Genomic DNA, 121,896 nt, shown 5'->3' on the forward strand with positions numbered 1-121,896 from the left:
AGTTTCCATCTTGTCTACTAAGCGCCTGTAGTCCCACTTTTATGAGTGAGGATTCTGGTGGATGATGGGTCCTGCAGCTCTAACAAAATAGTGTCTTTTCTGACCAGTAATTCGCCTCTGCGCAATATTCGTACTTGTGCAGAAATTCCCTCCAAGGTGTGGTGCTGTCATATAGGCTGCGTCTCATAATTACAAACAGAACACACACCCGCAACTTTATATCTGCGGGCATGACTGGTGGACCACACCCGTAACTTCATATCTGCAGGCATGACCCTTAAATTTTTCAAATGTGAGTGACTGCACTTACTCTGAGATGTATGCATATTTATTTGGCACAGTTTTACACCGGATGCCTTTCCTTACGTAATCCTTCTGAATTTAGTGGTGGAGAGATGCTTACATCATGTGGTATTCCAGGCGTTCTCCCATCCAAGTACTAACCAGGGCCAAACCCGCTGAGCTTCCGAGATCTGAGGAAATCGGGTGTTCTCAGGGTAGCATGGCCGCAAGCCGTCAATATTCCTCAACATTCTACTAATTAACCGTTGTAAAGAGCAAATTCAATTACATATTATAGTATTATATTCTGCGGCATCGTGGACAAGCTGTAGAGCGTTAGCCTCATAGTTCTGAGGACTGGGGTTCAAATCCTGGCTGCGCCTGTGTGGTGCTTGCATGTTCTTCCCGTGCCTGCGTGGTTTTTCCCCTGGGAACTTCGGTTTCCTCCCACATCCTAAAAACATGCGTTAATTGGAGATTCTAAATTGCCCCTTGGTGTGATTGTGAGTGTGACTGTTGTCAGTCTCCATGTGCCCTGCGATTGGCTGGCAACCAGTTCAGGGCGTACCCTGCTCCTTGCCCGATGACAACTCAAATAGGCTCCAGCACTTCTGGGACCCTTGTGAGGATAAGTGGCTCAGAAATTGGATGGATTGATATTATTGCAGGCTTGGAGGAGGGTGGGCATGTGTATTGATGTGCAGGTGAAACAGATTGCGTATGCGTTTGGTGAGAGGCGAGTGTGAGAGGAAATAAAAGAAAAAGTTTGATTCACGGTAATTGATTCAGTGTCTGAGTGTGGTGTGGTCACAGATCCCAGCAAAGTCAGAACGTGGCCCCCATCAACATTGGTCCAGGAGGTCCGACGCTTCTTTGGCCTGGCTTCCTAGTACCGCTGGTTCTTAAAGGACTTTGCTTTGATAGCCGAATCACTACATAACTTGACAAAGAAGAATCCTCACTTCTAGTGGCATTTGGAGCATGATCAACATTTGATGATCTTAAGTGTCGCTTCACCTCAGCCCCCGTGCTCGGCTAGCCACTTGACCATGGTGACATGGTGCTAAACACTAATCCAAGTGATACAGGTATCGGTGCTGTACTCTCAAAAATCCAGCAGGGCATAGAGCATATGATGGCATATGGGAGTCCTAAACTGACAAAAATTGAACAAAACTACAGCACCACAAGACGAGAACTGCTCTCCATTATTGACACATTAAATCCCATTTTCGCCAGTACCTCCTTGGTACTGCGGCCTGCGCTGGTTGACAAAAATGAGAGAGCCGGAAGGACGACTAGCTCGTTGTCTTGAGAAGCTGGCTGAATGCGACTTCAAGATTATCCACCGTCTTGGTCAAGTACACACAAATGCTGATAGCCTCTCCAGAAGGCCGTGCCACCAGTCCTGCCCCAACAAAATACAGGTTCCATCCACGCTTTCCGGAGGCGTCACTTATCAGTCAGTCCAGTGTAATTTGGACTCTGACCACAGCTCTCTGTCGCCATGTGCAGTCAGGGTGGAAGAGCTTCCGCCTGATACGGCACTGAGTCCAGTGGGGATGGAGGAACTGCCAGCTGTTACAGAACGGTGTCCAGTGGGAGTAAGTCAAAGCACACGTACACCTGACACAAAGATTTTGAGCCACAACTTTCTGACTAATGTACACATGGTAAAACTGATTGGAAAAAATACTGATACTGCTTCTCTGTTTTCTGGCTGGACCTTGGGGGACCCCAGGATCCAGATGCTGATATTGCACCCATACGGCCCTGGATGAAGGACAGTAACGATTATCCTCCATGGGTGGTGGTTTCGCCATGCAGTCCAGCTGTCAAGACGTACTTGTCTCAATGGAAATGGCTGTACCTTTGAGATGGAGTTCTAGTCCGTTGCTTCTACTGCCTCAGTGGTACTGAGTTCTACCCACAAATCGTGCTGCCATGCAAGCTACAATGAGAGGTGATGAGTCAGATGCACGAAGGGCCTGTGGGTGGCCATTTTGCCGTAGAGCGGACCATGGCCAGACTAAGAACTCAATACTACTGGTAACACATGAGGTGAGATGTTAACCTCTGGTGCCAAACTTGTACCACGTGTGATCCAGAACTCGCCCCCACAGAAGAACACAATCTCCAATGGGATCTGTCTGAGTGGGAGCTACGATGGAAAGCATTGCCCTGGACATTGTGGGACCGCTGAATGAAACTGAGTGCAGAAACCGATATGTGCTGGTGATACAGGATTAATTTCAGAAGTGGACGGAGGCATTCCCGATTCCTGATGAGCGAGTTGCGACTGTCCCTGAAGTTGTTGCGTCTGAGCGGGTGAGTCGCTATGGGATACCTCAAACTCTGCACAGTGATCAGGGTCATAACTTTGAATCTGAGGTCTTCCAAGGGATGTGCAGCCTGTTCGGCATCGACAAAACTCAAACTACACCATTCAGACCTCAGTCAGATGGCCAAGTGTCAACGCCACTCTCCAGAAGAACGTTGTCATGGCCTACAGCGCCATCAAGCACAGTGCGACAGGGTTGACTCCGAACTTCATGGTGCTCGGGCGAGAAGTAATTGAACCGGTGGACCTCGTTGCAGGGCTGCCCTCAGACCCAGACAACCAACCGACCGGTCCAGAGTACGTGCAGCAGATGCGCGAGCGGCTTGAGCTAGCCCGCCTCATCGCCACAGATGCCATAGGCCAGTCAGTTACACACGCTAAAAGACTATATGATAAGAATTGCTGCCACACACAGTACAAGATTGGAGACCCTGTGTGGTATCTAGTGAAAGGAACCCGTTGTGTCAAGAATAAAGTCCAGATGAAGGGCCATTCTTCATCCTGGGTCAATTAGACAGCCTGGTCTACCAAATTCAAAAGAACCCGAGAGCCAATGTGGAAGTTGTTCACCATGATCAGCTGAAGCAGTAACACTGCTGTGACCCCTTGGACAACACCTGGGCCCTGGGCCAAGCTCAAGAATGGAGACCTATGGAGATTCCACCCCCAGCCTTGGAGGAGGACCCAGGGGACCGTGATACGGGAATACAAAACCTATTTTCCAGTACGAGGGATGCTAGTCTCCGTGCCAATCCTTCCTCCGCCCCAGCTGTGACACACACCCCTGCGGTTGTTCTCAGCCCAACCTCTGTTTCCCACTTTAGTTTCTACCTCAATCTTATTGTGTACCTGTGTAAGCCTTAAACATTAAGCCAATATTGTCATTGTTTTACTCTACGTTACGCCAGTTCGTTGAGTATGCTTTCTCGCATCCAGGGTTACTCCGCCACTGCGCCATTATACCCCAGTCACGCTTTTGGTTATGCTCTTTAGTTGACTCATAGTTATTGGACATTGTTTCTTGTGTTTTGGATTCTGCCTTCTTGGACTATGTTGTCGTGCACAACTTTCGTTTATATTAAAACCCACTGAACATCATGTCCTCGTCTTGGAGTCCTGCATTTGGGTCCGCCGGTGCACCGTTGGTTCGTGACAGAGGCAAGTGTCAGAGGAAAAAAATAATTTGATTGTTTGAGAGTTTGATTCATGGTGACCAGGGAAGCGTTGTGTGCTTATAGCCAATAAAGCTATTATAACAGCGAGTTGATGGTCTGTGTAATTTCTGCCATTGCGCTTCGGAGTTGCGACGCAAGAACAGAGTTAACCCCAAGGAGGATAATCCATCCATCCATCCATCCATCCATCCATCCATCCATCCATCCATCCATCCATCCATCCATCCATCCATCCATTGTCAATACTATTTGTGAATGTTTTCCATGTAATTGTAACTCTTTTGAATAATGTACACTTCCATAATTATCAAACCAATTCAAGGTTAATGAAAATACAGTAATTAACACCTTGTATAGTGAAAATTCAGACGTGAACTTTGCTGATTACCTGAGTTATGTCTTCATTGTATTTCCCATGCCTTATTGATGAAGATATGATGAAGATAAAAAGCAAGGCGCTTGTAGATGTAAACTTTTTCCCCTCCAGGAATCAAAATGAAGCGTTTTAGAGAAGTAATCCACCAAATGCTGAGCAGAAGCACATGTAATTTTTATAAATTTTTTGGATCAAATTCCTAATCGATTTACTTAGTTGTAATCTCAGTTGAGTTCCTGATCTCTGAACATGCAAAGCTCTGAGGCAGTGTGTTTTTTTCAGGGGGCAACATTTTTTATATTTGCATATGTCCCTCCTCAAGAGGAGCACACCAAGGAAATCTTAACTGCTTGTTGAACATGGCAGAAGTGTGTTCTGGAGCTTTTCGGACTCATTCTGATACACACACACACATTATATATACATAATCTGTGTTAAACACTTTAGGAGTTTACCTTTTACACATCAATCAATCAAATACATTATCTTCACAGGCTATTGTGGTATGTAACATTGTCACACATGCGTTATTGTGATGGGGGTTGTTTTCCAATTCTATTCCTTAACATTTCATTGGGGTCTCTCAGTTTCAGATTGGGGAGATTATGGAATAGATTATGGAATAGTTGCCCTGTTGGAGGAAAATAGCACAGCCTGTTCAACAATAATAATAATAATAATAAAAGATGTACATCAATGGAAAACTAGACATTCTCTCTGATATAAATTGCCTCTTAGAATGGATGTGAACAAAACAATGCAAGCTTTTGTCACATGGGTGATGTGTTTTTTTTCCCCCATGATGCCTTATAAAAGTTGAAGGGGTAACAAAGTTTTCTTGGGCTGCAATACAAAAGGTGTTCCATGTTTTGTTTTTCTCAGAAAATAAATACAACTCTCTACTGTATGTACCTATTTCCAATCACACAAAGCCTCCAAAGCTGTTTCCAATAATGCAAATGTTTAATTTCCATTGTTTGTGTCATAATAATCATCCTACCCACTAGGCATGCAGCCCATGTATACCACCCACTTTAGAGGCTTGCATTGTGCAGCAGAAATGTATTTGTTGACACTGGATTCCAATTAGATTACCTCAGCCGTGAAAACACTGGCTGTGATGATCAGAAGGTAATTGGAAATTAACAATTCACTTTAAAAATAAATAAATAAATAAATAAATAAATAAATAAATAAATAAATAAATAAACGTCTAAGATCAGTTACTCGAACATTCCGGTTTGTGTGACATCAATGTAACTCATTCATAGTGTGGACGTGACTAACAAGTTAACACTATTATATTTTGTGGTCTTACATAACTGAATTTAGTGTCCTTAAGTCACTCAGCAGAGGTGTTGCTGAGTAAAAGGAAGCTAAACAAACATTTCCTCTGACTCTTCTGAATATTAAACAGGACTGTGTAAAGACGCTAGCTACATGTGCGTGACAAATATTACACAGGAATATCTATCCGAGGGCTTTGCTTCATGGTTGTGAATTTTTTGCTATGAATGCTGGTGGATTTCTTTTCTTTTTTTAAATTGTGTGAGTACAAATTAATTGGGCAGCTAGAATAAGCATACAAAACAGCTTTTGTATGGAATCATATTTTGCAGAGAAACCTGAGATTTTGAGTTAATTTTTTCTACATTCATTTTCAACTAATCATTACACTTTCAGAGATTATTGATCTCCCCAACCCACAGATTCTAATATCTGATTGAAAAGATGAAATGTACTGTACTGTAAGTCAAATTAGCCTACTGTAGTTGATTTTGGTTTCGATCTCATATTTCCCTTAACAATTTTACAATTGTAAAATACATTACACATTTAATACAATCAAAGTTCAAGTGTTGTTTATTTGGTCAAGGTTTACCACCTTTGGTGTTTAAGTTGCAATAACTTCAAATTGTAGCAATTCTTCATCCATTTTCTGAACTTTTTGTCACCATAAGTGCGAGCGTCTATCCCGGGTGACGAGAGGCATTGGACACATGGGACGGGCCGTCTGTCAATTGCAGTGCACATTGACATGACACCTATGGGCAATTTAGAGTCTTCAATTCCATGCATGTTTTTGGAATGTTGGAGGAACCCAAAGTAAGTAAGTAAGTTTCTTTCGGCTTGTCCCTTTCGGGGTCGCCACAGCGTGTCATCTCAGATGAACGCACATATGTTTGGCACAATTTTTACGCCGGATGCCCTTCCTGACGCAACCCTTCTCAGGGAGTGGAGGCCCCAGTGGGATACGAACCCACAACCCCTGGTTTATCAAACCAGTGCTCTAACCACTGAGCTACAGGGCCTTGGAGGAACCCAAAGTACCTGGGTAAAACCCATGCAAGCACGGGGAGAACATGTAAAGTACACAATCTCTGAAATACAAGGGAAGCATGCTAACCACTTCTTCACTGCGCTGCCTAAAATAATATTTTTTTAATAGTATACTTGCCCAAATTGCCATGGTTGAGCAACTGATTTGAGTGTCTGCCTCACAGTTCTGAAGACTGGGGTTCAAATTTACATGCCCCCTGTGATTGGCTGGCAACCAGTTCAGGGTTACCCTGCCTCCTCCTCAATGATAGCTGGGATAGGCCCTTGTGAGGATAAGTGGCTCAGAAAAATTGATGGATAATTGCCCAATATATATAAATAATTTTTTTTCGTTTGTTTTTTTTTTGGGGGGGGGGTTCAACTTCATGTCATCTAAAAGTACTAGCTTTATCTGTGGGCTGTTCCTGCACATGACATTTTTTAACAATTGTATCAAACTGGTGGAGAGAAAGAGAGAGATTTATGGCTTAACAATAACACTAATAACAAAGAATGGTTCACCCTTTTTTTCCCCCATTGTCAAGATAATGACATGATCATTTGTAGTGTCTCCGGTACAGCTGTACTCTCTTCACATCTTACAGCATTAGATTTTTATTTACAGGCAAATGTTATATCTCTATATTGTTTAAAAGAAAATGGTACTTGACTGTCAGGAACAGTAGTATAGTATATATATAATAGGATAGAAAATTGTGCTTTTTGGGAACATGCAGTGCATGGACATGTATAGAGTGTATATACTATAGTTTTACAGATACATGTAGTTCCTGAGGTGCTTTTATCAATAGATTTTATGTGAATCTACACAATTGAGGAATCTCCTGTCTTGTAATTTCTACAAACTACTAATTGTTCTCAATTGAAGTGTAAACAAAAAAGGGCCATATGGGAGTTTCACAACAAAAAAAGAGGGACGAGTAAGCATGCCACTTAAGTCATCGTCATCACTCATGAATATAATAGTACTCCTACTCAAAAGTAAATAACACAGCATGAGAAAAGTTCTTAAGAAAATCCTTGCCTGTGAATTGATAAGGAGTGGGTAATGGTTGATAATGATTGTGACTCAATGTACAGAAGAGGTCCATGCACAAACACTTGCAGTCACTTATTCTTCCATTGTTATGTATTGCCTAAACAGAAGTGTTATCGGTTTTTGACTGAGAAGATTCAGACAATGGTCTCAGCAGTACCCTGGATTGTAGCTTTTGAGATTGTGTGAGTCCTGATAACATCCCAGCAGACTGGAACTAAGCTAGCCATGGGCAAACTCACCCTGCTGTTTGATGTTGAGGGTTGGCTCCAGGCAGACCAAGCATTGTGTCCCAAACAATGAACCCCAGACCCACTGAACTATAAACATGTCCCTTTGGGGGTGTTTTCCTTGGAATCTGTACTGGAGACACCCAAAGTCAGGAAACCTGAGGCGACTTTTCTAAATTTAGTATCTTTAAAAACTCAAATGTTGCTGACTTGGCACCCAAGAGCATTTGTTCACTTTTCTGATGCATTAATAATGCACTTGGAATGTTGACTGGGCCTGAGGTCTGGGGTGGAGGGCTCATTGTTTCTTGTAAATACATGGAATTTATATTGCTTACCACCCCCCCCCCCAAAAAAAAAAAAAACAAAACCTACAAATTTTGGCCCAAGTTCCCACCCCATCTTTTTAATTCATGACTTTATAACGATGACATCAAAGTCAGAAAAATTAAGGCTAAAAAGGTTGTGTAAATGTGAATGCAAACGTTGCATATTTGGAATCTCACCTGTAAATACGGTATTTTTTCTGGGTATTTGTTACTATAATATGAGAATTAATTTACATTATTTATATGTTACTGCGCTTAACACTTAGTGCACAAAGAATACCACCCCTATGATTAATGTTGTTCCCATTTTGGATTCCGACTTTTGCATTAACGCAGCTAACCGGCAGGTTTCGCTACTGAGTTTCGTCTTTGAGTGTTGGCGGGCATTTCCGCTTCCTTTGGCTGGTCAGCTGACTTTGATGTCACTATCAAGAAACCTCCCGATGGCAACCTACAATGACGATTAAGATTCTATAATTCGACACAAAAGATCGTACTCGTCACGTAACGTTCACGTTTAACTATTCAGGTGAGTAAAGAATTGAAAATACTACTGGAAATTTATATTAACCAATAGGTGTACAAACAGTGGCTAATCTACTGAATTTGGTTTACCTTAACCGTCATGTATTTGTCATTTGGGTTTTTAGGCAACTATTCAAATGTATAAATTAAATATTGTTGTAGAGAGTTGCTTGAGATAAACGAAAAATATTGATTTATTTTTTTTTTTTTTTGCAAATATTATACCGCACTTAAGTCTAAATACAGTTTTTCTCTCATTTTTGTAGGTGGTAGCATTGATTATGACAGAGTTTTGGTTGATCTCTGCTCCGGGAGAAAAGACTTGCCAGCAAACATGGGAAAAAATGATGACAGCCACCACATGCAAAAACAACCTTTCGAGCAACCACAAGTTCAGCATCCCCGACCTGAAGGTTTGTGTGGGTTTATCGACTTCACTGCTCAACCTCCTTTTAAAAAAAAAAAAAAAAAAAAAAGTATTCCTTGACATCTTTTCAATCATTAATTAATTTACAATGATAAGATGCTTGGACTAAAGCAGCACTAACCTGCCACAACATTAGGTACATACTCTAATCGACAAGTTGTCAGTTATTCTGCAATACAGAAAAACTGAATTATTGATGAAACTCTCACAGACTAATTTAAACTGAGCATTGGCATCTGCAGAATTCTTAATACCGCGCTTGTAATGGATTTGAGTCCTGTAATACTAAATTTGCTGTCAGTGAATGTACCGTACTGTTATTTTTGGTGGGATAAGATCACTATTCCTCAACGTTAACTTTACAACACTTAAAAAAACGTTTTTTCATGTAATAATAATTTAAAAAACAATATATATCCACTCACCTAACAACCACTGTCAAGAGTAGGCCAGCTCTGTGTCAGGGAAGCAGTCTTTAAGTAGATCTTTTGTGTGCATGTTGAACTGGTGATTTGGCGAAGTTTTCATCCGGAGCCTCAGCTCATCTGGTTTGGTCCATGTCTGTGCTTAAGGTGAAGTAACCCCATTGACCTTGGTGCTACACTGTGGTGGAGTGTGCTCCTGGAACTTTTAGTAATGCGTGAGTGGCCCAGGACAACGAGGCGCCATCCTAAGTACACAGGATAGTCCCTGTAGGCAGACTGGATCCTAGAAGCTGCTGTTTAAGCTGGTGTTTAAACACAGCCTGCCTAACCTTCACCGCAAAATAGAGCATATGTAATTTCAATTTTTGATAAATGTTTTTTTCTTTGCATGTGTGTCCGTAAATAGGTGGGGACGCTAGACGTCTTAGTTGGGCTCTCTGACGAATTAGCCAAATTAGATTCCTTTGTTGAAAGGTAAGTTATATGGGCAGTTGTGATTTAAATTGTCTATCTGTCTGTCTGTATGCATATCAATATGTGTTATTAATGTTACAAAACAGTCCAGAGAAAAACTCTTATTATATGCAAACATTCCCAACTCTCTGATAGTACTGGTTTAATCCCTTCTCTTCTGTTGTAACAATGAGGAATTTTGCATGGTGCTGATGCTAGCAAGATCTGCTGCCTAAACCTGGCAATTTGCACTGTAGTGGCACACAAGAAGGTCTTTTCGTGAGTAATATTTATAGCCAGTGACCCATGTTCTGCATGTATGTTTGAACGTCAGTTCAAGTCCTTCAGAAATTTTGACATCAAAATGTCGCCCACAGCGTTTATTGTCTGTTTCCTCTGTGGTTATTGTCAAGAATATGTAAGACCAACCTAACATCCCAGTTTGATGTTAGACTGTGTTTAATTCTGTTCCTCATTGAAGTTCCCCATTGATTTGTGGAAAATGAATACTTCACTGCTTTTATCATTGCCACAACGAGAAGAACAAAATTGAAAATCAAACCTAAAAGTGGCTATTGATGTCATGACTTCCCTGAACTGTGTGGTGAAAAATCTCAAACTGTGTGTGGCTGTAGGGTTCTGTAAAATCTTTTTATGTTCAAATGTACTGTATGTGTGTGTAAATTTTTTAAATGTTGGAATGGTCTTGTTTGCAGAATGAATTAAGGGTGAAATTTACACTGGGGTTACTGATGGCGTAGTGGTACACTCGGCTGACTTTGGTGTGAGCAGCATGGGTACAGTTCCCACTCAGCGACTCTACAAATGGTTATCTGTTTGTACACTGCAAAGTATTCTCCCTCTTCCTGGTTTCTGTTTTTTTCCCCCATATCAATCACACACAAAGGTTTCAAATCGTCAAACCAATTTTAATCTCACTCAGACAAACCAAGGAAATACAAAATTCAGTTTTCAAGTGACAATTCAATTTAATAAGGCACAACAAAATCCCAAACCTTTTTGACCCGATGTGAAAGAGTAATTGTCTCCTTGTGATAATTGGTGACGAGTCTTTCACATCACTCTGGAGGAATTTTGTCCCACTCTTCTTTGCAGAATTGTTTCAACTCATCCATATTAGAGGGTTGTCTAGAATAAACTGAGGTTTAAGGTCACACCACAGCATCTTAATTGGATTGAATTAAATCTTAAATAAACCTTAATTTTCTTTTTTCTTGAGCCATTCAGAGTCGGATTTACTTGTGTATTTTGGCTCGTTGTCTTGCTGCATGAGCCAACAGTGCTTGAGTTTGGGGGCACAAACTGATGGCCAGACATTCTGCTTCAGATTTTTCTGGTACACAAGAGCATTCATTCTTCCATCAGTCACAGAAAGTTGTCCTAGTTCTGAGGTAGAAAAGCAGCTGTCACACTGCCACCACAGTGCATCACTGTTGGCATGTTCTTTTTATCAAATGCTGTGCCATGTTTTATGCTCGATATAATGGGCTGCACACCTTCCAAAAAGTTCAATTTTTGACTCATCAGTACACAGAATGTTTGTCCAAAAGTCTTGAGGATCATCAACGTGTTTTTTGGAAAATGTCAGATTAACCTTTGTATTTGCTGACATCAGGGGTTTTTGCCTGGCAACTCTCCCAGGGTTGGCCAACGTCTTTTTTTTATGGTAGAGTCATGAACACTGACTTTAACTGAGGCCTGCAGGTCTTTGTTTTTCGAGGTTTTTTCATGATGTTGATGAGTTCTCGCACTCTTGGAGTAATTTTAGTTGGTTGTCCACTCCTGGGAAGGTTTGCCACCATTCCCATTTTTCACCACTGGTGGATAATGACTGCGACAGTGGTTTGCTGGAGGCTCACACCCTTGGAAATGGCTCTGCAACCTTTTCCAGACTGATGGATTTCAAACACTTTTTTCACATTTGTTCTTTAATTTCTTTGGATACTCGTATGATGCACTGGTTCTTGAAATTCATGTTCTCTGACAGATTAAAGATTTCTTGATAAAACAAGTATGGTGGTAATTAAGTTTGGGTGTGACTTGTGAAGTTGAAGTAACCTTTCCCAAATTTGTGTTTAGTCACAGTGGCTTGTTAGTGACTAATGACTTTTTTTTCAGAGGGTCTGAAAAGTTTGGATTTTTTAATGCCTTAGTGAATTGAACTGTCATTTGAAAACTGCATTTTGTATTGCCTTTGGTTGTCTGAGTAATATTAAAATTGGTTTGATGGAAACATTTGTATTTGATAGTTATGGAAAAAAGAAACACAAATCAGGAGGGGACCAAATACTTTTTCATGCCACTTTGTATGTCCCTTGCGACTGACTGGCAAACCAGTTCAGGCTGTACTACACCATTCACTCCAGGTCAGATGGAATGATCTCCAGTGCCCTGCGACCCTAACCAGGATAAGTGGTGTTGAGAATGGATGGATATTTACGCTGGAGGGCAGCACATCTTCCTCACAGTTATGAGGACCGGGGTTCAAATCTCATCTTTGTCTGTGTGGAGTTCTCATGTTCCCCTCATGCCTGCGTGAATGTTCTCATGGTCCTCCAGGTACCTCCCACATCCCAAATACATGGATGGTAAGTTAATTGGAAACTCGAAATTGGCCATATGTGTGAATGTCATACTGAATGATTTTGTCTATATGTGTCCTGTTATAGACTGATGGCCAGTACAGGGTCTACCCCGCCTCTCACCTATAGTAAGCTGAGAGAGGCGGCAGCACACTCGCACCCCTAGTGAGAATAAGCGGTGTGCAATATGGATGTATTTACACTGGATATGTTCTATCTTCATGCAGTTTGTGCTGGCCCAACATGTTTTGATGGCTCTTAACTGTTCACAGTGTAGTGAAGAAGGTTGCCCAATACATGGTTGATGTGTTGGAAGACAGTCGAGACAAAGTGCAGGAGAATTTATTGGCCAATGGAGGTATAGGAATTGTTATAAACTACTTTTAGTACAAAAAATAAATGTGATTGTCACTTGCCTGTTTTTTCTGCATAATATATTTTACATAATACTGTGACTAAGCAATATCAAAGAGGAAAGACATCTTTCAAGACTGTACATTGCACCTTGATTTATTATAATTTATATCTGACAAGTGTTTTTCTTACTTTGAATTTTTTTTTAACAGTTGACCTTGTCACCTATATTACACGGTTTCAATGGGACATGGCCAAGTACGTTATCAAGCAATCACTTAAAAACATCTCTGAAATAATCTCAAAGGTAGGAGAAGTCTTTAGTTTAATACTGTATGATGTAAAAAATCTTGAATTTCAGAGCCTTATTTTTGTAGAATTTACCTTAGTAGGTTAATGGTGGGACGACCTCCAACAGTGTGCTGCTTTGACATTAAGTGTTCTAAATTAGGATGTTTTTTTTTAAATTCTTCTTTTACAGCAAATCATGCAGATTGACAACGACTTGAAGAACCGAGCATCGTCTTATAACAACCTGAAAGGAAACCTACAGAACCTTGAAAGGAAAAATGCGTAGGTGAATTTTCTAATAAATAAATGAAATAAATCAATAAGTATTACTTTTTTACAATGTAATTGGAAATTTGAGAACTATCTTGGATAACATTAAAGAAACGGGGTAAATAAACTTACTATGGAGATGAAGTATATTCTCCTCGTAGCAGCAGTACCCACAATTGTTAGCGAAGATGGCAATACTAGATGAAAAATTATGCAATACATTACAATACTCTATAGAGCTCGTGCACCTACGTCATAAAATTACGTGACTTGCCATATTCCTGGTCAAACAAAGCATTGTTCAACGCTAAGTCTGTTGAGACAAAACGAAAATGTCTCATACCATGACGCCCAGAGTTTTGTCCGATACCATTAAACTTTTAGAAAGCGATAATAAACAAAGGTACGTGGAAAAATGGGAGACACTTGGCATAGAGGACCCATATTTAATACCGAAATCGATGTTTTCGCCGATAAGAAATTAGACTGTTAATTCGCTTCCGCTTGTCTTGGACAACTGGATATACCCATGGATCTGGTGAGTCAGTTGTCGAGATTTACACAGAAAAAACACGTGACCCTTTGCCGAAATCCATCGATCTTTTCAGGTGGTATTCAATACAAATGCCAATATTTAAATAAATTACATAACTGTCATTCATTAACTATGATTGGAAAAAAAAATGACGGAGTCGTCTCCACGGAACGTACACGGAAGCGATTGCGGCCACACGTTAAGCTCTCTGCTGCGAAAGACTTTATTTATTTTTTTAATTTGGCATTCTAAATACTTCTTGGTAATTTGAGATTAAGAAGAATTAATTCCTACCTGAAATGAAGTGATTGTGTGTATTTTGGTTGGCCACCATCCATCTTGTTTAATTGCCGAAATCCATCGATATTTTCTGGTCTTTTCAGCTGGTATTCCATAGAATGATCTCTTTGAATATCTGTCTCGTCTCTTGTAACAACCAACAGCACAACAGGTCCCAGATGATAAAAGGCAGTTTTAGTAAATGATTTGATATGACTATTAAAAGTCAAGTCAAAATCTATCTGAACACCAAGGTTTCAGACTTGGTTATTGCTTTTTAAAGATAATCAGTCCAGATATTTACAAACAGCAATCTTCTTTTCTTTATTCACAAAAACAATTGATTTATTTGAAGAAAATTGTTTCATTCACTTATCTGCTTTAGACAGAACACCTCAGTTGAAGTGTAGTCATCCAGTGACACTGTTAATTACAATGGTACCTCTGCTTACGAATGTCTGTCGTAACAAAAAATTCTACTTTTGAAAGGCTTCATTGGAAAAATATTGTCTTTATTAAGAAGGAAATTCAGGATTCGAAAGGAAAAAATAGGCGCTGTATTCCCCAAATTCCACTGAATGGAAACATTCTATAATTTGGTTTGTGTGGTGCTGTCGCATCTTACTGGCATCCCATTGGCCAGGATGGACGTCAATCTATATCCTTGATGCACTTCCTGTTTCTTGGTTTGTGTGGCACGATCGAGCTGCTCTCCCATTGGCTATTGCTGTGGCATCTTCCTGGCATCCCATTACCCAGGCTTTTTGATTACCTTGGACACTCGGCTGTCACACGCTGTCACAAGCTAACTTTTTAGTTTGTGTTTTTTGCAAGTTCATTCATCTTTCTTCACCATGGGCCCCAAGAAACCTTAGCGTCTGGGATCGAACCTGGGTCCTCAGAACTGTGAGGCCGACGCTTTACCAGCTGAGCCACTGTGCCGCCGGATTACTGTATTTAAATGTAAAATGCGCTTCTACTTACAAAAAATTCATTTTACGAAACGACTTCCGCAACGGATTAATTTCATAAGTAGAGGTACCGCTGGAAACTGTGTGTCATCTGCATAGCTATGATTGTCAAAATTAAAGTTCTGATGAATTTGACCCAAGTGTAGCATATATTGTACAGGGTGAAAAAGAGGGGTCCAAAAACTGACCCTTGGGGGACCCCATAACTCATTGCCATTTGTTGAGCTTGAGCACTTCAAGTGTTTACTAAATAACTGTTTTCCTCCAGGTTGGACCTGAACCACATAAAGCCCAAGTGTCATTCCTATAAACATTCTAAAATAGATTTTTGAATGAAAAATACAAATAACATTATTCACTTTGCATTTTGTTCTTGGTAGATATTGAATTTCACACCTACTTAGCAATAACTAAGTTCTGTGAAGGAGAAGTATTCTTGAGGGCCAAGGGCCTACATATTACTCGTGTGTGAATGCAATGCATGTTTCTCAAAATCTGTATTTTCTTTCAGCCCACGAAAGCAACTAAAACTGAACTGAATCCCGCCCCCTCAGTACTCTATAATGAATCCGTCTTAATCTTTATTTCATTGTTTCACATATTCGGTTTGCACTTGCTTTTGTCATCCCCTCGAAAGTGATCGTTATGTGCACTTGTTTGCAAAAACGAAACGAAAATAATAATCTACACTTTTCGTTGGTGTAATCAACATAATTTAACACAACGCTGACTGGAATCACATGAATGAATACAATCGACAGCATTCATTAAGAAATTAAAGGAGAAGTCTGGTCGTTTGGATTAACAATGTATCCGATAGGTCATGTCATATGTACTGTACCTTATTACCCTTAGTACCCTATTATTTAATGGTGTCGTCATGAGCCATGGTTAGTGACACCTGTCACCGCTCTCAGCTGTTTAGCATTGGGACTGTAATTTGATGATGTATTTAATGGTCAAGTGTCATCCCTATAAACATTCTAAAATAGATATTGTAATTCTTCTTCTTTTCCTTTCGGCTTGTCCCGTTAGGGGTCGCCACAGCGTGTCATCTTTTGCCATCTTAGCCTATCTCCTGCATCTTCCTCTCTAACCCCAACTGCCCTCATGTCTTCCCTCACCACATCCACAAACCTTCTCTTTGGTCTTCCTCTCGCTTTTGCCTGGGAGCTCCATCCTCAGCATCCTTCTACCAATATACTCACTCTCTCGCCTCTCAACATGTCCAAGCCATCGAAGTCTGCTCTCTCGAATCTTGTCTCCAAAACATCCAGCTTTGGCTGTCCCTCTAATGAGCTCATTTCTAATCCTATCCAACCTGGTCACTCCGAGCGAGAACCTCAACATCTTCATTTCTGCCACCTCCAGTTCAGCTTCCTGTTGTTTCTTCAGTGCCACCGTCTCTAATCCGTACATCATGGCCGGCCTCACCACTGTTTTGTAAACTTTGCCCTTCATCCTAGCAGACACTCTTCTGTCACATAACACACCAGACACCTTTCGCCAGCTGTTCCAACCTGCTTGGAGCCGTTTCTTCACTTCCTGGCCACACTCTCCATTGCTCTGTATTGTTGACCCCAAGTATTTGAAGTCGTCCACCCTCGCTATCTCTTTTCCCTGTAGCCTCACTCTTCCCCCTCTACTTTTCTCATTCACGCACATATATTCTGTTTTACTTCAGCTAATCTTCATTCCTCTCCTTTCCAGTGCATGTCTCCATCTTTCCAATTGTTCCTCTGCATGCTCCCTGCTTTCACTGCATATGACAATATCATCTGCGAACATCATGGTCCAAGGGGATTCCAGTCTAACCTCATCTGTCAGCCTATCCATTACCACTGCAAACAGGAAGGGGCTCAGAGCTGATCCCTGATGCAGTCCCACCTCCACCTTAAATTCCTCTGTCACACCTAAGGCACACCTCACCATTGTTCTGCTGCCATCATACATGTCCTGTACTATTTTAACATACTTCTCTGCCACACCAGAGTTACGCATGCAGTACCACAGTTCCTCTCTTGGTACTCTGTCATAGGCTTTCTCTTGATCCACAAAGACACAATGTAGCTCCTTCTGACCTTCTCTGTACTTTTCCACGAGCATCCTCAAGGCAAATAATGCATCTGTGGTACTCTTTCTAGGCATGAAACTATACTGTTGCTCGCAGATACTTACTTCTGTCCTGAGTCTAGCCTCCACTACTCTTTCCCATAACTTCATTGTGTGGCTCATCAACTTTATTCCTCTATAGTTCCCACAGCTCTGAACATCCCCTTTGTTCTTAAAAATGGGAACTAGAACACTTTTCCTCCATTCTTCAGGCATCTTTTCGCCCGCTAGTATTCTGTTGAATAAGTTGGTCAAAAACTCCACAGCCATCTCTCCAAATTGCTTCCATACCTCTACCGGTATGTCATCAGGACCAACTGCCTTTCCATTTTTCATCCTTTGTAGTGCCTTTCTGACTTCCCCCTTAGTAATCATTTCCACTTCCTGGTCCTTCACTCTTGCCTCTTCAACTCTTCCTTCTCTCTCATTTTCTTCATTCATCAACTTCTCAAAGTATTCTTTCCATCTATTTAGCACACTACCGGCACCAGTCAACACATTTCCATCTCTATCCTTAATCACCCTAACCTTCTGCACATCCTTCCCATCTCTATCCCTCTGTCTGGCCAACCTGTAGAGATCCTTTTCTCCTTCTTTCGTGTCCAACCTGGTGTACATGTCTTCATATGCCTCTTGTTTAGCCTTTGCCACCTCTACCTTTGCCCTACGTCGCATCTCGATGTACTCCTTTCGCCTCTCCTCAGTCCTCTCAGTATCCCACTTCTTCTTCGCTAATCTCTTTCCTTGTATGATTCCCTGTATTTTGGGGTTCCACCACCAAGTCTCCTTCTCCCCTTTCCTACCAGATGACACACCAAGTACTCTCCTGCCTGTCTCTCTGATCACCTTGGCTGTCGTCGTCCAGTCTTCCGGGAGCTTCGGTTGTCCATCGAGAGCCTGTCTCACCTCTTTCCGGAAGGCCGCACAACATTCTTCCTTTCTCAGCTTCCACCACATGGTTCTCTGCTCTACCTTTGTCTTCTTAATCTTCCAACCCACCACCAGAATCATCCTACATACTACCATCCTATGCTGTCGAGCTACACTCTCCCCTACCACTACTTTACAGTCAGTAACCTCCTTCAGATTACATCGTCTGCACAAAATATAATCCACCTCCGTGCTTCTACCTCCGCTCTTGTAGGTCACTATATGTTCCTCCCTCTTCTGGAAATAAGTGTTCACTACAGCCATCTCCATCCTTTTTGCAAAGTCCACCACCATCTGCCCTTCAAAGTTCCTTTCCTGGATGCCGTACTTACCCATCACTTCTTCATCGCCCCTGTTTCCTTTACCAATATGTCCATTACAATCTGCACCAATCACAACTCTCTCGCTGTCTGGGATGCTCAGAACTACTTCATCTAGTTCCTTCCAGAATTTCTCTTTCAACTCTAGGTCACATCCTACCTGTGGTGCATAGCCGCTAACCACATTATACATAACACCCTCAATTTCAAATTTTAGTCTCATCACTCGATCTGATACTCTTTTCACCTCCAAGACATTCTTAGCCAGCTCTTCCTTTTAAAATAACCCCTACTCCATTTCTCTTCCATCTACTCTGTGGTAGAATAATTTAAACCCTGCTCCCAAACTTCTAGCCTTACTACCTTTCCACCTGCTCTCTTGGATGCACAGAATATCAACCTTTCTCCTAATCATCATGTCAACCAACTCCTGTGCTTTTCCTGTCATAGTCCCAACATTCAAAGTCCCTACACTCAGTTGTAGGCTCTGTGCATTCCTCTTTTTCTTCTGACGCTGGATCCGGTTTCCTCCTCTTCTTTGTCTTCGACCCACAGTAGCTGAATTTCCACCGACGCCCTGCAGGTTAGCAGTGCCGGGGGCGGGCGTTGTTAACCCAGGCCACGACCGATCCGGTATGGGATTCTTTAGATGAACGCTCATATTTGTTTGGCACAGTTTTTACGCCGGATGCCCTTCCTGACACAACCCTCTGCATTTATCCGGGCTTGGGACCGGCCTACAGATTGCACTGGTTTGTGCCCCCATAGGGCTGCATTAAAATATAGATAGATATTGTAATGAAAAATACATATAACATTATTCACTTCAATGTCGATACGAAAAAATAAATGTGAGCGGAGAGCACGTCATCCATGCGCAAAGTTGCAGAAGTGTCATTCTACGATACCCAAGTGGTCGCCATATTAGCTGCATCCTCCGTCCGTGACGTCACCCGGACATTCGCCAATGAAAAAATGCGGTGCACCTTAACTATGGGAGACGAACACGCCCCTTCTGACAAGGAAGCTCTTTTCGAAAAGGAGAAAACCACACAACCAAGTGAAGTTACCGGGGCAATATTACACTGTTGTTTCGAGCCCTCAGGCCAGTATTACACCAATGTTTCGAGCCATATTTAAATGATATCCGATCACTGCCAAACCGCATCCCTGTCCGATCCACTTCTGCGGCGGGGATGACCCATCGCTGTTCATCGCAGCCGGCCGGTGTGGCTTATGACGGAGCCGAGCGGTGCTGCTTTAGGGGGTTGTTCATAGACACCGCAGTACGCTATGAACAACACAGTCGAGCTGGGGCGCTTTACTGCGCACACGCGGCTGAGTGCCGCATTCTCGGCTGGGTTCTTCAGAGCCCAACGCGCACCCTTCGCAGAAGCTGTGACCGCCGAACGCGGCGCCTCAGCCGGTGTGGCTGATTTTCGGCGTCATGGTGGCATATAATGGAGCTGAGCCGTAGTGCTTTTAGGGGGTTGTTCATAGCCGCCGCAGTACGCGATGAACACCGTCGAGCTCACGGCTGAGTGAGGCATTCTTTGCTGGGTTCTTAATATTCACCGCTGTCCGCGCAGCAGCCCGACGCCGTCCGACGCGCACATCGACATATCTCGTACGCGGATCTTTTGTTACGTTATGAGAGACTGATTACGTGGTCCGCCCCAAACTATTATTTTTTTTACACACCTACCTGTTATTTGGAACCCACGGAGCTCTCGTCCTCTGCACCCGTGCAATCCTGTTTTTACAACGAACCGGGTCTCTTGCAAACTTATGAAGGGTAAATCCATTCTCCTGAGTGTTCAAGCAATGTCCAGCAATGCAATGAGCCGGCATTTTGGCTAACACGAAGAAAGAACGAGCTAACTTCCCAAAGCTAAAACTAATGGAAACAAATGAGTCCACTTGGAGGCGCCGCTGTCCTTCACGTCACTTCCTGCTTCTTCTCGAAAACAAATACCTCGAGAGGATTTTCATGTTGGGAGTTACAAAAAGCTGTATATGTCAAAATCACATTTTGTGGTGAAAAACGCATGAGCCCATATTGCCTGCCGTTTTTTCATTAATAACATACGAAAAATCATCCATTTCATGACGGTAGCCCTTTAAGGACTTTTTAGCCCTGCCCACGTTTCCAACCTTCATTTTCTTTCAGCTTGTCCCGTTAGGGGTTGCCACACCCCCTCATCCTTTTCCATGCAAGCCTATCTCCAGCATCTTTCTCTGTAACACCAACAGCATTCATGTCTTCCCTTCCAACATCAATCAACTTTGTCTTTGGTTTTCTTCTTGGTCTTTTGCCTGGCAGCTCCATCACCCTTCTACCAATATACTCACTCTCTCTTCTCTCAACATGTCCAAACCACTTAAATCTGCTTTCTCTTTATTGCCAAAAGATCCAACTTTGCCTATCTCTCTGATGATTTTATATCTAATCCTATCCAACCTGCTTACTCCTAGAGAGAAGCTCAACATCTTAATTTCTATCACCTCCAGCTCTGCTTCCTGTTGTCTCTTCAGGGCCACGGTTTCAGACCATGGCTGGCCTCACCACTGTTTTATAAACTTTGCCCTTCATCTTAGCACAGACTCTTCTGTCACATAACACATCTTGACACCTTCTGCCAACTGCTTCAACCTACATGGACCAGTTTCTTCACTTCCTTACCACAACCACCATTCCCCTGGATTGTTGACCCCAAGTATTTGAAGTAGTTCACACTCGCAATCTCTTCTTCCTGTAGCCTCACAGTTCCCCCGCCACCTCTTTGTCATGCACATATAATTTGCCTTACTTTGGACAATCTTCATTCCTCTCCTTTCCAGTGCATGCCTCCACCTTTCTAATTGTTCCTCCATATCCTCCCTGCTTTCACTGCAGATCGCAATGTCATTTGTGGACATCATGATCCAAGGGGATTCCAATCCAACCTCATCTGTCAGCCTATCCATTACCACTGCAAACATGAAGGGGGTCAGAGCTGATCCCTGATCGTCCCACCTCCACTTTAAATTCTTCTGTCACACCTATAGCACACCTCACCACTGTACTGCTGCCCTCATACACGTCTTGTTCAATTGTAACTTACTTCTCTGTCACACCAGACTTATGCATGCAGTACCACAGTTCCTCTCTTGGAACTCTGTCGTAGGCTTTCTCTAGGTCTACAAAGACGCAATGGAGTTCCTTCTGACCTTCTTTTTACTTTTCCACGAGCATCCTTAAGGCAAATAATGCATCTGTGGTACTCTTTCTGGCATGAAGCCAAACTTGATCCAAAAAGACACAATCTAGCCGCTTCTGACTTTCTTTGTACTTTTCCATGACCATCATCAAGGCAAAGAAGCCCTTTGTTACTTTTTCTCGCCATGAAACCATATTGTTGCTCGCAAATACATCTGTCCTGAAGCCTGCCTCCAGTACTCTTTCCCATAACGTCATTGTTTGACTCATCAAGTTTATTCCTCTATACTTCCCACAGCTCTGAACATCGTCTTTGTTCTTAAAAATGGGAAAGAGCAGACTTTTCCTCCATTCTTCAGGCATCTTCTTACCCACTAGTTTTCTATTTAAGAAGTTGGTCAAAACTCCACAGCCACCTCTCCAAATTGCTTCCATACCATCATAAGTATCTCATCAGGACCAACTGCCTTTCCATTTTTCATCCTTTGTAGTGCCTTTCTAAAATTTCCCTTACTAATTATTGCCACTTCCTGGTGCAACAGACTCATCCTTCTCTCTCATTTTATTCATTCAGCAACTTCTCAAAGTATTCTTTCCATCTATTTAGCATACGACTGGCACCAGTCAACACATTTCCATATCTATCTGACGTCACCCGAACCTACTGCTCATCCTTCCCATCTCTATACCCCTGTCTCTGTAAAAATCCTTTCCCCTTTCTTTAATGTCCATCCTGGTCTCTTTGTCATCATATACCTCTTGTTTAGTCTTCGGCACCTCTACCTTTGCCCAACGTTGCAGCTCAATGTATTCCTTTTCCCCCTCTCCACAGTTCTGTGTAGCGATTTCTTTGTCGGACTTCCTGTGCTTTGAGGTTCCACCACTAAGTCTTCTTCTCACCTTTCCTACCAGAAGGCACGCCCAAGTACTCTCATCCGTATCTTTCTGATCATTTTGGCTGTAATAGTCTAGTCCTCCTAGCTCCTCCTGTCCACCTAGAGCCTGTCTCACCTCTTTCCGAAAGGCTGCAAAACACTCTTCCTTACTCATCTTCCACCATGTGATTCTCAGGAGGGGGTTCTTCAATCCAATCACGCCCTTCCAGGTCTCACTGTTGTTGCCCATGTGGGCATTGAAGTCTCTCACCAGAATGATGGAGTCTCCAGAGGGGGGGCTCTCCAGCACTCCCTCTAAGGACTCCAAAAAGCGTGGGTACTCTGAACTGCTGTTTGCAGCATAAGCACAAACAACAGTCAGGACCTGCCTCCCTACCTGAAGGCAGAGGGAGGCTACACTCTCATCCAGCAGGGTAAACTCCAACGTGCAGGCGCCGAGCTTGGAGGCAATAAGTATACCCACACCTACTTGGCGTCTCTCACCGTAACTCCAAATTGGAACACAGTCCAACCCCCCTCAAGAGGACTGGTACCAGAGTCCGAGTGGTGCGTAGAGGCGAGTCTGATATCTAGTCAGAACTTCTCGACCTCATGCAACAACTCAGGCTCCTTCCCTGCCAAAGAGGTGATATTCCATGTCCCTAGAGCTAGTTTCGGGGTTTGGATCGCCAAGCTTCTGGGCTTTAGTCACCGACCACCTCACGTCGCAGCCGAGCCCCATGGGTGCAGGCCTGGCCACCAGGCGCTCGCCTTCGAGCCCCACCTCCAGGCTTGGCTCCAGAGGGAGGCCCAGGTGACCCGTGTCCGCGCAAGGTAAACCAAGATCCAATTTTTGTACTCGTCATACAAGGTTTTGGAGTTGTACTTTGTCTGGTCCCTCACCTAGGACCTGTTTGACATGGTTGACCCCTACCAGGGGCATGAAGCCCTCGACAACTTAGCTCCTAGGATCATCGGGACGCACAAACCCCTCCACCACAATAAGGTGACTGCTTGAGGAGGGAAATATATATATTCATGTTCATTTACATTCATTTACAACTACAACTAAACAAACGAACAAAGATAAGATCTTTGTTCAGATATTGTGCTGCTTTGGTGTGACTGCTGGGCTTCCTGCATATGCCGGCTGTCATATCTTCCTGCTGTCACGTCAAGTGGTGTTAAACATTCTGAAGAGGTGAATGGTGATCACTGAATGTGCATAAGGTTTGAGGGAAGAAGTTAAAAACTTTGACTTCATAAGAAGACATGATACACCTTTTTGAGACAAATAACATATAGTTCAATTGGAGACTTGTAATTTATTTTCTCAAGTCACGAAAGCTGCAAGATAACGATGAAAGAGCCGCATGCAGCTCCAGAGCCGCAGGTTGCCAATCCCCGCTTTAGATGAACGCTCATATTTGTTTGGCAAAGTTTTTAGCCGGATACCCTTCCTGACGCAACCCTCCGCGTTGATCTGGATTTGGGACCGGCCTATAGATTGCACTGGATTGTTCCCACATATGGCTGCATGATTTTCCACATTTCCAATCTGTTCAGGAAAATAATTTGATCTACCATATTAAAAGCTGCAAAAGATCTATCTGATTGGGGCAGCCAGGGCCCCAGTGTGTTTAATGAGATTTCACAGTTGGATGGTGATTAGTGATTTCCAGGATTTTTTTGAGAGCTATCAATACTGTGTCATTGGTAACACAGAGTACTTTAGTGTTCTTTTCATTGGTAACACAGAGTACTTTGGTGTTATTTTCACCGCAAAAACATTGCACATCCTTGACAGCTCCTTAATCAACTATTAATGTTTGGGGTCCCAATCTTGTATGATTTAATTACATACCTTTCAGTGGCAGTGGGGGATTAGTATTCTTGGCCAAGGTCTTGTAAAAGTCGGTCAAATCTACTTCTCACGTCATAGCTGGTATCAGGGTTGTCCACGTAAAACAAGCATTACCTGGTCATGAGCGATACAACTGGAAATGTCTTGTGGTTCATACCATTTAATATGAAGACTATACACCAGCACACTGTGAAAGCTTGGCTCACACATCCACTTATGTGGAAGCCATTAAGAGAAAGTTGATGTTCCCTACAAAGGTAATACATGGACTTTAAAATGTAGTTATAGGTTTTTACAAGGTTGACTTTTTCTGTCAATGCCAAAGAACCCACCATATCACCATGCAAAATTAAAAAAGCAACCCAAAATTGTTTTTTTTCTTTTCAAATTATTTTGAGGACAAATTCATAGGGAGGGCCAAGGCAAGTCTTAGGTGAACTTGAGCCATGTAAAATTGGGCCATGCCTGGCCTCAACACTGGAAAGGACTCATCCTTGTTGTGTAATTTTGTCATGATCTTATCTTATTCATCGGTCAAGCTTCAAGAATCACTCATAATGACTGTGACTTTGTCACTTTGATAAAGGTCACCACAGCTTTGCAATGCTTTGTCAACACCGACCTCACGCACAGGTTTTTATTATACCGCTTTCTGCCGTTAGAGGGAGCCTTCTCACGAGGAGCCTCGCTGACATTGTCAAGAAGGAAGACTTTGTTCTTGACTCTGAGTACCTTATCACCTTAGTGACTGTTGTTCCAAAGTGAGTACCATAATCATCTTCATTAAGGCACGGGACTTGTAAAGTATGGCTAAAAATGGGCTTTCTGTCACACTTTCAGAACATTTTATGCTGACTGGCAGAAAACATATGAAACACCTGCTGAGATGGTGGAGCCCCGATCCTCAAAGTAAGTACAGTGGTACTACTACTTACTCATATCTCTAGTAACGAAAAATTCAGGTTGCGAAACGCCTCCTCGGTAAAACATTGTCTCTAGTTATGAAGGAAATTTGAGGATACAAAAGGAAATAAATAGGCGTGGGATTCGCACCCCCCAAATTCCACTGAACTTAAACATCCTGTATCTTAGTTTGTGTGGCGCGATAGAGCTGTTCTCCCATTGACTATTGCCCTCGCATCTTCCTGGTATCCCATTGGCGAAGAGGGACCTCAATTTTTACCCATGATGCATTTCATTTCCCTTGGACACTCGACTGTCACCAAATCAAACTAACGCTTTCCACACACTGTCACATGCTTGCACACATTGGTAAAGTACAACTTTTAAGTGAGTTTTTCGTTTGTGATTTTGCAAGTTTTTTCATCTTTAGTCACCATTGGCCCCATGAACCTTTAGTTGAATTAAGTTGTGTGCTTGTGTACATTCGTACGTGTTTCCTCTCAGCTTTCAAACATTTACCTCATCCGTCACCCACGATGTGTTTTGCTTCTCAGTCACCCTTCTCTTTGCATAGTTGCCCAAAGGTAAAAGAACATTTTTATTATTATTTACATTATGTACTTTGAATGTTTACTTTTGGTGGGGGGATAGGAATGGATTACGCGATTTACATATAAAAAGCGCTTCTACTTACAAAAAAAAAAAAAATCACGTTAGGAAACTACTTCTGGAACTAATTAATTTCGTAAGTAGAGGTACCACTATAATACCTATATATGTTATGTATAACATCTTGCTGTCTAAATTATTTAAATTCTGTGTGTTTTTGAGTTTTAGTGTATGATTTCACATTTTTTAGATATACATGTACTTGGGTTATTGTCTTTATAGCATAATAACATTTATATAATCTACCAGTCTTTTATTTGAGGACACTGACAGTGGATTGTTCAGCGTGACTCTGTTTCGGAAAGCTATCGATGACTTCAAACACAGAGCCAGAGAGAACAAGTAAGGTCTTCAACTGTGTTGAGATGACTAGGACAATAACCTGTCATACTTTGTTTAGGTGGAGAAGAAAGTAATTGAAACCTGTCTGTGAATGATTGAATTATTATTTTTTTTATTTTAGAAAGCACTTGGAGTAGCTTGAATTCACTCTTTTCATTACAAATTTTAATACAGGATATTTAATCAACCTTAACATGCTGTTTTTACGTTCTCAGTGAGAGACTTTCAGTACAATGAAGAGGAGATGACGTGACTATCTACAGATAAAAAGAAGCAATTTGTAGGTGGGACAAAGTATTACCTGTGGTGTTTACCACATATCTTTGGACATATCCAGAAGCGAGAAAGTGAGTATATTGGTAGAAGGGTGCTGAGGATGGAGCTGCCAGGTAAAAGAGCGAGAGGAAGACCAAAGAAAAGGTTGATGGATGTTGTGAGAAAGACATGAGGGCAGTGGGTCTTAGAGAGGAAGATGCACGCGATAGGCTTAGATGGAAATAGATGACACGCTGTGGCAACCCCTAACGGGACAAGCCGAAAGGAAAAGAAGAAGTTGAGCACATATCTTCCATATTCAATTATGTTCAATAAGAAATATCTTTTATTTTGTTTGTAACCTGAACTGTACTTGTATGATGTAGGGACCACTCGTTCGATGGCTGAAAGTAAACTTCAGTGAAGCCTTCATCGCTTGGATCCATATCAAAGCACAGAGGGTCTTTGTGGAATCTGTTCTAAGGTGCTATGTCTGACAAAGGTGGACTACAATGTCCCAACAGCACTTGGATTACATTCAGTAATTTCAACAGTTTCCAAACATTTTTTGTGTTGTGGTAAAGTTGTAGGAAATGTGGTGTCCCTTCAGATATGGGCTCCCAGTGAACTTCCAGGCCATGTTTTTTCAGCCATACAAGAAAACTACAAAAAAGTTGAGGGAGGTACTTAATGATCTATACAAACATCTGGACAGCAATGCAACAGCAATCATTGATGTGAGTGCTTTGGATATGAATTTTACAGTTTTTACTGCTCATTTCAGTTTCACTTTATCAAGGAAAACAAGTACAAATATGAGATACTGATGTGAAGTTATGAGCATTTTTAGCCAAACCAACCAACCCAGGGTTGTTTGGCTAGTCTAGATTTCTAATCACCAACAGCCAACCTCTGTTAATAACTCTTATTAAGAGCATTATAAGAAACAAAAGCTACATTAATTGCTCAATTGTGCATACCTCCTCTGATTTCTCAAAATGCCATTTTAGTGAAATTATCTTGAGGGTTGGATTTCTGGGTGTTTCCGTATATTGACAATGTAATTGCAGCCTTTGGTTGTCTTACCACAATTTTTGCATCTCGTGCACTGAAAGAAAGAAATGACAAAGACGCCCAGTGTACACATGCTGGGTGATCGTCTAGCCCACAATGAAGGGGAAACTTTGTGGTTTGGAGGTTTGGTGCAGAATAAATAGTTTGTGAGAGGAGTCATTAAACTTTTCCAGAGATCCATTTCCATAGACAATCCATAGAAGTTTGTCATGTAGGAAAGGAGAGGCACAGTCACTGATGCACTTTGCAGATGTTTACTGAATGCCGGGAGATCAATAATCATAAACAAATAGCACACTTGATCCCAGAGTTGCTGTTAGCCACAGCTCACTCCCAATCTCACCAGCAGATTCGCTGATGTCACACGCCACCACACCCAGCCCCACCTCTTAAACACAGACTATTTATAGTATTGCTTTAATATTTTACGCTTGGTTAAAAAAAAAAGTTTGAAAAATGTTTGTAATACTGCACGTTTAAGTGGTTGTTTTTTAAATGTGTACTCAAAGCGTGTGGGAGGAGTAAAGGGGGGGGGTCTATGTGTTGTTGGAGGACGCTTTTTTCCTCGCCGCGTGTTAGTTTAATTTCGGGGAGTGAGAATGTTGGTTATCCAAATACAGGCTGGAGACGAACCGTTTCTTCGAAGCTTTTACTTACAGAATATTCTGGGCACAAATGAGTGACAGACAATGGCTGTAGCAGATCAGAAGTGCAAAGATACAGAGGACTTACACCATTCCCCTACTATTCAGCAGGGTCCGCATCACAAATGTATAAAAGGAAAATAAAGAGCATCACAAATAAAGAGCATCACAAACGATCTTCATCATAATGACTAAGCTGGTAGTAACTGGCACAATCCTATGCCCTGGTCTCTTCAGTAAGGTTAACTGATGATTTGGCATGTGTGAGCAAAAGATACGCATCAATAAAGAGATACACTTCAATAAAAAGATACACATCAATAATAAGATACACATCAATAATAAAAGAGATACACATCGATAATACACTTCAATCCCCCTTTCGGACTCAAAAGAGTCGAACACCTGAAATAAACAGAATTAAAGGAAAATTCCAGCCGCGTCATCGTCTGGAGCGTGTGGTACAACGGACGAGCCTGAAGGAGGAAGCAATTCAGCCATCATATACGGTGGAGGAACATAAATGTCCTTTTTCTCAATGGCGGCAGAAATCAAATCGCTGACACAAGGATCGAACACAAGGAATACAACAACAACCACACAAAGTCAAGAGAGCTGAAAAAAACAGCAACGGAGATAAGAACCGAAGTTACCAAGGCCTTGTACTTCCCGAAGACACTAAGAGCATTATCCCATAAAGAGGTGTCTCTCGCTTTCATTTCCACAACTTTCTCAGCATTCTCTCTCACCTTTCTACCTTTTGGAGACAACCTGTTATTTTTTCCACTTCCAATTTGAGAGCTGCCGCTCTTTTAGCACAAGCTTTTTCTGTTTCCCTCATTAATGTCACCAAACGCACTGTTGAAGACATTAGAGGAAACCATCCATTCTCACAACATTTCCTCATCCACTCTTTCCACTGTTCTCATTCTCTCGTTCCTTTTCAGCCAATTCTCCAACACACACATCACATTCATTTCTCACTTGTTTACTTTGCACCACTTGTTCAGAATGGTTTGGTATTTGGCGCAAATCGAACCACTCACTTTCCCTGTCAAACTCTCGAACCACTCACTTTCCCTGTCAAACTCTCCCTGCATTTTGGTTTAAATTCTTTTATCAAAAGTGGCCGAACCTCTTTGATTTTTTTTCTCAAAAGTACTCTTAAAATCTCATTTTATTTGAGGAATTCTAGTTTCTAGAATTCTTGAAAGAATGAAACAACCTATTCTAAAATAAAATTACAATTGCACAATTCACTGTTCATCCGGGTAATTCTTCTCAACTTCTGTTCATCCGGGTATTTCTTCTCAACATTTTATAGTGCACACTTTGTCCTTTGATTTTGAATGAGGAATTCTAGTCTCGAGGATTCTTCGAAAAGAACGAGACAACCTCTCGGTTCAGAAAGTTTTGGACTGGCTTCAAACCCAATGGTCTGTCTGCCAGTCACGGGATTTACAACCTTTTTGTGTCGGCACAACCTCCGATCACAGGGCAGTTCTAAACCCTTTTTAGAGTGGTACGCCCACACACTCTACGGCTTTTCAACCATTTAGGTGGGACGCGACGGTGTCCCACCAGGGCCTCTAACCCAGGACTACACCACCCACAATTTCCCCACTGTTCAACCACCCAGAAACTAATTTCACACTGACACAAATTCAAACGTGACACGGACCTCAACACCAGTTAACAAACAGAAGATCACTTTTGGAGGATAAATGTCCTCTCACTTTGTCAATTGTTGGCTGGCCGATGTTGTCTGTCAACCAACACCTCAGTCCGAAATCACGTCGGGGTCACCAATTGTTGGAGGACGCTTTTTTCCTCCCCGCGTGTTCGTTTAATTTCGAGTAGTGAGAATGTTGGTTATCCAAATACAGGCTGGAGATGATGAACAGTTTCTTCGAAGCTTTTACTTACAGAATATTCTGGGCACAAATGAGTGACAGACAATGGCTGTAGCAGATCAGAAGTGCAAAGATACAGAGCACTTGCAGCATTCCCCTACTATTCACCAGGGTCCGCATTACAAACGTATGAAAGGAAAATAAAGAGCATCACAAGAGAACCGCATCATAAAATAAGAGCATCACAAACTATCTTCATCATAATGACTAAGCTGGTAATAACTGGCACAATCCTATGCCCTGGTCTCTCCAGTAAGGTTTACTGATGATTTGGGATGTGTGAGCAAAAGATACGCATCAATAAAGAGATACACAACAATAAAAAGATACACATCAATAATAAAAGAGATACACATTGATAATACACTTCAGTGTCCAGTTTGTACAGCAGAAACATTTCAAGACAAGTTTTTTAAACAACAGCACACCCACTGTGCTGCCCCCGTTTATTCATGCCATGTACCCCAGCACCTCGTCTTTATTGACTTTAATTTAGACAGTTCTCCCAGTTTTTCCCCATGCATTAGTAGCACATGTAAAGTCCTATTCAGCTGCCGTCTTATCCCAAAAGTATATGAAGTTTGTTTTCAAAGCGAGACATAGGCATTTTTTTCAGATTTACGAAACTCGCGCCAAAATTATCCATTCGGAGCTGGATAATTTTGGCGCGAGTTTCGTAAATCTGAAAAAAATGCCTATGTCTTGTTTTGAAAACAAACTCTTCATATACTATTTTGGAAAAGCATGTACTCTCTACTTTGCGGTTGTATTCAACCAGCTGTATGAGTGAGGCAACTGAGTTAGTTGCTAATATTTGCTTACAGGTAGTTAGACTCCAAAAGTATTCGAATAGGGAAATTTGTATTTGTAGGCTGAAAACATTTGGCTTTGATATCAGAAAATGGTGTTGGAATTGCTAGAAAACGTTTATTTTAATCAGTTGTCATATTTAGTTGAAAATCCTTTGCTTGCAATAAATGCATTAAGTAAGCCTATTGACAAGTTTGGTGGCAAACTTTTAAAATGCTTTTCAGGGCTCTAACCACAGACTCTTTTAGTTGTTGTTTGTTTAGAGAGCTGATGTTTCCCATTTGCCTATTTAAGCAGGTAAAATGCGTGCTCTATACTGGGTAAGTGTGGAGATCAACTTGACCTGTCCAAAACCTTGCATCTTTGCTTTACTTAGCATATAAAATGCGTCTGGAGACCAGGGGTGGAGCTACGAGATGGCCTGGGGTACCCCAGACACAAAGCTGGCAACCCTCACCTTCAGAGGCGGGCACTCCACTGACGGGCTCGGCCATCTTGCTGATGGTTGCGGACACCCCAAGAATGCCTCAATGTGTTCAGGTTGAAGATATTTTGAACAGCTCCCCCTGACCAACCAATTGAGGGTTGGATTTGGACACCCACCCAGAACTTTCTGCTGGAGGCTTTCGAGTCCTCTTGGCTGCTTCTCCATCTCCCCGCCCCATCCTATTAGTGTGTCTTTTTCAGAAGAAACCATACAATCCCAATCCATCACATTACATAAATTGAAGTTCACAGAGGAGATTGTACTGTGTATGTTTGGATCAGAATCAGACAATTTATCTTTCAATTCTTAATATTTCCATCACGTCTATCTTTGTGTTATCAGTTCTCAAAATGACTTTGAGCCTCGTTACACTTTTCTAGAAATTCTTCTGCAAACATAAGGTTGCAGTACCTTCATCCCAGCGCTCTGGAGGGTTTTGCTGATGTCATAAATGATCTTTACAGATCTCAAAGTGTTTCTGTCATCAACATCCGTTCTTTCTTTCATGGCCAATGTTTGTGCAATGGCTTGATTGATTTTTCCATTTTTTTGGTCCCCTTAATAACTGCTTTTGTTTCAGTTTAACAAGGTTTATAAAGCTTTGTTAAAAAGTAAGATTATATCACGTTAATTTTATACAGAGATTAGAGAGTATGAAGAAGAGGTTTCATTAGCTTTTGCCTTTAGTGGGTCACATGATGTTACTGTGATATGTCTTCCTCAACTGATTTTGGAAGTTAGTGAGACTGCACCAAAAGCAAGGGAATGAAAAAGAATACTGACAATATAAAAATCTAATGTGTACATAATATATCACTGCACAAGCCAATATCCTTCCAAAGGACTGGGTGGTTTCAGGAGCAGCCTGTGAATGTCCTTGAGTGGCCGAGATAGAGCCCAAACATCTCTGGAAAAAAACTAAAAATGGCTGACCACCGACGCTGTCCATCCAACCTGGCTGACCTCGAGAGGATCTGCACAGAAGAATAGGGAAAAAATTCCACAAAACAGGTATGTCAAGCTCATACAGACCCAAGAAGAATTGAGGCTGTGATTGCTGCCCAGGGTGCTTCAACAAAATATTGCCCAAGGCTGTGAATACCTTTTGTGTTTAAATGTTTACATTTTCAATAAATTTGCACGTGTTTTAAAACGCACTTTTACTTAGTCATTATGGGTTCCTTTATGTAGATGTTTTAAAAAAAGGATTACACTTAAATCATCTTCAGAATGTAACGGGAGGAGTTGGAAAAAGTGAAGGTGTGGGTATACTTTCTGGTGGCACTGTACTTTTTCGTGATGATTGATAGTTTTTGATACGTTAAACGAGGTTAAGCTTTTTCTCTATGAAAAGGGTTCATTTCCAAGAAATCTAAAATATGGGGGAGATTTTTCTGATATTTTAAGTTCAAAAGGGCATAATGAGAGCTGATAACTAACTAACTGTTTACACACTATTTCATCCGTGTGGCCAAGTTTTTCATTTTTATTTTTCTAAATTCCATGTCTGGGTCTGTGTACAATGCCTCTACGACATAGGTGTCAAACTAAAGGCCCGGGGCCCAGATCCAGCCCACCATATGATTTTATATGGCCCGCAAATGTAAATCATGTCAACTTCCATGATTCTTGTTAAAATCTATACCCAAAAAAATCAAATTGTCATATAATAAATGAGAAAATTGAGATGCTGCAAGCTTTTGTTTTGTTACCAAACATCAACAATATTTGAAAAAAACCATTACCCTTGATTTCTGATTCCAAAACTAGTTCATAAATTTCATGTTTAAATTTCATTAGGCGATTTTTATGGTTTCAGTGCCCTCTTTAGAGAAACCGTAACTACAATGTGGCCCACGACAAAAATGAGTTTTGACATCTATGCTCGATGAGGTGGGATCACCACAATAAGATTCCAAAGCAAGAGCAAAACATTCATAAATGCTGACTGAGCTGAAGAGTCACGAGAGGTGGTCCCTTTGTTGTCATCCTCATTTATATTTAGACTTGTTTTTTTTTTGCACAGGTTAAGATGTCTTTTGTATTCTTTATTGCGCACCACACAGAACACACTCAGAAATGTAGTTGTAGTGTAACTGTTCCAATAACGTTCTCAAAGTAATATATCTAATTAAATTCGATTAGTTATTTATTAGACAGCTGGGATAGGCTCCAGTACTCCCCACACCCCTCATAAGGATAACCAGCAAAGAAAATGGATGGATAGGCAGATGGATGAATAGATACAACAACTTGTGTTGATGTTTCCTCAAAAAAAAAAAAAAAGAATTTAGACCAATTCATATCACGTTTTTTCTATATACTAATATTAAACTGATAACAACGCATGAGGAATTGTATGTAATTTTAAAATGTGTTAGTTTTATCATAAGTGTATACCATGTGGGAAAGCATCATAATGTACTATGTTGAGCTAATGAAAAATGTGCACTGTTTGGACAATAGCGCTTCACGACAATATTCCATAAAAAGTCCAAAGTTATAGAGAATCTGTTTAAAAGAAATGTTATTTTATGTGTTCAAAAGTTTAACTGAGTCTAACCTTTTAGACATCGCACCACACTTAAACCACATCTTTGCCATATGGTAGCAGAAGCCTCGATAGGAAACCTCGCCCTTACCGTTGACAATTGGTTGAGGTCATCCCACCATCCATCGAAGAAAGCTTTTGGCCTTCCCACTCCAAAATTTCTGAAGACGTCCCTAAAAAAAAAAAAAATAATAATAATAAATAATAATACAACAATAATTGTGCCTTAGTAGCTATTTTTCAAATGTCTCCACAATTGCAATCAAGTTTTCAAAAGCAAGTGTGGATACAAATGACATAATATATAATTCCGTAGTCTACACTGTAGGGTAGGCCCTACATACTGTTTGGGGCATTTTCATTTAGTGTTGTTTCATGAACATTTTCAAACGTTAGAACAGCAACAAGGGTAGGAGACGAGCGAGAGGTCACGTGATTGGAATCGAGTTTTCCGGGCAGTCATTTAAGACACACGCAGTTGCCCACACTGAACAAAGTGAGCAGGTTTCAGCCGCCTATCGTCTTGTGACTGCTTGCATCAGAGCCTTGAACGGGCAAATATTGAAAAAAGCTCCTCCGTGTGTCCAGAACGCTGCTGCCGGTGATCGACAAGGAGGATGTGAGAGGCTAAGCTCTCGCCACCGGGCCTCCTCCTCCTCCATCCGGCGTTGAGATAATGAAAGGATGGCTGAGCATGGAGGCGGGCTGCAAGCACGACTGACGGATGCTGCGAGCCAGCTCGATGAACATCAGGACCACGGCACGATGACTTCCGCGGGCGACGCGCGCTCGGATGATCTGTCTTTGGAGGAGATCCTGGGTTTTTACAGCCAGCCCATCAACGAAGAGCAAGCTTGGGCCGTGTGTTACCAGTGCTGCGTGACGCTAGTGAAGGAACAGCGGGGAAGGAGATGCTCCGATGCCGCCGAGCCGGCGCCGACGGCCCGGGGCAGGATATCAGGACCGGGGGATGTTTATATTGCAAAGGACGGATCTGTGGAATTGCACAAACCAAACTGTGAAGGTAAACATTTGATGTGTGGTGGGGGTGCAGCTCAACTCAATGTCATATCGATGGCATTGTAATTTCTACCCAGACTGCCCCGGCATGCCCATTTTATTTGTCATATCATGTCATGTCATTATCCAAGCCGCTTATCCTCACAAGGGTTGCGGGAAAGCTGGAGGCTATCCCAGCTAGCTATGGGCTAAAGGCGGACGACACCCTGAACTGGTCGCCAGTCAGTCGCAGGGCAGATATCAACACCGTCACGGAGCGGGAATCGATCAAACGCTGCCCACCATTAGTAACGCCCATTTTATTTGTAAATAGTAATGTAGCCATACAGTAAACCTGAACACTCAACAGCAAATGAGCATGACCAAAGAGAAACAAAGGCGCACTCTCTCCCATCATCCCGTGGTGGTCCCCCCCCCCCCCCCCCACATGATCCTGAAAGTGTTCTCTGAATTTTCCGTTGTGCTAATATCACGTGTTAAGGATCATGGGGAGTTCTCATCCTCTCAGCTTGTTCTGCCACGTCATGTCAGATCACAATGCTCTTTGCTTTCTCAATGAGCATAAACTGGGAATGCATGAGATTAGGCTGGATGCCTGGGTAGCAATCACATTCAAGGCAAGGTGTTTCCATGAAGTACAAGTTGCACAACCTCATTCAAGTACACCTCTTGGGGTGACACTCAGATTATGAGCCGGTCTAAAAGGTACACATCGATTAGCCAAGACTTTAGGATCTCTCTAATACACACACACACACCCTCCCAAAAAGAGCTTTTACATCAATAATATTGCTTGCATTTAGCCCACACCTGCAGAGCAATACTAATTTTACCGGAACATCACCTCCTATATACAGTGAAGAAAAGAAGTATTTGAACACCCTGCTATATTGCAAGTTCTCCCACTTAGAAATAACTTGCAATATAGCAGGGTGTTCAAATACTTATTTCCATCACTGTATGCTTGAATAATAATGAAAAAAAAACGTCTGACACTCATTAAAAAAGAGAACTATGAAGGGATTACGATATATTCTTCAGTTCTTCCTCTATATGAATATAAAAAGAACAGTTCAGCCAAAAGGTGAATAATGCCCATCTTATAAATGTCACAGAATGATGTCAGAGCTGCTGTGATGCAGAATTAGTAATTTGACATGGAACAGCTTTGTTAAAGGTACCGGGAAAATTATTCAGGTTTTTCCTTTGATTTGAAAAGACCACATTCATACATAATGTCATATTAGGAAAGGAGTTAGCGTGTCATCACAAAATCACATCCAATTCAAATTATGAAAGAGGTAGAGGTAAAATTAACTTGGGGGGGGGCAGTACAGCAATCTATACAGATCAGTGACAAATATAAAATTTATTTTAATGTGTGCTCAAAGGTTATATATGCATTATATCCTGTTGCATCTTCCTAGTGAATTAAATTCTTCAAAAAAACATGTAAAAGGAACAATGACCAGTTCAGTAAGACAACATTTTTTTCTTGACATGATCCTTATTATATTGCTGTTGCTATGTTATTACAGGACAGGACAAATAGTCTTGCACCTGTAAACGGTCATAACATAGCAAAGCTACAATTTGCCACCCTGAAAACATACACGTACACATATAGTTGTGTTATAAAAAAAAAATTATAAAGGCTGCGTCACACATAATTGTTTGCTCCACTGGTAATGTTTATATTCCCTGCATTTGTATCTTTGTTCTCATTTTCATTAATGCTGTTAGAGGAAGAACCATAATATTGTATTATAAAATACTGTACTGTATTTTGAAGGTTATAGGTGAGGTGAAGTTATATTGTATATATTTAGTTTTGTGCTGCTTAACATGTAACACGATTTATTTTTGTCCTTCAGGTAAATACAACCTGAGCACACAAACAGAGGTGAGTAACTGATTTGTATTTTAATTATTCCAAATGAGCAATTTTTCAAAACTGTCTCAATATTTTTCATAATTATAGTGTGTATTAACTATACAGCCACAAAAGAATGAATGCATTTGCAAAATATCAACTAAATAAGGTTCCTTGTTTCCTTTACTTTTTCTTGAGATTTAATCATTTTTCTCAGGCACCATGGCACTAAGTTTTACTTCCAGATACAAAAGGGCTAGGGCAGGGGTGTCAAACATACAGCCCGCGGGCCGGATCCGGCCCGTCTGGTGGTTTGGTATGGCCCGGGGAAGAAAGCTGCATTGTATAAAAAAATATGAATTTTCTTTGAAATTTGTAGTTCTTGTATTATCCGCTAGGGGGCGCAGTGTTTTAGTACGTGCAGACAACATGAAAGCAACACTGCGGGAGAACTAGGACCACCTTGACCTGGTAAAATTGAACGTCTGTACAGCGTCTATTGGCGACAATTTCATTATCTACTTTTCCGTTTGCCTTGCACCCTCATCAGCAAAATGTCTTTGTCAAAAAGGAGAAAAGTAGACACAGAGTGTCGGACTTTTCAAGAAAAATGGACATGTTCTTATATGTTCATGGAGGTGAATGGGAAACCCGTGTGCCTGGTGTGCCAGCAGCAAGTTTCGGTGCTTAAAGAATACAATATTCGGCGCCATTACGAAACTCAGCATGATGAAAAATACAGCAGTTTGCATGGAGAATTGAGAAAACAGAAGGTAAATGAAATGATGGCGCGTCTGAAGAAACAGCAATCTGTTTTCACACGGAGCCAAGAAGCCAGTGATGCTTCGGTGAAAGCCAGCTACCTAATTGCGAGCCAAATAGCAATGGCATCAAAGCCGTACAGTGATGGAGAGTTCATCAAAAACTGCTTGCTGACGGCTGCTGAAATTGTGTGTCCTGAGAAGCGACATGCTTTCGCCAATATAAGCTTGACAAGAAATACCGTGGCAGACAGGATTTCAGAACTCTCTGCAGATTTGGACCACCAACTAAAACGCAAAGTGGGGTCATTTGTGGCATTTTCTGTTGCGATTGATGAGAGTACTGATATCACGGACGTCGCTCAACTGGCCATATTCATTCGTGGAGTTGACAAGACTTTGAATGTCACAGAGGAGTTTCTCGAGCTGGTGCCGATGATCGACACCACAACAGCTGAGGACATTTTCAGCTCCGTCGTTGGAGCGCTGGACAGAGTCGGAGCGGACTGGTCACGCGCCGTAAGCCTGGCTACTGAAGGTGCACCTTCAATGATTGGTAAAAAGGCAGGTGTTGTGACAAAGTTCAGAGATAAAGTACAAGCCGCAAATGGGGGAGGTAATTATTGGACATTTCATTGCATTTTGCATCAGAAGGCATTATGCACCAAATCGCTAAGAATGGATCACGTCATGGAGGGGGTTGTCCAAACTGTTAATTTCATCCCAGCCAGAGGTCTCGACCATCGTCAATTTGACAGCTTTCTCAGTGACTGTAACATTATCCATGGTGTGCCTTATCACATGAAGGTACGATGGTTAAGCAGAGGTGCTGTGCTAAAGCGCTCCTTTGATTTACGTGATGAAATCGGACAATTCATGGAGAAAAAAGGTAAACCTGTTAAGGAATTACAGTGCCATCTGTGGCTGCAGGACCTTGCGTTTATGGTTGACATCACTGAGCACTTGAATATTCTTAACAAAATGTTGCAGGGACGCAAAAAAATCGTAACGCAGTATTATGACAGCATACGTGCATTCAAGTTAAAGCTCGGGTTATGGGAGACGCAGGTGGCAAGCGGTGACCCTGCTCATTTTCCCTGTTTAAGAGATATGTGCGCAGCAAGCGTTAATTCTGACGTGAAACGGTACAAAGAGAAGATTTCAGGGCTGTTGATGGAGTTTGAGAAAAGATTTCAGGTTTTTAGCGAACTCGAAACAGATTTTGCAGTTTTTCGCACCCCATTCACAGTCAAAGCTTCTGATTTGCCCGTTGCCATGCCACTTGAAATCATTGATTTGCAGTGTGATGTAGAACTGAAGGACAGATTTGCCTCTGTAAGCTTGGACACATTTTACAAGTACCTCCTACCAGGCTATCCCGCATTGACAGCACTAGCTGCTAAAACATTGTCCATGTTTGGGACAACCTACCTTTGTGAGCAAGTTTTCTCACTAATGAACATTAATAAAACAAAGCTGCGCTCAAAGCTCACACATAAGCATTTGAATGAGATTCTGAAATTGGCTGCTTCTCAGGACATGATGCCTCATATTGATGCACTTGTGCAGGATAAACGATATCAAGTTTCAAGGGCAAATTCCAAGCAAGACGAATAATTGCTGTGAAAGTTATTCATTTGTTCAAATTGCTTTCCAGATGTTGAAAAACAGTGTTTTTAAGTTCCACAAGGCTGGTACTAAATGTTTTTGGAACATTGTTACTATTTCTGTGATCAGTTTTATGTACAACACACTTAAATATATGTTTAACTGTGTAAAAGTGTTGTTAAAATTGCACATACTTTATTTATGTTCTTATGTTATTCTCTTGATCATAATATATTGTTCATAATGTAATGGGAAAATTCTGTTAATAAACATTTTGATAATTTACTCATTCTTTGCACTAATTATTAGTATTAGTGACTAATACAAAGGAAAAAAGTGGGCTTATTGTTAGTTCTATGTAATTTTGCAATGAGTTTACTGGTCCGGCCCGCTTGATCTCAAATTAAGCTGTATTCGGCCCGCAGACCAAAGGGAGTTTGACACCCCTGGGCTAGGGCAACAGGTATTTAATTTCTATTTGCTGGTATTTTTGTGAGTATAATTTCACCAAAAAATATAGAACTAATTTCCATACATTTTTGGGAGGTGTGGTACACAATTTGAATATAAATACAGATAAGAATACAGACAAATTTATAAAGAGACGGTTTTCAGTTACAGTTGAAGAATTCTCTCCATCCTAGAATGCAAAAGGGCGATCGTCGCGCCCGTGTATGTATTCACATTTCTATTTCTTGTCAGAGCAGTCTGAGTGTAGAAACTTTGGCTTAATGAGATGTGGTCAGCAGTAAATGAAGTTTTTATTGTTTGTACACAAACAGTTGGTTCGTACTTGTCCTCATCAACTGTGAATTTAAAAAAACAAGTTAATCTTTTGATACCTCCCTGTTTCTGAAAATGTCTCTGTGAGGAAACCGTTTTGCACTTTCCCACGTACAGTACGTAACAATGGGGCTGATTAAAATAATCAACCCCACGTCCGGTTGCTCAGCCAGTGACATGACATGGCAGCTAGAGATGTTCCAGAGGTATACAAATATACCATCTATCCATTTTCATAGCCGCTTATCCTCATATGAGTCATAGGAAGTAGGAGGCACCCTGAATTAGTTTTTAGTCAATTGCAGGGCACATACAAAGAAACAACCGTTTACACTCACAGTCACACCTGAGAGGGCAATTTTGAGTATTCAGTTAATGTTGCATGCTTTTGGGATGTGGGAGGAAGTCGGAGTGCGTGGCACCCAGGCACAGGGAGAAGATGCAAACGCCACACAAGCATGGCCAGAATTTGAACCCCAGTCCTCAGAACTGTGAGACCAACACTCTACAGCTGCCCCATTGTGCCGCCCATTATACTATAATAATAATACTACATGCACAGAAATGGTTGGATGGATGGATGGACTGATAATGGTTTGGCTACATCGTGACTGAAGGTATTTTTGTTTGCTGCCGCCATATGCCAGAACGTTATATTCATGAACAAGTTTAATTTGTAAGATTTTAATATTTAAGTGTCTGTGTTTGTGGTTGGTTATGGGTAAATTAACCTGTGCTGGCTTTGACCTAAGGAAGTGGGTTTACAAGTTTCTATTGGTGTCACAGATTAGTATTCGATAACATTGTTAAAGTCTGATAAATGGCACTTACTTGATAAGGAAATATGAGGGAGGGACTCACTGTAACCGATTGTGTGTACCATTGTCAATAGGTGTAAAGTGGTGTTTCTTCTGCTTTAGGTAGCTACAATGAAGAAAATAAGTATTTGAACACCCTGCTATATTGCAAGTTCTCCCACTTACAAATCATGGATGGGTCTGAAAATTCCATCATTGGCGCATGTCCTCTGTGAGAGACATAATCTAAAAAGAAAAATCCAGATATCACAATGTATGATTTTTTTAATGATTTATTTGTGACACACAGCTGCAAATAAGTATTTGAACACCTGAAAAAAAAAATGTTAATATTTGGTACAGTAGCCTTTCTTTGCAATTACAGAGGTCAAACGTTTCCTGTAGTTGTTCACCAGGTTTGCACACACTGCAGGAGGGATTTTGGCCCACTCCTCCACACAGATCTAGTTCAGACAGGTTTCTGGGCTGTCGTTGAGAAACACGGAGTTTCAGCTCCCTACAAAGATTTTCTATATGATTTAGGTCTCGAGACTGCTTAGGCCACGCCAGAACCTTGATATGCTTCATACGGAGCCACTCCTTGATTTTCCTGGCTGTGTGCTTCGGTTCATTGTTATGTTGAAAGACCCAACCACGACCCATCTTCAATGCTTGACTATACACAATACATGGCCGCGGTCATACTCTCCTTAATACAGTGCAGTCATCCTGTCCCATGTGCAGAAAAACACCCCCAAATCATGATGCTACCACACCCATGCTTCACAGTAGGAATGGCATTCTTGGGATGGAACTCATCATTCGTCTTCTTCCAAACAGTTTGTGGAATTATGACGAAAAGGTTCCATTTTGGTCTCAACTGACCACAAAACCTTCTCCCATGACTCCTCTGTATGATCCAAATGGTCATTGGCAAACTTAAAACAGGCCTTGACATCTGCTGGTTTAACTCAAACTCTGAAGTCCAAAATTCTAAAGTTGGTAGTATTTGTCTGTTTCCAATCAAATAAGTTTATTGTTGAGGTCAAGATACATACACAAGATACATGGAGCCAATTGCTACTTTCAGTGTCACCTGATTCAGATAAGCTAATCACCTCTCACAATTTTAGGCTTTTTAAAAATTATTACCTTTTATTATTAGCAAAACCTTCTGGCAACAGTGTTACCAGAAAGTTACTGTCAAAACCCCATTAAATTGTAATAGTTTGTTTTTGTCTTCAGTAAATATGGCCTCCTAGGGTTGTAAAATTAATAAATAACCATTTTCCTTCTTTTAAAAACCTGACAAATATATTGAAACTGATGTGTTTAATAATTTCGAACAGTGCATTAAATTTTTTTTTTTACATCTGAAAATATACTGTCATTGTGAGGAGGCACAATGGTGCATCTGTAACGTGTTGACCTCACAGTTCTGAGGTCCAGGGTTCAATCCCAGCCCCGCCTGTGCGAACTTTGCATGCTATTCCCGTGCCTGCGTCAGTTTTCTTTAGGAACACCGGTTTCCTCCCACATCCAAAAAACATGCAACATTAATTGGATACTCGAAATTGCCCCAAGGTGTGATTGTGAGTGCAACTGTTGTCAGTCTCCATGTGGCCTGTGATTGGCTGGCAAACCAGTTCAGGGTTTACCCCGGCCACTGCCAGATGAGGGCTTGGATAGGCTCAAGAACTCACGCGACCCTTCTGAGGATAAGCGACTAAGAAAATGGTTGGATGGTTGAAAAATATCATTTGCATAATAATTTGGAATGCAGTGTGTATTTCCATTATATACACGACACCTCCAAGTTGGATAAAAAGCACATTGTGTGCAAATGGTGCAAAGAATGTGGTGTGATGTTTAGAATGTCAGGTGATGGTCTTTATTTTGCCTTGGAGGCAGTTCCATAAATTTTGCTGGTAATAACGAGTCTATAGCATGTTCACCTTTGTTCCCTTGCCAGTTAGTTTACATGAAGAAATTCTATAGGACCATTGTGGCACTTTTTCGCTGCAGCTTGAGTTGTCATATGAGAGTATAACTGAGGATTTTTTTTTCTTTTAGTCCCCATTCCGTTAAATTACTCCTGGCTCTTCTGTTTTCTCTTGACATCTGAGCTTTGGAACTAACACAAGTTTCATGTCCTTTTGAGTGATCAAAACTGACCTTAATAACTAAACATTTTCTGTTTCAAGGGAAAAGAGGAAATAGGTTTGTGTTTGAATTTGAACTGTACAAATTGTGTAAAGATACTGAACTCACAGAATGGAGAGATCTGTCTTAAACACTTGTCACCTGTGAAATTGGGTGATTTTCAATCTAGACTCTTAAAAGCTTAATGGATCTTTCATTCAGGTTCAGAGATCAAAGAGATTAAGACAAATCTACATACCATTTGCAACCTGGTCTGAATAGATTTTACAGAGGTACAAATGACAGAGCATTTTTTTACAACAATTTTTGTTATATCTCATTGACAAATTAGCATCACATTAGATGAAATTAGGTTTAACATTTTATTATATGACCATTTATACAGACAGCACAATTTGTTACCATCTGAAAAAAGATTTAAATATTTTTAATATAGTCATGATAAGGAGTTGTTTTAAAAATTCAACTTATAGATCATATTGTAGATTTTGTCTGACTATGTGTATTCCACTGTAAATGCTGTAGATATTTTGCTGTCATTTAAGGTTAAGGCAGTTTTTGACCAGAGAAAAACAAACTAGACATGCTATCACATGACAGTCAGAAATGCTGTCAGGCTTAAGTGACTCAAAAAAAAGAAGAATCTCTCTTTTTTTCACTAAGAGAAATGACTCGTCTTTCTGTCTCATGATCAAGAATATTTCTAGAAATGTTTTACACAAACAAGTCAATTAAATTTGTCTTTTCATTCATTTTTGGCACGAAGCCTACCGTTTGGATGTGAGATTTTATTTTTTCTTTTTCTGACAGCTTCATAAATTATAATGCCATGCAATGGCATAGAAACGGTAAACCTATGTTTGCCAACCATTTTCTTTACCAGTTGTGCTCAACAACTGTGGGTAACAGAGAAAAGCAGATTACAGTATTCGGATGCCCTGGATTGGTTGGCCGTCAGTAGCAGAGCACATACCGATGCACATTTGCACGTATGTGCAATTTAACGGGTTCATTTAAATTAGTGGTTGTCAAACTGTGGTGTGCACGTCATGACTGAGTGGGTGCAGATTGTTTCACTGACAATGAATTTCTAACCTGACCTTTTCAAAAGATTTTGTAATATTTTATTTTATTTAAAAACATTTAACTACTACTACTATCTATCTAACTACTATCAATGACCAATCAACAAATTTTAAGAAAGCAGATGTATTTTTAGGATTACAAAAGAACATTGTTGTCATGATTCTTATGAATGTAATGTACGCTGACTCGTACTGCTTGGAAATGATGGTTTAATACAGCATCTCTGTGTTAAGTCAAGATTAATTTTAAATTGAAGCCACAATTGCTGTCGCTGAAATTGAACAGTTGATATGAGGTTGCGGACAGTAGCAGAAAAGCAAAAATAATTGCTCACTGTCAAAACAGCCCATATTTCCTCCTTTTGGTCATTTTTCTTCCTCTTGACAAACGTGACGTGACAAAAACGCAGCAATTGAATTCAGTCTGATGTTACTCTTGCTTGTGATAATGGCCACAGGAACAACCGCAAATCTCCATTGGTTGCACATCTTCATCCTTCACCAAGTTTCCCCCCCATCTCCCCTTTACCCCATCATTCTGCTTGGTTGCGTGGAATGCTGGGAAGCACTCAAGCAGAGTTTTAAGTGGCATTGGATATGCTTGGTTGGCTAGCTGTCATGTTCACATGCCTTAAAATCACACAGTTTGCAGTTGCATCAAAAAATACATTTGCTTTGTTTAAGCAGGTATAGCAATCGAAAGGCAATTTCCCATTGACAGTGTAAGGCAATTTAGATTTCAGTTTTGTCCAAGGACACTTTGACAGGACACAAGTCAGTGTCAGGACGCTGACCCCTGACTCTTAAGTCACTGGACGACCTGCTCTGCCAACCGATCCACAGCTGCCCAGTTATTTCTATGAAACAGTGAACTCCCATTTAAAATGACTCAATATACAAAGGCCTAGCATTCAGCGGCAAGCCCTCATGGCACGTGACCTCGGCAAGTTTTCATGTGAGCTTGTACGTGAGTGTGCTCATTGTGTTTAAGTGCCTTGCTGTCCTCCTGCTACAATAAACATGAAGGAAGTGCGCTGGTTACTGTGACTTTTTCTTTCCCACATGTGCATGTTTACTGTAACAAAATACTGTAAAAAATCATCACTTAGAAATACAGGACGTGATATACCAGGGTCACAACTGATGAATCCGTGATAAAGGCATGGAATGCTGTTTATGCTTTGATTTTCACATATTTAAAGTTTCTCTCTGTTTGAGTCTACTCAGTCTCACTATTGTTTGGCTTTATTTATTTATCTATTTATTTATTTATTTTTGTTAAATCTCTTGTTTAAACCACTCTAGCCGATTCTCTCTCTTTTCACAGTGCTTAGGCTACCTGATTAATTCCCTGTGCGATTTTTCACTTCGCTGTTTTGTCTGGGTCCCATATTTTCTAGTTCTGTTATGACTCTCCAGTTCCAGATTTATGTTTATACAGTACAAATAGTCAATCCAAACAGAGAACAGAAACACAAAAGAATCTCATTAAAGTAATTTGATAAAAAAAATGGTAGTTAAAGGCGCTAGCTAAGATTATTTTGCTACAAAGACCAGGAGTACATGAGTATTCTGTCTATTCGACCCACCCTCATTTACTTTTGTGAGATCCCATTACTACAATCTTTTCAAAGGAAATTTCAATAATTTTAGGCCTGAAATATAAATCGAGATCAGAATTGTATGAATTGCCAAAAATGAAGAGTTCATAATGCTGCATGATGAGTGCAGGTAGTAAATAATATCAGTACAATCAGGAGTAATGATTTTGAAAATATATTGCATGACTGTAATGCATGTATGGTGATCATTTTGCAGTTACTGTCTGTTGTGTAACAAAGAAGGGCAGAATCTATGCCAATGAGGGACATGGGCCTTTTTGGGCTACTTACATATGGTTTGATTTAGTAGAAACTGACACCTTTGTGGGGGGGGGTGTTTGTTTTGAAAAAATATTTGTCAATAAAAATAATATATCCAACACACTAACTGCTTTGAGATGATAGCAAAATATGTAGTTTTAGCGACTAAATCTAGCATTGCAAGGGCAGTCTGCCATACACTCATCTATAGACACTCATGTAGCTAGAGAACAGTCAGGTTCCAACAAAATGGTATGTTGACATTCAGCCATGAAAGAGTTTAAACAGAGTGAAGTTTTTAGGTTATTGGGTAGTAAAACAGCGTTAGGATTCCAAGTTTTTTGTGTACCAGCAGATGATAGAGTCTCTGGGCATCATGATCTACAAGGCTCTGGACTATGGACTGAAAGAGAGTGAAGAGAGGGAGCTAAGTCCTCCACTGGAGCAGCTCATTGACATGATGATCAACATTGCTGAGGCCGAAAGGGATATCTGCCCTGATGAGGGCTACGATGCAACTGAGGAAGAAAATGACGACCCTGACAACAATTCTAGTGTTCATAGCTACAGAGCAATCTTCAAGGTATGGACATTTGGCTGCCAAACTTGTTATATTTGTGTTATGTTATGTTATATATAAAATTCATTCAAACATTGTGTATAAAGCGATTGAACCAAACCACTGTTTCTAGGGTTCTTGTCAGTGATGGGTCTTGCCTTTTGGTGAGGGCAAGGTTGCAAGTTGCATTTAGTTCTAAGACTACACTAGATGTTTTTCCCTACTACCGGATCTGCTGAATGTTTAAACATGACAGGCCCTGACTGACGCACCCTTTTTATTTAATCTTTTCAACTGTTTGCAGCTCCTCTAATTCTTACCCGTGTTTGACAATAAGGAAGTGAGTTGAACATGTTTTGGTCTGTCTGGATCACCTTGGTGTACCTGTATCTGATGCTGTAGTAAACCTTTTAACTGACACATTTTGTCCAGTTCTGATAAAGCTGTTGCTCATGCCAAGATACATATTTGAGATTCCACACTATTGTAAATGAATATTCTAGTGAAGCGAGTTTCCCACGTGTGAATGAATTAAAATTATGTTTGGTTTAAACATCTATTCCAAGGTATAATATCCCATTCAAATTCAGTTTGTCTTAGTACCACCATAGTACTTTGGGTACTGCTTGATTTTCCTCAACTCCTTTCAGTTACTTTTTTTTAAACATCTGCCCGTCTTGTAGCTTTGTACGGATCATCTACCCAGTCAATCGGATGCCCCTAGTCACTACCAGGCAGTATGTCGGGCTTTGTACACAGAGACCAGGGAATTACGCACTTTCCTGGACAAGATCAAGAGTGCCAAAGAGGTGAGTCGTCATTTTTATTACCCTCGTTATGGTCGGGGAGAAATCCTGCCCCTTTACGTCAATTTTCAATCAACATTCTGAAACTCCCAGGGCACATGGTGAAGGCTTCAAAATTAGTTCTCTGTCATGGACCAGTGACATGGGGGAGAACCCAAATGCAGGACTCCGAGGCGAAGGCATGGTGTTGAGCGTGCTTTTGTTCCAAATCAAAATCATACACGGTGTAGAAGTCCGACAAGCCAGAGGCACAAAAACGCTAGGCTAGGGAGGATCCAATAAACATATAACAAGGTCCGATGACTACAAGGCAAAATTTGGAAACATGAACTAAGATGTGAGTAGTCTATGGTGGCACACGCTCACTGTATAAAAGGGTCGCTCTACACATAAACTCGCAACTTATGCACAGTAGTGGAGTAACCCAGGATGCGGTGAAGCATACTCAACGAACTGGCAAATGCCAGGGACAAAACTCCAAATTAAATGTCTAGTCAATTAGAGTGCCGAATGCGAAACAGCTGTGACAGGTGTCAGAGGTGGCACCGCCGAGAGCAGTGGCTTGGCCATGCTCCTCTTGGCAGTGACCAGGCCTTGCTCATGACAGTTCTCCATCCAAAGCCCCTTGGCAAAAAATTTCACTGTGAATCCCTGGATTCTCCTCTTTCATATGTTCACTGAGGTCACGGATTATGTTAATGGTAACATTTTTTTAAAATGTAGTTAATTGGTTTATTGTAACTGAATATTAAAAATCCCAATGTCTGTGTGAAATTATTAATTAATCGCATCTTGAAGATGTGTTAAGAGCAAAGATCTTCGCGATGGCTGGACAACACCCGTGTTATGCATGGGTGAGCTGGAGCTGTTCCTACTTTGAGTGAAAAATAGACTATACCTAAGACTGGTCGCAGGGCACATAAAGAGACAGACCTGCAATAAATGGGAAGTGAGCCTACACTGCTTGCACAGTTGTCAGGTGAAGGAGCCACTATACCATCAGTAACTCCACTACTGAGTGGCCTTCCTCGCGTATATACGCATTCCACTTGCCGAGATTCTCCATGAATGATTCTCCATCTCCATTCTCCATTCTCCATTCATCCATACTGAAGCTTCTGTTACAGCACACATTAGCAGTATCATTATTCAGCCAGCATGGAAATAATTCGCAGTCAATGACTGCAGGCGCGAACGTCAGTTGAACTAGTTCTCTACCTCATTGTCAGCTGCGCTTGATTGGAGACCAGTCCTGGGACAGTCTGTTTTTCTCTCAGAGTCAGGTGGGATAAGCTACCTCACAGTGATTATAAACAGGATAAGCAGTAGAAAATTTGTGACACCAGTTATACGCGCAGACTAAGGAGCTACAAAAGTCAAACTACAATTACAGTAATTAACATATTGTTAAACACCATTAATTGGATTCCCTTGTGTGGGTGAACCACGTACATCATCTATTACAGAGTAATATACAGTGCCTTGTGAAAGTATTCGGCCCTCTTGAACTTTTCAACCGTTCGCCACATTTCAGGGTTCAAATATAAAGATATAAAATTACAATTTTTTTTGTCACGAATCAACAACAAGTGGGACACAATTGTGAAGTGGAACAAAATTTATTGGATATTTTATACTTTATTAACAAATCAAAAACTGAAAAGTGGGGTTTGCAACATTATTCGGCCCCTTTACTTTCAGTGCTGCAAACTCATTCCAGACGTCCAGTGAGGCTCACTAAATGATCCAATGTTGACTGATAATGCTAAATAGAATCCACCTGTGTGTAATCAAGTCTCTGTATAAATGCACCTGCTCTGTCATAGTCTCAGGGTTCTGTTTAAAGTCCAGAGAGCATCATGAAGACCAAGGAACACACCAGGCAGGTCTGAGATAGTGTTGTGGAGACATTTAAAGCCGGATTTGGATACAAATAGATTTCCCTAGCTTTAAACATCTCAAGGAGCACTGCACAAGCAATCAATATTGAAATGGAAGGAGTATCAGACCACTGCAAATCTACCAAGACCCGGCCGTCCCCCTAAACCTTTCACCTGAAACAAGGAGACGACTGATCAAAGATGCAGCCAAGAGGCCCATGATCACTCTGGATGAACTGCAGAGATCTACAGCTGAGGTGAGAGAGTCTGTCCATAGGACAACAATCAGTCGTACACTGCACAAATCTGGCCTTTATGGAAGAGTGGCAAGAAGAAACCAATTTCTCAAAGATATGAAAAAAAAGTCTCATTTAAAGTTTGCCATAAGCCACCTGGGAGACACACCATACATGGAAAAAAGGTGCTCTGGTCAGATGAAATCATAATCGAACTTTTTGGCCACAATGCAAAACGATATGTTTGGCTTAAGAGCAACACAGCTCATCACCCTAAATACACCATCCCCACTGTCAAACATGGTGGTGGCAGCCTCATGGTTTGGGCCTGCTTTTCTTCAGCGAGGACAGGAAAGATGGTTAAATTGATGGGAAGATGAATGGAGCCAAATACAGGACCATTCTGGAAGAAAACCTGTTGGAGTCTCCAAAAGACCTGAGACTGGGACGGAGATTTATCTTCCAACAGGACAATGATCCAAAACAAAAAGTCAAATCTACAATGGAATGGTTCACATATAAACGCATCCAGGTGTTAGAATGGCCAAGTTAAAGTCCAGACCTAAATCCAATCAAGAATCTGTGGGCAGTGCTGAAGACTGCTGTTCACAAACGCTCTCTATTCAACCTCAATGAGCTTGAGCTGTTTTGCAAAGAAGAATGGGCAAGAATTTCAGTCTCTCGATGTGCAAAACTGATAGAGACATACCCCAAGCGACTTGCAGCTGTAATTGCAGCAAAAGGTGGCCCTACAAAGTATGAATGCAAGGGGACCGAATAATATTGCACACCCTACTTTTGAGGTTTTTATTTGTTAAAAAAGTTTAAAATATCCAATAAATTTCATTCCACTTCACGATTGTGTCCCACTTGTTTTTGATTCTTGACAAAAAAATTATTATTTCATATCTTTATATTTGAAGCCTGAAATGTGGTGAAAGGTTGAAAAGTTCAAGGGGGCCAAATATTTGCACAAGGCACTGTACACAAGAGTATAATTTCTATTATGTTTCGGTCATAACCGTGGCATACAAGAAGGCTTAAACAGAAGCATGAAATAGGCATGCAAATTGCTGAGGCTCTCAGCACAGTGGACAGCATCTGCGCGTCAGCTGATACTTGAAGGCATCTGTGGGAATGCCTGCGCATAAATAAATGAATAGGCTTTTCATGGCGCATGCTTTATGAGTCATGCTTTGAAAAATCGCCTTACACATTTAGTCATACCTCTTTATCTAATTCACTAATCACTGTTTGTTGACTCAGTTTGGAACAAGACCATTCCTTACATTGCATCCAGTACTTTAGAACAAGAACATTCTTCTTATTTACAACGGAACAACATAATGTTTACTTTTACTCCATATTCCACTCAATGGTTTCTGGTGCAGGGGAAGTTTAATTCATTGTCGAAAATAATTGTGGGTCTGTAAATTTGAAATTGAATTTTTTAAATGAGATTTTTATTCTTCAATTTTTGTTAGAGCATCTACCTCACAGTTCTGAGGACTGGGGTTCAAATCCCAACCCCGCCTGTCTGGTGTTAGCGTGTTCTCCCTGTGCCTGCGGGCACTGTGGTTTCTTCCCACATCCCAAAAATATGCATGGTAGGTTAATTGAAGACCCGTAGGTGTGAATATGTCTGCAAATGGTTATTTGTTTCTGTCCCCTGCAATCGCCTGGCAATCCGTTCAGGGTGTAGCCCACCTCTTGCCCGAACATAGCTGGGATTGGGTCCAACACTCCTGTGACCCTTATGAGGAGAAGAAGTTCAGAAAATGGATGGATGCATGTTTTCAATGTAATCTCTTTTCTAGAAGTCTAATTCATTTACACTTTCCCCATTGATAGAAAATGTCACCCACAAATCAATGGAGAACCTCTAAAGTATTCACGTCTGTCTAGAAATATCAAATATATTTTATTGATTGTCGGTTCATTTTGTTAAATCCCAAAATGCTTACAGTTTGTGTGTGGAAAACAAATAAAAATGACTAGCAGTTCTGCGGTAGCGGTGGAGCGTGGTGCTTATAAGACACGCTCTTGAGGTGACGGGCCGAAATGGGGCACAATGAAGACAAACATGTCCTAAAGCAGAAGACAGGACCTGACGTGTTAAAATGCAGACAAAACTGCCATCTCACACTAACTTTCCAAACTAATGTTTAGACAGACAACATCACTAATAGCTTTGGTGCTGTGTGATGGGGACGCTCCATGAAATATCTCAACTTTATTAGTATTTTATTGAATTTATTATACAACGTACCAGTTTAAGAAATTACAAAACTTACATTCTTCATAAATTATGTCCAACATTCTCACAAACTGATTGATTATACCAACCACATTAACATTATTACAATAGGTCATTTATTCAATGTCAGGCTATTTCAGATAACTGTGTGTCTCGGGCAGAACACAAGATTAGACCCAAAATGCACGACTCCGGTGACTAGGTGCAGTTCGAGAAATGGATTTAATTCATCCGTGCTCGGTAAACAGGCAAGCAGTCCAAAAAAGCAACAGTATAAGAATTGTGAGGCAAAAGCACAAGGTCCAAAACAAGGAACCTAGCTCGCTTATAAAGGGTCATTGACGGGGAACAAGAAAATGATGGAATGTGATGACAAGGTGCAATGAAATGGCAAAGGACAGAGTGAGACATGAGTTAATGTATGCATGGAGTAATCGGGGTAGACGAGGCACAGGTGGGGAGACTCCTCATGATAGTACGCTTCAACAGCCGGCACGGGACGGCTCCATAGCCTCAGGATGTGCAGCATGGAAGTCTCGGATGAATGTGTTGTCGATGATAACTTTGACGGGATCCAAGAGTGCTCCTCAGGCCCATAACTTTGCCAATCTACCAGATAATGCATCCCCCTCTACCTACAACAAGAAGCCAACAGCCACTACACCGAGAAGATGGGTCCCCTGTTCACAAACCGGGGGCAGGAGAGGGCCTGGAAGGTGGGTCCAGCAGGGACACCCAGGCAGCTTGAGGAGGCTGACTTGAAGCACTCGGTGGACCCCTATGGATCTCTAGAGCTTCAGCTTCATCGTAACAGGATTAACGACGTTCGTGATTGGAAAAACCCAACGCATCTGGGAGCAAGCTTCTGGGACTCCACGGGAATGTGGATGCTGCTATATAGAGAGCCTCACTCGTTGACTCACTCTTTAGTTCGGTCCCGGTGTCCTTTTACGGTAAGCTGTGGTCTTATAGGACCACCCCTGGTGGAGTAGCATTTGCTGGGCTCGCTTTTAGGTCCTCCTGCAGAGTCTCACCAAGGCCAATGCAGAAGGGATCGAAGACTTGTGGGGCTATGGCAGGAAACGAGTTGGTTGATAACAATACGTGATGTGAGAAGGAGACATACCAGTGGATGCAGAGCAGAAATAATTGTGTCCAAAAACATATCGTAGCCCCTATTAAGGAACAAAATTCCTTCCAGAAACGTGAGACAAATTAGGGGCCCTGATCTGACACTACGTTGCTGGGAGAAACATGTAATTTGAACATGTTGTTCATTATAAGATCTGCGGGCTATTTCGTGGAGGGAATTTTCGGTAGCGTGATGAAATGAACCATTTTCGATAACCAGTCAGTAAAAGTGAGAATCTAGTATTGCCCTGCAAAGCCGGCAATCTGATTGACCCAACAATGATTTCTAAGTGGGAGAACTTGCAATATAGCAGGGTGTTGAAATAATTGTTTTCTTCACTGTATGAAAGGCCCCTTCTCCACCCATAAAGAATCTTATCTGTGAATATGATTGCCATGCAGGGTCTTTCCTAAAATAACTCAGACCCTTATTGAGATCAGGCATTTTTCATCCCTGTAATTACAAGTGAGAGACAAAGTTTTTCTATGGGGCAGAAGAGACTTTGCCTTGGATTTGGAGAACACCTCTTTATAGCATGATAACAGGTAGGTACTTGAGACAAGTGAGGATTCCCAGAAGAAAACTGTGGGCTCCGTTAACAGTACACGGTGGCTTGAAACAGGTCCGTACGCAATTGCTGCCTCATGGCATAACATGCCCAGAAGACCAGTCAATATAGGGGTGATATAATCATCCCCCCAAAAACCCCCCAAATAATGTCATTGTTTATAGTGTCAAAATCCTAAAGCTAATGTGCTAATGTAGGATTCTGTAAATATCAATGTGAGTGTTTTGGTGCGGTGGATTTTTCCCAAAAATCTACCATCTGCAGTATACACCTTGCTAGGAGAGTGTTCAACAAGTTGGTATCGGAACCAGAGTCAAAGAATGGGGTCGTTTTTATTTCCTGCTTTGGAGAGCATAGTGCAATTTGAGGTAGCTCACAGGCAGGATCTTCCTTAAAGAGATTAAGACTCACCGATGTCATGCCCATGTTAGGGGCACCCTCAGCTTTGACAAGACAATTACCAAAGGAAAGGCCTAACTGCCTGCAGTAGAAGCGCCATCTTTCCCTCCGCCTACATCGACATTCTTCCAGGGAAAGACGGAACCTGGTCAGCTGCGCGGGTTCATCCGTGGTGGGGTCGGCAAGTGGCTTAAAGCTTGTTTCCCTAGCGCACGGTGATGGATCTTTCCGCTGATCTCTGTCCTGCTCAGGATCTTTGAGCCTCTTCTCAGTATTTATGGCAAGAGCGATGCCCTTGTCCAGGTAGGTCAGTAGATCTAATGGGACCAGTTGATCCTTGACGGTGGGGGATAGCTCTTGAAAAAAATGCTTCTCGTACTGCCCTATTGTTCCATGATTGTGTGCCCTGAATCTGTGAATGTGCTTTGGACCCATGTGGACTCAGAGATTGATGCAAAACCTCTAGGTCAGTGGCTTAAAGAATTAAATGCCCAAGAGACACAGCAGGCCAAAGAATTTGCTGCTTACTGCCGCCATCACAAGGACCAATGGGAGCGGAGATTAAGCAATTTCCCTCCCACAAGGCCACAGCTTATTCTCGCCCATTCACCGGCCCGCTGCTGAACCACGCTCATGCCTCGAACGCGACCGAGCTGCAGTCGACGCTCGTGGACGCCTCGGTGGGGACCAAGCTGCAGCTGACGCTCGTGCATGCATCAGTGGGGACCGAGCTGCAGCCGACGCTCGTGCATGCCTCGATAGCCACCGATCTGCTACTGAGCCAAGCCCACGTTGCTGTGTCAACAGATCCGCCGCTGCGCCATGCCCACGTCGCGGTTTCAATAGATTCGCTGCCAACTCACGCTCACGCCGCGGTAGCCACTGATCTGCTATCGAGCCAAGCTCACGTTGCGGTGGAAACAGATCCGCTGCCTCCCCACGCCCACGTCAAGGTTTCAACAGACACGCTGCTGACCCACTCTCACGCCGCGGTATCCACCGACACGTTTTCGAACTGAGCCCACGTCACAACAGACTTCCGTGTGTGTGTCGAAGTAAAATAGCGGACTTAGCGAATGAAGACAAGCGTGCCATAGTGCCGCCAGGGTTTGTTTTCCCAAAAGACAAAACTCAGAAACTATCTGCAGAGGGCTTAAGTTCAGAGGATGGAGTGGATTTAGATAATGACGAGAAACTATTTTTCTCCAGTGAAAAGGAGGAGCACTTTATCATCATCATCACTCCATGCTGTGCCCAAGAACAATGTACTCGTGCCCTCCAGTTTCTGTCAGTTCCCCAGCAGGATCCCCGACTCTGAGTCAGTCAGGTTCAGTTTAAAGCCGCCGACTCTCAGTCATGGGCAAGCCCCCAGTTCAAGTGCGCCAAGTCAGAAACCAAAAAAGCAACAATGGAGCGTTCTGCGGCCTGCGATTTTTCAGGTGCCACTCTCCAAATCCCATGCTCCTGTTCAGGCGGCGGCGGCGATGACTCCAAGGCCACTTCAAGTTCCTGTCTCGACGGTGGCAAAGGCTCGTCGGCCGCCTCAAGTTCCCGACCCAGGGGTGGCGACAGTTCATCGGCCGCCTTAAATTCCTGTTCCACCGGCGGCGATGGCTCATCAGCCGCCTCAAGTTCCCGTCCAGGGGGTGGTGAAGGGTCTTCGGCCGCTTCAATTTCCTGTCCAGGCGGCGGCGCCGATGGCTCGTTGGCCGCCTCATGTTCCTGACCCGGTGGTGGTGACGGCTCGTTGGCTGCCTCAACGTTTCCACCGTGGCAACAACAACATCATGGTCCTCTTCGTTACGGTGCCGGCAACGACAGCAACAGGTATACGGCTGCCTCACGTTCCTGTCCAGGCGGCGGCGAAGGCTCGTCAGCTGCCTCATGTTCCTGTCCAGGCGGTGGCGAAGGCTCGTTGGCCGCCTCACGTTCCTGTCCAGGTGTTGCCAACGGCTTGTTGGCCGCCTCATGTTCCTGACTCGGCGGCGGCAACGGCTCGTCAGCTGCCTCACGTTTCCGCCCCGCCTTCCTCTCATGCTTCAATGGCAACCAGTCCGCAGCTGTCTGAGGACCACGCCACGGCGGCAACCAATCTCCGGCTGATTCACAATAGATGTCCAGGAATTACATGTGTCCATGTTGCGGCTCCTTTTCTGCCATAGCAGTCATGTGGGAAATGACGAATGCGATCTTAGCCCGCTCTGCTTGCAGCTCAAAGTGGAGCTCGCACTGCGTAATGAATGGCTTTATATTCTCGGAGTCTTCCGAGAATCTCTCCGGATGAGAGAGCGGTGAGCAGACAGTCGCAGATGTGACAGGTGCTAGCCTGGTGACAGACTTGCAAGTAAATGCCGGTCCTGTGGTGGCACTAGGTCTTGTGCTGATGACATCTTCCTTTGGGTTCATGTTTATAAGAACGTCGAACTGCGAGGCCACCTACCTCATCATGGTGTCCTGCTGCTCGGAGAGCTCTGTCAGATGGAGGTGGAGGTCAGCAAGTTGTTCATCTGTGTTTGTGAGCTGTTGTCCTTGAGGCCTGGAGAACTTTGCACACAGGGTCCATGTCTCAGCCTGTTCATTCTCTCAAGGGCATAACATGGGATCAGACCCAAAATGCACGACTCCAGAGACAAGGTGCAGTTCGAATTAATCCGTGGTCCGTAAAGAGGTAACAGTATCATAATCGTGAGGCAAAAAGGCGAGGTCAAAAACAAGCCAGGATCTATTTTACAAGAAGTCTTTGACTGACTAGAACATGACGACGTGGTAAAACAAACTGGACAGTGAGACATGAGGTAGTATATGCATGGAGGAATCAGGGTAGATGTGGCACAGGTGGGGAGGCTGCTCACAGAATCGGGTGTGCATGAAGCGGGCAAATGACCTCACACAAGACATGATGTCCTCCTTCAAAGACATTGTGACAGTTTTTCACCTAATGAGAAGACCGCAAATGTGAGCATGAACCTCAATAATGTGGTTGAATACGATATCATTCTTCAGTGTATTTCAATTTCCCCTTCATTTGCTGTTAGGCTGTTGCTATGAATACGCAATGTTTTTCTACTGTCCATTCACTGATTAACATCACGTAAAAGCTTTGCCTCTTGGGCAGCAGTGTATTTCCTATTGGGAAGTATGTACTGTATTTATGTGTGTGCATGTTTGTGCCTGTATGTGCACGTGTGTGTGTGTCTCCACCTCTAAGGTTCCATCCTGCTATGTTCTTCTGAAACTACCCTTTCAGTGTGCATAATGGATGTGAATGAATAGAGGGTATTTGGTCAGTTACATAACTGTTCAAAAGAAAAGGAAGGACAGTGAGAATTCTTGTTAGTCGTGGGAGAAAAAAAAGTAAACGAAAGCAGACTGAATGTACGCTACTATTGGATGGACTAAGATATTGTAGCATAGAATTTTTCTCTCCTTTTATTTATCTTGGGCCAACTGTTTATTCCAATTGTATTATCCATCCATCCATCCATCTTCTTAGCCACTTATCCTCACAAGTGTCACGAGAATGCTTGAGCCTATCCCAGCTGTTCCTGGACAAGAGGCAGGGTACACCCTGAACTGGTTGCCAGCTAATCACAGGGCCCATGGAGACAGTCAACAGTTGGACTTCCCCAACTAAGTCTCCAACTAATGCATGTTTTGGGAATGTGGGAGGAAACTGGAGTGGCCGGAGAAAACCCATGCAGGCAGGGGAGAACATGCAAACCACACAGGAAGGGCGGGGATTGAATCCTGGTCCTCAGAACTGTGAGGCCAACACTTTACACCTGTTCCGCCGTGCCGCCCACTTCAAAATTAAAATAGTAAAATATGAAGGATTTTTATTTCAAATGTCTCTAAATTTGTCTAAATGTCCCACCCAACTCAGTTTACGTTTCTTGAATTTAAGTTCCCTGTACAATACAGACAAATCAAGAGATACACTAGGTTATATACGTTATAGTATGGATTCTTGTTACTGTAGAATTATTTGCTATAATACTGTGATTTGTCCTAAATTATTAGGCCTCTGACTTTTTTTATTTCACAAAGCTGTAATGACATAGAGTGATTTCAATTAAACGAATTTTGATGTTCTATTTTGTATGAACAATGAGTGTGTGTCACAAATATGCACTGTATTTCAAACCCAACTATGAGTTTTCCCCATAAATGTTGGCCAGATGAACAATCAGCATGTCTGCAAAGAGGTCCTGCGGTGTTTGCTTTCACCCGCGAGAAGAGGTGAGGATTTTAGCAGGACAGCTCATGGCTGCCATGACAACACACCCGCTCACAATGCGCTTAGCATCTGACAGTTCCTCGCTGAGAAGTGTATTGCTGTGATGGAACAAATTCCATTCACCCGACCTAGCTCTGTAATCTCCCCCCCCCCCCCCCCCCCTCTTTACCAACTTCAAGGGCGTCATCAGGGTATCTTATTTTGAAGACCTCAATGACATAAACACGGCGGTGATTGCAGACCTGTGTAAGATCCTGGAAGAATGTTTCCAGGAGTGCATGGAAGCGTGGCAGAATGTGTGTTAGACTCCAAGGGATTATTTGGAATGATTGAGGTTGTAATTTGGATTTGAAATATATCTTTTGGGACACGAGCCCTGAAACATTTCTGACACACCTTGAATCGTTTTGGTTGTATTTTGCGTCATTAAGTAAGTCATGACATCCCCTTTCATTGCCTATTTCCATTCAACTTGACTGGCTCCCTCTACAGTATTACATTACATCCTTCACAAAAATCTCCTCCAAGTTCTCCACAACTCAGTCCCCACTTACCTCTGCAACCTCCATCAGAAATATAGTCCCTCCTGCACCATCCGTTCAATCTCTGCTGATCTCCTCACAATCTCCACCTTTTTCCGCAGCACCAAGAGTTATTGTTAAGATAAAAAGATTTCCACCCTATACCATAGCCCGAAAGGGACAAGCCGAAAGAAACACACACACACACACCATAGCCCAGACAATGAAGAAGACCAAAGATTGTTCACACAAAACAGTGAGCACTGAAGAGATATCTCTGCAGTTCCTTCAATATTGATGCCAGCCTCTGGGCAGCCTCCCTGTCCAGTTTTCTTTCAGTCTTTTGATCAATTTTAATTTTACTTTGTGTAGATTGCACCCTCGCACATTCATGGTTTGGCCTGTGAAAATTTGACAATTCATGGAACCATGTCTAATGTAAAAAATATTGCTTTTTCACACTCTTATGGCATCCTTGTGATCGGAACCTAAGTTGAATTGAGGGCAGGAACTTCATATTGTCAGCCCTTGCCTTGTCTTTTAGAAAAAAGTACTTTTCCGCCATCTTGTAATATGTGTAAGCAATTCCAAACCTTTTTGGGTGGCTTTCAATTACTGAGTTTTGTTACTTCAATCCTTTTCTACCATATCTAATTGGGGTTACAGAAAACACCCGTTTTCATATATATAAATATATATATATATATATATATACTTATAAAAATTCTGTAAATCCTATAGACTTTTGTAATTCACATAGTCACCACCACAACACTCCATTTGTACAGCTGAGTTCATGAGTTCCTGCATGCTTCTCCTCCTGTTCTTGTGCTGTCTTATTCTTACCTCATAGGCTGCAGAACTACAGCACCATGCAGCACTCATTTAATGTTTCATTTTTGTAGGTATGTAATTATTTACTTTTCTCATCCTGTTATACAATTAGTGCTTTTTCCTGTCTTTGTTTCTCTCTCCCCTTTGACACTTTGTTCGACTGGTCGATAAACTTCAATTATAAAACTTGAGAAACCACAGTAGAAGCTTATAAACTGTACCGTAACACAATAAAACTGTTCCAGCATAAAAGGGATACTGTCATGATCCTGCCGCTCCAGCACGAGCTGTGCGGGTGCGCTGATTGAGCCGCACACCTGCGTCTCATGCGGGCTGATTAGTCTGTGTATTTATATCACCCCGATGACGATTGGTCCCCGCCAGTTCGCTGAGCTTCATGTCCCGTTCCAGCACTCTCGTATCCCTGATCGACAACCCGTGTGTACTGACCTTCGCCTGTTCTCCGACCAACCTTGTAAGCCTGACTTCTTTGATACTTCTGCCTGATTTGATCGTTCCCCTGTGTACCGACTCCTGCCTGCCCGCTCACCTGCTCTCTTCGCCCGACGTCCCAACTATAGCTGCTGCACCGGACTGCCTGCTCGATCCCCTACCTCTGCATATAATAAACGTTTCTCCTTGAACTACCTTGCATCTTCCGAGTCCTGCATTTGGGTCCTACTCTCATCCCGATGTTCCGTGACAGATACAGATGCTCCATCCCGCTTGACCCAACAACTGAAAAGGACACAAGAAAGGGTACTTGTCATCTCAAAGAGGGAATCGCACCGTTCCAATGAACAAGCATCTTTTTCATCTCATCACTGGCTAGATAGACCTAAATGTCCTGCCTTCATCCTTTCAACATTGCCAAATAACAATAGAACACTGTACCAGATTAAGTGATGCAGTTTTGATGTAGCAAAATGTATGAGACTGAGAGTGATGTTACATAAGAAACACATTGTAGAGCTTACTTTATGTTCCAGTGACAGCAGCTGTTCCTGTGGAAAGCAAAGCAAATGTATTTGTATAGCACATTTCATAAACAAGGTAACCCAATGTGATTTAGGTGATTAAAAGCATTTAAATTCAAATACATGAAATATTTAAAACGGAAAAGAACAATTAAAACAGTGTACAGTCCAAGAAATATATTTCAAAAGTGGAAATACTCTAAAATCCATGAGAAGAAAGAAGAGTTTTCAACCTGGATTTAAAAACATTCACACATAGGACTGACGTCACCTTTATTGGCAACTTATTCTGTTTGTGTGCAACATAATAGCTAACTGCTGCTTCACCATGTTTGCCTTAAACTCTGCGCTCCACTATTTGACATGAGTTTGGTGATCTCAGAGCTATAATGGGTTTATATTCCAGAAGCATTTCTTTCATGTATTCAGGACCTAAACCATTTAGTGATTTATAGACCATTAGCAGGACTTTAAAATTTGTTCCAAAGGTGACTCTAAACCAATGTGAGGACTTTAGGATTGGAGTTACCGCTTTGTTCTAGTCAGAAGGCGAGCTGCAGCATTCTGAAGGAGCTGCAGCTGTTTAAATCTCTTTTTGGGGACTCCAGTCAGAAGACCATTACAGTAGTCAAATCTACTTGAGATAAAAGCATGGATGAGCTTTTCCTGGTCTGGTTGACACCTTCAAGCCTTCACTCTTGATTTGTTCTTCAGATGGTAAAAGGCAGTTTTTGTGATAGATTTGATGTGAAAGTCAGGTTGGAATCTAGCATAACACTAAGGTTTCAGACTTGGTCTTTGTTTTTTAAAGATAGGGAGTCCATGTATTTACTAACTGAAATTCTATTTTCTTAATTGCCAAAAACAATTATCTCAGTGGTCTCTTGTTGTTTATCCATCCATTGTCTTAGCCGGTTATCCTCACAAAGATTGTGGGACTCCTGGAGCCTATCCCACCTGTCCACTGGCAGGAGGCAAGGTACACCCTAAAGTTGTTTCTAGCCAATTGCAGGGCACATGGAGACGGACAACCGCACTCACAATAACACTTAGGGGCAACTTATAGCGTGTCCAATTAATCTTGCATGTTTTTAGGATGTGGGACGAAACCGGAGTGATCGGAGAAAACCCATGCAGGCACAGGGAGAACATGCAAACTCCACACAGGCGGGGTCGGGATTCAACCCTGGACCTCAAAACTGTGAATGTCAATGCTTTACAGCTGCGCTATTGTGCCACCTGTTGTTGTTTAGTTGAAGGAAATTTTGGCTCACCCAGTTATTGATCTGCTTTCGACAGTGACTGCCAAATATAACCGTGTCATCGCCATTGTTATGATAATGAAAATTAAAGTTCTGAAAATTTGACCCAAGGGTAGGTTCTACAGGCTGAAGCAGAGGAGTGCAAGAACTGACCCTTGAGGGACCCATATAGCATTGCCATTTGTTTAGATTGACCACTTTCAATGGTTACAAAGTAGCATCTTTATTCCAGGTAGGACCTGAACCATTTAAGGACCGTTTGATTTCCATTGATCTACCGTATCAAAAGCCACACTGACAAAAATTGACACCTTTTCTTGAGTCAGTATTCAACCTTGTGTCATTTAACACTTTGAAAAGAGTGGATTCTGTACTGGGATGAGTTTGGAGACATGATTCAAATTCGTCAAAAAGTTCATTTAAATTCAAGAAATTCCAGAGTTGATTAAAAATAACGATTAACAATCTTGACTATTAAAAAGAGATTTGAGATGGGTCTATACTTTGCTAACATGGAAGAATCCATAATCTAACTTTTGGAAAATATGTGAATAAAAAAATCCCCAAAAATGGTCAGAAATAGCCATATTGACAGGGGCGAGGTGATGCCACTGCCATGTGCAGGGCTGCTCCTGGCAGCAGTTCCTCACCTGTGCCTCATTGATAATAATTATGCCATGTATTTAAGCCTTGTGTGTCGTATCTTAGTTTGGTAGTTCATTGTGTGACTCTAGTGTGAGTTTATGATCTTCTTCTGAGTATTTACCTCGTTACCAGGTCCCAGCGTTCCTGTGCCACAGCCAAGTCTAGTCAAGTCAGGTTTTATGTGTAAAGTTTTTCACCTTGTTGTTATCTTACCTTTCTCGTTTTTGCTACCTTGCCTTTTGCTACGTGTTGTTGTGCGTCTGCCTTTTTATATTGCTTAGCTATGTATGACCTCTGCCTGGAATTTAACCACCTTCGAAAACCATGTCACTGCCTCGGAGTCCTGTATTTGTATCCTACCCCATGTCACTTCTTTGTGACAGAACAAACTGACGAGACAGGGACTCAGTGGACTTTTGCCCATAGAATAAAGCTGTTTGAGAGTTTCTTGCTGACTCCTTTGCCTGCCTTCTGTCAGAAATGGACACTTTTGTGAGGCAGATAGAGGAGTGTTTCAATCAGGCTCTGAAGAGGACCTGCAGGCACCTCTCACCTCTCGGGTCTTGTCGGTGCCCGGCCCAAGGCGTCAGCCTTGTGCTTTTGTTCCAGCGACGCCTGGCTCGTGGTGTACACCTCTCACTGCTGTTTCGTCGACACCTGGTCCGCAGCGACCAACTTTCACTTGTGTTCTCCAGCGCCGGCGTTCAATAGGCAATAGTCTTCACCCTATGATGCAGAATGTGCAGTTCACGATAATAGTAGATCTGTAAGAAGGAAAAGACGGCAACCCTGCACTTTTCTGCCGGCTCCATTTGTCCCTTGACTCAAGTGTGGATTTATGTGAGAGCTGCACTTTTGTGGAGCAAGCCTAAAATGTGGACTTTTCCTGTTAAATATGAAATTTTGTGTATTTTATCATCAGCCTAACCACACTTTCTCTTGCGTGCTTTAGAAGCTATAGTAAGTCGAGCACCCCAAGAATCAGGAGCATTGTATTGTACTTGAAATTTGGATGCAATTGCAATACTGTTTATGCTATACATACTAATAATAATGTAAAAGACTTCCAGAAAGCTATCAGATATATTTAAACATCACAATTGCTACTGTCAGGGTTTTTAAAAAAATATTTTTCTTTCTTTCTTTCTTTTTCTTTCTTTCTTTCTTTCTACTGAGGTAACTGAAGTTTCAAGTAGGATAACAGCCAATCACATGTCTGACCGCTGCTTGAAGCAAACTCATTGAATGAATGTATACCAGGCTCCTTAATGGATCACACCAACCACCAGGGCAGCACAGAAAGACTGAGCAAAACATATTTATCAAGTTGATCAAAGAATCACCACAGTCACCTACTGGTTAACACATCTGCCTCACAGTTCTGATCACCCAGGTTCTAATCTGGTTTGTTTGGCTACTCTCCCCGTGCCTGCATGGGTTTTCTCCAGGTGGCTGGCGGAAAACCCTATCAGGAGTTTCAACTCCCTTCTCTGACAGAACTTTGCTGATGTTCTGTAGGGAGCGGGGGACATCGAGTGGACGATATTCTGTACCTCCATTGCTGAGGTGGCTGACCAAAACTCTGGCTGTAAGACGTTTGGTGTCTATCATGGCAGAAATCCCCAAACATGTTGGACACCAACGGTAAGGGATGCTCTCAAGCTGAAAAAGGACTCCTGTTGGGCTTTTTGGCCTGCGGGACTACTGAGGCAACTGATGGGTACTGGTTGGACAAGCGGAATCCAGCTTTGGTGGTCGCTGAAGCAAAAGCTCTATGGGAGGAGTTTGCTGAGGCCATGGAAGAAGACTTCCAGATGGCTTTGGTAAGATTCTGGTCCAACAGTTGACGTCTCAGGAGCGGGAAGCAGAGCACCGTCAACACTATGTCTAGTGAGGACGGGGAGCCCCTGTCCTCCACTTGACACAATATGAGGTCATTGAGGTGGTTAAAACCCTCCTCGGTGGCAAGGCCCCGACAGTTAATGAGATTCACCTGGAGTTCCTAGAGGCTCTGGTGTTGTCGGGCTGTCCTGGTTGACACTCCTCTGCAGGATCGTATGGGCACCAGGGACAGTGCTTCTGGATGGGCAGACTGGGGTGGTAGTCCTGACTAGATAGTGGTCCCCCTATGACCTAGACAAGGGGTCGGGAAACTTTTTGACTGAGAGAGCCATTAATGCCAAATATTTCAAAATGCAATTTCAAAAGAGCCATATAGTATTTTAAAAAACAAGTACAGGTGTATTTGTGCATTTATCTAAGATAAACACAGAGTATAATAAGTCTCAGAATTATTTTAAATATCATTGTTACGCTCTTGCTAATGATGACAAAAGTACTTACCATGAATGCAACTTCTGGTGCTGCTTGGTTTTGCTGATGGCTTTGTAGTCTGTTTCATACGTTGTTAGATTAAGCTTCATGCAGGCGTTCAGACTTCCATCCATTAATCGTGACTGTAATTCAATTTGATTTGCCATCATAATGGAACGATGGTGAACAGTTCTTGTTGACGAAGGCATGTCTTTTATTCGTTTGATTATCTTGTCTTTTTGCAAAGTTGTTGTTTGGCTTTGACTTACTACCCATCTATGTATTTAGACAGACAGCAGAAGGCTCTCTCTCCACAAAGGCTGTCATTTTTGTTGAAAACTTGAGTACTCCTCGTCTTTTTTTCTTTGCGCGTTTCCATAATTAGTTGTTCCGACCCGATCGGCGTTATACCCTTCTGCGCCTGCACACTGCTACAGCAACTACGGCAACCCCACTAAGATAAACTGTCTCTGCGTCATTTGCGTTGCCTGCATGACGGGAATCACATGTACAGTATGTCGTTATGAGGGCTCTGCAAGCCTTATCCAACCATTAAAAGAGTCAGGTTTGGCTTGCGAGCCATAGGTTCCCGACCCCTGACCTAGACTATGTCTCTTGGCTGGCATGGGAATGTGCCAGGATCTGCCCAGAAGAGCTGGGTAAAGTGGCTGTGGAGAGGGAAGTCTGACCTTCCCTGCTAAAGCTATTGCCCCCGCGACTCGACCATGGACGGGTAAGCGGTAGAAGATGGATGGGTGAACATACTAAACCACTATGTTTCATACACTAATGTTAGGATCTGGCATCTTGTAGATTTGTTACTCTCCCACCCTTCAATCACATTAGAGATTTGTCACATTGGGAAGGGCAGTTAACAATCTATAAACCCATCCATCCATCCATCCGTCCATTTTCTTGGATGTTTATCCTCACAAGGGTCGCGGGAGTGCTGGAGCCCGAAGGGCACATGGAGACAAACAGCCGCACTCACAATCATGCCTAAGAGCAATTTAGAGTCTCCAATTAATGTTGCATGTTTTTAGGATGTGGGAGGAAACCGGAGTGCCCAGAGAAAACCCATGCAGACACTGGGAGAACATGTAAACTCCACACAGGGATTGCTGGGATTGAACTCAGGTCCCCAGAACTGTGAGGCAATTGTTTTGCAGCTGCACTACCGTGCTGCCACGGACTAATATATTTACCACAATTTATTCATTCATTTTTGACTCATCTTTCTCTTTTCTCTAACAGAATCTTCGTAAAATGGAGGAGGAGTCAGGAGATCCCAGAAGAGACCTGAATGAGTTACAAAGTGGCGACTGGGTAACAAAAAATAAATTATCTCAAATGAGCTACTGAACATGCCTCATCCCAACTGTGAAGGGCAAATAGACTTCATGAAAATCAAACCGTGACCACAACAATGCCAGAAGTCTGTCTTAATGTATGCCTTTGCAACTTTATATAGATTTAGCAGCTATATTTAAGAGGGCGGAAGTATTATCAGATTGTCTCAGCAAATTATCTTTCAATGAGGAATGAGGTTTTTTTCCCTCCCCACTTCTCATGTCCTTTACTTCCTGTCAGGCTCGATTTTGGGTTCAGGTGATGAGAGACCTTCGAGAAGGAGTCAAGCTGAAAAAGGTGCAGGAACGTCAGTACGACCCACTGCCCACTGAGTACCAGCTTACCCCCTATGAAATGCTCATGGATGACATCAGGTCCAAACGATACAAACTGCGCAAAGTCATGGTTCGTATCTAATCTGGACAACACCAACATGTGATTAGTATATTTATATGAATTGCTCAGTCATTCACAAGCAAAGATGGGACGATGCTCACCTCTTTATGAACAAGTGCTCGAGGAAATAATTGAACAGTTTAAGGACAGTGTTACTGGACAAGTTCCCTGTCAATTGACAATTAATTCATTTGTTCTGTTATTCATACTCAACGTGTGTTGTACGAAAGGGGTACCAACTGCCGCAGACAAATTCTGTGTGTTGTTACATACTTGGCCAATAAAGCTGATTCTGATTCTCTATACACAATTCATAGATTTCATCATGTATGGTCCATAATATAATTGAAAGGTTCATAGAATCTGGAGAAATCTATGCATGTAAGGAGCAAGGCCGAAAAGCAACATTGAATGCCCATGAAATTTGATCCCTCAGGCAGCACGATATCAATAATCGACATCAATGTGTAAACGATATCCCCTCGTGGGCTCAGCAACATTTCAGAAAATGAATGTCAGTAAATACAGGTCGGTGCTACCCTTGTAATGTGCAGCTTAAAACTCTACTTTCCAAAGCAAAAGTTATTTATCAATGACACCAAGAAACGTTCCTGGCTTCTCTGTGCCTGAGCTCATCTAAGATTGACTGATGAAAAGTGGAAAAGTGTTCAGTGGTCCGATGAGTCCACATTTCAAATAGTTTTTGGAAATTGTGGACCTCGTGTCCTTTGGGTCAAAGCGGAAAACAAGCATCCAGACACTTATGGACACCAAGTTCAAAAGCCAGCATCTGTATTTGTATGCTGCTGTGTTAGTGCCAATGGCGAGGGTAACTTACACATCTGTGAAGGCACCATTAATGCTGAAAGGTATACAGGTTTTGAAGAAACATATGCTGCCATCCAAGCAATTTCTTTTTCATGGACACCACTGCTTATTTCAGCAAGACTGCCAAAACACAATCTGCACATGTTACAATGGCGTGGCTTTGTTCTAAAAGAGTGCGGATACTAAACTGGCTTGGCTGCAGTCCAGACCTGTCTCCAATTAAAAATGTGTGATGCACTATGAAGCATAAAATACGTATGACAACAGACCCCAGGGTGTTCAACAGCTGAAGCTGTACATCAAGCAAGAATCAGAAAGAATTCCACCTCCAAAGCTTCAACAATTAGTGTCCTCAGTTCCTAAACGTTTATTGAATATTAAAAGAAAAAGTGATGTAATAATAATGATAAACATGACCCTATCCCAGCTTTCTTGGAACATGTTGCAGCCATAACGTTCTAAGTTGTTGATTATTTGCTAAATAAAAATAAACAAGGTTATCAGTTTGAACATTAAACATCTTGTCTTTGTGATGCGTTCAATTACAGTAAATATAGGTTAAACATGATTTGCAAATCATTGTATTCTGTTTTGATTTCTTAAACATAACATAATTGGAATTTGGTTTGTACATTTTTGCATATCACACAAAGGTTCGAAATCATAAAACCAATTTTAAAATCACTCAGAGACAACCCAAGGAAATACAAAATGCAGTTTTCAAATCACAATTCAGTTTACTACGGCACAAAAAAAATCAAAATCTTTCAGACACTCTGTGAAAAAGCAATTGCCCCCTGAACCTAGAAACGGGTTGTGCCACCCTTGGCAGCAATAACTGAAATTGAGCATTTGCGATAATTGGTAGGAGGAAACGGAGTGCCCGGAGAAAACCCCCGCAGGCACAGGGAAAAATGTACAAGGAGAGGCGGGATTTAAACCCCGGTCATCAGAACCGTGAGGCCAACACTTTATAGCTGCTCCAGTGTGCTGCCGCATTTAAACCAATTAAATGTAATAATATGTATTGTTTCACCTCATTTTTGCAATCAATTTAAGGGATGGATCAATTGTTGCATTCGCTTGTGTGTTATTCAGGTGAATGGAGACATCCCACCCAGGCTCAAGAAGAGTGCTCATGAAGTCATATTGGAGTTCATTCGATCCAGACCCCCCCTTAATCCGGTAAGTGGAACTATATTCTTATGTCCTCTAATCAAAATCCCTCCCAATGCAGCTCGCGACACCCTCAGTGAGATACTGACGATTGACATGTGTCAATATTAGCTTTGTTACTTGACCAGCATTTCTCAACCTTCATTCAGCCAAGGCATCCTATTCAGTACATTTCTAATGGATCAATAATACATTTTAAAGGACTGGTTAGCACACCTGCTACACAGTTCAGAGGACCCAGGTTCAAATCCCGGCCTTGCCTGCAGAGAGTTTTCATGTTCTCTCCGTGTGTGCATGGGTTTTGTCCTGGCACTCCGGTTTCCTCTCAGATCTCAATAACATTCATAGTAGGTTCAGTGAACACTCAAAATTGCCCATAGGTGTGTATGTGACTGTGTATGGTTGTTTGTGTATATCTGCTCTGCAATTGGCTAGTGGCCAGTTGAGGTTGTACCCCACCTCTGGCCTGGATCTCGTCCATTTTCCTCTGACACGCACTGTCCTCATGTCTTCCCTCACAACATCCATCAACCTTCTCTTTGTTCTACGTCTCGCTCTTTTGCCTGGCAGCTCCATTCTCAGCACCCTTCTACCAATGTACTCACTCTCTTGCCTCTGGACATGTCCAAACCATCAACGTCTGCTCTCTCGAAAATTCTCCCCAAAACATCCAACTTTGACTGTCCCTCTAATGAGTTCATTTTGAATCTTATCCAACCTGCTTACTCCTCGAGAGAATCTCAACATCCAGCTCTGCTTCCTGTTATCTTTTCAGTGCCACCGTCTCTAATCCGTACATCATGCCCAGCCTCGCCGCTGTTTTATAAACTTTGCCTTTCATCTGAGCACACACTCTTATGTCACATAACACCTCAGATATCTTCCACATGCTGTTCCAATCTACTTGGACCCGTTTCTTCACTTCCTTACCACACCCACCATTGCTCTCGATTGTTGACCCCAAGTATTTGAAGTCGTCCACCTTCACTATTTCTTCTCCCTGGAGCTTCATTCTTCCCCCTCCACCCCTCTCAATCACGCACATATATTCTGTTTTACTTTGGCTAATCTTCTTTCCTCTCCTTTCTGGTACATGCCTCCATCTTTCTAATTGTCCCTCCACCTAATCCCTGCTTTCACTACATATCACAATGAACACCCATCCATTTTCTCAGCCTCCTATCCTCACAAGCATCGCGGGGAGTGCTGGAGCCGTTCCCACCTGTCAACGGACAGGAGGCGGGTTACACCCTGAATTGGTTGCCAGCCAATTACAGGGTTACATAGAGACAAACAACCATATTCACGATCACACCTAGGGGAAATTTAGAGCAAACTCCACACAGGCGGGTCCGGGATTGAAACCGGGACCTCAGAACTGTGAGCCCAACGCTTTACCAGCTGAATCACTGTGCCGCCCACAGTGAACACAAAATTTTCATCGTAGCTGCATGTTCACTGTGAGAGAGATAATCTAAACATAAAAATCCAGAACTCACAATGTATGATTTTTTTTTTTTATGATTTATTTGCATGATACAGCTGCAAAAAAGAAAATACATTTGAACACCTGATAAAACCAATGTTAATATTTGGTACAGTAGCCTTTCTTTGCAATTACAGAGGTCAAACATTTCTTGTAGTTGTTCACCAGGTTTGCACACACTGAGGGACGGAGGGATTTTGGCCCACTCCTCCACACAGATCCTCTCTAGATCAGACAGGTTTATGGGCTGTTGCTGAGAAACACGCAGTTTCAGCTCCCTCCAAAGATTTTCTATTGAACTTCTTCCTTCTTATGGAGCCACTCTTTGGTTTTCCTGGCTGTGTGGTTTGGGTCATTGTCATGTTGAAAGACCCAGCCACGACCCAGTTTCAATGAGGGAAAGAGGTTGTTCCCCAAAATCTCACAATACATGGCTGCGGTCATCTACTCCCTAATACAGTGCAGTGGTCCTGCCCTATGTGCAGTAAAACACCCCCAAAGCATGATGCTACCACCCCCATACTTCACACTAAGGATGGTGTTCTTGTGATGGAACTCATAATTCATCTTCCTCCAAACACAGTTGATGGAATTATGACCAAAAATCATTCTCCCATGACTCCTCTGTATTATGTAAATGGTCACTGGCGAACTCAAGATGGGCCTTGACATGTGCTGGTTTAAGCAGGGGAACCTTCCGTGCCATGCATAATTTCCAACCATGAAGTCTTAGTGTATTACTAACAGTCACCTTTGAAACGGTGGTCCCAGCTCTTTTCAGGTCATTGACCAAGTCCTGTCTTGTAGTCCTGCGCTGATTCCTGACCTTTCTAAGGATCATTGAGACCCCACGAGGTGATATCTTGCATGGGGCTCCGTTCCGATTGAGATCGACCGTCATGTTTAGCTTTTTCCATTTTTAATGATTGCTCCAACAGTGGACCATTTTTCACCAAACTGCTTGGCAATTTCTCTGTAACCCTTTCCAGCCATGTGGAGTTGTACAATTTTGTCTCTGGTGTCTTTGGACAGCTCTTTTGTCTTGGCCATGTTACAAGTTTGAGTCTTACTGATTGTATGGGGTGGACAGGTGTCTTTATGCAGCTAACGACCTCACACAGTTGCATCTGATTCAGGATAATACATGGATGGAGTGGAGGTGGACTTTTAAAGGCGGACTAACAGGTCTTTGAGTGTCAGAATTCTAGCTGACAGACAGGTGTTCAAATACTTATTTGCAGCTGTATCACACAAATACATCATTAAAATAAATCATACATTGTGATTTCTCGATTTTTGTTTTTAGATTATCTCTCTCATAGTGGACATACACCTACAATGAAAATTTCAGACCGCTCCATGATTTCTAAGTGGGAGAACTTGCAATATAGCAGGGTGTTCAAATACTTATTTTCTTCACAGTATGTAATAAATTTTAATTCACATTCGAATGATGTCTGGTTTCAATCTAAGGATATCTGACTCGTGAATTTTTCTATCCCTATACATAATGCCATGTGCTGATTCTAATTGTGCCAATTGAGTGGAAAAAAAAATGAAGATTTGCTCTTATGAAACATGCAAATGCAGCCTTAATGGAACACTTGAATTTTGATCAAGAACTTTTATGGTACAGTGCATAAAGAGTGTCGTAAAAAATTGGAAAATTCATTGTGGCCACATACGTGACCCAAAAAATCTGGTTCTTAAATTTTTCATAGTTTATGAATAAAGACAAATCTTTTGTTCAGCCTTTAAGCATCACAATACAGTAGACTTGTTTTTCTGAAAATCAACACATTGTTTGGAAGGTGTCTGCACGAAAACTGAAGCCACCAACTCAGCCTCCTCCCACCCTACATGAGAGGATCCTTGAAGAAATTAAATCTGAGAGGAAACTTCGTCCCGTGACACCAGATATTGTCCGCAGAGGAAGGCTAGGTACGACCCTCAACACCTTCTTGTTTGTGCCTGCTGCCTTTTCACACTTTTGAGTTCATGGACAACAAATATGTTTAACCTAGTATTTAACAAATATAAAAACTAAAATAAACAAAAAATATATGCAATTATATGCACGGTTCTCTATCGTCTATATTGTGTACCGTCTGCACTTTAAATGCCATATAAAAGGAGCATTTTATAATGCTGGGTTTTTAACAAATGTTCAGTTTGTACAAAAAAAAAAAGACTACACGTAATACACTATTTCCCTTCATTAGTTACATCCAGTGGAAATTTTAACGTGTTGTGACTCCAATATATTGCATCTATGGATACTATTTGTTCGTGATGGCAAAATGTCAATTTCATACAGCAATCCCACCCCGAATAGATGTTTAGATTATTATCTTGGATATCAAGAACCTCTTACTGTATGTCCCAAACAGAGCCTTCAGTACCTAACTTAATCTTAACGTGAATTTTGAGTCTTATCCTTTCACGTCATGACTGTGCTAATTCATTAAAAATCCCAAATAACCCAGAATTACTTAATAAGAGTGAGGTTGCAAAGATATTACTAATCTACTGTTGTTTCACACGTTAATTTTTGACTCTTCTCTAATGCTGCCATTTGCGTCTCAACCATCACCTCCTATTTTTTTTGCTAACTATATACCCACAGCATCGTGAGAGTTGAATTATAACACTAAGTGAAATGCAAATTATGGTACATTCACTGCTACTAATTGCTTGTAAAATACAAAAGTCGCAAGTTTTCCGACCCCTGAATCTTGAATTAAGTATGATAACTTCCAGAATGTCCTTCTATCTGCAGTAAAAGTATACTACTGATGATAACCCTCTGGCTTTATTCACCTCCTAATCAAAATGACTGTCCATGCCATGCATTTCTCGTTGCAGTAATTCGGCCTCTTAGCATGTCTTTCAGTTTTGATACTTCAGGTAACGTTCTTCTTGCTGCTTACCTGGCTTTCATATTTTTTAATTACATCTCCTCTTCTCATTTGCTATGGCTGCTCATTGTCATGCAGACACACCCACAGACACGCGTGCACACACGCACGCACACACACACGGAGCATCCATGCACTACATTCATAATTCATGCTTCAGTGGTTGGTGAAGGTTGTGTGTCGTGTGTAGATGTGTAATGTGCCAAAGGGGGACACTCTTCAGCAGGAGTGAATACGGATGGGAGTTATTGAAAAAAAAAAAAAAAAAACAGGTAATGCTTGAACAATTACTGATATAATTTAGTTTAATTTCAAATGTTAAGAACAAAATGAAATGATTTTCTGAAATGTGATTTGGAAGGCAGCGTTACACTCAAATCAACAATTCATTACAAAGGAATGGTTCCTTTCTTCTTCAACTTCCCGCTAATTTTCGCCTCGATATAAAGTATTAACAATTTTTCCCACTAGCATCTTTTAAACATCGCACACTTTGTTCTTCACAAATGAAATAGTAATAAAGTAACTGTAGAGGCAGTGGCATTTTAAGTCATCCAAACGGAAAAGTTATCAACTCTAATATGTAAAATGTGTGACAACTAACTCAAACTGGCCCCTAAAGTTCGTGGTCGCATCCACTTCCACCGCCTCATTACTTACTGTTACCATGGAAGCCAGTGTTTAATTTATACACCATTTTTAAATGCAATTACTTGGTCTATTGTTATGCGAGGAAATTTGTACAATACGCTTTCATGTTTTAAAACATTTTATTTCCTGTCCAACTGTACGAAGCGATTCCATAACATTTGCGTCTTTGCTGCATCAAGTCTTTTCTTATTCAAGGAAAGCGCTACAGAAAAAAGTGTTTCTTCCAACTTGGCATTTTTAGGAGTCATTATCGTTGTATATTGTCAGGCCCTGTTGCTCAGTGGTTAGAGCATTGGTTTGGTAAACCAGGGGTTGTGGGTTCGTATCCCACCGGGGTTTCCACTCCCTGAGAAGGGTTGCGTCAGGAAGGGCATCCGGCGTAAAACTTGTGCCAGACAAATATGTGCGTTCATCTGAGGTGGCGACGTGGAAAGAAACTTTATCGTTGTATATTGTACAAAAGGCTTTTTTATGCTTCTCAATGAACTTGCAGAGTTTAAGCCATGCGCTGATGAAGAAATGTGCAGAAGGATGTCAGACCCTTTAAATCACGTGACGATCCATTTTCTCCCATGGATTACCTGTGTGATCATTTACTTTAAACAGCTAATGAAACAAATCTTTTCACGATGTGTCACTGAAGCATTAAATCAGAATAATTCCAAGCCTCACTTTTCTCTCTCTGAAGCCAGTGTCTCTCATCGTAATATAAAGTAAGCTTTATTATCACACTGAATCATTTGTGCTGTTAGATTATCCTGTGTGTGTGCTGGTCCTGTTGCACTTGTGGGACCATCATGTTATATAATGTTACATAATTGCTCATAATTACACTTTTTTTTTCCTTACTGGTGTATTGCATTTAAATGAAACAATCAAGGCATGAGGAGATTTCAAATAAAAGCTACTTTTTCCCTTGTCTTTATTACTAGAAAGGCCAAGAACATCACAGTTGTACGTTTGTAATCAATGAGATTAATTAGAGTAGGTATGGGCTTTGGTCAGTGGCTGTTCTAACCTGTTTTTTTTTTTTTTTTTTTTTTTGGCAGAGTGGCCAGACTGGGTCCAAATGATTTTTATTTTTATTTTTTTCATGTGGACCACATTATTGTACTATCATCAGTGATTTTAAAAGTTTGCGCTGAGTAGTCCATTTGCATGACATGTGCTAGTCAATCCATCCATGGTGGAGACACAGGGGAGGACCACAGTGTAAGCCTTTCCCCTTTCCTGGGTCCCTCTAAAACTGCTACTGGATCAAAGCAGTCAGGAAGGGCATCCGGTGTAAAAATTGTGCCAAACATATATATATGCGTTCATCTGAGATGATACGCTGTGGTGACCCAAAAGGGACAAGCCGAAAGAAACACACACATGAAAATGGCTTGTTTCTGTGGTTGCCTTGACACCTTTTCATGGTTTAATAGCTGCAAAAGAAACATCACACTGGGACTATAATTGCTCAAAGTGAGCACAGACACAATACCAGAGTATGCTACTATGTATACTTTAAAACCAAAACCTTCATTAGTTCATTTGTTACCCTGCCTAAACCATCCATCAAGCCATCTACAGGGCACAGGGCAGCCTCGCTGAGCTGACTTGGTGTGAAAGACCCTGGTCTGGTTGCCAGTTAAATTTGGGGTGCTGCTAAAACCACCATGTTGATGCTTGTCAGGGAATTAAAAGGGTGAGCCTTTTTCATCCTACCCGTTTACTCTAACTGCATTATTTTCCAAACTAAAAAGGACATCATGTGTGCATCACAGTATAAATGTAAATTGGACATTTGGGAAATTTTGTAAAGCTCTGTAGGTTTGAATGATGTGGAATTGAGAAAGGCGAACCGTTTAGGACATTGCAATGTACAGCAACAGAGTAAATACATGCATTTAAAAAAATTGTACGTTTGATTCAATTTTCACTTTGTTTAACTGAGGCTAGACTTGTGACATTAACTAAAAACGTTTGTGTAGCATTCCTATTGAAGAAGGCATTCCGTTCTAGGTTTTGGCAAAACTCGCAGTATGCCACAGGACTTGTTCCGTACAGGACTAGGTAAAGTATGAGCTCTGCTGCTTGAGATTTTTTGTTTCCCAGCCCTAACACAATGGCTTTGTATGTCTGCCCCCCTGGCTGTCAACTAATATATTATCTGATTATATATTAAGACTCACCAATTTGCAGTTGAGCGCACATCTATGGTGTGTATATTCAGCCAGAGATTGAATCCAGCAGCACAAAAATACCTCTTTGATGATGAGCTCATATCTCATATCTCTCAAACTGGAGAAATTATCATCCACGGCTTTTCATTTGACCCAACAAACTTCTTTCACATTGACTCACACCTCCCTTCTCAATCCCTGAGGCAATGTTTTTTTTTCCACAGGCTGTGAAACCATAACTATAGTCAAACAATTTTGATGGTGATTCCTCTTGATCTCCATCCATTCATCCATCCATCCATCTCCTCCTATATACAGTAGCTTATCAGGCACATGAATACATAAACCCCAAGTGGTGCTTGAGAACATCCCCTTTTGATCTGATGAAATCCACAAATTCCTTCCAATTGTATGTTGAAAAATGTTCTTTTAATCTGTTCGACTATTTTGGCATGCAAAGTGGCGAACCTCACTCCTCTCGTTGCTTGTAAACATCTGAGCCTTTCGGGTGTGCTCCTTTTATACCTAATCATGACACTCACCTGTTTTTTATTAATCTGATAAACAATTTTTTTTTTCGCATTCCTCAATTTTCTGTTGCCTTTTCCCATCTTTTTTGGAATATGTTCCCCCGTAGAGCTCTCTGTGCCATAAGGTACATAAGGCTGCCATTACGGTTTCTGTAGTTTTTACAGGAACACGGGATTGGGCGAATTCCCAACCCTAGCACCATATTCGAAGGGAGTCTCCCATCCAAGTACTAACTTGGACCCATCCTACTTAGCTTCTGACACCGGACAAGATCGGGCATTCTTAGGGTAGTTCCTGGGTTTTGTAATGTGTCGCACGCATCAAATTCAAAATGAGAGAATATCTGCAAAAATCTTTCAATAGTGCAAACATTAAATATTTTTTCTTTGTAGTGTATTCAGTGGAATATGGTTTGAAAAGGATTCAGAAATAATTGTACTCTTTTTTTATTTATATTTTATGCAACGTCCTAACTTCTTGGGATTTATTTTTTGTATATACTGTTCTACTGTTTTTTTTTTCTTTATAGTATGAAAGATTTTGGTGATAGGTGCGGTTTAGTTTATTTATTTAATTTTCTTGGCTTGAGCAAATGCTCTTAAAGATGTCTTTGCATGTGCCTACTCTTATCCCCAATTGGGTAAATACACTGTTTTGCAGTGCCAATTGAGTATTTATTCATCAAGGACCTCAGTCTTGTAGTTCCTCTCTTCCTAAATATTTAAGGGAGGAAATTCTGGAACCCAGGATCTGAACATTTCACGAAAGATCCCTCCGTGTTCTGTGTATAACGCCGGCTCCCTCCCATCCCTTGTCGTCTGACCTACCAAATTAACCCAGGCTTTCCCACTCTGACTTCAAAAGGATCTCCAAATATTGTCCTCAATTCCTAGGATTATTGCATTGTTTGCTTTGCTGTAATTCAAACAAACTCTGATGAATTATTATTATAAGACGATCAGGATAAAAGCTTACCACCAAAATAAAAATGGATGCAAGAAATCCCAAGAGAAAATGTTTTGAGATCCAGTGTTATTTTTGCCTTCTTATCTTAATGCAAGTCTGTTATGCCTGGCTCTATGCAGATGAATTTAGTCCGTACATGGGCAGGAGGACATCCAGCACTTTGTCTTTGACCATTGAACCAGCATCTCCCAAAGCGGAATCCTCCGGATCTCAGTCTGTACCTCAGAGGAAGAAGCTTTTGAAGGCTCCCAGCCTTGCTGAACTCGACACCTCCGACTCTGATGTCAGTGGGGTCTTGTGTTTTTTTTATTTTGACTTTGAATCTGACTTTTATTCCAAAATGCATCTGATGTTTGCAGAAAGAGTAGTTATCATTTGTGTTATTTCACATTCCATATATTAATTCAGGAGGAGTTTTTAGGGAACAGATCAGCAAGTACCTCTAGTGTTGCAACATCTCTAATGGATGACACATCTCCAGAATCAGCACTGGGAAAGAACAGTGAGCTCAGAATTAATATTCACCTCGTGAACCACAATGTTTGATTATATTTTTAGTCGTAGTGTTTGTCCTTATCGAATGAAGTCTTTCTAATGCATCATAATTTCATGAAAACCAAGGTATGTCTGCTTATCTTTTTTTCACTTCACTGTGCTGTGGTTTTACCGCTATGCCAGCTCCACCACAGTTCCTGCCCATCTCATCGACCCCCCAGCCAGAGAGACGCCAGACCTCTCAGAGGAGACACTCGATTGAGAAGGAAACGCCGACCAATGTCCAACCATTTCAGCCGCCCTCGAAACTGAATTCAAAGTCTCTGGTGAGTAAATGTGAAGACTCTCAAGACTTTAACACTCTGGAACCTATGAAGACGAAACCATTATGTTCCAGGATGTTGGTCAGGATGTTTTCCAATATGAAGTACAAAGAGAAGAAATTATCCATTGCAGAGTGAAATTGTGGCTCTTATAACACTTTAACACTATACAAAACACTTATTTTACCTGCCTCCCATACATGTGTGTATTTGTCTTTGCATGTTTGTCATTGTACAGTATTTGTTCTTTGAACCACTGAAACCTTTCACTTTGAAGCAGTGCAATTATATATGACTGCAACAAAGTTTTCATATAGTTAGCTACGTATATAAAGCCAAAGATGGATTTAATTGCTGGAGTCCAATTTTCCATTGTTTCTGATTGTATGTGTTCCCAATTTCCCAAGACAGGGGTATTTCAATAAATTGGAATAGTATTGTGCTAAAATCTACATTTTGGTAGTTCAATTAAAAAAGTGAAATTTATGTTATCTATCCGGCATTACCCACACTCAAAGTAAAATATTTCATGAGTGACATGACATGGCTGCATTTTCAGTAAACAAGATAATTAAAACATTTTAAAATAAGAAGAGGGAAAATTTACAACTCACCCGTTGCACAGTAAAACTGTTCCAGCACAAAATCCATAAAAATCCACCAATCTGCAAGGCTATGCAGCTGAATAGGACAGGTTAAAAAAAAAGAACAACAAAACATTTTTTAAATATACAGTATATGTATAATTACCCCTCCTCGAGGCGTCACCTTATCGTGGTGGAGGGGTTTGTGTGTCCCGATGATCCTATGAGCTAAGTTGTCTGGGGCTTCATGCCCCTGGTAGGGTTACCCATGGCAAAAAGGTCCTAGGTGAGGGACCAAAGTACGACTCCAAAACTCCTATGACAAGTACAAAAATTGGGTTTTTGTTTCCATTGCCCGGACGCAGATCACTGGGGCCCCCACTCTGGAACCAGGACTGGAGATGGAGCTCGAAGGCGAGCGCCTGGTGGCCGGGCCTGCACCCATGGGGCTCAGCTGGGCACAGCCCGAAAGGGTAACGTGGGTCCCTCTTCACATGGGCTCACCACCTGTGAGAGGGTCCATAGGGGTCGGGTGCGATGTGAGCTGGTTGGCGATCCGATCCCCAGCTACAAAAACTCGCTGTAGGCACATGGAATGTCACCTCTTTGGCATGGAAGGAGCCGGAGTTGGTGCATGAGGTGGAGAAGTTCCGACAAGATATAGTTGGACTCGCCTCTACGCACTGCTTGGGCTCTGGCACCAGTCCTCGTGAGAGGGGTTGGACTCTGTTCCACTCTGGAGTTGCCCACGATGAGTGACGCTGAGCAGGTGTGGATATCTTATTCCCCCCCAGCTCGGGGCCTGTACGTTGGGTTTACCTGGGTGGATGAGAGGGTAGCATCCCTCCGCCTTCAGGTAGGGGGATGGATCCTGGCTGTCGTTTGTGCTGACAGTGAAGAAAATAAGTATTTGAACACCCTGCTATATTGCAAGTTCTCCCGCTTAGAAATCTTGGAGGGGTCTGAAATTTCATCGTAGGTGCATGTCCACTGTGAGAGACATAATCTAAAAAGAAAAATCCAGAAATCACAATGTATGATTTTTTTTTAACGATTTATTTGTGTGATACAGCTGCAAATAAGTCCTTGAACACCTGAGAAAACCAATGTTCATATTTGGTACAGTAGCCTTTGTTTGAAACGACACCGGTCAAACGTTTCCTGTAGTTGTTCACCAGGTTTGCACACACTGCAGGAGGGATTTTAGCCCACTCCTCCACACAGATTTTCTCTAGATCAGACAGGTTTCTGGGCTGTCGCTGAGAAACATGGTGTTTCAGCTCCCTCCAAAGATTTTCTATTGGGTTTAGGTCTGGAGACTGGCTAGGTCACGCCGGAACCTTGATACTGTATGCTTCATACAGACCCAGTCCTGTGGCAACGCCTAACGGAACAATCTGAAAGGAAAAGAAGATATATATATATATATATATATATATATATATATATATATATATATAAATATACATATATACAGTGTGTGTGTGTGTATATATGTATGTGTATCTTACAGAAAGAAAACCACAACATTAATCAAACTACAACATGTTGTGAAATAGAAATTTGCAGGAGTTTGCTCTCTGAAGAATCTTAAATGAATCCACATATTGTGTGAGTACTGAAAAAATGCAGCCCGATGGGGGCACAAACCAGTGCAATCTGTAGGCCGGTCCCAAGCCCGGATAAATGCAGAGGGTTGCGTCAGAAAGGGCATCCGGCGTAAAAACTGCCAAACAAATAAGAGCGTTCATCTAAAGAATCCCATACCGGATCAGTCGTGGCCTGGGTTAACAACGCCCGCCCCCGGCACTGCTAACCTGCAGGGCGTCGGTGGAAATTCAGCTACTGTAGGTCAAAGACAAAGAAGAGGAGGAAACCGGAGCCATCGTCAGAAGAAAAAGAGGAATGCACAGAGCCTACAACTGAGTGTCGGGACTTTGAATGTTGGGACTATGACAGGAAAAGCTCAGGAGTTGGTTGACATGATGATTAGGAGAAAGGTTGATATTCTGTGCATCCAAGAGAGCAGGTGGAAAGGTAGTAAGGCTAGAAGTTTGGGAGCAGGGTTTAAATTATTCTACCACGGAGTAGATGGGAAGAGAAATGGAGTAGGGGTTACTTTAAAGGAAGAGCTGGCCAAGAATGTCTTGGAGGTGAAAAGAGTATCAGATCGAGTGATGAGACTAAAATTTGAAATTGAGGGTGTTATGTATAATGTGGTTAGCGGCTATGCCCCACAGGTAGGATGTGACCTAGAGTTGAAAGAGAAATTCTGGAAGGAACTAGATGAAGTAGTTCTGAGCATCCCAGACAGCGAGAGAGTTGTGATTGGTGCAGATTGTAATGGACATATTGGTAAAGGAAACAGGGGCGATGAAGAAGTGATGGGTAAGTACGGCATCCAGGAAAGGAACTTTGAGGGACAGATGGTGGTGGACTTTGCAAAAAGGATGGAGATGGCTGTAGTGAAACTTATTTCCAGAAGAGGGAGGAACATATAGTGACCTACAAGAGCGTAGGTAGAAGCACGGAGGTGGATTATATTTTGTGCAGCCGATGTAATCTGAAGGAGGTTACTGACTGTAAAGTAGTGGTAGGGGAGAGTGTAGCTCGACAGCATATGATGGTAGTGTGTAGGATGACTGGTGGTGGGTGGGAAGATTAAGAAGACAAAGGTAGAGCAGAGAACCATGTGGTGGAAGTTGAGAAAGGAAGAATGTTGTGCGGCCTTTCGGAAAGAGGTAAGACAGGCTCTTGATGGACAGCAGAAGCTCCCGGAAGACTGGACAACGACAGCCAAGGTAATCAGAGAGACAGGCAGGAGAGTACTTGGTGTGTCTTTTGGTAGGAAAGGGGAGAAGGAGACTTGGTGGTGGAACCCCAAAATACAAGGAGTCATACAAGGAAAGAGATTAGCGAAGAAGAAGTGGGATACTGAGAGGACTGAGGAGAGGCGAAAGGAGTACATCGAGATGCGAAGTAGGGCAAAAGTAGAGGTGGCAAAGGCTAAACAAGAGGCATATGAAGACATGTACACCAGGTTGGACACGAAAGAAGGAGAAAAGGATCTCTACAGGTTGGCCAGACAGAGGGTTAGAGATGGGAAGGATGTGCAGCAGGTAAGGGTGATTAAGGATAGAGATGGAAATGTGTTGACTGGTGCCGGTAGTGTGCTAAATAGATGGAAAGAATACTTTGAGAAGTTGATGAATGAAGAAAATGATAGAGAAGGAAGAGTTGAAGAGGCAAGTGTGAAGAACCAGGAAGTGGCAATGATTACTAAGGGGGAAGTCAGAAAGGCACTAGAAAGGAGGAAAAATAGAAAGGCAGTTGGTCCTGATGACATACCGGTAGAGGTATGGAAGCAATTTGGAGAGATGGCTGTGGAGTTTTTGACCAAGTTATTCAGCAGAATAAATGCCTGAAAAGATGCCCGAAGAATGGAGGAAAAGTGTTCTAGTTCCCATTTTTAAGAACAAAGGGGATGTTCAGAGCTGTGGGAACTATAGAGGGATAAAGTTGATGAGCCACACAATGAAGTTATGGGAAAGAGTAGTGGAGGCTAGACTCATGACAGAAGTAAGTATCTGCGAGCAACAGTATGGTTTCATGCTTAGAAAGAGTACCACAGATGCATTATTTGCCTTGAGGATGCTAGTGGAAAAGTACAGAGAAGGTCAGAAGGAGCTACATTGTGTCTTTGTGGATCTAGAGAAAGCCTACGACAGACTACCAAGAGAGGAACTGTGGTACTGCATGCGTAAGTCTGGTGTGGGAGAGAAGGTGTGATTGTGAGTGCACCTGTTGTCTGTCTCCGTGTGCCCTTCACTTGGCTGGCAACCAGTTCAGGGTGTGCCCCGGCTCCTGCCCGATGACAAGTGGGACAGGCTCCAGCATACCCCGCGACCCTTGTGAGGATAAGTGGCTCAGAAAATGAATGGATAGATGTTCTCATATTTATGGTGAGTGAGTTGACATGGCCCCTTTTGTAATTTCAAGGCACGCAAGGCTTTTACAGTGTTTGACAGGAACCAGAGTTGGGAAAGCCAATTTTCCTTTTATGGCTGACAGGCAATATCACCTCCAACAAGTGCGGTGCACCAAATGTTGCCAGGAACACTAACTGCTATGTGTGTGGGTGTGATTTTCTTTTTGCAGGAAGAGTTTTGTTTCCCTGTCGAGTGTTTGTCTCTGACAGTCGAGGAGGTGATGCACATCAGACAGGTGTTGGTCAAAGCAGAGTTGGAGAAATTTCAGCAATATAAAGAAGTCTACACCGCAATGAAAAAGGGGAAGGTAAGCTTTGACATGTTGTTATATTAAACTATACATACTTTAGTATTTACTAATACTGTACATGAATAGGGCTTTGGCAATCTCTACTACACAGTACTGCATATCCTTTGTGGAACAGACTGAAAGTCCCTGAATTCTTTTCTTTTATCATTAAGAGTTCATTTGTTTTTTGTCAAAAACTGTTTTCCAATTCACACGTTTACATGGTTTCGTTACAGCTTTGCTTCTGTTGTCGGACCAAAAGATTTTCCTTTTTCACCTGGTCCTACATCTGCCAATTTTGCAAAAAGTAAAACACCATCCATTTAATAGTTTTATAGATAAATCAAAAGCAAAGAACTTTCATTCATTGCTTCATTTTTCTTTACAGGCCTGTGTGTTCACAGTGTTGCAAAAAGGTGAAGTGTAACAAATCATTCTTACTTTCATCCCATTTATTGAATTAACAAAGCAGATGAAGTCAAGTGAAACTAAAACTTATACTAACTCAAAAATGTGTTAAAATGCATGTTGAAGTCCTTTAACATCACCTCTCTCTAAGTTGGTTTCATTCATGACTTTATTTATTTATCTATTTATTTATCTATCTATCTATTTATTTATTTATTTATTTCGCAGATGAGATTGCCATCCAAACCTTATTCCAGTCTTCCCATCTACTCTATGGGCTCGACGAACACTCTACCCAGGGAGAGGATACGTGGTACGACTTCTGTGGGTCAAGGAGTCCCTGTTGCTGAAGGCCGGCTGACTTTAGCTGTGGATGGAGCGTCGGCAGCTACCACATCAAAATCAGGAGCTAAAAAAACTGGAAAGGCTGCTGGGGGAGTCAAATCTGACAAGTCCGCCAGTGGTCATAGACGACCGAGCATCCACAAGACAATGTCAAAGTAAGACATACTAACTGGCTAGGCCACGTTTATTCCACTTCCTGCTTTTGTTTTAATGCAACTATTTCAGGATGCTATTTATCTTTTCTTTTGATTATAGAAATAAATGTTATTCCACAATACATTGATATACAATTTAAAAAGAAAAAAAAACACAAATGCTGTTGTTTTCAGGCTGTCCAAGCATGCCTCGTTAAAGTCTCACGAACCACTCGAGCTCCCGTCAGAACTGACCGAAGACTGGGCAACCATGGAGGTGTGCGTTGACTGCAAGAAGTTCATCAGTGACATCATCGCCTCCAGCAAGCACAGCCTGTCACTGGCCACCAAGAGAGCGCGTTTAAAATGCAAGACTCAGTCCTTGTACATGTCCTCGCCGAAAGGAAGGGAGGAGTACCGGCCCTCGGAGCGAACCATCAGCGAGATCTAAACTGTCTCTGGCTGCTTCCGGCTACAGTCGGAAATAACACAAGCATTTTGTTGCCGTGTCCTCGTCATGCTGTACACCTCCTCCAGATGCTGTAAATTTACAATTTTAGCATATTATGGATGAGCCTTTAATTTCCACTCAATTACTTGATGAAGAAGGACAACAATCGCAATGACCTTTCGTCCAAGTGGAAAGTTATCCTCCTCTTTGATGACTCGCTAGTGTTGTCCTGACACCCAAATAAGCACAAGATTGAAGAAAGAGAGAGTTGTGAGAATTACGTGGGAATTAGTATAAAATGTTCACAGATTACATTTTGTATGGATTTCAATTTACTTTTGTACTTTGACTCTACAGCACACAATTATTATTATTTTTTTTTTTTGAGGGCTTCTCGACCAGGCATCACTAGAAGAATTTCGGCCCCCTTTAGTAGCCAATCTTTTGTTACATTCACCCAATTTGTACATAAAATCTAGTTTTGTAGGGTTGGACTGCCATTGGATGACGAAACCTGTGTTCTGTTCTCCGATTGGCACACATCATTTATTCTTGCCCCAAAATGACATGATCAAGTTCTTCAAACACTTACTTATTCCATTTCATCAGTTATTTCTATTCCTAAATAAAAAGGAAAACAACAACAACGAAAGTTAATTTATCATAAATACTTTCGTCCTGATAAAAACAACATCCACAAGTGTCTTTATTTAAACTTTACTTAAACATGCACTTAAAAAATATTCAAAATTCATCTGTTTTGAAATTAACTCATCTGAGAAGCACAAACAAAATGATTTTATATCTACAACATGACATATATATTGTATGTGGTGTATCGTCATGGTGCCCAGGTTCAGTAATTACATTGTGCACATCTTTTTTTCTTTAATGTACATTCTTATTCACATCATAACCATGTCTATAACTTTTCATTCTTGCCTTTCAATCATTTTGTTCAAATAACTGCTCTCTCTCTATTTTCAGATTTGGCATTTATAATTGTATTCACTTCCTGCTTCTGTTGGCTGCTAGCAATACACAATCTACATTACGTTTACTTTGTTTTTTACTCCATGATTTCATTTTTCTGTGAGTACATTTTCAAAATAGTAACTTGTACTTCAGATAAAATACCTGAAATTCCTGATTTTGTACAGACATTTGCTTACAGTTAAGCAGTTGGGATAGCACTATAATTGAACAAATACGATAAGTATTGATATAATGCCTTGAACAATGTTCCTGACTGGATGGCTGAAATAAATGTCATTCTATTTTTGGATTTTCTGCCTTAAAAATTGTCTTATATGATCACACTAATATATTGTCCGTCATCTACAGCTACAGTATACTGTACCGAAAGTTTTTATGAAATGATTGGCTGGCTCATTTGGGGAAGTCCAGAGGAGAAGCATCACAGCGTGACACCACCATGCATGAACTGTGTTGCTTGTCCCTCCAATGTCTTGCCATTAAGCTCAGACTCCCTGGACAGAGTGCCACAAGTGATCAAAAATAAACAAATGAAATACCTCCACTTTGTACAGTCTTTTTGTTTCATTTCAAAATACTTCTGTGTGCCGCCACACTTCTGCAATACTCAGAACAGTGTCTGGAGATATTTGTGTGCCTGGAAAAATAAAAACATAAAAGGTACCACAAAGACAGGAAATACAGAAGTGGTTAAATCAGTCAGTCATGGTCTGGATCATTCAATAAAACCCATCCCACAAAAGAGGATTCGTTTCTCATCTACAGAACGTCCCTCAATGTGACCCACTAGAATTGACAGTTTTTCGGTAGCTTTAGTATATACTACAATATATACTATACTGTAGGCTAAATTTGGAGAAGTATTAAAAAAAAGTGTCTTATTCAATCCAGACATTGCACTGTCAGCGTTTTATTGGGCACAAATTCTTACCAATCAATTTCCACGTCACCATGCTGAGTGATTGAGTAAACAAACAAATAAATGTTGGCAATAGTTTGGCCCAAGAAATAAAACAAAGAACACGTCTTGTCCCATATTTTTGGTTTTGTTATTATACTCGTTGCTGTTTTTAGTGGGCCAGTTTCAATTTTAGTGCAAACAAATGTACAAAGTAATGTCTTTACAACACACAATTATCACATTGTCCCTGCATTCTTTTGAAGTTTTGTTCATACTTTTAAATTCGAGGCTTTGATCGCGCAGTTGTACCACATGACAGCGACGTTACTGTGGCAACGTATAAACTTTCACCTCGACTCGAGCCACGTCGTTTGACGGCACCGTTTATGACACTTTAGATTCGCAGGCATCATGTCACAGTTTCAATGCAAGTATCATGGGTTTTTCTTTTTCGTTTTTTCGTTTTACAAGTGTACATTGCATATTCGCATCGTAGCGTTAGCATAGTAGTGTTTAAGATATTGACGTCTCTTCCAACCGACGCGACTGATGATGTAAAAAAGTGTCAACGTTAAACAATCTTTCACGTGTTGAAATTTATGTTCGTTTTGTGTTAAATTACGTACTATGAAATGGAAAGATATCTTTAATTGCACTTTCTAACAATTTAAATACAGTCATCAATGTAATTATTTTGCTTTTTTTCACAGTACAGTTGTGTTACAGCAGATTATTTGGAAGACCCACTTTAAATTACCAATAGAATACCTTACCAGATGAGCTGTTTAAGAATAAATAATAGTAATAATAATAATAACAAAAACAACAACAATTTAGTGACTGATCATCGGACAATTTAACACTGTTGACACTTAACCCTGATCTGTCAGTTGTCTTTCTCACAACAAAATGACAACATGCCCCCAGATGTATTTGTCCCAGATCCAAAGTCTCAGGCTGGCAGCTGTTCTTGAAGAGTGCTCAGACCAGCTGGACATACTAGAACATGCTTTGACCATCAAGATCTACAAGGAGTGCTGTACTGAAGAGTCACAGGTGCCTTTACTTGATAGCCCCGCATTGTCACGTGTAGAGCAATGGAATCAACCTTATTGTTTGTATTGTCTTGGTGTTAATGCCTGCAGGCCAGAGTGAAAAAGGTGAAACGAGATTGGTGAGTACTGATACATTCTATGTCGAGTTAAATGAATCAAGAAGGATTTTACCTCGAGATAGCTTGTGAATCCTGCTGTGTTCTGTCCGTCCAGTCACTATATTTCACAGCAGGTGTCCAAGTTACAGGCTGAGCTACAGGAGAAACAGAGTTTCACCTGCCTGCTCCAGGTCGTGGACGGACAGGACCAGGAGAAGAATGCTGAGAGCAACAAAAGGTTTATCCAAACACCACCACGTGAAAATGAGACACCCTTAATTATCATGAACCCTTGACTCAGAATCAGCTGTCAATGTTACAAGACACAAGAAATTTGTCCTTAGCAGGAGGAGCCATTCAAGAGAAACAAACAGCCACTTTCACAAACTATATAACTACATATTTAGGGGATAAAAATTATGGAGTCAATGAGCAATGAAAGTGTACCACTAATGAGCAGCCCCCCTCCCGGATAACCAAGCTTCTCACCCTATTTCTAAGGGAGAGCCCGGACACCTTGATGAGGAAACTCATTTCGGCTGCTTGTATGCGAGATCTTGTTCTTTTGGTCACCACCCACAGCTCATGGCCATAGGTGAGGATAGGAACAAAGATCGACTGGTAAATTGAGAGTTTTGCCTTTTGACTTAACGCCCCCTTTACAACAACAGACCAATACAAAGTCCACATCACCGCAGATGCTGAACCGATCCGTCTGTCGATCTCTCGCTCCATTCTTCCCTCAATCGTGAATAAGACCCCAAGATGCTTGAACTCCTTCACTTGGGGCAGGATCTCATCCCTGACCCGGAGAGGGCACGCCACCCTTTTCCGAGTGAGGACCATGGTCTCTGATTTGGAGGTGCTGATTCTCTTCCCAGCTGCTTCACACTCGGCTCCAACTGCTCCACTGAGAGGTGGAGATCACGGCGTAATGAAGACAACAGAACCATATCACCTGCGACCAAGAGCAGAGATGCGATGGTGAGGCCACCAAACCGGACATACTCTACGTCTCGGCTGCGCCTAGAGATTCTGTCTATCCAATCCGAGATTCGACTTCCTGATGGACCCTCCTCTCCAGTACCCCCGAATAGACCTTACCAGGGAGGCTGAGGAGTGTGATCCCCCTATAGTTGGAACACACCCTCCGGTCACCCTTCTTGAAAACGGGGACCACCACCCCAGTCTGCCAATCCAGAGGCACTGTCCCCTGATGTCCACACAATGTTGCAGAGGTGTGTCAACCAGGACAGCCGCACAACATCCAGAGGAATGAAAGGACGAATCTCATCCACCCCCGGGGCCCTGCCACCAAGGACGTTTTTAACCACCTCGGTGACCTCAACCCCAGGGATAGAAGAGCCCGCCTCAGAGCACCCACAGTCAGCTTCCTCATGGGAAGGTGTGTTGGTGGAATTGAGGAGGTCTTCGAAGTATTCTCCCCACCGACTCACAACATCCCAAGTCGAGGTTAGCAGCGCTTCGTCCCCACTATACACAGCGTTGCTGGTGCACTGCTTCCCCCTCCTGAAACACCGGACAGTGGACCAGAATTGCCTCAAAGCCGTCTTGAAGTCGTTCTCCATGGCCTCACCGAACTCCTCCCATGCCCGGTTTTTGCCTCAGTGACCACCGAACCTGCATTCCACTTGACCAGACGGTATCTATCAGCAGCCTCGAGAGTCCCAAAAGCCAAACATGGCCGATAGGACTCCTTCTTCAGCTTGACAGCCTCCCTCACTGTTGGTGTCCATCACCGTGTTCGTGGGTTGCCGGCACGACAGGCACCGACCATCTTACGGGCACAGTTCCGGTCGGCCGCCTCAGCAATGGAAACACGGAACATCGTCCACTTAGACTCAATGTCTCCCGCCTCCTCCGGGACATGAGCAAAGTTCTTTCGGAGGTGGGAGTTGAAATTCCTTCTGATGGGAATTTGCCAGCCATTCCCAGCAGACACTCAATACATTTTGGCCCGCCATGTCGGACCGGCATCTCCCCTCCCCATCAGAGCCAACTCACTACCAGGTTGTGATCAGTTGACAGCGCCGCAAGTCTCTTCAGCCTAGTGTCCAAGACATGTGGTTGCAACTCCGATGACCTAGGGTGTCCTGGTAGCAGGGGGACTATACTATAGGGTGATCACTCTCCTCAGCCTCCCTGGTAAGGTCTACTCATGAGTACTGGTGAGGAGGGTCCATTGGGAAGTCGAGTCTCGGATTCAGAAGGAGCAATGTAGTTTTCGGCCTGGCTGTGGAACAGTGGACCAGCTCTATACCCTCGGCAGGATATTCCAGGGTTTGCCCATCCAGTGTACACGTGTTTTGTGAACTTGGAGAAGCCATTCAACCGTGTGCCGCGGGAGTCCTGTGGAGGGTTCGTCAGTATGGGGTACCGAACCCCCTGATACGAGCTGTTCGGTCGGTGTACGACCACTTTCAGAGTTTGGTCTGCATTGCCGGCAATAAGTTGTACTCATTTCTGGTGAGGGTTGGACACCACCAAGACTGCCCTTTTCACCGATTTTGTTCATAACTTTTATGGACAGAATTTCTAGGCACAGCCGAGGCATAGAGCGTGTCCGGTTTGGTGGCCTCAGCATTGCATCGCTGCTCTTTGCAGATGATGTGGTCCTGTTGGCTTCATCAACCTGTGATCTCCATCTCTCAGTGAAGCAGTTCTCTGCCGAGTGTGAAGCACCTGGGATGAGAATCAGCACCTCCAAATCCGAGACTATGGTCCTCAGTCGGAAAAAGGTGGCGTGCCGTCTCCAGGTCACGGATGAGTTCCTTCTTCAAATATCTTGGGGTCTTGTTTATGAGTGAGGGTAGAATGGACCGGGATGCAGCATCTGCAGTGATGCAGACTTTGTATCGGTCCATTGTGGTAAAGAGGGTACTAAGTTGAAAGGCGAAGCTCTCAATTTAACAGTCGATCTACGTTCCTACCCTCACCTATGGGCATTAGCTGTGGGTCGTGACCGAAAGAACAAGATCCCGGGCTCTCCCTTAGAGATAGGGTGAGAAGTTCGGTTGCTACTCCTCCGCAATGAGAGGAGCCAGATGAGGTTGCTGGGGCATCTGATTTGGATGCCTCCTGGACGCCTCCCTGGTGAGGTGTTCCGGACATGTCCCACCAGAAAGAGACCCTGAGGACGACCCAGGACACTCTGGAGAGACTATGTCTCTCGGCTGGCTTGGGAACGCCTCGGGATCCTTCTGGAAAAGCTAGAAGAAGTGGCTGGAGAAAGGGAAGTATGGGTATCCCTGCTGAAGCTACTTCCCCCGTGACCCGAGCCAGAAAAGCAGTAGATAATGGATAGATGGATGGATTTGATTGACAGGTTTTGGTCAGTATCATTCACAACAAGGAGGCATTTCTATAATTTACTGTGCTGTTTTAGGGAGCCTAACATTACGGTAGTCCCCCACTATTTGCAGAGGGTAGGGACTAGGCTGAACCATGAATACCGAAAATCTGCAGATCATTGATAATAATTAGCATGAATGGAAAAAAAAAACATTTTTTTTCCCAACTCAAAACATTCTTGAATAAGCAGAGCTAAACTAACCCTAACCCTGAAAAAACACAAACATAAAATTGAAATGAAAAAAATGAAAAAATAATAACTTTTCGGTGAATAAGGTGCATCTGGAGTGCTGAACCACAAGTTTTCAGGGGTTCTCTGTTGTCCATTTTCCACATGTAGAGTCTTGACCTTACCCCTTCATGATTTTTGGGATGTGCTGAAGAAGACTCCACAGCAATCCCAATTCTTATTGGGTATATACAATATGTTGCGAACATTAGATTGCTTTACCATCTGAAAATAAAGTCATGAGTTATGGAAAGATGTTTTTTTTCCAGGCAGCACATTTCTGAATGTATTTCATCAGGTAAGATGACATGTGTTATGTGTGATAATAATTGGAGTATGTTGCTCCCAGAGAGGCAAAGAGGGAGATGGAGAGGAGAAGACGTACACTTCCAAAACAACAAGCGACGCTCCAACAGAAAGTCGATCAACTAAAGGTGATACAGCACATCTAATGAGCCATTGGTGGTAAATGTTGTGAATGATTACGTTTATGACCTCATCGTGTGTCCCCACTAGGAACTACAAACAGTGTACGATGATCTAAACAATCGGCTGCACAGACTTATTGAGTCAAATGCTGCAAGAAAGGATCTCGAGGATAGAAGTACTGAGCAGCAGCTCCAGAAAACCCAAATTGAGATGAGGGAAGCTGAGAAGCGACTTGAAGACAAAGTTGTTGTGAGTGCAACATCCCGGTATTGTTCCAAGTGTTACCTTAGCTCCTCACCCTACTTTTTATGTATTCCTCCTGCTGTGGTGTTGCTGAGCTGGAACCAATCCCGGCTGACTTTGTGCAAGCAGCGGGATCACCCTGAACTATTCATCAGCCAATCGTAGCACACCAATATGACATACTCATACTCATTCTCATATTGTATGGCCAATTTAGTTTTCAGTTAACCAAAGAAACATGTTTTTGGAGTGTGGGAGAAGTCAGGGTACCTGGAGAAAACTCACACATCCACAGCAATAACAGTATGTAAAAAAATATCTGTTATTCTTAACAAACATATGAATTCATACATAATATCAAATAATGCATATTTATAGTCATGAATTGTTGAACATGTCGTGCCCCCAAAAAGAACCCTAACCCTACATTACTTAGAGAAAAAAAAATCTACATAAAACATATTATGCAAGATATAATCCAGTGTGATGTGTTGAAATACAATACAATACAGTACTGTATATACACCACAACTGTCCACAAGATAGCATCCAATTCGATAATCAGTCATCTTACATATTCAGAAAAAAAATTTTGGTTTGTTACTCCCATGATATCCTGTATTGCAGTCATCATCTTTCCACTCCTCAATTCTTTGTTTTTCTGTGGTGAATCCTAATAATTGTAATTTGTACATTATTATAATGTAACAGGATATTGACATGTGACTCCAAAGTTATGTGTATTTCACATAACTACTCTCTCTCTTACTCTTAGTTGCTGAAGGAACATTTGAATCTGCAGGAGAGAGTTCATGAAGAATCAAAGATTTTCCTGAAAAAACAAAATGCGGTTGGTATTACAAAAATCACAGAACAACTGTTATATTGTGGTTACAGGGTATTGGAGCCACAGTCTGGGTTATTACATATTTATTTAAAACACTTTTGGTTGAAACAAAGACTAACAATAGTCTTCATTTCAGTTTGTTTTTTTTTTCTCAGGAAATGACAAATAATAACATTATCATGTTAAACCGCTTGTACTAAATTTCTGACAATCCATTAAATTTTTTAGAGTGGACCTATACTCAATCTGACTGACAATAACCTCGGTTTGAAGGTACACTTTAATTCAAGGTTAATATCCCCGCTGTGTTATACAGTCTGTTTGTGCACAGACAGCATCACATACTGCATGCATAGGAAACTGCACTTGAAATTAAAAAGAGCATCCACTTCAGAGATTTGTGAAGTAATGTTTAAAAATTGGGCACAGTACCTTTTTATTTTTTGGGCCATTTAAGTATGTTAAATCTCTGCTCTTGGGGTTCTGAATGTTATTTGTCATCAATTGGTGTTTTAAATGCTCTGTGTCAGAGCTCTGGTTAGGACTTAGTGACAAATCAGGCTTGAACATTCTTCACGAAGAAATTGTTAGTTGTTCTTTTCATCTTGTCATATATTTCCACCCTAAATCTGATTATTATCCTACTTACCTCCAGACATGTTCACTTAAAAAAAATCATTTCATGAGAACATGTCTGACAAAGTCAAACAAAAAAAATGTAAAAAAGCTGAAAGAAAAGGGAAAAAAAAGAAAATAGGAAAAACACAATCCAAACAAATTTGATTACAGTAGGGAAATAAGGTAATTGGAATTTGTTGCTCTGGAAAGGGTTACAAAGCCATTTCTAAAGTTTTAAGATTCCAGCAAACCACAGGACTCAAGAGCTCTGCAATGCCCTTGGTATCATGAAACGTCCGTTTCAGTTGCCATACAGTATTAGCTTTGATTAGTTTGACTGTGTGATTTTAGGCACTATGGGTACAGTGCACTCCAAGTTTGTTTTGGTTGGCAGAAAGGTACTGAACGTTAAAAAAAACAAAGCAAAACTCCAACATCCTCTAGTCCCTGTCTATATCTGTCCCTCATGTGAACATGCAGTAAGTGATTGCAAGCAGAGTCTTCCCTTCAAAAACATAATACAGCTGCGACTTTCTTTGCGCCATGCCTCTCATTATGCACGTTATGTTCAAACTATGAATATCAGACCCCCAGGCAGACATAAGAAAGATCCTGAAAAGGGGTATCCCTTGCAAGGCCATACATCACGGGGCAAACACTGATAAGATTTTGTGCCCACCTGCTTGCAGAGGTTGTAACAGACTTTTTAAACAGATAGCTCCAACGAGTGTCTGTCCCATCCACCCTAAAAGCTGGTTTCATCATACTTATGCCCAAGATCTCCATAGCGACAGGTCTGAATGACTATGGGTCAGTTTTCCTTACACAATAGTCATGAAGTGGTTTGAGAAGCTGATCTTGGCAGAAATCAAATACTCCATCAAGCTCACTGTGGACGCTCACCAGTATGAATCCATGATGAAGCGCTCCACTGTTGATGGTGTCACATCACCGGTCTACACAGTCCTTACCCACCTGCAGAGCTAGAAGTCTTCGATCTGCCTGCTCTTCATCGACTTCCTCTCTGCCTTCACCACCAACTTCGCACAGACCATGGTGAAAAACTGGACATTCTAGGTATGAGTTCATAACTGGGGAACTGCATCCTATACTTCCTCCCCAATAGACTCTCAGGATTCACAACATTGTCTTCTCCTCCATCACCCTCAGTACTACACTGTATCTCCCCCAGGTCTACAGGCTTAGCCCCCTCCTGTTCACACCGCTGACCTATGACTGTTTAGCAAAATTCCTGAGCAGTCATTTGCATTGTCTCCTCCATCACCCTCAGTACTACACTGTATCTCCCCCCAGGTCTACAGGCTTAGCCCCCTCCTGTTCACACTGCTGACCTATGACTGTTTAGCAAAATTCCTGAGCTGTCATTTAGTGAGTTTTCCATAACACAAGTAGTAGTGGGACACTTGACCAGCAACGATGAGTCTAAGTACTGGGAGAGGAGGTAGAACATTTCGTGGAATGGTGCATAGATGATAGTCTTTACATCAATGTGAAGAAGACCAAGGACATTTTGATGGATTTCACGAGGGAGAGAAGGTCTTACCCACCTACACATCAGAGGAACAGCAAGGGAAATGGTCTCCAGCTACAAGTACCTTGGAATCCGGCTTTTCGAGAGCCTCACCTTGAGGAATAACGATTCCTGTCTGCACAAGAAGGCACCACACGAACGGAAGCTGTGCCTTCCAGACTGCAGAGTGGTGATCTGAGGAGCTGCTTCAAACATCTGGTGGAGAGCGTCACCAGCGCCAGCTTTTTGGCACAACAGCTGCTTGGCTGCACATAGGAAGGGACTACGTAGGATGGTAAAGGATGCTCAGATGTTTGTGGAAGGCAACTTCCCACCACTCCAGACATCTCTTCCAGCAACTACAGGAAGAGGACTCACTGCATCATCAAAGACAACCCGTCCTGCACACGCTCTCTTCCACCCACTCCCCTTGAGCAGGAGGCTACGGTGCATCCAGTGTAGGACCAACAGTCTAAGGAACAGCTTCTTTCTGGAAGCTGTTGGACTAATAAAGTCGAACAATCTTCTTTTGCACTGACATCAGACCCCATGCCCACTCATCTCTGTATGATGAACATTTCAAATTTTGTCCAATATTGTGTGATTGTGGCATCACGATACAATTGTGCACCACAGACATAGACTGTTATTTAAAAATATTTATGAGACATCCATCCATTTTCTAGACTGCTTATGCTAGTTAGGTTCACAAGGTGCTGGAGGCTATCCCAGGTGACTTCGGGCAAAAGGTAGACTACACCCGGAACACGTCTCTAGTCAGTCCCAGGGTGCACATAGACATCGACGACCATTCACACCGTCATTAAGTGGAAACTGAATCCACACTGCCTGTAGCCTTTCACTATCAGAGACTTAATTTTGAGACATTCCTTAGAGGAAAAAAAACCCCAAACACCAACAACAACAACAAAAAACACCAAAACGTTCACTGTGCACCATGAAAACTAATAGCATTTGTAATATACAGTGAAGAAAATAAGTATTTGAATGCTTTGCTATATTGCAAGTTCTCCTACTTAGAAATCATGGAGGGGTCTGAAATCTTCATCGTAGGTGCATGACCACTGTATGTATAATTTTTTAAAATGATTAATTTGTTTGATACAGGTGCAAATAAGTATTTGAACACCTGTCTATCTGCTAGAATTCTGACCCTCAAAAACCAAGTTAGTCTGCCTTTAAAAGTCCACCTCCACTCCATGTATTATCCTGAATCAGATGCACCTGTGTGAGGTCCTTACCTCCATAAAGACACCTGTCCACCCCATAGAATCAGTAAGACTCAAACGTGTAACATGGCCAAGACCAAAGAGCTGTCCAAAGACACCAGAGACAAAATTGTACAACTCCACATGGCTGGAAAGGGCTACGGAGAAATTGCCAAGCAGCTTGGTCGAAAAAGGTTCACTGTTGGAGCAATCATTGAAAAATGGAAGAATCTGAACATGATGGTCAATCTCAATCAGAGTGGAGCCTGATGCAACACATCACCTCGGGGGTCTCAACGAACCTTAGAAAGGTGAGGAATCAGCTCAGGATTACACGACAGGACTTGGTCAATGATCTGAAAAGAGCTGGGACCACCGTTTCCAAGATGACTGTTGGTTATACACGAATACGTCATGATTTGAAATCAAGCATGGCACGGAAGGTTCCCTGCTTAAACCAGCACATGTCAAGGCCTGTCTTAAAGTTTGCCAATGACCATTTGGATGATACAGAGGAGTCATGGGAGAAAGTTTTGTGGTCAGATAAGACCAAGATGGAATTTTTTGGTCACAATTCCACTAACCGTGTTTGAAGGAAGACGAATGATGAGTTCCATCCCAAGAACACCATCCCTACTGTGAAGCATGGGGGTGGTAGCATCATGCTTTGAGGCTTTTTTTCTGCACATGGGACAGGACGACTGCAGTGTATTAAGGAGAGGATGACCGCGGCCATGTATTGTGAGATTTTAGGGAATGACCTCTTTCCCTCAGGCAGAGCATTGAAGATGGGTCGTGGCTGTGACTTTCAACATGACAATGACCCGAAGCGCACAGCCAGAAAAATCAAGGAGTGGCTCTGTAAGAAGCATATCAAGGGCCTGTTGTGGCCTCACCAGTCTTCAGACCTAAACTCAATAGAAAATCTTTGGAGGGAGCTGAAACTCCCATGTTTCTCAGCAACAGCCCAGACACCTGTCTGATCTAGAGAAGATCTGTGTGGAGGAGTGGGCCAAAATCCCTCCTGCAGTGTGTGCAAACTTGGTGAACAACTACAGGAAACTTTTGCCCTCTGTAATTGCAAACAAAGGCTACTGTACCAAATATTAACATTGTTTTTCTCGGGTGTTCAAATACTTATTTCCAGCTGTATCACACAAATAAACTGTTAAAAAATTATACATCGTGATTTCTGGATTTTTCTTTTGAGATTATCTCTCACAGTGGACGGTGAAAATTTCAGACCCCTCGATGATCTCCCACAAAGTGGGAGAACTTGCAATGTAGTAGGGTGTTCAAATACCTATTTTCTTCATTGTATGAGATACTGTAAATATAATGTAAAAAATACAACATACAGTAGATGAAGTAATGAGGAAATAAGTAATAACTTCCGAGAATTTTTCTTTTTTAGGTACCTTTGAAAACTAATGGTACAATGCATACAGTTAACATTGTATGATGTAAATAATGTATGTAAATACAATATATATACAGTATGTGTATACTTGTATAACATAATACAGAGACACTGCTGTGATTTAATATGAAGTGCTAGTTTTCAGTTTTGCGTCAATCTTGGACATTTCACCTGTACCTGCAATACTTAAGGAATTACTTAGTGTTTTTGAATTTTTTGTGTCCAATTCATGCATGGATCTTACTTGGCAATCCAAGCTCACCATGTTCCTCTGACTGAGTAGGAATTACAAGAGCAGCTACGACAGTGGCAGCAGTGCACTGAACAGAACATGCAAGAGAAGGAGCAGCATCTCACCCGCACACGCTACAAGAGAACCACAAACTTGGAAAAATTGACCACAATGCAAAAAAAGGTGAACAACTATTGGTTTTGAATATGTTTAAAAGTAAATACCTCCCCCAATGCAAAACATTCTACAAAGTGAGAATGGACTTTAACAACTAGGTGTTTCTTTTTTGTTTGTTTTAGTACAGCGAGATGGAGCAGGTGGTGAAGGAGGAAAGGGAAGAGGAGGAGAGACTGCATCAGCTGGAGGTTAGGAATAAAGCTGCTCTCAAGGTAACCACTTTTCATTCCTTTGCCATTTGTCAATGAAAGTTGGGCAGGTCAGGCTGTTGTGTTGTCTGGTGGATGGTTGTCTGCATTGTGCAGATAAATGCTAACGTGGCTTGAGGGTGTCAGGAAGATGCTGTTGGTATTTCACGAGGACCTACAGCACCCCATAGCGCCACACTATCACTTGTGTACCGCAATGAAAATGACCGATGGTTTGCTTTCTGGTAAAGCTGGTAAAGCGTTGTACACTCAGTTCTGAGGTCCCGGGTTCAATCCCGGACCTGCCTGTGTGGAGTTTGCATATTCTTCCCGTGCCTGCGTGGGTTTTCTCTGGGCACTGCGGTTTCCTCCCACATTTCAAAAACACTCTAAATTGCCCCTAGGCGTGATTGTGAGTGCAGTTGTTTGTCTCAATCTGCCCTGCGATTGTCTGGCAACCAGTTCAGGGTGTGCCCTGCCTCCTGCCTGTTGACAGCTGGGATAGGCTCCAGCACTCCCTTGACCCTTGTGAGGCTTAGCGGCTAAAAAAATGGATGGATGGATGGATGGATTGTTTGCCTTCTGATGTGTTTAGAGGGCAATGTCTAAACAAAGTGAAAAAATAAACAACACAACAATGTCTGAACATTGTATATTGTGATCCTCTTTTTAAAATTGATTGGGGTATGTTACGTTCACACAGTTTACGTAGTTGAAGCATCTTTTCCAATTTCCCCTACTTTCAAACCACATTCGTTTACTGTTCCATGTTGTGCTGTGGAAAACGTGGTGGAAATGGGGCTTTAATGAGATTAACATTGACATTTGACCTTCATAGGTGCAGTCTTGGTGGAGAGGCTGCATGGTCCGCAAAGGTTTTGGCATTTATCGCAAAGTAGAAGACAAGAAAAGCAAGAAGAAGAAAGAGGGAAAGAAGAAGAAATGAGCTATTCATACATATTGGTCCATTTTCGAATGAAAAGTCTCGTCAAAGAGAATCTAATCCCAGCCACTATGTGCTGGTTGTTGTTAAAAGTGTTGTTTTAAAAAAAGTGCTGTATTTGCATTTGTGTGTTCCATCATGAATCAGAAAAGTATTTTTGCTCAAAAAAAAAAAGAAGAAAAAAATGACTTTGTTTGCTTGGCTTTTTAGATTTGCACCAAATTTCAATAGGTTCTTCTTCAAGAGTTCACTGAAGGCAAACAAATCAGTGGTATGATCTCAACCGTATACAGCCTGCCTTTCACTTGTAAGAGTTTATCATGAGTATTATTCAAAATGTAAAAGTATTTGTCGGTGCCTTGGTAATATGTGTGTACCACAAAGATCAAGAATTACATGACACTTTACACCCCTTTTGTGGCCTAGTTCAAACCACAAATTTCTCCACCTACCTCCACATCACCAACTTGGCCGAAAGTATGTGTCAGTTATCAGAAGCTAACACTAATATGTGTTGACACTGCAGGCTCAGTCTATCTTTTGAGTTCACCCAGCTAGTTGCCAAGTGATGAGCAGAAATAATTGCTGTTGGGGCTGTTACATTGCAGTGTCGCAGAATTCATTCATATCAACGTAACCTTGTTACTCATTATCAGAATAAATATATTACCATTTCTTTTTTTAGAATACAGGTAAGCTTGTTCTTGACCAGTTACCTTTGCAACTAACATAGCTCACAATCTTGAGCAAAAACTCTATAGTTACCCTTGATTTTCAACCTTATGACTGTAACTACAATCCAAAATAACTTTTATTATAAGGCATTTGTTCTGGTCAGCACAGTGGACCAGGGAAGCGTTGGCCTCACAGTTGAGGTCCCTGTTTCAATCCCAGTCCCGCCTGTGTGGGGTTTGCATGTTCTCCCCGTGCCTGTGTGGGTTTTCTCGGAGCACTCTGGTTTCCTCCCACATCCCAAAAACTAATTGGACACTCTAAATTGCCCCTCGGTGTGATTGTGAGTGCAGCTGTTTGTCTCGATGTGCTTCCTGCCCGTTGACAGCTGGGATAGGGTTCAGCACTCCCTGCGACCCTTGTGAGGATAAGTGGCTAAGAAAATGGATGGATGGATTTGTTCTGCATTATTCCTAAAAGATGTATTCTGCAAGATTTCTGAAATGGTTTTCAATAGGCTCCCTGCAATAAGGATGTGCCAAACAACCAAATATGACAAAAGTTCACTGAAGCGTGAGCTGTTAAGGAATCAAATTATATGATGTTTGCTTTTTTTTCTTTGAAACATAAAAATTATAAAGTAGACGGTCAGTTTTACATCATCCGGTATGACTTATTTACATTTTTGCATGAAGTTGAATACTTGTTTTCCTGACTGTTCCTAAATGCAAGCAGCATTTAAAAACATTCATACACACAAAACAACTTGGGCCACGCAAGCACAACATTCTTTTCAATATGACTAATTAAAATCACACAGATTTCTGCTACAAAAAGAATGACACTTTGGCAGTACAAAATTAGTTGAACAATCATTTCAGGGCATTCACAAACATTATTGCTGGGATTGAACCCACTTCCTCAGAACTGTGAAGATAACACTTTCCAGCTGACCCACCTTGCCGCCTATAAGTGACATTCCATTCTTAATAGGGTTTAATATGCCATCGGTCCACCCTGTGCCTGTGTGTTTCTGGGAATTCATGACAATTTTTACACTTGTAAAATTATATGGTGATGTTGGAGGAGAAGGATTGTTTCTCTCGTCCCGATCCCATCATGTGATCGAAAATCCGGGTTGTTCATATGATTTTTCAGCTGATTGAGATCTTGTGAAAAAGATCGGTTTATCCATCCATCTATTTTCTTTTGCCGCTTATCCTCACGAGGGGAGGGGGAGTACTGGAGCCTATCCCAGCTGTCAACAGGCAGGAGGCGGGGTACACCCTGAACTGGTTGCCAGCCAATCACAGGGCACATGGAGACAGACAGCCACGCTCACAATCACAACTAGGTGCACTTTAGAGTGTCCAATTCATGTTGCATGTTTTTGGGATGTGGGAGGAAACTGGAGTGCCCAGAGAAATCCCATGCAGGCACGTGTAGAACATGCAAACTTCACACAGGCGGGGCAGGGATTGAACACAGGTCCTCAGAACTGTGAGGCTAACGATCTACAGCTGCTCCACCGTGCCACCTATAGTACAATATATTTAAATTTAAGACAGATATGATCATTTTGAAATTGCAAGCTTAATGCTAAAAATCAATGGAAACCCCCATCAAGTGGAGTTAGCATTATATCATGAGTGGGCTTTGTCTTCAAACAACCAATATTTAAAGACAAACTTCAGAGTAACACATACAGACAGGCAATATAAGAAGACGCCATCCATCCATTTTCTTAGCCCCTTATCCTCACAAGGGTTGCGGGAGTGCTGGTGACTATCTCAGTTGTCGCAGGGCACATGGAGAGAGACAACAGTCGGACGCACCATGGGGCAATTTAGAGTTTCCAATTAATGCCCGTTTTTGAGATGTGGGAAGAAACCAGAGCACCTGAAGAAAACCCACACAGGCACAGGGAGAACATGCAAACTCTACACAGGCAGGGCCATGATTTGAACCCCAGTCCTCGGAACTGTGAGGCCAACACTTTGTATAGCATATTTCATCCACAAGGTACCTCCATGCTTTATATGATTAAAAGCATTTACATACAAAAAAATAAAACTTTTTTTTCAAGTAGCCATGTGTACAGCAACCCCTGGTAATTAGCAGTACAGTACTGTACTTTGATTTTCACTTTTAACTGATGTGGGTTTCTTCAGTCATTCAGAGCTTAACTGCTAGCCAGAGTAAGGTCAGGAAGGGTTGACCATATTTCTGTTTTGCTTTTTTTTGTGGTGACAGACGGTCTGTGTTCGTCTCTTACGCCGCCATCTTGGCAAGCTCGGAAGTTAGCATAGCTGCAAAATAAAAGAGCGACAGCAAAAAAGAAAATAGCCAGCAAACGCTGTATGTACGTCCTACAACGACGACCAGGAACACGGGGTGGCGGGCAGCGTGTTAAAGTGTACATTTTTTTCTCCCGACTTGTCTGCAACAGCAAAATGTTTCAAGAGGCCGTAAGGGAGGGACTTATTCATATTGCGGCTGCCGACCAAATATTGGGACAAGTGGGGAGTAAGTTAGCGTCATACGAGGAGCAGCCACCAGGAGAGCAACAGGATCACAGACACGCGTGTCAGTGGAAGGACTGCGGCTGCTATGCTCCGGGAGTGTCTCCACCCACCTTCGCACTCAGCAGCTCCTCCACACTTGGCCGCCGGCAAGGTAAGCGGCCGGCCTCATCACAGTTCACGGAAACCGAGTACGTACAGTATTTGTTATTCTCTACTCGCGACCCTTGTTATGAATAGGCAACCTTGAAGGTGAGTCTTTCTTTGAAGGAAAGATACAGAGCTGTGCTTATTATGATCGACATTTTCAATGTTCGGACAGAAGTCATATAAAGAAGTCCAAATGCTGGGACTAGACACCTGTATGCAATGTTTTTTTTTTTTTTTTGTTTTTTTGTTAAATAGATCCCAGAATGTACGTTATGGATTGTAGATCCCCCCACCCCCCGGGAAATAAAAAAAAAAAAAAGCAGTGGCTTGTGATTTGAGTTGAATTGCTTTGCAAATGAGATGTAGTTCCACTAGCCTCCCTGTAGCTAACAAGGACTGGCAGGTCTGATTCTTGCTTCTTCGGTCAACAATCTGGCTGGAATGCCATCTCAAATAAAGCCACACCTTACTATTGGAAACTCAATTCTATTACAAGACAATCGGGTTTGACAAATTAGTGACAAAAATATTGCACTCCTCATTTTAGTATTTTATTTTTCTCTTTGATATACATAACAGTGGCTCTCCAATGACATACAGTATCTGAATTTCATACATACTTTACAGATCATATTGCCTCGATGCAAAGTTTACAATCCGCTATGTATTTTTAGTGCACACCACAGAACCAGTTTAAAAACGTGCAGGCATGGAAGGATAGGTTTCAGTGAAATAAGCGAACACACACTGCTCCACCTCTGAGCTGAAGCGTCTGTGTTTTATTAATAGTTTATTACAGCAGTGGCAAAAAAAGACCATACACATGAGGACTTACGATAGAACTTACTCCTAATATCCAAGTGTCTGGCTGCTCAGTGTGAAATGAGCAATACTGTACTGTACTTTTTTGAGAGGCTGGCAGGTAGTTTCATGGTTAGTACTCCCGGCTCACAGTTTGGAGATTTAGGACTTGAGTTTGCATGTTTTTTCTTAGCTTGCATGGGTTTTCCCACATTTCAAAACATTCATGACAGTTTAAATTAAAGGTTCAAGCTGTATGAGTTTTGTATAAATGACTCATGAATGATGACTACCATCGAAAGGACCAGGGAAGCTTGCCAACTCTTCCCTCTCTCTGTATGCTGTATTTTTTTTAAATGTTTCATTTTGTTTTCTGAAAGTTTTACCTCTACAGTTAGTCAAAATTGTATGATACTGATAGTTAAAGGGCTACTGTCATAAAATGGATGATTTGTAGTATGTTATTAATGAAAAAACGGCAGCCCATGCGTTTTTTTTTTCACCACAAAACATGATTTTGACGTATACAGCTTTTTGTAACTCCCGCTATGAAAATCCTCTCGAGGGATTTTTTTCGAGAAGAAGCAGGAAGTGACGTAAAGGACAGAGGCGCCCCCAACTGGACTTAGCCAACATGCCGCCTCGTTGCATTGCTGGACATTACTTGAATACTCGGGAGGATGCATTTACCCTTCATAAGTTTGCAAGAGACCCGGTTTGTCTTGTAAAATTGTCACGTCCCATCTGAACGAGAGGTAGGACCCAAATGCAGGAACTCGGAAGACGCAAGGTAGTTCAAGAAGAGACACGTTTATTGTATGCCGAGATCGGGGATCGAGCAGGCAGTCCGGTGCAGCAGCGGTTGATGGGGCGTCGGGCGAAAAGAGCAGATGAGTGGGCAGGCAGTAGTCGGTACACGGGGAAACAATCAACGCAGGCAGAAGTGTCAAGGAGTCAGGCTTACAAGGTTGGTCAGAGAACAGACGAAGGTCGGTACACACAGGTTCAGTCAGGAATACGAGGGTGCTGGAACGGGACATAAAGCTCAACGAACTGGCGGAGGACCAGTCGTCACCGGGTCCTATCTATACAGGGGATGATCAGCCCGCATGAGGAGCAGGTGTGCGCCTCCCAATCAGCGCAGCCGCGCGGGCACCCGCACAGCTCATGCTGAAGCGGCAGGATCATGACAAAAATAGATTGCACGGGTACAGAGGATGAGAGCTTCGTGGGTTCCAAATAACAGGTAGGCAGCTACTAAAAAAATAATAGTTTGGGGCGGACCACGTAATCGGTCTCTCATAACGTAACAAAAGAGCCGCATACGAAATATGTCGATGTGTGCGTCGGATGGCGTCGGGCTGCTGCGTCGCTTCTCCAGCGAAGGCTGCGCTTTGGGCTCGTGAACGGCGGTGGCTCTGAAGAACCCACCAAGAATGCCTCACTCAGCTGCGTGCGCGCAGTAAAGTGCCCCAGCTCGACGGTGTTGTTCATCGCGTACTGCGGTGGCTATGAACAACCCCCTAAAGCAGCACGCCTCGGCTCCATTATAAGCCCCCATGGCACCGAAAATGAGCCACACCGGCTGAGGCGCCGCGTCCGGCGGTCACGACTTCTGCAGAGGCTGCGCGTCTGGCTTTGCGGACGGCGGTGGCTCTGAAGAACCCAGCCGAGAGTGCCTCACTCAGCCACATGCGCCCAGTAAAGCCCCCCGGCTCGACGGTGTTGTTCATCGTGTACTACGGCGTCTATGAACAATCCCCTAAAGCAGCAGGGCTCGGCTCTGCTTCACTCAGTCGCGTGCGACCACAACGCAGTAAAGCGCCCCGGCTCGACAGTGTTCGTTCATCGCGTACTGGGGCGACTATGAACAACCTCCTAAAGTAGCACGGCTCGGCTCCGTCATAAGCCACACCGACTGCGATAAGCCGCGATGGCTCATCTCCGCCGCAGAAGTGGATCGGATATCATCTGAATATGGCTCGAAACAATAGCGTAATATTGCCACGAGGGCTCGAAACAACAGTGTAATATTGCCCCGGTAACTTCACTCAGTTGTGTGGTGTTCTCCTTTTTGAAAAGAGCTTCTGTGTCAGAAGGGACGTGTTCGTCTCCCATAGTTAGGGTACACTGCGTGTTTTCATTGGCGGATGTCCGGGTGACGTCACGTGCAGAGGATGGAGCCAATATGGCAACCACTTGGATGTCATAGAATGACACTTCTGCAACTTTGCGCTCTCCGCTCTTAAAGTGAATTATGTTTTATGTATTTTTCATTACAATATCTATTTTAGAATATTTATAGGGATGACACTTGGGCTTTAAGGCTTGCAAGGAACAACTAAATTCACATTATTTATAATGGCAAGAGAAGTTTTTCGAGTTTGGTGACTAGACGTGTAATAAGCTAGTTGGCTCGAGTTAAACGCTACCAAACTGTCCATGTACTTCTATTTTGTTATTGTTTTGTGTTGTGTTGTATTGTATTGTATTGTGCGTGATTAAATAGTTTTAAACGCAATACAAGTGCTTTGTTATATTTTACCGGTTTGACCAAGGGGATTTATTCTAAATTCACACGTAACATATGCTATAAACTGTGAGACAAATTAGACCCTCCCAACTATTATTGTTTTTAATAGCTCTATACACACCTACCTGTAATTTAGAACCCACAAAGCTCTCGTCCTTTGCACCTGTGCAATCCATTTTTCACAACGAACCGGGTGTTTTGTAAAAGTGTTCGAGCAAAATCCAGCAATACGACGAGCCAGCCTTTTGGCTAATACGATGAAAAAGTAATTTTTCACCGGTACAATGGGTATAAACCAATATAAACACTCAACCCTGCTACTGCAAAAAACGTCACTTCCTGGTTCTTATAGAACACAAATGCCTTGAGAGAATTTTCATGGCTGGAGATGCAAAAATCCAGACATGACAACATCATGATGTGTGGTGAAAAAACAGATGGATCCATTCCGGCTGCCTTTTTTTAATTTTTTTAATTAAAAACATACTAAAATCATGCTTTACATGTCAGTAGACCTTTAAATATTAGTGTAGTTGAGGCTACGTTAAATCAGCAACTTTGTGGAGACTTGTCATGCTAAATACACTAAGTACATAAATATGTAAACAAACATACCCTTCTCAGTAAACTTCCCTAGAGACTTAACTGATAGATGCCGATTGTGATCCATGACGTCAAAGACTGTGTGTGTTTGCGTTTGCTTGAAGTGAGTACAGTACGTGTATATTGGGCATACACACACTCGCACAAACAATTGCTTCTACCATTGTAATTTTGATGGGAAGCGTGTGAAAAGGTGACAAGTTACGGTTTAACTAGTAAAACATGTGATTGACAGGGGGAGAAGCACTGAGTTCAGAATCGCGTGGTTCTGAGGATCAGTGTTCAAATCCCGTTAAGTTTCTCAACGTGCCTGCGTGGGTTTTCTCTGGGCACTCCGGTTTCCTCCTACATCCCCAAAACATGCAACATTAATTGGACACTCTAAATTGCCCTCAGTGTGATTGTGAGTGCAGCTGTTTGTCTCAATGTGCCCTGCGATTTGCTGGCAACCAGTTCAGGGTGTACCGTGCCTCATGCCCGTTGACAGCTGAGATAGGCTCCAGCACTCCTACGACCCTTTTGAGGATAAGTGGCTCAGAAAATGGATGGATGGATGTAACAACACACAAGGAATTTATCTCCTGTAGTTGGTGCCGCACGACATAGGTTGACATGTTGAAATAATAGAAGAATAAACGAATTACCTGTCAATGGACAGTTGTGCAAAGTTGTGCAAGAATGCGGAGTCTTCTATCTAGCACAGTGATTTCCAACCTTTATAGAGCCAAGGCACATATTTTATCATTGAAAAATCCCACGGCACACCAACAAAAGTAAATGTCACCAAAAATGGATCAATTAATTACTGTATGTACTTCCTGCCATCTAATAGGGGACCATTTTTTGTTCTGTCTGTCATTGTGCGTCACTGGCATAAATAGACGAATAAAGATACATTATTTCTTGGAATAAACATTTTTTTTAGCAATTACATAAAATTGGATAACTTCCCAAGGGAACAACTGAAGAGTCCTCACGCCACACTAATGTACCCTGGCACACTGTTTGGAAATCACTGTTCTAGTATTTAGAGCAGTTAAAGTGCCCATTAGAGCGAGAGTCCAGTGCAATGCCAATTGTGCAAAAGGTGTCAAGACTTCAAGGAGTGAATGCTGTTTAAAGTGATGAGTCGTGTATAATATTTCAGTCTGTCGTATATATTTTTACTGGTTTAGCTCAGCGTGGTTTGATAACTCAAGGCAGAAAATAGGCAGTGGAATTGTAGGTTACCTGTTCAAGAATTTATTAACTTAATTGCAAGAGGCAAGAAAATGTTGGAACGTCTGCTAGTTTTGAAATGCATTGATCGGTAGAGCCTAGTCGATTGGAGGAGCTGGAAGAGCTGGTGGCCAAGATCTGGAGGATCTGATAGGATCCTGCCCGCTCTTGTCCTAGTTCCGGTGGCCTGCAAGTCCTTAAGTGTGGGTAGGGTGGTGCCGACAATCTGTTCAGCAGTTTGTGTGTTGTAGACTTATGCTGTTTTCCTCCTAGAGCAGCTCCAACTACCAGATACAATTTCCTTGTATGTTTTCGACATACTTTGTGAAGTTGATTCAGATTTTTTACTAATTGGTTAATTTTCCATGATTACAAGTTCCTAAGCATCAACAATTACACAGTTACACAATTACACCCCCTTCTCAAGTTATTTTTCCCCCAGTAATTTTGTACAGTTTGTGATCATCAAACAAATGTAAATTTTATACATAGACAACCCGAGTAAACATAAAAAACAGTTTTTAAATGGTGATTTATACTGTCTTCTATAACTGGCAATGAGTCTTTCAAATCTCTGTGGAGCTATTTCGGCCCACTCCTTCCAGACAGAGCAAGGTCAAAAGACCTGCACAATGGTACACAGAAGTGGATTCAGGTTTCCCTTGTCTGGATGTGGGTCACCGATGGTCCCCCTCAGGAGCCAGGCCTGGAGGTGAGGCTTGAAGGCGAGCGCCTGGTGGCCGGGCCTGCACCCACGGGACTCGGCCGGGCACAGCCTGAAAAGGTAACATGGGTCCCCCTTCCCATGGGCTGGGGGACTGTGAGAGCGGCCATAGGGGTCGGCTGCAATGTGAGCTGGGCGATACCCAAAGGCTACAGAAACTAGCTCTAGAGACATGTAATGTCACCTCACTGTCAGGGAAGGAGCCCGAGCTGGTGTGTGGGGTCGCGTAGTTCTGACTAGATATAGTCGGACTCACCTCTACGAACCGCTAGGGCTCTGGTACCAGTTCTCTTGAGAGGGGTTGGACTCTTTTACACTCTGGAGTTGCCCACGGTGAGATGCGCCAAGCCGGTGTGGGTATACTTATTGCCCCCTGGCTTGGGGCCTGTACGTCAGGGTTCACCCCGATGGATGAGAGGGTAGCCTCCCTCCACCTTCAGGTGAGGGGACGGGTCCTGACTGTTGTTAGTGCCAATGCACCAAAGAACAGTTCAGAGTACCCACCCTTTGTGGAGTCTTTAGAGGGAGTGCTCTCCAGCACTCTCTCTTGGGACTCCATCATTCTCCTGGGGGATTTCAATGCGTGATTGGGAAGACCAGCCCCCCCGATCAGAACCCGAGTGGTGTTCTTCTGTGCTCATCACGGATTGTCCATAACAAACAACATGTTCAGGCATAAGGGTGTCCATTTGTGCACTTGACACCAGGGCACCTTTGGTCGCAGTTCGATGATCGATGAACTATTAAATCCAACCATAGTTTCTGCTTGTATTCCATTGAAAGATGCAAGAATTGGCTCCCAGTTGTGGTTTCGACGTATACCTCGATCCATTTTCTTTGATGTTCCTTTTCACAATGCTCCACAAGTGTTCAGTAGGCTTGCGATCAGGGAATGTTCGTGGCCACACTGTAAGTTTTTCTCCTTTTATGGCCACGGTAGCTAAATCTCATTTTTTTTTTTTTTTTAATTTGTCATTTTTAAAATTTTTTTTTAGCAGTATGGGGTTGTGCGCTCTTGAATGTTGATTATTTTACTGTGGAAGGCACAGTTCTTGTTTTCACACCATGGCAGGAAATGGTCAGTTAGAAACCCCAGATATTCTGCAGAAGTCCTACTTATATGTCCAGGCATCCTAAGTATACTCTCATACTCCTGTTGATTTCAGCCTAAATCATCACTCTGCCACCTCCTTGCTGATGTGTCAGCCCTGTAGGGACATGGTGCCCATCCACCAATCATTCAGACCATCATCCAAAAATAATAATGTTTATTAAACCTTAATTTTACATACATAATAATTTCGAAACTCATCCATATTTGTTTTTGTTTTGAAACACTATACCCCAATCTCTACCCTGTCTACCAAAAGGAAGAAAGTTGCGTATTCTCAGTCCAGTGTGGAAGATTATCTATGAGAAATATATTTCTAAATATGGCACCAAGAGGCAACTGATTCTTTTGCTTTTTTGTAAACCCTTTCATCAAAATGCAGGCTACTCCACCTCCGTTCCCAGCAGAGTTGCCGGAAGCAGTCTGAAGCAGTCATAGTTCCTCCTTCCTCCATTCCAGCATGACCAGCACAAGTTCAATACCAACCTGGGGGGCTCAGGATACAGAATCAGATCCCTCTACCTCTAAAAACGGGGACCCCCTGTCCAGTCCTAATGTTTTCTGCAAGCTGTGCCTCTGCGAGCATCTGCCTGAACTCACCAGAGCACTGCACAGCTGCGAGTGCATCTTCTGTACAACTGTAAGTAAAAATAAACATTCTTACTGACAACTATTGCAGTAATTGGGGTCTATCTGTTTCTTTACTATGTGTTTAGTATCATACAGGAAACATAGTCTGTTCCTGTTCTTTGGACTTTGGTCATGCCAAAAAGACCTGTGCATCCATACTATATTTAGATTGATGAAAGTGACACCAGAGACTACTGTATGATGCTGTCACTCTCAGATTCACTAAGCCTGTTTATGATATCTGATAAACACGGTCTGCAATCACCTAACAGGCGTACAAAGCTATATTACCAAATTGTTTCCCGTCTGGAACATACAAATAGCAATTTGAAATGGTGATGTTCTTCCCTGCCATGACAGGGTTGGCGGTGTTGGTTGATGGTATGTCAGAACAATTAATTGAACTTCATATATTGAAGAAAACTACCATAGTTCTCTTTTATACACTTCTTTTCTGTCCCTAAAATTGTGAAAAGTGAAGTTAGTGTGCATTATACAGAAGCATAGTGGAAAATTCACATTTCATAAATGTATGCCGTGGTCCAGAGGTCATGAAAAATTCTACACTTTCATTTTTATGCCACCTAGATGTTATGAGAAAGGTGTACACCTTCATTTTAATATGTCAACGTCATCTGGAGGATATGAAAAAGGTGTAGCCTACACTTTATTTATCTATCTATTCTAGCAATAATTATTGTGCAGTACTCATCACCGTAGACCAGTTGGTCGGTTTGAATGGTCTTTCTCTAAATATCTTGGGAGGAAAATCAAGCAGGTTTAGATGTCGAAAACTAAAACTAAAACAAAAAAAGAACAAAGAAATTATTGCCCCCCTTCCCATTGGGGTGCTCGCATAGCTTTCCTGCCAATTGACTTTGTTCCTGCCCCAGCTCTTGTTTGTAGTTGCGTACGTGACCAGTACAGGTTGCAGATTGTTGCCTGCCTCCGGCGACCAGTCATGGTCAGGAAACAAATGATCAAAGCCGTATGGCTGGTTTCGCCAATTGAAACGCCAAAAGAAAAGGACTGGGGGATGGGCGGCAGCACAGCTGAGACGGGCCAAGAAAAAAAAACAAAAGAAGCAGACGAGAGAGAGAGAGAGAGGAGAGAGAGAGAGAGAGAGAGAGAGAGAGAGAGAAGAGAGAGAGAGAGAGAGAAAGAAAAGACGTGGGATTCAGAGGATGAATACCCAAGGGGCTTGCCTAATAGAGGAAGGAACCTGGACAAGACCCCGCCCATTCACTCAAATTTAGTCTACTAATTTTGCCATAAAAGTGGTGTAGAAATTATATCTTAATATAAGATACTCCCAACTTTGTACTCTTTACTCATAGTTCAAGCATAAAGAATGATAAAGTATGCAAAGAAACACTTTGGTGTGTTACCGAACTGTTGGTTTCTTGTCTCTTGACTCTTCCAAGAGTTAGTGTTTATCTTATCCACATAGGGACGCTCAACGCCGACTTAATATTAGCTCGCTGAGCTGCGACTCGTTCAGACTGCTTGATATCACTTGGGAGGCACCGAGTAATATTGCATTGCATGTTTGAATATTAAGCAAATAGTTAGTTGCTGTATTTGCATTCCATTGTTGATCTGTCCCTGGCTAGTTTCCCTGGAGAGAGGGTCCCACCTTTTGGCTGGTGTCAGTTCAAATGAGGAAGAGGACTCTCTTGCTAATTAATTTAGGGTTCACAAGATATACGCCTGGCATTCTCCTAGTGGCCATCTCACAGTAGGGCTGCAGGGAAGAATGCAGTTCATTAAATTCTGGGGTAGATTTTGGCAAGTTTTTCAGATTGTCCACATCATCTTACAAATTCTGCCCAAACATATGAGCACAAGTGTGTGTTCTCATTTACTAAATAAAAGTAGGGCTAGGAATTTCATAAATAAGAGCAGGTAAATTTAAAAAAAAGTATTATTTGTTCAAATAATGTCCTTAACTTAAAAAAAACTTCAGGTTAGAACCAAACTCATGCATAGGTAGAAGGGTTTTCCGGAATTTTGAGGTTAACTTTGTGGGTGCGTATTATACATAGGTCCAAATTATATGTACATGAGAAAGCACAGTATGTGTTAAAGAAAGATGACAATGTTTTTTTCAGCTGAGCTTGGGAAACATCACAGTACACAGTTTCTTTGTTGCTGTTTTATGAGCATTTTACAACAGGGCAAATGGTTGAATCTTAAATGTTACACCATTCACAGACATTTTGTGACATTATTTGATCCCTTGTATGATGTCCAGAACAAAGAACAAACAAGGGCACTCTGTACAAGGTTAAGATAATATGGGGCGTTGACGTACTCTTTACTCCTCTAAACTAAGAATACTCTGCATCTTTCACATCTGTGTCATGATCCTGCCGCTTCAACACGAGCTGTGCGGGTGCCCGCGCGGCTGCGCTAATTGGGAGGCACACACCTGTGCCTCATGCGGGCTGATCATCCCCCGTATATATAGGACCCGGTGACGACTGGTCCTCCGCCAGTTCGTTGAGCTTTATGTCCCGTTCCAGCACTCTCGTATTCCTGACTGAACCTGTGTGTACCGACCTCCGTCCGTTCTCTGACCAACCTTGTAAGCCTGACTACTTGATACTTCTGCCTGCGTTGACTGTTTCCCCGTGTACCGACTCCTGCCTGTCCGCTCATCTGTTCTCGTCGCCCGACGTCCCAACTACCGCTGCTGCACCGGACTGCCTGCTCGATCCCCGACCTCTGCATACAATAAACGTGTCTCTTCTTGAACTACCTTGCGTCTTCCGAGTTCCTGCATTTGGGTCCTACTCTTGTTTCCGATGGGTCGTGACAATCTGTGAGTCTTGTAAGGAATAGTTCTTATTAACTCACTCTTTCTTGTTCTTTATATGTTCCTCAAATCAGTCTGCAGTTGTGTATCTCAGTTTATCCAAACCTTGATGACAATGTTTTTTTCAGCGGAGCTTGGGAAACGTTACATTACACAGTTTTCTGTTGCTATTTTATTAATATTTTATAACAAGGAAAATGGTTGAATCTTAAATGTTACCCAATTCACAGTCATTTTGTGACATTATTTTATGTTCCTCAAATCAGTTTGCAGTTCTGTAGCTCAGCTTCGAATTTCGATAACAGTGCTTGAGTATGTTATGACTTCTGAAGGATGTTATTGCAGAAATTTTAAAAATGTTTGACGCTTTCCCATTTAGTATGTATTCAAGAATGAACAATTCCTTGTTCTATATATATTCTGATCAAGGCTGTTGAGATATTTATTTTCCTCCAGTGTCTCCAGCAATATGTTCAGCTGACCATCAAGGAGGGTGGGGGTGCACCCATCACCTGTCCAGATATGGCTTGCAGAAAGACTGGACTTCTACTTGACTCTGAGGTATGCCTTGACATAAAACAAGGGAAACTAAAGTACAGTAAGTGTGCAAATAGCAACAAAAAAAGAAAGCCAGAATATGTTTGAGCAATTTGGCCAGATGTCTTTTGTTATCCACTTTTAGTGAAGAAAACTGTATGTACTTATGACATTGTATATGAGTATATACTATGAATTGCTCTGCTGCTCTTTTCTGTTCGACTGATTGACTTGGACAAAAAATAACAAAAACACAAAACAAAACAGTGACTTCGGGTAGTTGACCAGCAAAGGATTAGTCAAATGCTTAAGAAACCAAACCAAATAAATGCAGCTTCTGGGGTCAGATAACGACTAACAGAATTTATCTCATTTTTTTGTGGTTTGCACTTGGTTCATGTTAACAAGTTAAATTCTACAGAGAGTGATTTTATTTAGTTTGAACATTAAGTAATATCTGAAGTCACAGAAAACCGTTTTCCCAGTATTTAACAAAAACTGTGAAACAAACCAGACATTTACAAAAATAGAAATGTAAATCCTCCCCAGTTCCTAATTTACATTCTCACTGCATTTTACTAAATATGAAAATATAAAACTTCAATATGAAATGTTTTCCAGTATGTAGTTCAAATCTAATCAAGTATATCCTCTCTGTTTTTCCAGATAGCTGACTTGGCCTCTGCAGATCAGACTAAGCTGTATCAGCGTTTGAAGTTTGAGAGAGGTGGGTATTGTGTTGTTGCACTATTGTGCTGATGCCTGGCGACAGGCACCGGGGCATTTGAGGTCCCACGTCAGTGTTAGCCTACAGTAAGTAGCACCATGGAGGCTTACATTTTGAGATGACGTGTTGGGACTGCATGATCCTCCCACCCCCCAATTCAATCTCCTCCGAGCATAGGTGTCAAACCCAAGGCCTGGGCCCAGATCTGGCCCGCCAAATAATTTTATGTGGCCCGCGAAGGCAAACCGAGTTTGTCAACTTCCATGATTCTTGTGAAAATCTGTACCAGTATTTCAAATTGTCATATATCATAAATGACTATGTTGAGATCTTACAAGTATTTTTTGGTACCAAACATGAACAATAGTTGAAAAACCAATTACGCTTGATTACTGATTCCAAAAGTAGTCCATTTATTTTGTGTGTAAGTACGATGATGCGATCAAATGTTTTTATCCTTTCACAGTCTCAACGGCCCTCTGAGGGAAACTGTAACTGCAATGTGGCCCGTGACAAAAATTAGTTTGACACCCCTGCCTTAGAGGTTTAAAGAACCTTGACTTGCAGTTTCTTCCACTTCAGACTACCTCAAGTCAGAAATGGCAAATACTTGAATTTTTATGTACAGTACTATAAACATGATTGATTGCATCAAATTTTGATATTTGGATGGAGAACACAAACATCTGAATCTCCTGCTAAAAGGTTGGAAAACATTACCTGTGTTTTCATACATGTACCATCCACTACATCAGGGGTACCTGGACAGTCTAATGATATTCAATACAAAGAACTGTATGGAAAAAAAGATGTGTTAGGAACCCCTAATTTATCACATATTTGTACTTTTCGATCACACTTTTGGGTGAAAGGTGGGATACGCCTACGGGATTGGCCAGGGCAAAATATATTCACTTTTACTTTTTGAAAAGCTGAGATAAGCTTCAGCAAATACTGTAAGATCACATCACTCATCTGCAATAGGAACATCTCACAGGATGTTTTTGCGCATTTTTTTAGCTCTCGTACAGCTACAATAATGAACATATTGTAACATATATAGCTGAAAAATATATTTGTAAACAGAATTTTCTTTCTTTCAGATTGTAAGATATTTTACCAGCTACTGTCATGTCAAGGAGTTTGTTATATTATAATATCCATAAGTCATTCTTGTGTTACATCACTTCTGGATTACTTTTGAGTTACTCTATTTCAACCGCAAGAACAAAAATACATTTTCAATATATTTAACGAATAATATGATGCCCAAGCAAAACTCATCGAGCTGAAATACTACCCAAATTTTATTTGTATCGCCTGACAATACTGATGTCAAAAAGCTATAGTTACTCCAATTGCATTACATTTGTATATAGTAACCCAGACCCTGATATTTAATAAGTAAATACTATGATCACCTAGCCATAGAAATGTGTGCACTGCTATCTTGACTTATGGAAGACCCGAGTTGCAAATTTTTTGAATTCCAAGCAGCTGGTTGGTCGATTTGTAGATATATTTTACTTTGTGTTGTCTCCTTGCTGTCAAATGTAGGAAAGGAGAGCCACAGTCACTGACGTACTAAATATTAGTGGAGCACACAAATATGAAATGAGAATCGTCACAAGTAGCAGCTGTTGGCTTCCAACTCTTATTTAGACTCAGCTGCACAAATTCCACAGTATGTACAGTAATTACACTTCATAACACCAGTTTATTTCTTTACATTTGCATATATCATGTTGTTATACAATACAGGGATACTTCAAAAAGATTGTAATAGTGTTTGGGGACTGAAACAGATTCAGATTAATTTTATTTCAATTGGAAAAATTTATATGCAGTAAATAGAAGTAAACTAAGTTACGAGCTTGTCATGGAACAAATTACTTGTATCCCTTTATGTCAAGGCAACACTGTAATGTACGTTTAATATGCTAAATGTATGTATACTAGTAATGTTCTTTCCACAGGAGTGAAGATGGATCCTTGTAAAATCTGGTGTCCGGTGCTTGAATGCCAGGCCGTGTGCGATGTGCCGCCGGGCACCGAGGGCCAGCCTTCAGCTGCGTCGTGCCCCGTTTGTCATGCAGTCTTCTGCTCTTGGTGCAGAGAACCTTGGCAGGGGAGGCACACCTGCCCAGAGCGCCAACCCATGATGTCACACACTCATGAAAGCAGGTCAGTCAGGCAAGCACAGAATCTGAACCCGCTCAGTATGGAATAAACAGTACAGCTGTGCAAGATGATGGAGGAGTATGCAAAGAAACACTTAGGTGTGTTACTGAACTGTTGGTCTCTTGTTTCTTGACTATTCCAAGAGTTAGTGTTTATCTTATCCACGTAAAGATGCTCAACGCCGACTGAATATGAGCTCGCTGAGCTGTGACTCGTTCAGACTGATTGATATCACTGAGGGGCACTGAGTAATATTGTGATTCCATTGTGTTTGACCCAAAGGGAGGAAGGTGGGCACAAAACCAGATTGCTCCTTGTACAGAAGGAGACTGTGTAATGTAGGGAAGCAGGCCTCTCACTAGTGTGATGAAACAGGAATTTGTTTAGGTGGTCCACAAGTATTTGGACAAATAGTTGAACAGGGACAGAGTTTTTATGATACTAATTACAACACTTCCAACCATCATTTTTGATACAGAGAGTAAGATAATGACCTGAAGTCTGGAACTCATGGACATTACCCACACCTCCTTAGAGAAGCTTTTCGAATACATTCAGGTGCTGGTTGTTTTGTGTGTGAAAATGATGCTTTTTCAGATTTAGATCAGGTTGATGTTGAGAAGGATCGGGGCAATGACTGAGCCTTCTACTCTCAAATTTGTACTAGTAGCACTGATCGTACGAGCACATGATTTGTCTGAGACCTTGTTTGAGGAGGTACAGCATGACCATGGTGTAGAATAGTTTCATATGAAGGAAAGACGGACAGTGACCTGACACATTGCCCCTAAAAAGGCTCTAAAAATTCACACATCCATGAGGCCTCCATGACTTGGTACTCTAAAACTCTTTCCCATCCACACAATAAAGTTTGATACAGTATCTGTGACATCATTTCATATTTTTTTCCTAACCATAAATTACAGGGACTGCCGCAACAGCGACTCAGAGTTGCAAATCAAACAATGTCCAATGTGTGGCATCTACATTGAACGGAACCAGGGCTGTGCTCAAATACTCTGCAAGAGCTGCAAACACACCTTCTGTTGGTACTGTCTGCAGAATCTGGATGTAAGTCTTAAAAAAACATCGTAAATGTTGTAAATAAATAAATAAACAACTTTTCTGATCTCAAGGCCGGACATTTCTTGTCTCAACATGCGTATTTTGTATTTGCAGGGTGATATTTTCCTCAGGCATTATGATAAAGGGCCTTGCAGAAACAAACTTGGCCACTCCAGGGCTTCGATTATGTGGAACCGAACACAGGTAAGAAGATTGGACAAATATAACTGTCATTGATTAAGAGTGTATGGGCAAAGAAAGGCTTGCCAGTTAGAAAAAGAACAAATATTCAAAACAATAAATTGAATAGCTTGCACATGACCAAATTCCCAGTGTCCAGTGCTTCATCACACCAGTAATTTCTTATTTTTTATTTATTTATTTTTTTTTTTTTGGAAGGGAGCGCACAAGCTGTCGAGACTTTTACATTCAGTGTTTGCTACAAACTCACAAACAGGACAACTTCTTCTCATTCGAAATGAGCATGTGTGGATAGACAAAACAATGCAAACGCTTTCTTGACACAAAATTAATTGGAAATTCCCATGTACCTAGTTGGCCCTTCATCAAACACTAATCTGAGATAATCCCACAAGTCTAAAATTCTTTCCCTCAACTGACATTACATATTCCACAAAACTATTTAATCATGGGGAACCTTTTGACTACGTTTTGGTGCGACTGTACAACTACCTAAAAATGTACTGCTTCGTATATACTATATGCTTCAAATATTTTACAGATTCCATGCATTCAGACCAAGCATGAAGTACAGTCGGGTTCCCAATAAATCTGGAGTTTCTGCAATTTAAGCCCCAGGGATAGTTTGGAAAGTTTCACAAGTACAAGCCTCTACTTCATCACTTGTGATTAGGTTACTTCCTTCCCTGACAGGTTTTACAACCCGCGAATCTATTTGGAGACATCTGTTGTTGAATGTCGTAGCAGGGCGGCACCGACTGCCAAAGACTGTATCTGTATATTTTTATTAGATTGCAATAGATAACATTTTGGGAGAACGTATAACCCCCCCCCCCCACTGTCTTCGATTTCTACAACACTATGGCGTGCCTGCAAACAGGAATTTGCCAATACATTAGTTGTCCTGGCTCCTGGGGGAGCAGCGCTTTCCTTTGTTTTCAGCACAAAACAAACTGCGCTTTTCCAACAAGGGATTTCAGTGGATTTTCTGATTAGTGTTTTAATGCTTCTTGCGAAAAGTCTCTGAATAGAATTAGAGTTAACGTTCTCAAAACAGTCAGGAAGTGAAAGACAGAATGCCACCTTTAATATGTTATAGAAGTAATGACAGAGACTCTTTAGTCATCAAGTCTCACATGAACACTGCTATAGTCTCTATGCCACTTTGTGTAATACAAATATCAATATCATAACAAGAAACATTGCTGTTGGACTAGTGACATCTTAAATACACACATCGGAAAATAGTCCCCCCCAAAATAAACTTGCCAAGTAAAGAAAGTCCCAATCCCAAAATACACTATCTTGTCTCATTAGGGGACTTGGTGATGGTAACAAAAACAAATAATCAGGTATGACACGTACTGTACATCTATTACATTACAAATATTTTAAAATGTAATTCCAAAAGAGCCATCAAATATTTTTAAAACTAAATACAAGTGTATTTGTGCATTTTATGTAAGAACAACACTTTAAAAGTACAATAATTCTTTGAAGTAACATTATGTTGATGACGAAAGTACTTCTTACCATTAATGCGACTTCTGGTGCTGCATGGTTTTGTCGTCTGTTTCATAGTCATCGGCACTTTATTCTGTATCTCACAGGGGGGGGAATATGTGTCACGGATATACAATTTGAGAGAAACAAGAAAGGATATTATAGTAATGACAAAAATAATGATTTAATAGCAAAAAAATACAATATAATGCATTGCAAAAAATAATAAGGTCAGGCCTGATTTTTCATGATTTCAGAGGCATTTGAAAAGCAAAGCAATATCGTTTATCATGATAGTTTTTGGGAAACTATATCATCTCCATATTATCTTGAAAGGCACAGATATACAATGTACTGTATTGTGGTTTCAGTTTGTCAAAGCAGGCCACTGTTTTTGTATGCTACCCTCCCTTCAGGTGGTGGGAATCCTGGTGGGGATCAGCATTGTTGTGCTGGTCACCTCTCCGCTCCTCCTGCTGGCCTCGCCGTGCATTCTGTGCTGCCTCTGCAAGCCCTGCAGAGTGAAGAAGAAGAAAAGAAAGAAGGACCTCAGTCAGCCAGACTCCTCCACATAGCAGCTTTCCTGTTGGGCCACTAAACCAGGCTCCTGGGGGCAGCAAATGGGAGCCTTGACAGTGATGACATCAATAAGTACACATAATCAGCAAGTGAAAAAAATTCAGCCATTATGCCCAAAGAGAGGCAATAAACACAAAGTGGTGGATCTTGCACTCATGCACTTCAACCCTCTCTTAAGTACAGTATCAATGTCATGATGCCAAATGAGAGGTTCTCAAGTGCCTCACTCTTTCTCGTGCCTGGTGCTGGGTTGCATTTGTTTCACCTTTTTCTTATTCAACCTTTAGAATGTAAGCGTCACTATTAAGTCTAAATAATGTCAAAACAATGAAACAAACTATCCCATGTGCACCTTATTCTTTAGTGAAACATCATAGGGACTGTTCAGTGCACAAAAAATGTATTCCACTGCAAATATGTTTTTTTTCCCCCCCATGTGGCCTACGCTCATGATTAAGGCTATAAAAAGCAGGGGCCACCAACATTTTTTTGCGCCATATCAATGTTTTCATGGAATCCCTGAGAAACAAAAACAAATAAAGTTACAGCTCATGCCGAATGTAGATCTAATTTAATGGGAGCCCAGGGATTGTTTCTATCATCCTGAGGTAATGGGAGGCAATGGCACAAGAAGTGTGTTTCATAATACTCATGTCAAGTCATCTTAGTGATACTGCAAGGATAAAAACAGAAACTGGAATTCAGTCCATCTCTGGATATTCTGCATTGATTTAATTCCGGCTAGTCTTTAATTGCAGTTGCGTGGCAAACGCAGTCTTGAAATCTACAGTACATGCTCCATTTGCGAGCCGTTGGATGCTGAGTGGGATTTGTTTATGACAATTGCCTGAAGTGAAACGGCGACAAACCTGCTGATAATCCCCCTTACGTGCATCTCACTTTGAGGAAGTTGTTTCTTGTCTTTTTCTGTCCCATCATTTGGCCTTTTCCCCTTTCCAAAGAATCTCTACAAAGAGTTTTTTTTTTAACTAATTTTTGATAGCTTGTAGGACTACTTGTTTTTTTAACTACCAAATCACTTGACTGAAATCACAGTTTGACGTGTACAGAGGCACAGATGCACCTGATTTTCTGGATGTCATTAAAAGTCATGATCATAAAATATCTTGAATGCAATCTCTCCGTGGCGGTGCTTGGGTAGTGCTGCTTTCAAGGGTAGTTCACATTTGAACATCTACTGCATATTTTGTTTTTGTTTGTCAGCAAAAGAATTTTTGATTTTCTAAAAATTAAATAAAGACACTGTATCGAATGTGTAACTTGGGATTGTTCTTAAATTGACAACACATTTATTATCTCATTAATCTTGCAAGTCAAAGTTGTTGACATAAAACAAGTCGGGGAGAAAAAAAATGCTATCGTTTTTCAGGTTCTTGCAGGATAGAAAACATAGTAATATGATATATCATGATTTCGGAGGTCTGAATGGAAAATGCAAAATCAACCCAGGCATGTAAGTTTAGAGGTTTGTGTTTAAGGATCAAGGCCAATTTCCACCGTTTTTTTCTTTTTAACACAATTGCTATAAAAGCCAAACAACACTGTGACTAAAACATACAGTATAACCCGATTGATGGTTATTTCAATGTTTAGCCAAATCAAAAAAGATGAATGAGTTGGATTTATGCAATAAACATTATAACCTTAACAACTACTGGAAAAAGACAACTCCTTTGGATACAGAAGCATCTTTACATATATGTATATTCCCCCCTGGTCTAATCAAGCCTCTGAATAAAACTACTACTGTATACAGTACCTGCTGTATTACACTATAGCAAGTGAACAGACAATTTCTTCATGATACAAAAGTATTATGTATTCATTTGGAAATGCAAATAATTTCCTTTTTTTAATATGAATTAATATTTAAAAGGGTAAAATTAAACTCATCTAAAAGTTATGAAAACTCTTTCATTTCATGTCGGCTCACCCGCAATTCACGGTTAAGTGGCTTCACCTCGTCGTCATGCGCTGAAATGCTTATTTTTTTATTTTTTATTTTTTTAAGAAGAACCACTTGGCCAAACTTGGCGAGTTACTGTGATCGTCGTGTTTAATGGCTGCTGCGAAGGAATCTTTCCGTGTAAACACTTTCATTTTCTGCGTATTTGCGGGGACTCTGCAAACCACGAAGGCCGAAAGCAAAACTTACTCGGATTGCGCTTCCGTGGAGTCAAAGCCAACTTTTTTTTTTTTTTTTTTTAGAAATTCGCAACGTGTGCAAATATCTTGTTTTGTTGTTTATGCTTTTTCGATTATCAATGCGAAATGAAATATTGCAGCTATTGTGTATGTGTGGTGTGTTCATAGGCATTGGCAAGATCCCATATGTCGCCACCGCTGGGCCTGGAGATGTCATGTACTTCAAGTACTACAACGCACAGGAGGTACAGTACGCGCAAGGACAAGAGCATGCCCGTTTTAGGCCAATTTGAGGCCATTTGAGATTTTCAGTTATCCAAATTGTCGTTTCCCTCTGCAGGTGCTCATGGGAAAGAAAATGGAGGACTGGCTGAGATTCTCCGTCTGCTAC

General features: G+C 41.9%; 4 protein-coding genes across 26 annotated transcripts; all 4 read left to right on the forward strand.

Moving 5' to 3' along the window:
- Positions 1–8,504: 8,504 nt before the first annotated feature.
- On the forward strand, positions 8,505–27,141 carry LOC133500264 (V-type proton ATPase subunit C 1-A-like). Of its 12 annotated transcripts, none has more exons than XM_061818733.1 (12): positions 8,909–9,047; positions 9,634–9,791; positions 9,893–10,736; positions 12,327–12,548; positions 12,630–12,707; positions 12,815–12,900; positions 13,109–13,203; positions 13,378–13,469; positions 25,205–25,303; positions 25,383–25,451; positions 26,364–26,456; positions 26,664–27,141. In XM_061818733.1, exons 5-12 carry the CDS (start codon positions 12,634–12,636, stop codon positions 26,707–26,709), a joined length of 654 nt encoding a protein of 217 aa, XP_061674717.1. In that variant the 5' UTR covers positions 8,909–9,047; positions 9,634–9,791; positions 9,893–10,736; positions 12,327–12,548; positions 12,630–12,633; the 3' UTR covers positions 26,710–27,141. The 12 variants fall into 12 exon arrangements, 11 of the variants coding, with proteins under 11 accessions (XP_061674712.1, XP_061674713.1, XP_061674714.1 ...); XM_061818732.1 differs by having other exon boundaries at positions 9,893–10,218; positions 10,656–12,548; XM_061818736.1 differs by having other exon boundaries at positions 9,893–9,960; positions 10,656–12,548.
- Positions 27,055–85,541, forward strand: spire1b (spire-type actin nucleation factor 1b). 8 transcript variants are annotated; one of them, XM_061818721.1, is made up of 20 exons: positions 27,056–27,195; positions 27,322–27,448; positions 31,529–32,650; positions 34,779–35,214; positions 37,085–37,113; positions 46,495–46,725; positions 47,385–47,510; positions 66,023–66,094; positions 66,359–66,523; positions 68,441–68,527; positions 71,816–71,945; positions 75,581–75,631; positions 77,358–77,521; positions 77,647–77,740; positions 77,917–78,059; positions 82,799–82,936; positions 83,155–83,225; positions 83,307–83,334; positions 83,555–83,826; positions 84,001–85,541. In XM_061818721.1, the coding sequence occupies exons 4-20, from the start codon at positions 34,875–34,877 to the stop codon at positions 84,254–84,256; spliced, it is 2,397 nt and encodes a 798-aa protein (XP_061674705.1). In that variant the 5' UTR covers positions 27,056–27,195; positions 27,322–27,448; positions 31,529–32,650; positions 34,779–34,874; the 3' UTR covers positions 84,257–85,541. The 8 variants fall into 8 exon arrangements, with proteins under 8 accessions (XP_061674704.1, XP_061674705.1, XP_061674703.1 ...); XM_061818720.1 differs by having other exon boundaries at positions 27,055–27,195; positions 27,296–32,650; XM_061818719.1 differs by lacking the exon at positions 27,056–27,195 and having other exon boundaries at positions 27,328–27,448; positions 32,498–32,650.
- Positions 85,542–86,471: 930 nt separating this feature from the next.
- iqcg (IQ motif containing G) lies at positions 86,472–99,373 on the forward strand. Of its 4 annotated transcripts, XM_061821145.1 has the most exons (10): positions 86,472–86,580; positions 87,081–87,209; positions 87,299–87,327; positions 87,422–87,544; positions 91,257–91,341; positions 91,424–91,585; positions 92,355–92,429; positions 97,508–97,639; positions 97,756–97,845; positions 98,660–99,363. In XM_061821145.1, exons 2-10 carry the CDS (start codon positions 87,081–87,083, stop codon positions 98,765–98,767), a joined length of 933 nt encoding a protein of 310 aa, XP_061677129.1. In that variant the 5' UTR covers positions 86,472–86,580; the 3' UTR covers positions 98,768–99,363. The 4 variants fall into 4 exon arrangements, with proteins under 4 accessions (XP_061677129.1, XP_061677131.1, XP_061677128.1 ...); XM_061821147.1 differs by lacking the exon at positions 87,299–87,327 and having other exon boundaries at positions 87,438–87,544; positions 98,660–99,371; XM_061821144.1 differs by lacking the exon at positions 86,472–86,580 and having other exon boundaries at positions 86,588–87,209; positions 98,660–99,367.
- A 2,286-nt stretch (positions 99,374–101,659) lies between these two features.
- rnf144b (ring finger protein 144B) lies at positions 101,660–121,142 on the forward strand. Of its 2 annotated transcripts, none has more exons than XM_061821094.1 (8): positions 101,660–102,112; positions 109,481–109,738; positions 113,003–113,107; positions 113,750–113,810; positions 115,787–115,994; positions 116,918–117,062; positions 117,171–117,260; positions 119,177–121,141. In XM_061821094.1, exons 2-8 carry the CDS (start codon positions 109,559–109,561, stop codon positions 119,333–119,335), a joined length of 948 nt encoding a protein of 315 aa, XP_061677078.1. In that variant the 5' UTR covers positions 101,660–102,112; positions 109,481–109,558; the 3' UTR covers positions 119,336–121,141. The 2 variants fall into 2 exon arrangements, with proteins under 2 accessions (XP_061677078.1, XP_061677079.1); XM_061821095.1 differs by having other exon boundaries at positions 102,106–102,210; positions 119,177–121,142.
- Positions 121,143–121,896: the final 754 nt, after the last annotated feature.

The sequence above is a fragment of the Syngnathoides biaculeatus genome, chromosome 5 (assembly GCF_019802595.1).
Source record: "Syngnathoides biaculeatus isolate LvHL_M chromosome 5, ASM1980259v1, whole genome shotgun sequence".
Lineage (NCBI taxonomy): Eukaryota > Metazoa > Chordata > Actinopteri > Syngnathiformes > Syngnathidae > Syngnathoides > Syngnathoides biaculeatus.

Bases quoted from the DNA above. Each gene is read 5' to 3' on its own strand.
- iqcg (XM_061821144.1), top strand. From the start codon at position 87,063: ATGACAACATGCCCCCAGATGTATTTGTCCCAGATCCAAAGTCTCAGG. The intron at 87,545-91,256 runs GTTTATCCAAAC...TGTTGCTCCCAG, and splicing joins AATGCTGAGAGCAACAAAAG to AGAGGCAAAGAGGGAGATGG. The intron at 91,342-91,423 runs GTGATACAGCAC...TGTCCCCACTAG, and splicing joins AGAAAGTCGATCAACTAAAG to GAACTACAAACAGTGTACGA.
- spire1b (XM_061818720.1), top strand. From the start codon at position 34,875: ATGGCTGAGCATGGAGGCGGGCTGCAAGCACGACTGACGGATGCTGCG. The intron at 68,528-71,815 runs GTAAGTGGAACT...ATTGTTTGGAAG, and splicing joins CCAGACCCCCCCTTAATCCG to GTGTCTGCACGAAAACTGAA. The intron at 71,946-75,580 runs GTACGACCCTCA...ATTCCGTTCTAG, and splicing joins TGTCCGCAGAGGAAGGCTAG to GTTTTGGCAAAACTCGCAGT.
- LOC133500264 (XM_061818728.1), top strand. From the start codon at position 8,916: ATGACAGAGTTTTGGTTGATCTCTGCTCCGGGAGAAAAGACTTGCCAG. The intron at 9,961-12,814 runs GTAAGTTATATG...AACTGTTCACAG, and splicing joins TTAGATTCCTTTGTTGAAAG to TGTAGTGAAGAAGGTTGCCC. The intron at 13,204-13,377 runs GTAGGAGAAGTC...CTTCTTTTACAG, and splicing joins TCTCTGAAATAATCTCAAAG to CAAATCATGCAGATTGACAA.
- rnf144b (XM_061821094.1), top strand. From the start codon at position 109,559: ATGACCAGCACAAGTTCAATACCAACCTGGGGGGCTCAGGATACAGAA. The intron at 113,108-113,749 runs GTATGCCTTGAC...CTGTTTTTCCAG, and splicing joins GACTTCTACTTGACTCTGAG to ATAGCTGACTTGGCCTCTGC. The intron at 117,063-117,170 runs GTAAGTCTTAAA...TTGTATTTGCAG, and splicing joins ACTGTCTGCAGAATCTGGAT to GGTGATATTTTCCTCAGGCA.